General features: G+C 49.8%; 6 protein-coding genes, 1 pseudogene and 7 gene segments (V, D, J or C); 13 read left to right on the top strand and 1 right to left on the bottom strand.

The window, feature by feature from the left end:
- Positions 1 to 16,504: 16,504 nt before the first annotated feature.
- On the top strand, positions 16,505 to 22,561 carry CHCHD10 (coiled-coil-helix-coiled-coil-helix domain containing 10). 2 transcript variants are annotated; one of them, XM_050924544.1, is made up of 4 exons: positions 16,505 to 16,633; positions 18,171 to 18,399; positions 21,503 to 21,650; positions 22,281 to 22,561. In XM_050924544.1, exons 1-4 carry the CDS (start codon positions 16,587 to 16,589, stop codon positions 22,298 to 22,300), a joined length of 444 nt encoding a protein of 147 aa, XP_050780501.1. In that variant the 5' UTR covers positions 16,505 to 16,586; the 3' UTR covers positions 22,301 to 22,561. The 2 variants fall into 2 exon arrangements, with proteins under 2 accessions (XP_050780501.1, XP_050780502.1); XM_050924545.1 differs by lacking the exon at positions 16,505 to 16,633 and adding an exon at positions 16,993 to 17,365.
- Positions 22,562 to 23,679: 1,118 nt separating this feature from the next.
- C15H22orf15 (chromosome 15 C22orf15 homolog) lies at positions 23,680 to 47,731 on the bottom strand. 2 transcript variants are annotated; one of them, XM_050924541.1, is made up of 5 exons: positions 47,668 to 47,731; positions 26,093 to 26,179; positions 25,207 to 25,332; positions 24,698 to 24,772; positions 23,680 to 24,049 (listed from the first exon to the last, which is right to left on the bottom strand). In XM_050924541.1, the coding sequence occupies exons 1-5, from the start codon at positions 47,705 to 47,707 to the stop codon at positions 23,880 to 23,882; spliced, it is 498 nt and encodes a 165-aa protein (XP_050780498.1). In that variant the 5' UTR covers positions 47,708 to 47,731; the 3' UTR covers positions 23,680 to 23,879. The 2 variants fall into 2 exon arrangements, with proteins under 2 accessions (XP_050780498.1, XP_050780499.1); XM_050924542.1 differs by lacking the exon at positions 47,668 to 47,731 and adding an exon at positions 27,899 to 28,017.
- Positions 32,883 to 42,108, top strand: LOC127035042 (immunoglobulin superfamily member 11-like). Of its 2 annotated transcripts, XR_007769542.1 has the most exons (5): positions 32,883 to 33,045; positions 34,548 to 34,910; positions 39,677 to 39,766; positions 40,827 to 40,978; positions 41,915 to 42,108. XR_007769542.1 is itself a non-coding variant. In XM_050924540.1 (4 exons), the coding sequence occupies exons 1-4, from the start codon at positions 32,985 to 32,987 to the stop codon at positions 40,835 to 40,837; spliced, it is 525 nt and encodes a 174-aa protein (XP_050780497.1). In that variant the 5' UTR covers positions 32,883 to 32,984; the 3' UTR covers positions 40,838 to 41,725. The 2 variants fall into 2 exon arrangements, 1 of the variants encoding a protein (XP_050780497.1); XM_050924540.1 differs by lacking the exon at positions 41,915 to 42,108 and having other exon boundaries at positions 40,827 to 41,725.
- A 945-nt stretch (positions 47,732 to 48,676) lies between the features above and the next one.
- On the top strand, positions 48,677 to 49,431 carry LOC127035048 (pre-B lymphocyte protein 3-like). Its single transcript, XM_050924546.1, has 2 exons — positions 48,677 to 48,728; positions 48,998 to 49,431. The coding sequence occupies exons 1-2, from the start codon at positions 48,677 to 48,679 to the stop codon at positions 49,324 to 49,326; spliced, it is 381 nt and encodes a 126-aa protein (XP_050780503.1). The 3' UTR covers positions 49,327 to 49,431.
- A 3,827-nt stretch (positions 49,432 to 53,258) lies between these two features.
- LOC127034954 (immunoglobulin lambda variable 5-37-like) lies at positions 53,259 to 54,045 on the top strand. The segment is given in 2 exon segments: positions 53,259 to 53,397; positions 53,504 to 54,045. Coding segments are annotated over 2 exon segments (591 nt in total).
- Positions 54,046 to 56,732: 2,687 nt separating this feature from the next.
- Positions 56,733 to 57,584, top strand: LOC127035049 (immunoglobulin lambda variable 5-52-like). The segment is given in 2 exon segments: positions 56,733 to 56,881; positions 57,230 to 57,584. Coding segments are annotated over 2 exon segments (399 nt in total).
- A 2,080-nt stretch (positions 57,585 to 59,664) lies between these two features.
- LOC127034955 (uncharacterized) lies at positions 59,665 to 69,026 on the top strand. Its single transcript, XM_050924375.1, has 4 exons — positions 59,665 to 59,766; positions 59,871 to 60,196; positions 68,286 to 68,433; positions 68,698 to 69,026. The coding sequence occupies exons 1-4, from the start codon at positions 59,718 to 59,720 to the stop codon at positions 69,024 to 69,026; spliced, it is 852 nt and encodes a 283-aa protein (XP_050780332.1). The 5' UTR covers positions 59,665 to 59,717.
- Positions 69,027 to 75,808: 6,782 nt separating this feature from the next.
- On the top strand, positions 75,809 to 76,577 carry LOC127035058 (probable non-functional immunoglobulin lambda variable 5-48). The segment is given in 2 exon segments: positions 75,809 to 75,912; positions 76,261 to 76,577. Coding segments are annotated over 2 exon segments (225 nt in total).
- Positions 76,578 to 78,363: 1,786 nt separating this feature from the next.
- Positions 78,364 to 78,880, top strand: LOC127035052 (immunoglobulin lambda variable 5-37-like). The segment is given in 2 exon segments: positions 78,364 to 78,481; positions 78,558 to 78,880. Coding segments are annotated over 2 exon segments (372 nt in total).
- Positions 78,881 to 80,607: 1,727 nt separating this feature from the next.
- LOC127034956 (immunoglobulin lambda variable 5-37-like) lies at positions 80,608 to 81,177 on the top strand. The segment is given in 2 exon segments: positions 80,608 to 80,749; positions 80,840 to 81,177. Coding segments are annotated over 2 exon segments (387 nt in total).
- A 2,676-nt stretch (positions 81,178 to 83,853) lies between these two features.
- Positions 83,854 to 103,906, top strand: LOC127034957 (immunoglobulin lambda-1 light chain-like; annotated as a pseudogene).
- Positions 103,907 to 111,518: 7,612 nt separating this feature from the next.
- Positions 111,519 to 112,058, top strand: LOC127034958 (immunoglobulin lambda variable 7-46-like). The segment is given in 2 exon segments: positions 111,519 to 111,607; positions 111,733 to 112,058. Coding segments are annotated over 2 exon segments (372 nt in total).
- Positions 112,059 to 129,738: 17,680 nt separating this feature from the next.
- LOC127034959 (immunoglobulin lambda variable 5-37-like) lies at positions 129,739 to 130,268 on the top strand. The segment is given in 2 exon segments: positions 129,739 to 129,802; positions 129,919 to 130,268. Coding segments are annotated over 2 exon segments (396 nt in total).
- Positions 130,269 to 134,157: 3,889 nt separating this feature from the next.
- The window catches only part of LOC127034960 (uncharacterized), a 16,221-nt gene continuing 11,009 nt past the window's right edge, over positions 134,158 to 139,369 (top strand). The window contains exons 1-3 of the mRNA XM_050924377.1: positions 134,158 to 134,271; positions 134,386 to 134,718; positions 138,953 to 139,092. Of these exons, the coding sequence (XP_050780334.1) occupies positions 134,226 to 134,271; positions 134,386 to 134,718; positions 138,953 to 139,092 (519 nt within the window). The 5' untranslated portion in view covers positions 134,158 to 134,225. The remainder of the gene's footprint in view (positions 134,272 to 134,385; positions 134,719 to 138,952; positions 139,093 to 139,369) is intronic.

A 139,369-nucleotide genomic window follows, 5' to 3' on the forward strand; every position in this document is an offset into this window, starting at 1 on the left:
AGGAATTTTCTATGCAAAGCAGCTGCACCACTTTAACTAAAGGCATGATGTGAGCGTGTTTTAATTAAACCAGCGCAGCTCTGTGAGTGCTCACTTATGTCAGTTTGAAGCTAGTTTAGCTTGCATCCATGCACAAGGTACTACAGGTGCAAGCTGAACCCATGTAAGCCGGGTTTACATGCATGTAAGCCTCCCCCTGCCCCTATCAGAGGGTATGGCCCAGCCTGCGCTGCATACACAAAGCACGTCCCAGACTCTTACTATGAGAGCACATGCTCTAATGCTGTTTCCAGTCCTTACTGCTTCTGCCAGGACTGGGGGTTCTACACAAACTGCTCCCCTAGGAGGACTCCTTCTCCTGGCTGAAAACACGAAGGGCCTGAGGTGTGTAAGGTTTTAACCTGTTTAAAAGAATCCACTGAGGTGTTTTGCACCTCATTAGGCAGAGGTGCCCAGAGCATTTCATAAGGCCCACAGCCTGCTTCAACATTCAACAATTCATTAGCGTTTTGTTGTTATATTTGCATCATTTTAGTTTACACAAGTGTGTAAATAGACAAAACTGTACATAGAAACAACCTGTCTAAATACATATGAAACAAGCTGAACTTAAAATACAAATTAGACCAGGTGACTCTAAATCTTATTAAAACGTGAAGATTCTGCTTGTCCCACGCAAGGTTGTGCTTAGGTTTATGTGGCCCTCCTGTGTTATAAGGCTGGGCAGCACTGTCATAAAAGGGTTTCCTCTCAACCCTGTTTCATACAGACTGCTCCAGCCATCCCAGATCAGACTGAGAGAAGTGAAGTTTAGTATGAGGAGTTACAACAGTGATGAAGTGCACAATCAGCTGGCAGCACCATGATCCAGGCATCTGCTTTCCTGCCAGATACGACCTACTGCATTCTGGCAGTGGATTGCAGGGTTTGGGTGGGGGCAATTTCCTGCAATGATCCTCGTATTTGCATACCTTCTCTAATGAAGCAGATGCTTGTTCTTAGAAGCAAGAGCCTCCACTCAGATTCCTGATGGAGGATGGATATATGTCTGATTTGAATGCACAGAGTGTTTTCACGTCACATGCACTGTGTGTGAATGAAAGTTCTGAAGCCAGCTGTGCGTACACTACCATTCATTTATCTGTGCCCATGGCCAATCTAATTCACCACTTGAGAACGGGTGGAGATAAGGACAGGAAGCCATCCAAGTCCATTTTGGAGACTGCAAACTCTGGATTGAATCAGCTGGGAGACAAAGCCAGTGAGGGCATTGCAGTATTGTCTCTGGGTGCATTATATTGGAGAAGTCCTGGTCTTTATCGACAATCCCTGAGTGGACTGTGAGTTTGACTACAAATTGCTTCAAGAAATGTATGCAAGTAATAAAGCTTTGATCTCTGCCTGGTGTGTGGGGAGAGAGTAAAGTTTCCTGGCACGCTGTATTACGTTATTGATTTACACTTCTGTGATGTATTGTTCACATTTTGTTTGATGTGAACCATATTTAGAATGTAAATACTGCATACATTTAGCAGATGTAAAAAGAAATAGAACAATGACAATACTGAGATGGTGCATTTCCCCCACAGATCCTTAAGCCCTTTACCAAAGGAGACAAACATTTGACAAACAGGGGAAGCCAGGGCAGAGAATTGAAATAACTTGCCGAAGACCACATGGCATGGGGCCGGCAGAGTCAGGAATCAGCGCAGGTCTCCGAACTCCCATCTCCATGCACAATCCACTGCCTCACAAATGTATCTAAAACGGATACCCTGCTAATTGGACAGATGAATGCCCTGGCATCAAGCACAACTCCACTATCTTGCCCTCCAAAGTCTAGTTTACCTCATCTCTGCATCAGTCCAAAGCCTGGTTAGAGCAGCCCTGAGGAGTTAACTGCAAGAGATGCCAAAGAGAAGGAAGAAACCAGTTTTCATGGGGCTCATAGTTTAAGGAGGAGAATTAAGGCTTCTCCTACTATCCTGGCTCTGTCCAGAGCACATGAGGAAAGAGTTCCTGTGGTTTCCTCTGGGGAAGCTCCTACTCTCTTGGCAGGGTTATGTTTGGGGTTTGCAGGCAGAAGCAGGTTACACCTTGGCTGGTCTTACCTGGAGATCCAGCTATTTTGGCTACAATGAGAAAAATTCCTCCTGACTCTCTCCAAGTATCCAGGGGTTGCTCTAGGGATTTTGCCGCCCCAAGCACGGCAGGCAGGCTGCTGGGGCCTGGAGCCGCCCCTGCAAGTACCTTTCCTTTTGAATGGCTGGCGAATCTGTTATCTAGCCATCCACTGTCCCCGCCCCATGCTGTCTGGAAGGAGCTCCATCAGTTACTGCCAGACCCTCACCTGTGTTGCAGGGAATAAACCTCCTGCAGTTGTGTGGACTAACAGCAGGCAGGGGCTCCCCTTTAAAGAGAGAAACACTTTGTTGTGTGTTGGAGAATTGCAGGTGAGTCTGCGTGATGCAAGCTCAGATTCCTGCAAAGATGCTTATACAGACTTAAATGGCACTACGTATTTCAGAGTTGTCTCTAACTAAAATAAGCATTCCTAGTGCAGCATGCAGAGCGGGTTCCTTTTTATTAACAAGAAGATGCTCCTTTGAACTAACTAGTTTCATCAGCCCAGGCAGTACTGTGATTGGGGCTGTAAGTATAAGGTAGGTAGATAGGTCTCTGAACGGTGTTGATCCCTCCCTCCACCACTGGGAGAGACAGGTGGGTTTCAGCTAATCGTCATGCCGATGCACACATCACTTACGCATAATTCAGATGTTTAGCCTGATTAATTTAATCAGTCTGCTGGCAGCTTAGCTCAGGGGCTCGCATTGTGGCCACCTTAATACTGAAGGCCTGGCTTCTCTCTGCAGAGAGACTGGCCTGGAATCTCTGGGAGTTGTGCCGGTTGTCCAATGGCCAGAGACTGACCTCCCAAGCAACTGGTTCCAGACGTTGTGGCTGCCACTGCTTGCCGGAGACAGATCACTGGAGTCCTTGCAGCCTTCCCTGAGCCACAATCATGGACGTCAGCAATACTGCACCCGCCGCACCTGGGCCCTCTTGCTTCCCTACTGTCTCGACATGTTCCTGTCCTAACAAGTTAGAGAGTTGCCAGTGTTTTTCCAATCCTCCCAGCCAGCGTTCCCGATCTCCCGCCAATTCTGAAAGGATGCAGGGCTGTTCTGGAGCTCAAACACTCCAGTGATGGGGGACTTGTAAGCCCCTAGGTAGACAGATAGGATTTATCCTCCACTGCCCACTCCCAATTCCAGGAAAAAAGCTGGGTACCGGGGCACAACCATGCGCATGGCAGGCAGGGCTTGGAGAGCACATGCCCACGGTAGGATCCTTGTTGGCTGCTTGCCTGGTTTGGCCAGAAGCCCAGAGTGCAGAAGAGCCGTGAATCAGCTTCCGCTCCCTTCGGTTAGTTTGTTTAACTGATTTATTTTAACCAATACAACATAACATGAGTCTCTCAACCTGGGGGTTGTGAGCAGGTGTCAGGGGCTCGCGACCACCCTTCCCTTCCCAAACGGGAGAGGGGCCCTGGCTAGAGCTCGGATAGACAGGCTGTGGAAAAGGTAATAGGACTAGGGTCCTGCTTTGGAAAAGACTGATACTCATTCCAGGGTCACTAAAGAGTCTCAACTAACGGGAGCAGTGTGTTCAGCTGAGGGCAATAGGTTCATGCTGTGCCTCTTGCCATCCGTACTGTTGTGTTGTATCCTGCCTTGTGCGTGTATCATGTTTGTGAGCTCCTGGGGGCAGGGGCCTGTAAAGCACGCTGCACACCTAAGGTGTGGTACAAATAAGCAGGAGGATGGTGATGGTGGAGGACTTCTGCAGTGCTAGAGACACGGGGTGTTGGCATCTCAGCTCTGTCACATTGAGGGCTCAAAGTAACTACGGCTCCTCTGTTGCTCCCTGCAGACGTTTCCACTCGCTCACCCCCACCACAAAAGAAGTTCGGAGGGAGTGTTAAAATACCAGGAGCAATTTTCTACCCTATCACAGAGCACCAGGAGTCAAGATTATTCCAATTACGGATGAATTCTGCAAGGAGGGTGGGGGGCCTGGACCAATCTCCACAAGACAGTGAGTGAATGCTGTAGGAAAACCTGGGTTCATGTGTGCTGTACCAGGTAACAGGAAATGAATGACGTGGTCTCAGCACGGTCGTTTGGAAAAGTGAAGTGTGGGGATCCGTGCAAGACTGGAAGATCCCCCTCTTGCCTGATCCTGATAGACCCCCTGTTCTTCTTCCCCAACCACAGGCCTGAGGAGCTGAACAGGGGACAGGCACATGCCTGGGTGAAGTGCAAGTGGGAGCTGTGAGCTCTGTAGGCCTTTATGTCACCCTTCTGCACGGGGGGAATCTGCGAACTAGCATGATCCTCCAGCCCTGCGCCTCCCTTAGCCTCACCATGTCCTACTCTCCCCCCATGCCTGCACACAGCCACACAAGAAGGGTTGACCGGGCAGGGCTCCACCTTGCACTACCCCATGTGGCTCCTTTGCATGCACTCTCCAGGTATTTGCACAGCAGAACTGCACTGGCTACGCTGCCAAGGTTCCTCCAGCGTCTCAGAGGTGGGGGCTGGGTTTGCCCCAAAGCAAACAGCTCCCAGTAGCCCAGTATTCAGTGTGTGGCTCTCCATAGGCTGAACAGAGGCTCAGAAATGTGATGGTGATGCCGTCTGATCAAATTGCATCCCGGTGCTAGGGGCAGTGTGCACACAAACATCAACAAACCCTGCCTGCCTGCCAGGCTGAGGAAGGCAAACACGCTCAGCTGCGCATCTATGGGCCTGAGATGGAGTTTCATCCGCCAGCGCTTTCCTGGCCCTGGCCCAGCACACACCGCAATTCACCTCCGGAGCCAGACGCCTGGGAGCCAGTTCTTCTTTCTGGTGAGATGTTTCAGCCCCAGCTTGTGTGGAGAGAGAATTGTGGGGAGCCGGTCTCACACGCTGGCCTCACTACAAGTGTCCTTAAGCTAGGGGAGCCCCAGTGCAGAGTGGGCATTAAAGGGGCAGGGTGAGAAATGCTGTTCCCCAGGAGGGTGAGAGCTCATAGCCTATTTCCCTCTCTGGAAGCTGTGACCTGATGGACACTTTTCCGGCCCTGTGGTATCCACACCGTGGTTGCACCCCTGCTAGCAGCACAGCCATGGCACTGCTCACGCGCTGTCCGACTGCACTTCGGACAGAGCCTCAATCACTGCTCTGCGAGAGGGCAGTCGAAGCAGGGAGCCTGTGCCAGCTAGAGCTTGCTGCAGAGCCCCGATTCCAGCCTGTGGCTTGCCTCGTGGATACAGCGGTTGCTAGTGCCATCTTGCAGTGCTTCCAACCTGCCAGTTCCCCACAAAGGAAACCCAGGCTGGTGAGATGTCCCCTCCTCCCTCCCTCTCTCTGATCCCCTCGAAAGGCAGCGTTCAGAATGGAATGTCGGAAGGGATATTATTCCCTCTAGCCTTAGGGAGGCTGTGTTCATAAAATCCAGCGGCGGGGGGGGGGGGAGAGGAGGAAGAGAGAGGTAGGCAGGCTCTGCAAGGCGAGGTACTGCTGACCCCCACCTCTCACACTATCTGCTGTGCCATGAGATGAGCTGAGCTGGGGTGGGAGGGCGGGGCGGGTATGGCTTTCCTTCTATACCTTTTTCATCTCTCCCAGCTCTTCCTCATCGCCTGCCTCTGCCCCTTCTCAGCTCAGGCCCCTCCTTGCTCCCCACAGGGCATGCTTTTGCCTTTGATAAGTGGAAGGCGTGAGGGCCTCAAGATGCACAGGCCAGCTTCGAAAGCGAGGTCATTAGCAGCAACCGCAGAGGGCACTGGCTGAGTGCCAGGCACCCTCTGGAGTGCTTCCCGAGTCTCGTTAGTGCCGGAGGGGCGGCTGGGCTCTCCCCAGGGAAGCAGCTGCTTGATTGAGGCCAGGTGGGCAGAAACAGGCAGGGCTCAGGGCTTCCCATCTCATTTCAATCAGGGGTTATGCTCTGAGTTAAGCAAGCCACATGAAAGCAGTGGCTCATGAGCCAGAGGGACAGGCAGATACAGCGGGGGGGGAGGTTAGGGATTAGGCAGAAAAACAAAGAAGATAATGGGAGTGAGAGAGAGAGAGAGAAGCTCAGGGAGTGAGTGGGAAGAAGGTAGTTGTATTTATTATTTGTATTATGGTAGCTTCTAGGAGAATCAGTCCTGGACCAGGACCCCATTGTGCTGGCTGCTGTACCAGCACCCTCTTCACTCTCATCCTGTGCTCTGGGTGCCCGTCACATAAATTAGTGTATCCAAAGTCATACAGGACCATGTAATACACAGCTCATCCCCTTCCTAAAAACCTGTGGGGAAGAGATGGGTTTTGCAGCACACCCAGTAGCACAACAAATCCAGGCTCTAACGTAACCAGAAAATGTAACCTCACTGCCACAAATATACCACCAGGCCCTGGTATGGCTCAGGCACCAACCCTGTCTAGCCCCGCTCCGGTAAATGACGCAGACACTTTCTGGTGACCTTTCCTGTATGTGTGCAAATACATCTGAGCCAGGGGGGAAATAGGAGCAGGATACGGAGAGATGGTAGAGGAGGGATGTGACTTAGTCCTTAGCACTTGGATGAGAAAGAAGCTTTTAAGGGATGAGCTAAAAACCAATATAATTCAATTTAAAAAGTGCTGCTGCGTGAAATGTGTGAAATGCCTTCAGGGATCTGTTTAGACTCATTAGCTCCATGCAGAGCCAGGGTGAGTTCAGTATCAAATAGCACCACAGCCCTTTCCCAGCTAGAGTAGCTGTAAGATTGAGCTCTCATTGTCCCAGGCTCCCTGCCACCTGGGCAAATCCACACCACAAAAGGGGAAATGCAGCAAATAATTGCTTCTACAAAATCCAAAGCCTGAGGACCTGGCTCGGTTTCTGTTCAGTCCTCACTCAGGCAACCCCCCCATTGACTTTAATCCCCATTAATACAGTTGACAGTAAAAAAAAAAAACAAAAAAAAACTAAAGTCCCAATTCTGTCACCTTTGCTCACGCTGAGTGGCTCAGTTCATAGACACCAGCTCTGGAGGATCTTCATAACACATTATCCCCAGCAAAGCCATGCCAATGGATCTCTCCTCCGTGCAGACTGATAGCACTTCAGTGGGTTTCAGAGATAAGCTTTATGGCCCAGAGCCTCAGCTGGACCATGGACAATAGTTGTAGATATCTGGCCTCTTAATATTATTATTATTACAGAATAATACACTAGCATTACCTCACTGTATGTGCCATACGCACACTGCTGTGGTCAGCGAAACACCCTAGGATTCCTCACCCTATTTCACCAAGTGGATTGACTTTTATTTGTATTTTACAATGATTTTGAAGTTTCTGTGGACAGCTGGAGAGGGGCCAAATCTGGAAGCCTTTATCCAAAATTCTCTCCTAGCTAAACTTTGGTGGTGTGGATAAAATTGAGGCCAGAACTGAGCCATTGTCTTGATCTTATGATGTGCTGATGGCACTGGAGATGACAAGGGGATCTGGGAAGTTCCCCACCACATTGAGAGGGACAAACTCTTCCCACAGGACTGAATGTTCGTGATTACATAGCTTAACTATAAGAAGCTTCTCCAGGTCCGCAGAATCGCCTGCCTCTGAGCCATCCACAATGTTTATGCATGAGGGTTATTGAACAATAACTCAGAGGCAGAAGACCACAAGCTTTGACAAGTCCCAAATGTTCCACAATGGATTTCCGTGAATACAGCAGACTCTGAATCAGGTGAGAAAGCCCTACAGGAATGTAGTTACCCCCCTGTACTACCTCTGGGCCTTGCTGTGAAGAGTCCTTTTTTGGCAGGGGGGCGGGGGGAGCGGTCTTCTGAAGACAGAAAGCAGAGCAATCTGTTCAGCAATACCCACTCTGTATATTCCACAGGTCTGTCTGCTCTGAGAATCAATTCCTGGTGTTCAATCGAGAAACAAATGGCACATTTATCGTTTTAGGTCAATTACCAGGGGATGAGAACCGACAGAACTGAAACTGGGCCAACGCGAACGGGTTAAAAGTCCTTTTCATTTGCTTTATGAAGTTTATTGAAAACTACATTGTTCATCTGCTGAAACTTCACAGCTGTTGCGTTTGCCCTCAGGGTAAACTACATCCAAGAAATGGCATGTAAAACTTGAGAGTTCAAGACTTGAAAGCTGAAACGCTGCTCTCCTTTTGCTATCTTCCTACCCGCTGCACTCGTTCCTTCTCCGCCATGCCTACCTGGCTGTCCCCTGGCCTTTTGGATGTGCCTTTTTCCTCTTTGTATTTCTCAGTTTTCTGGTTTCTAATGCTTGTCTTTTTGCAGTAAAATAAACCCTCAAATCAGAAGTGGCTGAGGTGCGATAGAGGTAATAGGAAATTAATTGTCTGAGGAAGAACCTTCAAAAGTCCATGTTGTTATTTTTATTACTGTATTATTTGTATTATCACAGCAGGTCGAAGCCCCTGTCATGGGCCAGGACCCCATTGTGCTAGGTACTGTACAGACACAGAACAAAAAGACAATCCATATTATGTCTCTGTTCTTGATATAGTACCATGTGTCACCATGCTATTATCGTGCCATTGCCATCCACTGCTAAGTCGTGCATTATTCAACCTGAGATGGACAAATGCTGCAAAAAGTGTATTCATTTGCTCCAAGAACTCCTATGAATTCATTTTGATTCACCCCTCATAGATTTTCTCCCAGCAAATGAGTGAATTTTTGTTTGCAAAAAGGTTTATGGGCTAAAGGAAGTGTGATTATACATGCAACTAGATAGTTACATACGTATTGCTTTCCGAAGCATTTGCACCAGATTGGGCATTTCTTTGTGCGTTTGGGAGTCATCCAATTAGGGAGCAGAATTAAAATGGTGTGATTTTGGTGATCAAGCACCTGACACAAATAGTGGATTATGAATAGTGCACATCCCAAGCAGTAGTTGTGGTGAATAATAAAATAATAAAAATAGGACATGAAACCCACTGGGTGAAATATTTTCTGTCATCAAATCATTTTGAGGAACAAGCACGTTTGTAAACACCAAAGATTTTTGGATGATAATTCACAAACAAGGTGCTCAATTCATCTGAATATTTTGCCCAGCTCTACAAGCAACCGTACCGTGTGATGTGCCAACGAACGACATGCAGCCAAACATTTGAAGAAGGGTAAAAGTGTATATGCCCTCATTGCACTGCCCAGATCTGCCCATGCATGTGGTAATGAGGTGATTCCATGTGCAAACGTGTAGGGAGGCAGACAGTAAACTCAATAAGCATCTGCAAATGGTGCATCAAAGGGCTCTGCTGTGTAAAATCATGCAATGCCCAGTGCCATTATGCAATTACCATATGCAGCCGCAGGGATTAGGATTGTGGGAACCATATGGCAATCTACCATTACCAGGGGCTACCATAAAAACACAGAGTAACCCAAGGAAAGGGGCCATGCTGCCAGAATACATGAGAGGAAAGATACCCATGAAAGAAGGGCTACCCACGCTGTATGACTGTGGGAAACATACCTTGGAGGCCCTAATGTGTGCTAATTCCTCTGTGCATGTGTGCTAGGGGAGAGCGCTCTAACACTAGCTGCCAGGAACATTTATGCAGCAGTTAATTACCAAGCCAGCACTGATTTAGCACTCTAATTCCTGCCAGTCACTGGAGCCAGTCAAAAGAGGAGTTTTTATGAGATACTGAATGTATGAACACAACCCCGAAGCCATCACATAGCTGAGGGTTTTTTTTAGGCAGGGCAACTTCCTGATTCTTGTCTACTTTTTAAATCGTGTTTGCTGCACAGGCTGGAGGGAGCCAGTTTCAGGCACTAAAGCTGGAAGGAGCAATAAACTCTGTGCCTGTGCAATCGAAGGCAGGCACAGAACTCCAGTCTGGTTCCATACAACACACTGCGTTGGTAAGGGATGGGCTAGGTGAGAAATCAGACTTTCTCCACCTCTCCTGTCACAGATTCTATGATTCGTTTCCTCCCAGGGCTGCACTGTGCCAGGAATTCATGTTGCTTCCAGGCAGGCACTGAAATCCATTTCGAGTTCTTCTCCCCACAGGTGGATTCACTCATTCCAGATTCCAACAGAGGAGCGGTAGGATGGTATAGTAGTTAGGGCACTAGCTTTCTGTTCCACCACAGACTTTGTGTGTGACTGACTATATGCCTCACTCCCCTGTACAGGAAACGGGTGTACTAGCATTTCCCTACCTCCGAGGGGGGGCTGTGAGGATAAATATGTCACAAGATTGTGAGGCGCTCAGGTACAATGGGGCCCAGAGAGGTACAGAAATAGAAATCCAGTTCAGATCCTTCTTCTCTGGAGCTGTCCCCAGAACCCAGTGCAGATAGGCACAGAAAGCCAGTTCAGGGTTTTAGTCTCTCAAGGGTTGTGCCCATAAATCAGACGTCTAATGTCTACCAAGACTAGAATACCTTTGTCAGCCCACTGGGCAGCATTCAGATCCTGATCTCTAGTTCTGCCCTGGCTTGTGCCGACTTTCAGAAATACTCAGTTTGGGGTGATAATAGCAATAATAAAAATTCTCAACTGAACACAGTAAAAGCTATTAAACATCTCAGTCTGCCCTGACTGGAACCTGTGAGCACTCTGTGAATCCAGGCTTGCTATATGTACCCGTGGAGTTACGATTGGGGTGCATGACATTAAACTGATAAACACGTCAGTGCTCACCTAGTCTCACCAGCACTAATCTGTAGGTTCATCAATCTGCAGGTTCTGGAAAGATGTAAGAAATTCCTGGGTCTCTGAGGAAGTGGCACACAGGGACTGTGAGTGAAAACACCAGCAAGGAAAGGCGTTCATTACGGGATACGGCCTGAGAGAGAAATAACCACAGAGGCAGGTGAAGCTGAAGGAATAAGGGAAACATTACAGAGGGCTGTGATGTGGCCTGCACTATGTGATGATTCACTGGCTCTCAGGAATTATTTCTGCAGGGTGCAGCATTGGGCCTGATCCGCCAGGGGCGTGGGTGGCACTGGCAGATTCTCCATCTCCATTTCAAGGCAAAGACCAAAAGCCAAGGCAAGTGAGGAGAGGATCAAAGAAAGAGAAGAGAGAGAGAGCAGAGCAGAGGAGCACCCCTTCTGGGAAATCTAGTTAGGGAAATGCCTGCTGCAAAGAACAGCTTAATAAATAAGCAGAAAAGGATACTTCTCATCCCACTGAAATCAAATTCATATACATCTTATCTGCAGCTCTTTAACAAGTAGCTTTGTTCTGCTCCCAAACTGCAATGTCCTCTTTCCATTAAACTCTTATAAAGTGGCTATAGTGCCCTGGAAACAGACATCCTGGATCTATCCACACATTGGCATTACAAGCTGCCCTCATGGTGCCAGGCCAATGTGCCTCAACCCTGACGAGGAAGAGAGTTCTGTCTTCCCAATCCCCACCTTACAGGGCTGTGGGGAAGATTGTGAGGCATGCAGATACAACAGTGATAGGGGCCCCATGAGTACCTCAGATAGACAGCCAGTTCCCATGGCATGTTCAGTTCTTCGCCTCCCTACCAGTGGAGTGTTCTTGGGATGTGCACGGCCCTCCAACAGGATTTTTGGTTATAATGGACCTGACTGGGTCTAGGCTGGTGACCCACAAGAGCAAGTATCAGAGGGGTCCCATTAGCCATCCCCTGAGTCAGCCAGTCTCACTGACAGGTGAGGCTCCTTCATTTTGCGTTCTCCGAAGAGAGGGCTAGCAATGGCTAGAGTCAGGCATGGTTCAGACAAGCAGTGTGAAGGCTTCCCCTACACGACTCCACCCACCTCTCTCAATTCTGACCTGCCGCACCACTGCTAATCCTGCCCTGGCCTTCGGAGGGGGGAGACTGCAACTAGCCACGCCATATGTGGGGTGGTTTTGTGATGTGGACCAGTACACTGAGACCAGCTAACTGCAGTCAGGCACATTTGGACAGCTGTGTCCAGAGATGAAAGCCGCTTGCCCCGTATCACTTAATCCCTGAGATACTGTCTGCTTGGGGTAGTAAAAAACTAAGTATCCAAGCACTTTAAGAGAGTGGTTTGCCCTCTCAGGGCCTTTTGTTGTTTCTATCTGGCAGCGCTGTGCTGTAGAAAGTGAAGTGCAAATTCATAACAGACATCAGAGTGGGAGCTCTGCATTCATGAGCCTTCCCTTCCCTTCGTGGGTTGCTTTATAAGATGGTAAAAGCCATCAGGAGAGAGAAAAGTTATTCCACCCTATAATAAAACCTGTCAGCTCACCTCTGAGAACCTGGATCTCACAACTACAGGGTCATCATTACAGTGTGTAGGGGGCCAGATAAAGCGAAAGGTGGGTCAGACCTGAAAATCAGATACTGAGGCAGACATGACAAAACTCTCCAGCTTCCCTAGCTGTGTGTGAAGCTGGCTGCAGTTGGCTATTGTCAGCTCTGAGTGCGTTCCTGTAGATAACAACATGCAGAACATCTGGGATGTAATCTAGGAAAACCAGACTCACTGGGACACGGCACAGCACACCCTGGAAAGCCTGAGTAACAAATACCTCAACAACTGCTGAAAATACATACTGAGTCCCGTCCACCTCGGTATCAGTGGGGAGAACAGCCCAGCCAATTCTGCATCTGAGGATTGTCCAGTGACCTTCCTGGCGTGAGTCTGCAACTCAGTCCACTTCCTGGTGCACATGCTGTCAGAATCAGTGAGTGCCTTGTTTGGCAGTATCAGCATCTTCTAGGTTAAGGATTGGATGCGCTACCATCTCACCACTGAGGGTGGGAGGTAGGAAAGCTTGCATGGCTACTTGTGCCTGGGCCACACCTGGATTGTGACACATTTGTTAGCACTAAATTCCCCTTTGAGAAGCTCTCCAAAACAAAACCGCCACGGCCCCAAAGGTGAACACTTTGCAGGCCAGGTGATTTGAAGCAACCAGTCACAGCCTGCAGTCCAGGGTACACTGGGAGCACAGCCTTGTTGGTATTATTCCCAGACATTGCTGCCCAGGGCTGACAAGCACAAGCCTCCATGCTGGTTGGGGGCACTGTGGTTGGAACCAGGAAGCAGCTTCTGGGCATCAGCCAGGCCCTATGGCGACTCATGACATCACAGATACAGATATCTGAGTCCAGCTTAGGACATTCTCCCTCAGTTGCAGGTTTCCCTCAGTGCTTTCCTAGCCTCACTAACTCCTCTGGCAATGTGCTATTCTCTTTAGCCTGCTGCTGCTTTAGCCACCTCCCTGCAGCAGCTTCTGGGCAAGAAACAACAAAGGCCCATTGCAAAGATCCTCTCTTAATGGTGCATGTGATGACGGAAAGGGATGGCGATTGCCAGACGACAATAGGGAAAGGGCTACGAAACTCCCCTAGTCAGATTCGGGCGGATGTGGTGCCTCCCCCCTCTCTCTGTTACAGTTTGGGGGCTCTTACTCCTGAACAAAGTCAGCCTGTCTGAACTGGGTCTATTTGCACGGGGTGTCATGAACCTGCAGCTGTGCTCACAATATCTCCACTTTCTTGCCTCGGTGAACAAGCTCTTTGGAATTTGGTGGTGAAGACGGTGAGGTTTCCTACGGTGCTTTGGCTTTTGGTGCCTTTTCTCCATCCCCACCTCCAGCCATAATGAAAAGGGTTGAGCAGCCAATGGGAAAAATCCCTGGTTCTGGGGCAGTGTCTTTCCATTTGGTTTTCAGGGCGTCTTGTGGTGGTTGACTGGGCTTTCTGGTGAGAAGGGGAACACTGGCATATATGGGGCACAGTTCAGTAGCTTGTGACCTCCTTGGTGTGCTCAGCAGCTCCCTGCAGGGATCAGATTCTGGAGCTGGGGGTTGCTTCTTATAGACCCTAGTAGTGGGGTGAGGTCAGGATGGAAAGTGTCTTTCCCCTACACAATGGAAGTGACGTGTCACATACTTGCCATTTCCAGAAACACTAACTCTGTTTCTCTCAGAAAAATATGGGGCTGAGCTGCAGACTGGTGGAGATGCCAAAACAGGGTGAAAAGGGAGTAGGAAATCATCAAGAGGTCCGTCTGCATAACTCTCTCATCTATCTATATAGGTACCTGTGCAGCCCCCCTTAGTGCAGCATCTGAGCTAAAACGATTGGGTTTGCATTTAGTTCTGGAAGCGGCACTATCACCAACCTACTTGTTAAAGAAATCATGGGCTGGGCTCAAAAATCATGAGGGAGGATTAAAAATCGAGATTTTTGAACAGAATAATTTGTGGGTTCCTTTTACTTGTCTTCTGGTGTCATAGTCTTTAGGAATCATATTTTCAAGAATTTCTCTACAACCATCAGAGCCAAAATCTTTTTCTAAATGAAAGTTCAGATGCTCACCTAATCTCGCGACTCCAGCACCTGCGGCTTTCACAAAAGCACCACAAATTGGGAGACGCGGCAATGCTGAATGGTGAAGCCTATGGGTCGTTCTGATCATGTGCGAGATGAATTGCAGAGGCTAAGGCCAACTCCTGAAATTCTTTCTCCTGCACTCGTGAACCTCTGCTGTCGGTGGGAAGTCCTAGCTGATAGTTGTGAAGGGAAAAGTAGCTAGGGCCAGTCCCTTGGAAACTTTAGACTATGAAGACAGAGAGGCTGAATGGGGCTCTAAGTGCATTGGAGAGCCAGTGCAGAGAATAAAGCACCCCCTAAGGCTTTTGAGGGTATACCTGTTAGAGCCACTTTCAGAAAAATGAAGAGACAACCCCTCTGTTTGATACTATATCCCACACGTATACTACTGATTTGGGGACAAACTATCTTAGGTACTTACCCGGTCCCATTATTGCAGTATCTGTGCTTCGCTCAGTCTCTGATATAGCCTCATAGTGCCTCTGTGAGGCAGCGCCGTGCTATTATTCCCATTTTACAAACAAGGAACTGAGGTCCAGAGAGCCTTCCCCAGGATCAAACACAAAGTCTGGAGCGGAAGAGGGAACTGAGCCAGGTATTCCAAGCCTCAGGCCAGCACCTTACCTCTCAGCTTAAACCTACCGCTAGCAATATACGACTTCTTCAACTGTGATAAACCTTGTTTGGGGTAAAATGCTCATTGAATGTGCATTGATTTAGATACTAAGGTGACAGATGCCTTAGAAATACCTGATAGACAAATATTAAAATCCTGATTTCCTGTGGGAGCTGAACGATGTTTTGTAAGAGATTATGTAAAAGGAGCACCTTCAGGTGTGTGTGTGTGTGTGTGTGTGTGTGTGTGTGTGTGTGTGTGTGTGTGTGTGTGTGTGTGTGTGTGTGTGTGTGTGTGTGTATCTTCCTTCCATACACCCACCACACTAAACTTCCTGATAGTGCAGCTAAAAGAAGTCAGGTAGCACCCTCTGGTGGGCACATGGCTAGTTACTGAAACATGTGACACGAATTGTTTCTCATGACAAAAGGACACAGTGATAATCATTTAAAGTGACTGAATTCAGGTGCGATAATTATATCTATTATTAGTGAGCAGGTACAGGAGACTCTACCAAAAATATGTCAACTTGCCATTATGATGTTAGCTCTGGGAAAACTAACTGAGATTGCAGTAATTTATGTGTCTTCTGGAATAACAATGAGAATGCTATGGATATACTAAAGATGTTGTACTGGAGATCAGTGATGTGCAGAGACAAACAACTAGTCTCCAACAATGTCTCTGGCCAGGAGAGGGAGCAGGCTGACTGTCCTGAAGCAGAGGACACCTCCAATAGCACAGCACAGCACTCCCTCCTGTAACACCAGGGTATGAGTTCAGTTCTTACTAAACAAGAGCAGAGGTGCTATCACTGGGCATCCCTTGGAAGTGCCCTAAGAAGCCACTAGAACCATCTCTGATTAGTTGCTGGGGTGTGATGAGCTCACAGCCCAAGCCATACAGCAGCAGGCCATGCGAGAAATATACCAAGGGGAAGGGGCCCTCTGTATCACTCATCTACAGCGCTTCATATCTATACCATGGTGGGGGCTTTAGAAATGCAGGGACAGGACAGACCAGTGGTTTTCAGCCTTTTCCATTCATGACCTCAAGTTAGCTGCTCAAAAACGATTTTACAGGATCCTCTCCCCCTCAATTAACCAGAAAGCCAGGGAGGCTGGCTAGGATGACCCTGGATGATGCTATGGGACAGCAGGGTTGAGAGCTCATGGACACACAGACCGATCGCTTGGGAATGACGCTTTCCAGTGGCATTGGAGTCTCAGGCCAAGGTGCCTTCACTGGGCATTATCCTGCACTGACCACAAGGCCCGTCCCTGCCTGGATCCTGCCAGCACTCTCTGGAAAACAGCTGAAGGTCAAACGTGCGGCTCTCGGACAGCCAGCTTCTGGCCTGGAGCCACATGGAGTGAGGGCGCCTGCGCAGAGAGCAAAGTGATGGCAGGCCTAGTGAGGCCAACGGCTTCACATACTGTCACTGAGCATGCGCGATGCACGGGGCGCATGCTCAGTAGTAGCCGAGCGGCAGAGCGTAGCCACGTGGTTTCCCTCGCCAGCCCTTTAAACCGGCTGCGCGGCGCCCCTGTTCAAGGAGACTCGGGACAGAGGCGGCGGCCTGAGGATGCCTAGGGGGAGCAGGAGCGCGGCGGCCCGGCCGGCCGCAGTCAGGTGGGGGTGGTGTGTCGGGGTGGCCCTATGGCGGGTGTAGGGTCCCGAGCTCCGGGGGCTGCCCGGGAGTGACAGTCTGCGTGAGTCCCAGCCCTGCCCCAGAGCCCCTGCGCCCGGGGCTCTGGGCTCCTTTGTTACCCCCCCCCCCCGCGAAAGGTGCAGGTATTAGTTAGCGCTGGCGCCAGCCCTGTCCCTGCGCCCCAGGGCCGGCTCCTACCAAGCCCTGTGCTTGAGCAGCGCCTCTCTCCGGAGTGACAAGATGGGGGTGGCATTGGCCCAGCTTCTGTTGGCCAGACACACCCAGCTCTTCCTCGGGCCCGGGACAGGCGCGCTGAGCCTGGCAGCCCAATACAAGCATTCACGGTGAAGTGGTGAATCTCTCCAGAGTAGTAATGTGTAATCCCTGCCCCTGAATGGCCTAGCGGTGCCATTGTTTCCAGCCTGGGCTGTCCTTTGCCCTGGTGATCACCCCAAGGAGGGCTTCACCCAGAGTACTCTTCAAGTCAGCTGTGGGGCTCCGTGGGTCACCTTTGGTCTGTCTGATCACCTGCTCCTCCCCACAATCGCACCAGCTATCAACGCTGTACTTCCTCCTGTGGCTGGAAAGGAAAACCTCACCCTCTGGGATCCTGACCCTGCTCTGCAACTAGTTACTAATTAGCTGCGAAAGTACAATGCCAGCTGTATTCCTACCAGTGCCTTTGGCTGGCTGAGAGGGATGGGTGTCTCAAGGTGACTTCAGCGATGGTGGTGTGTAGACGGGTTCTGCCGGGGCTTGACCCTCCCTGAGGGGGAGGGGAGCCACACGGGCCTCACTGTTGTCCCTGCAGTTACAATCAGCTCTGGCCCTTTGGGGCAGGGCAGAGCAGTGGCAAAGTCAAGAGGGGCCCAGCCCTTGGTTCGGGCGGGGCACCAAACACAGTACAATCAGCTCTGGCCTTAGGCTGGGGAGAGGGGGAGTCTGCCACCCGGATACAGGTGCATACGGGTGGCAGGGGGAATGCAGGCCCACCCACTCCTCTGCATTCCGGCCCGGGGCCCTGGTAGCGGCTGTCACCGCTGCTGGTGGTCAGTGGGGGTCCTGACCGAAACACACTGACATTGGCAAAGTTAGCTCTGCATAGTGTCATCTTGACATATTTGCCTGCAAGTGGGCGTATGTTTAGAAGATTGAATAAATTCATGAGTTTGTGTACACACAAGTATGGGAGGAAGTAAATAAGATTTGTTTCTGGGGTGGCAGTGCCAGATTTGTAACCACAAAGCTGTTGAGCCGACTTGTGTGAAAACTGAGAAGCAGCATGGGGTCCTTTTTCTTTCACTTGCTGCTAAACTGAATGCAGACCAGTCTCAAAAAAGTACCACACCATGTATTCTCCCGCTTACCTGCCCTTGGAATATACCTAGGTGGGACCACAAGCAGGCGAGCTGCTGGGGTATCTGATTCCTATGATAGTTATGTCTAGTGTAAGCTCCCTCCTTGACAAATTTTGCTAAACTTTATCCTCTCCTTGTTCACTTCTCTTGTACTCCACAGTGCAGCCCCAGCTCATGCTCACCCACCAGCTCATCCTCCACCTTCAGCTGTTGCAGCCCCGGGCCAGCCCCAGCAGCCTGGCCTGATGGCCCAGATGGCTACCACTGCTGCTGGGGTTGCTGTTGGATCTGCAGTGGGCCACGTGGTTGGCAGTGCTCTCACTGGGGCATTCAGTGGCGGTAGCAGCACTGAGCCAGCGGAGCCAGCGAAACCAGCCAGTACTATCCAGGTAATGCAGCTCAATGGTTTCACCAAGAAACTATTCTTCAGAGGTTCCTGGAGTCCAGGAAGCAGGGCTGGTTGTCACGTGTCCTAGAGGGCCTTTATACACTCCAGGAGAACAAAAATAATATCCACTTTAAGCCCTGCTGTTACTAAGGAGCCTCTGAGGTGCCTTGTGTGTAGGGGCGTGTTTGTGCCTAGAACTAAACTTGAGATTTAAGTGGGGACAAGAGAACAGAATACAATGCTAGTCTGTAGAGGAAACAGCCCCATGTATATTCTCTCTCTGGGTTTGGAACATTGATTTATTGAACTTTGCTAGTCAGTTTGGCTTTAAAGTTAATAAGATGCCTTTATTACACAGAAAACTCATTTTTATCTACTAAAAATCAGTGGATGTAGGTATTGTGAAACTAGCTGAACTTAATTTCTGAAAGCCTGCCTTGGCTTTAGGAGTTAGATTAAAATAAATCAGTTGACATTAACCTGCTTTCATCTTTCCTAGCTGGAGACGCTAACATTGGTCCTGACTGGGACACAAAACATGTTTTCCCCCCTCAACCCCGTTATCTGAACTGTAATCCCAAACTCACAAAAAGTGCCACACGTGTTCTCTGATCTCCAGCCCTGTACTTCTGAGATTGACCTTCTAGCCAGTTGGGGCAGAGCACACTAGCCTTAGTGCTTAAAAGGAGGGGCAATTAGATGACTTTTCTGGGCCCCTATTTGTTGGAACTGGTCCTGAGTCTAAACCTGGGACTGGAAGTCAGGAACTCGCTAGTTCTAATCCTGGCCCTTATGAGGTTACCCTTTGGCACTGGAGTTGCTAAATTGCTCTGCTTCACTTTCTCTGTGTAAAGTGACTAATCCTGCCCAGTTTTACTAGGCTATTGAAGACTGAGGTGCATAAAGAGCTTTTGGAGATGCAGAGCAACAAGTCATCTTTTCTTTCTGCCTGGAAGCAGTGTTGGGATCCACCTGTCCCCTTGGAGAGACGTGGTGCAATTCCCATCACCTGGTGGGGCATCCAAAAATAGAAAATATTAGCAAAGTGCAACCTGTGGAGTAACTGTTACATAAAACAGAGCCTGCCCTGAGGATTAGCTAGATCTCTAGGTGTTGGGGAAAGCAGGCTGTGGCCCATACGAAAAACCCTAGCCTCTCCTTTAGAAAGGCTTTTTCTGCAAAGCTCTGTACTTTTGTAGTCAAGGTAACTTGTTGGATGTGGAACTGCTTCCTAAAAAGCCCCCAGTACAGAGTGATGGAGACATCACTTTCCCAATCATTCTGCCTCTTTGCTTCTCATCACTGCCCTCTCTAGAATATTTCTTTAAATGGGACATAAGGCAGAGTGTGTTTCTGTGGTGATAGCACCTGTGTATTGTAAAATGGGGATTGTGGTCCAATCGTGCTAGCCACTGTGAAAACAGGTAAGAATCCCTGCCTCAGTAGCTAGTCGTGAAGTCTACGTAGCCAGTTAAAGTCCAGAAGCCTCCAATTTCCACCTGTCCTGCAGGAACAAAGTATCAGAACAGGAGCCCACTGGAACTCAACATAAAACGTGGTTGGCGTTTTAAGCTGTAGCTTGTTTGGCTGAATGTTGGTTGCTGTTCTAGTAATTCCCATGGAATGTGTGGGGTCCAGAGAGTCAGAGGTGTCAACCTACCCGTCACTGCCCAGCAGTAAACCGTTTTAAACAAGGTCTGGGGGTTGGCATCGAGACCTCAGCCTGCTTAGTACCATGACAAATGCACCATTAAAAATCCTTAACTTTTATTGAAAGATACAGAAAAGAATGAGACTGTTATAGCATTTGAAAGGTAAAGTTTTAAGGCCTTCTTTTTCCCTTTATCTGGAGAGAGTTTTTAGCAGGAATTCCCCTCCCCTCTTGGTCTGACAGTCTTAGATCATATCAAAGAGAACTCTGCTTTCTGGGGAGAAGAGAATAAGTTAGATGAGGTGGGTTAGAGCTGTTGCTGTTGTTTTAAGTCTAATCCTGCTTCTTTTGAGACGAAAGAGGGAGAGAGAACAGCAGAGAGACAGAGCTTTTGTCTCTAGTTTTGATTCTCATTTGCAGTCTTGATACTGGAAAAACAGACACAGCACATGGTTCTATCAGTGTTCTGAGATCTGGCAAACTTGTACTGGCATTGGGCTGCTTGGGGTATTACTTTTAGCTGCCTCTTTCTGGTTACTGGCTTATAGCATTGTTTCCAAATATGCAGTCATGGCCAGATAAGCCAGATGCTTATTAGATAGGAAAGGAAAAGAGTACCAAGCGGTGGTGCTGAGGCCAAGTCTCGTATCCCAGATGTCATGTGGGTCCCACTCTCTGGCCTGGTCTGGTCAGGACATCTCTCAGGATCAGGATGATGAGGCCTGGAGTCTCAGGAGAGGGTAGGGGTGTCAGCCCTGATGGTGAAGCTTGCTCCAGTAGCCAATTTTTCCTCCCCAAAGTATCTTTCTTTGAGGACCCCGAAAGGGAGTGATGAGTGGAATAGCCCATCCCTAGGTTATTCTGTCAACCAATTAGGCCTAATATCTGACACTAATTTCGGTGCATTTTTCTTAACACAGTCCTTGAATTATAGTTGTAGGCCTTCTTTGTTTGAGCTAGTTCAGTCTGTCCTTTGCACCTTTTTCCAATCAGCATTTGTTGTGGCGTGATGAAGTTTCACTCGCTGAGCTCATAATCGGGCAAATTTGTATGCTGAATTATCACAACATAGTCTAAGTGTATGCATCCGAACAGCTTGAGTGGTATGAAGGAAGCTTCCGTTACTGCTCTGAATGGGGGAAAATCCTATTCTAACCCCTCATTTGGAATGCTGCTTTTGCTAATGTGAGACTACTGGTGTCTAGGAAAGGTTTTTATTTCTCCGTCATGGCCTTCCCTTCTATTTGATTACGCACTGAGAATTTGGGACTATAATTATTTTGAAAACAATGCAAGATGATGGGACATGAGCTCAGTATAGTCGTATATTTGCCCTAACTGGCAGGGGAACAGGAAAATCTAGACATGATAGATCATTATATTTGTCTCCTTCAGTCCCAGAGTTAGTCTCTCTAAACTGGGATTTTTTTTCTTCTTCTTGGGGTGTCTGTAGGAGCCCAGGCAGCCTGCGTTCCAGCAGCCGCAGTATGGCCCTTGCCACTATGAGATGAAACAGTTCTTGGAATGTGCTACCAATCAGAGTGACTTGACCTTGTGTGAAGGTTTCAACGAGGCACTGAAGCAGTGCAAATATAATAATGGTGAGTTTTTTGCATTGATTTCCCTGGAGGTGCAGCAATGGGCAGATATCGAGTCTGGGACTGACGAGCTAATGTTTGAAAGATTAGTGTGGTCTAGACTGGTAGGACTCTGAGCTTTCGAACAGCAGCTTGTTAATAGTTCCTCCTAAAGAAACCAAACCTCCTAATGTGGAAGAGGTTGCTGTCCTTCTCTTTGAAGTGACTCCAGAGTCTCATGTCTCTGCCATTTTGGTAGTGTTGTCCTCTCCATAAAGATGCTCAGGAATCATCGAAAGGGGAAGAGGGATACCTTTGGTCCATGTCTTAGCAGAATTAAATTGGTGTTCCTAATAGTGGGCTTGGCGATCCCTTTTTAGGGGTTGGATGCTCTATTGCCATGTTCCTTTGGGGACTCTACTCCTTTCCCAGACTACTGCCAGCCAGTTCCCTTGTTTCTTGCCCATTTGCTGGGGGAGAAGGGTTCCCTTTTCCTGGAGTAGACAAAACCCCCTTTTGTGCTTGGTTGAACTGGTACCCTTGTTTGCACATTCTGGCTAATCCTGGGGCATTCACCTCACTCAGGCATTTGACATATGAGGGTCCTGTCTGCCTAATGTTGAACTTGAGCTTCTCCAACCTCTCCTATTGTAGGTGTCTCCTCCCTCTTGTGAAGACATTCAGTGCTAAGACAGGGAAACAGGAGCCTGGAGTACAGACAAGAATGGAAGAGATTGGAAGGAATGGCTAGTGACCAAAGTAAGCAGGTGAAAGGAATGATAGTCTGACCAGTGGAAGGAACCACTTAGCGCTAACATGCTTCCAGAATTGCCAAGAAAGAACAACGCTTTGGACTTTGATGGGGCTTTTAGAATCCAGATCTCATTTGATTTGCTACAGTGAAATATGCAATAAAAGGAGATGGTTTATTTTAATCTATGACTAGTTTGTATGTTTTTCTTACTGTAGATTAAACTTCAGGATGTCATTCTAATCTCTGAATGTGTTTTCTTCATCTCCTCCCCAAACAAGGGGAATGGAATAATTAAAATCCATGTAGCTGGATGACTCAGCAAAACCAAACAAGGCCAGGCCTGGATTTTCTCTAGCAGGACACGTGTACAACCCCTGCTGTACTATTTTTGTCTGCTCAGAAGGCCAGAGCAGAGAATCTAAGAGCACTGCCCTGCAAGTGCTTCATTGACTGGGATTCTTGTAAATCTCAATATCCTCTCAGCTCATGGACATGGCTGGAACAAGAGGTGTGGAAAGAAAAATGTGACCTGGTCAATTGCCTGACTAAGAACACAGCTGGCTGATCTTATTTTGGGTCTTAGTGGGTTAAGTAATATGCTGAAGGTTATTAGCATCAGATTAAGTTCACTGGTACCACATGTAGCTTTAACATAGCACTAGGAGCTTCAAGGCCTCATCTAACAATCAGGTACAACTAATCAGTAACTGAAATGCAATAAATTTGTTAGTCTTTAAGGTGCCACAAGTACTATTTATTTTTATTTATTTAAAATGCATTTGACACTCCACACAGACCTGGCTTTGCAAAATGCAACATTTTCAGTTTTATGGGCTATGGAACAACTTGGGTTAGTGTCAGTTTCAGTTGTGCCAAGCTAACAGTCAGCAGGCTTTAGCTGGAAAGAATGTAGTTGCTCTGTGACCAGCAAAAAAAAAATGCTTTGCATACTAATATTGGAATTTTCTTTGCAGATGGATAAAATCTCTCAGATGTACTAGTTGCCCTTAGCCTGAGTGAGGGGAGGTGAGTTTACAGTGCAGGAGAAATGGCTTGCAACAAATGAAAGTTCCCCTAGTTCTAGTAGGGGTGGTTAGAAGGTGTTGCCGTTTCACTTCATTTGGAATTAACGGGGGCTTGGGTTGGGTTGTGACTATAGATGGGGCACCTTTGCGCAGAAGAGACCTGCTCCGTGTGTCGGTCGCTAGTACCAAAAGTAAGTCTGTACTACTTTAGTCTGTTACCCTGACAGGCCTAAACTCTTTTTCAGAGGGTGGCATGAGCCTAGCTAGCCTTCCATTTAAAAAGGTGCTGGGGGTTTCTGATTATGGTTGTCTGGCTTTGAGGAGGATGGTGTGCTGCTTATAAAGCAGTGGCCTCTTGTATACTGCCTTACAGTTTGACTACACCTGGCTATCTTACTTTGACCCTGTGTAGGTTCTGTGGAAAATGCTTCCAAACTGTTGGAGGCCTTGTTCCCGCAAGGGATAATACCCTACCTAGGTGGGCCTGCTGGAGAGAGCAGAGCCTTTCTTACTCTGCTGTGTGCTTCTGACTTTGGCTGGGGAGTCCAGGAGTGGTTCCTTAAGTGGGCGAAACTTTCTCTGCATGGAACTCCTCCTCATGTTGTCCTTCAGCTGAGGGTATGCCGGTAACTTCTGCAGCCGCTCTGGGAAGCAAACCCGGAAACCACCTGTTAGTTTCTTGCTAGGCTACTGTCTACTAAACGGAGGATTCTGCCAGCTAACTGTTTCCTTCCTTTGTTTATATGGCAATAGAAAGAGTGGTGAAGTCTAGTGGCCTGAGCCCAGGAATAGGAGACAGGAACTCCTGTGTTTGCTAATCCCTGCTCTGATCGTCTGCCCTCTTGATCCTAATGTAAAACACTTCATCCCTCTGTCTCTGTCGCATGCATGAAATGGTGTTGATAACTTACCCACCACCCCTGGATGTAATGAGAATTAGGAGGACAATGTTTACAGAACGCTGAAGATGGAAAGCTGCATGCTTAGTATGATGGGAAATACTTCCTGGCTTAAGCTAAACATACACATTTTGGCTTTTAGTTTTGTTCCTTTTTTCACCTATGTTCCTTGGATCTTTTGTTCCTTTAGCCAGAGCAACAACAGTTTTTTGGCCAAGTCAGCTCTGGGAAAAGTCACAGACAAACCTCAGGCCAAATTCTGCAAAAGGGGTATGAAAGCAGGGGCTCATGATGGTGCACAGGGCAGGGATTTGACTTGCAATGTCTGATGTTATACACCTATATCACTGGTCTCCCTATGGTGATTTGATGCACTGGGAGCCCAGCTCTCACCTGCCAGCTCAGGGTGGTGGTTTTCCAGATTCTCCAGCAGAGATTCGTAGTAGGTTAATTCCGAGCCTTCTCCTCCTGCCAACAGAATTAGCAGAACCATGCTCCCTCATTTCATATCCTGGAAAAAATTCCTGGGCCATAAGACCTGCTTTAGCTTGTGTAGTTCTGCTAAGTCACTTCAAGAAGAAATAATTTTTTCATGCTAGCATGGCACTTAGTGTTGGGAGTTTGTCATACAATTGCTGCATGGTTTCCATCTATCCACCTACGTCCATACATTAGTTTGCAGTGTCCATTTGCAATGGACGCTGATAATTTCCTTTGTTTGCTTGTACCTTTGCTCTCTTGTGTGCTTCTCATTCATTTCCATACAGTAGGATGGATAGCCCACTAACTTTGTTCAGGTACCTTTTTGTTTAGAGTGGGGATCCTTTCCTATAATGGGGGACATTGCCCTGGAGGAAGTATGGCAGCATTCTCAGCCTGCAGAGTCTTGGCAAGTAACTTACGAATGACTCTGATGAGGATGTAGTGCTGCCTCTCCTGTAGGTATTTACTGGCCAGCTCAGATGCAGGACTTTTCACTTCGCTCAGGTTCATCAGGGTCCCCGATTCATCCAGAAGATCAATGCAATCTGGAAAGAGAGATTGGTTTAAGAAGTTCCTATGTACCCACAACTCTACAATTCATACAGAGTTAGGGTTGGTTTATCTACACAGGGTCACTCAGGAAGTGACTTAAATTAAACCCAATGAGGGTCACTTTAATTCTGAATAAGAGTGTCCACACAAGCATCTAATGCAGTTTAACTAATCCTGCTTAAATTCACAGCTTTAGTTCATTTGGATTAATTTTGTTGAGTGGCTTAATTTTGCTGAGTGTCCAGTGCAGTCCTCAGCTGCACCTGCCCTGTCCATGACAGGTGTGAAGCTACTCCTATTTGGCACAGCCAGTGAGAGACTCCACCCTGACAAGTGACCTGGTTACAGAGACATGAAATTCAGTTGCCTCCTCTGGTATGCAGTGGTTATGCCCCCATGTTTTGTAACATCGCTATTTTTAGGTCATTAAAACACTCAGCAAACCATTGCAGTCTGTTTAGTTTGTCTATTGCTTAGTAAAGGACTTTGAGATCCCAAGGAGCTCCAGTGTATTATCTTTAGTATGTTACACTGATCACAAACTTTGACCCTTTATGAGACAGGACAGAGAAATATGTCATCTGCTCTACCCCCATCATTTTTGCGATTCAGTCTGCCTCCCCCCTTAATCCCAGTTTGACCCATTTTTCACCTTTCCACCAGCTCCCTCATCATGTCTGATACTCTTAGAGCATGGGTCTGTCCGGGTAGGTGGCTTTCACTCCTGTTAAGAGGGGGATGGTGACACAGTACCTTCTGGCCTGCACTGGCATTTCTTCTTCAGGTGCATGGTGAGGCTCAGGACCCGGCAGTTCACATTCACAATCTCTTGGCAGTCGGCTGTGAAGCAGGGAAAGGGAATTAGCACAAGAGGAGACCGAGATTTTCCCCAAGTTTAGGGGCTGCACAACCCAATGAGCCGCAGCAAGTGAAGAGACAGACGTTATCTGCTCATGTCAGCGAATGTGGCAGACAGAAAAGGGAGAGGAAGTTTTACTGCAGGAGAGGATGTGTATAGCCAGACCTGGGGTGCTGCAGACCTGTGCTTCTCCTTCCCTGGTCCTTAGAACCACAATCAAACTGGACCAGGCGGCATCCAGAGTATTCTGGTGGTTTAGGAATACGTCTCCCTGCTTCATAAGATGCCTATGGAGTCAGTCTGGGTTTTTAAACTTCGTCTCATAAAATGGAAGAAATAGGGAACTTAGGGTGTGATTGGGCCCTTCGCTTTCCCGTCTGCAAACCTGCGAATGTCACATGTGACTTGAGTTTGGGAGTCTCAGCTTAGTCACCAGTGGACATTTGCCTAAAAAACTTGCTAATTCAGTGAGATTGAAGAGACCTGGGACATATGCAGCAACAAGGGGTGGTGCAGGTCAGTATGGAGGTGCTGTAACAGACTGGGGGCAGGGGTTCAGAGGCAGGCTAGCAGGGGGAGCTGCAGGTCAGGACTGCAGTGCTTTAGAAGAGATGTTTGAGGGCTTATAGCTTGAATAGCAGAGTTTGTAGGGTTGCGATTGAGGGCCATTAGCTGAGTTTGGGTAAGGCCCGCACGGTGCCCGCTCATGTTATTGCTGGGCCTTGCCTGAGCGGTCAATCCTTCATTTGAAGAGTACTCAGAAGGTTTCACTCTACAAAGCAAATCAACAAACTATCGTTTTCTCAGAGGAGCCATTTCTGCAGCTAAACCGCCCTTCAGTCAGTGGGCTACCTTCACTCTGCTGCTGGTGCCTAGGCCGTGGGTCACAGCAAGTCCACTTGGAGCAAGTGGGCTGGCAGTTGGTCTGCAGTGATACAAGCTGCCCCCAGCCCCTGTTTTGCCAGGGGCCCACAGCTGGCAGCGTCGCCCAGCAGGCAGATGAGACTCGGCAGGAAGGGGACATGGCTGAGGCGCTCAGGAGTACAAATGAATATAAAAGCTATAGTCACTGATTGATGACTCTGCAGACACAGGGAGCAGAGATGCCATTTCTACACAGTCACTTTGCTGAGGATGCAGGAGCTGCACTTCAGAGAAGCACAGACCCTTCTGTGGAGCAGGGGCAGCTGGAAAACATGGGAACTTGGTTTTCATCTGGTGTCTTTTGACAAATTGCTTCATTATGCTGTATGGCCCTGAAACCCCAGACCAGTAAAAGTCTGCAGTGACCATCTTCCCTTAGAAAGATGGAGTAAAGTCACCTTTAATGGTCTGAGGTATGTCTGCAAATAATACCAGACAATGCTTAGCTCTGATTTAAGTTTTTTTTATCCCTCAATCTCAAAGCTGTTTACGAAGGCAGTGAAATACCTGTTTTACAGATGGGGAAACTGAGTCATAGAGCCCTCACACAGTGAGTCAGTGGTCTCCTGACTCCTTGCACTATTCCCTACCCACTAGACAACACTGTCTCCCCAAATACGCCTGCCCAGGCCACTGACTTAAGGCAAATGGATCGGATCACTGAATGGTGGCAAGAAGAGGAACGCAAAGTATGCTGTCAGGTTTCATGATCAGAGAAACCAGCTGATTCGGAGAAGCTGGGTCCTGAGGGCAAAGTCTGAGCTTCCCCCACTCACCTCTATATCTCACTGTAATGAACATGCTGCTTCCACTCTGCTGGGCCCAAAGCTCCTCAGCAGCCCCCTTCCTTGGGACTGTTGCCTGTCTCCCCCAAGCCAGAGGACTTTGTGAACGGTGCTCCGACTGCCTTGTGTTTTGGGGCAGACTTGCAGGCAGCCTTGGTGACAAAAGGCTGTTATTAGGACTGGCATAATTAGCCCGCCGAGAGCCTGGGGGAGGGGTGAGCATTTCCCTTGTTAATGCTCGTATTGGTTTCAACAACCTGATTTCCCAGCAACAGGGAAATAACTCTTGCAGATTCCAAAGCTTCTCAGCGAAGCTCTGACAGGGGCTAGGGTCAGGGGCTGTGCTGAAGCAGGCAGAGGCATCTGGGAGGGTTGCCCGGCCCATCAGGGCATCTTATTGTTCCAGACCATCTTGATGCCACTGTCTCACCATCACCAAATAACAATCCCGGGGGCCTCTGGTTTGGATTCAGAGGATTCCTTGCCCATCTTTTTTCAGGGCCTCAGCAACCCTGGTGCTGCGTTATGTTCTCCCTGCATGTCTTCCAGCTCACCCTGGCCCGGCTGAACCAACCACCACTGAAAGCCATTAGTACTACAGAACCAGGCTGACTGCACAAGTGGCGTCTCTGGTCTCGACTGTCTGCTGCCTCAGCAAATCCCCAGCACAGTCCTGACTCCACAGTCTCAATTGCTGGTGCTGAGAACTGGCAGAGTAACGGCGATTGCTGCGTCTCCAGAGACAGGGCTGAGCATCTGGCCTGGCAGCCAGGCCAGGCTTGGCCAGAGGGGCTGTGTGGTTCAGGAGATAGCGTGCCGAATAGTGACACAGCAGCTGTGAGTCCTATTCCAGCTCTTCTGCTGGGTGACTTGCGTAAGTCACTCTGTATCTCTGTCCCTCTAGGATAACTGTACTGTAAATAGAGCATGTACAATATTATGGGTGTGGGGAAAGCTGGCAAAGCAAGACAATCATAGGGCTGCATTTCTAGCCATTGCTGTACTTTGTGCCTCAGGTTCAAAGCCCTCCTTCCCTTCATTTGAATGGTGATCATTCCTAGTGCTTAGCCAGCACAGCACCTCTTCTGAGCCATTTACAAACAGCAGGGAATACATGTTGTTTCATGACCACCATGGGCAAAGCCTCATTTATCCCCATTTTACAGAAGAGAGACTGAGAATCACGTCCCAGGCAACCCAGTTAGTCAGTGGGGGAGCTAGGATTGGCCTGGAAGCACTGGGGAATGCTAGTTTGAATGGTTTTCTGGTTCATGCTGACTCCCCTTCAGGCCTTGCCTACTTCTATCAATCCATTTATTTATAGTGGCGGGCTCTTCCTCTCCCAGCAAGGGGCCCAATGCCTCCTCCTGGCTTTGGGACTGTTTCCATGGTAACCCAAAACACTGGAAGAACTCTGAGCTGGGATATAACCCTAAATGCAATACTTTCTGCTGCAAACTGTCCCCATGGTGATGGTTGCCGGACAAATAGTGAGGTATTTATATTTTGGTCCCTTGGGGCCTTTTAGTGGCGTCATCTCCACACAGCCTCTGCTGTGTAGTTGTGGCTATAGGCCTGAGTGTGTAGCTGACAAGGTTGCCTTGTATGGCTGAGGGTGTGTGTGTGCGGGAGGTGGATTGGTGGATTGGTGTGTCTTGGGAAATAGGGTGCAAACTCTCATGTTATGGCTAAACTCTCTCATCCTCAGCTTGAGCTGGGAAGAGGGGGGCAGAGCTGATGAAGGCGTCTAATCTGCCCAGAATCCTCTCAGGGGAGTCCCAGGCCTCACTGGTGGGTAGCATGTTTGCAACACAGGGGCAGCATGGGTTAGATCCAGGTCTGTGCTGATACCACAGAGCTACCTAGCTCATGATATTATCCAGAAACAAAGGATCTGGTTGGTTGATGGTTACGGTTGCTAAGCGCAATTTAAGAGAAGAGAGGTCATTGAAGTCATCCACAGAACAATCCCCACCTCAAACATTACAGCTAAGGACATTACCAGCTAAGGGTACCTCAACAACTCTGACATCAGCCTCAACATTAACACCCAGTTTGCCCCTCCCCATAAAACAGACCCATTCCCAACGCCTAGCACTCCAACCACCTCTGTGTTACTGTTTCAGAGATGACCCCATTTTCACTGATCTCAGTGGTTTCCTTCCAGATGCAAAGGTGTAAATACCACTGAGCCGCCACTTGAGGGAGGTATTTGTTTATGGTGAAACACATGACTTGCAGACATAGCACCTTGTGCTGTGAGCCGGTCGGCAGAGTCGGTTCTGCTCAGTCCTTGGCTTGGAGACCCCCAAGCAGTGCTTAATTTGTGCCAGGACTTGCCAGGCCTCAGCCCTGGCATCTCTGGGCTTGGCAGTTCATAGCCCCAGTACCTCTGGGCCAGGCAGTTCAGAGCCCCAGCGCCCCTGGGCTTGGCAGTTTATAGCCCCAGCACCTCTGAGCCTGGCAGTTCATAGCCCCAGCGCCTCTGGGCCTGGCAGTTCAGAGCCCCAGCGCCTCTGGGCTCGGCAGTTTATAGCCCCAGCACCTCTGAGCCTGGCAGTTCATAGCCCCAGAGCCTCTGAGCCTGGCAGTTCATAGCCCCAGCGCCTCTGGGCTCGGCAGTTTATAGCCCCAGCACCTCTGAGCCTGGCAGTTCATAGCCCCAGCGCCTCTGGGACTGGCAGTTCAGAGCCCCAGCACCTCTGAGCCTGTCAGTTCATAGTCCCGGCGCCTCTGGGCTTGGCAGTTCAGAGCCCCGGTGCCTCTGGGCCTGGCAATTCAGAGCCCTGGCACCTCTGAGCCTGCTGCGTCAGTTATGAATGTAAAAAAATTCCTGGAGCCCCGACCTCTCTTTCATGACAAATTAAGCCTTGCTACCCAAGGGAAACTCAAGGGACTTCAAGGAAGGGGTGTCGGGGACTCAAAAGGTGACATGAGTCCCAGTCAGTCAGCACGGAACGCAAGGACCCAGCGTGGCATCAGCAAACACCGAGCTGGGACAGGTGCTGTATTTCAGATGAGATGTCAAATCAAGGCAAATCTCATGGAACTTTTGGTAAAAGCAGGGCTGCTTGTGCCAGCATCATGCTCAAATTCCAGTCATTTGTCTCCTTGCATGGCTGTCACCTCTCTGGCCTGTCCCCTGCCTTGTTGAGTCCAGCCCCTCTCATCAGCAGTGCTGGGGAGGAGACCTCAGCAGCCTTTTCTGCTTCCACAGACTGCCGCTGCTGTCTCTCCTCAGCTGGCTGAACTGCTCCTTGGTAACTGGCCACGGACCCTGTGCCAGCACTGCGTGCCGCCCGTCCGGCCGCCTTCCCTATTGCCCACCCATTGCCCTGCTAGTTGGCCCATCACACTTATTCGGCAGCTTTAATTGTCTGCCTGGCGATTATCAATTCATTAACTGATTTAACTGCCATTTTTATTTGTCTCTCTAAGTAATGAATTCCTTATCTAACATTGATTCACCTCCTCTTCTGTGAATTGACTGCCTCGTCTCTAGTGCCCTCCTCCCTTCTTCACCCCCTTCTGCTCATTCAGGAATCGCTACTCTGTCCCCATTAAACTCACTGCCATCCAGGACCCCTCATCTCCCATCCAACTCTGCACACTCAGTTGGTGCGGCCTGGTTCACTGATGGACACTGCCACCACAGCTGCACGTGCCTACAGTGGCCTCATCTTCACCACCCTGCTGCCCTGAAGCAATCAAGAAAAAGTAAATGAGTCATATAGGGGTGCTGCTGCCAGTTCCAGCTCCTCTCCCCCATCCCACTTTCTCCCCCTCTTTTCAATCTATCAGACTCCCCTGCCTCTGCCCTCTGCATCACTCTCATTTATGGTGGAGGTTCCCCATAATGTCAGAGAGACAAGGTGGATGAGGTAATAGCTTTTATTGGACCATCTTCTATTGCTGAAGGAGACAAGCTTTTGAGCTACGCAAAGTTTTGTTTAGCTCAAAAGTTAAAATATATGGCGATAGATATGGCTCATAGAACTGGAAGGGACCCTGAAAGGTCATCAAGTCCAGTCCCCTGCCTTCACTAGCAGGACCAAGTACTGTCCTTGACTTTTTTTTTTCTTCAGATCCCTAAATGGCCTCCTCAAGGATTGAACTCACAAACCTGGGTTTAGCAGCCAATGCTCAAACCACTGAGCGATAGTTGTTTCATTCACCTATAGAAGTTGGTCCAGTAAAAGATATTCCCTTATCCACTTTGTCTTTCTCGTATCCTGGGACCAACACGGCTACAACAACACCACATGTTTCGTAATGTTAGTAACACGAGATTTTCACATTCAAAATAGGGGCTTTCAGCTTGAAGTGTGATAAGAATATTGCTTGCTACCTAGGACAAGGGCTCCCAGCCCTCTAGCTCCAGAGCAGAACTCCAACACTCGCTGCCTGGGTTTAGGAAGGCCTGAGGGATGGATCGTGTTTGTGGGGGTGAGACCTGATCCAGGGTTGGAGGCCAAGGGCGGCAGTGAGGGTGAGGCTGCTGGGTGAGATGGGACAGTGTATAAGTTGGACATTATGGACAGTGGTGATGAGGGATTGTGAGGCAAGGAAGAATCAGGAATCAAAGTGTGAGGGGGAAGGAAACTCTCCAGTGGAAAATGTCATTTTTAATATGGGGTCCCGTCAGGGAACTGGGAGTTTCCTCCTCCAGGAGAAGCAGCACAAGGAAATTGCCATCCAGGTAATTTCAGTTTGGCAATTAATTTTTCTAATCATCTTCTTTCCATTATCCACTCTCCCCTGTTGTTTTTTCTTGAGGTCAGTGTGCTGGGGTTGCATTGATGTGGGACATGTCTCCTCTGAAGCATGTGCTTTGGGCTGTCTTCACTGCAAGGCCGTGGGGGCAGAGAAGGGTTATTATTAGGGTTACTTATCACACTGTTTCGTCGTATGCACTCTGCAGACTACGTCCCTGGGCGAGGTGAGAGATTTTTTCTCTTTCCTATTCAGACGCCTGCCCAGGTTGCAGCCTCTGCTGTCAATTAATGGTGTCTGCAGACTCTACGAGCAACATGAGGCTTTGGAGATAGAGAGAGAGACAAGAGGACATGGGATAAACATGGCTCTTCTCATTTCTGTGTTGGTGCTCTCCTTCCTGCAGGAAATGTTCCTTTCCCTAGGTAAGCAGAGTCACACTATTTAGGTATTCTCCTGCCTTGGGCATTTGGGAAGTTTGCTCTGTGGAAGAAACAGATGTAAACCTGCAGTACTGGGGTTGGGGTGGCTGAAACTGGAAAACGGAAAGTTGAAATATTAAAGATGAGCCTGAACCATGAACCCAGATCAGAACTGCCCTGAACTTGGAGAAACTCAGAAGCCAAACCTGGATCTGATCCATTCTTCTAATGAGCCAAACCAAACCCCCAGATCCAAGCACCTCCAGATCTTTAAAGGGCTTGAAATTTGGGTTTGAACTGAATTTTGTGCACCAGGGCTACCTCTGTTAATTAGGGCTGTGTTTTCTAGCTGACAGTCTTTATTCGTTATTTGAATTACATTATTTCTGGTTCACCAAAGGAGAATTATTCTTTTTGGATTTTGTTTTTTTTATGGAACTTGACATACAAACTGCTGAATCCAGATTAGCAATGAGATATTCACCAAAAAGAGTACCTGCTTTTTTATAGATGGAGAAATAAGTGAATAAAAATGCTTTTGTGTTGAATAGCAGGTGTAGTTTTCTTCGAACTGTGTTCAGATGAAAAAATATATATAGCAGTGTCTATGTAATTAGGCTTTAGTATTCAAATATAACTCATGATTGCAGTATAATCTGGCAAATTAACAGGGAAAGTAGATGGGACCCAGTTACTTTGAAATGGAAAAAATCCCTTCTCCTATATACAAAGAAACAATTTAATTTGACTTTTTTTCCCAGTCATGTTTTCCTTTGGGCTCTGTAGAATGGTGAGATTAAATAATTAGTTCTTGGAATTTATTACAAAAGTAAATTGAGTAATATAATTGATAAGGAAATATTATCTAGATAGCATTAAATATTGGGGGAACAGATTAAAAATTGGGGGCATTATTGTGTATCAAACTAGACTTTATTGCTATCCAAAAATTTAAGAAAGAACGTTTGCAAAATCCTTGAGAGTTCCCCTGAGATGAATGAAAGCCTAGGGCATTTATATTGTCTATCCTATAAAGTTATGTTCAATCTAAATAAGATTACTTTATTGAACAGAAGGCACACAGAGCATCAGATGGAAGTGGTGTTCCCAATAGTATCTGATTTTACAATTAACTCAATGGATAGAAAAACACAGAACCCCATCACATCATACACAGTAACAGAAACGTCACAATGATGCATCCTCAAGGACTCCACAGGGATTAAAGTCAAGGTCATCAATGAGGCATATTGCTGGACAATGTGGTGGAAGCTTGTAACGCTGGAGACTTGTCTATGCTGTGTCTGATCTGTGGCTAAACAGAGAAATTAATTCTCCAAGGCGGTCAGTCTGGCACCTTTCACTCGTGCTACACACACACACATACACACTAACAGCAAATAAAATGGAAGTAGGTTGAACTACTTGAAGTCATTCCCTACAAAACAGCAAGGTCCAGAGTTTGCTGAGACACCTGCTTTTAGCTACATTTTTTTCCCTTTTAGGTTCTGGGGAAAACCCTCCGATGATCTCAGTAACTGAAGGGGAACCCGTCTCCTTTGAGTGTTCCTTTGATGGATCCCCTGCTATTGGCAATCCATTCTACGAGATAATCTGGATGTATGAGATGACCCATAAAAATGTGTCCAAGAGGGTCCTGGCCTTTAGGATGACTCGACCCAATACCAGTGTCCCTGTCTCAGTCACTGAAGGCTATTTTAGGGGTCGTTTAGAATTTGAAAAGAACACCAGCTCTCTCATCATCCCCAAGGTGCGGGTGAATGACAGCGGCCTGTATTACTGTGAAGTGAACACAGTACCACTCCATGTTAAATTAAGAACAAATGGGACTCATCTCATTGTCATGGGTGAGTGTCTCTCTTTTTCTCTCTCTTCTGTTTCTTTCTCTCTGTTGGACACTCTGCTGCGTGTGTATGAGAAATCTTAGCTCTCTTCCTATGAAATAAGACTTATGATGCAAGCATGTTTATGACTTGTTTAAAAGCTTCTTCAACATATGACCATGCAATTATATTTCAACTATAGCAATTTCCTTGTCAATATTTCCATTGTATCACTTTATTTGAAAATTACACGGAACATTAGCTTATTTACCAGGCCAATCATATCACACCTCTCTAGTGTGTGAAATTGTACGTTGGTTGTAACTCTCCTAAATAGATCACACCATGCATGGGCTATCTGGAACTCCTGAGCTTAATGTGATCCAAGACAAGTTTGTGACATTCCATTGGTTTGTTTTAAAATACATATATACTTTATAGTCTGAGATGGCTCCATAATAATCTCTATAGTTGAGGATTGAGGGAGAAAAATTTGCAGTTTGCTTACAAAAAAAAATACATAATATATATACATGGCTTCTTGTATATATTTTCTGCAAATGAATTTGCAAATTTTGACCAAAACGGCAAATTTGGCATATTTTATAGCAGTAGTAGACTTTCTAGTAGATACTTTCCATCCCTAAAACAAAAATTATACTATAAATTCTAGTTATTATACCTACTGTATTTCCTTCCTTGAATTTATGAGAAAGAGTAATTATTTGCCTCCCCTGTACCATTATACAAAACCTTACTCTGTTTTCAAAAATGTCCTGCTAATTTAGCAGTGCTAAATCTAAATATATTTATGGAATATTGTCATAATATAAATACTTATTTAAAATAAGTGTTCCTGATCTGTGTTATTTATAATAATATCTTAGACTGTTTTAATGGACAATTATAAAATAGTAATCAAGTTGAAAAACTAAAAATGTAGTCCACAGTTATGGAATTTAAAGTTGCTTTTATAATAGAATAACTATATGTCACAGAGTGTGGGGGAGTCCAGTCCTGCACCCCTCTTCCTGGGACCCACAGTGACTCTCAGCCGGCCAGTAAAACAGAAGGTTTATTGGACAACAGGAACACAGGTTACAGCAGAGCTTGCAGGCCCAGTCAGGACCCCTCCATCGAGTCCTTCTGGGCTTTCAGGGTGCTTGGATTTTAGCTAGGATACCCTGAATTCTGCCCACACAGCCCCAAGCCCAAACTCAAACTGCCTCCCTCCTGCCACTCCCTTCCTTTGTTCCCCCTTCCCGGGCAAAGGTGTTGACCTTTCCCCTCCCTTACCTAGCTCAGGTTACAGGCCCCGGTATCGTCCATCCCCTAAAGTCCTCCCCTGCTCTCCCATTCCCCACACAGACAGCCCCTACTCCATCACACTATATTAGTCTAAAAACAAATGGTCTACAAAATCTGTTGATTTTTCTAATATTGGATTGTATTTTTTTTAATAGCTGAAACAAGGTCTATTTTCTGGAATCTAGTTTGTTAGATCTATTAATTCAGGATGGGTATAGTCATTATCATTGAATATATTTAACATATCCTAGGTTTTAAATAAATTATAGTACTCCTTCTGTTGTACATGGCCGATTGTCAATTGTTTCAGAAATATGATCTTTTTACATTTGAGAAGGAGCCATCAGTATTTTGAACAGAGTTTATTTACTCCTAATATTTTCCCTGCTTTTCAAAGGGATCGTTGATCTGATCCAAAGACTCCAATTGACTTCAATGGGTTTTGGATCAGGCACTATCTGGATGAGTAAAATGTAAAGGATTTGGCCCTGTCTGTTAATTCCCCCAGTTTTAATCATTGGAATTAACCTTGAAAACATAATTTCTGCTTTATGCATTATAGGGTTTATTGACACTGCATCTCTGTCTGTCTTTTTACTGACATATGATTCAGGGACAAGAGGTATAAATTTTTAATTCACAAATAAAACACCATCTCTTAAATGTAAGTAATGATCTGCTGTTATTTTAATGCATTGAATTAATTAACTGTATTAATTAACTGTAATGCAAAGATTATTTTATAATCATTAAGGCGGGTATGTATTTATAAATAAACACTGTTATAATAAGTCAGTATTTAGGGTTGGATTTTCAAAGGCTCTGAACAGGATTAGGCACCTAAACCCCAGTAAAATTCAATGACAGTTCTTGAATCTGATGCATGTTTTAATATTAATTTCCAAGTGACAACTGACTACAAGAAAAATTACAGCATTAGCAGTATCCCTACAACACTGCATTTCCTGCGGATTGTTGTAAAATGTTCATCTTATTTCTTTCTCTCTTTTCCCTAGTTCTTTAAGCATATTTTAATATTAAACTAATTGTTTTGAATGAATGTTCACAGTTTAATGCATTGGGAACTGGACTGTGTAGAACAATTGAGAATTCAGATTCCTTGCACAAGAAAACTGCAAAGGATTTGCTAGTTTTTTACATATTAGCAAAACCGTTGCTCTTTACCCTCTTTGGATATTTTAGAAAAGCATCAGGGCACTTTTAAAATACAGATACCAGGCCTTGGCTACACTGATGTTTTACAGTACTGCAGGTTTCTCGCTCAGGGGTGTGAAAAAGCACACCCCTGAGTGCAGCAAGTTACAGCGCTGCAAAGCGCCAGTGTAAACAGTGCCCCAGCACTGGGAGCGTGGCTTCCAGTGCTGCAAGCTAATCCTCATGGGGAGGTGGAGTACCTGCAGCACTGGGAGAGCTCTCTCCCAGCGCTGGCGCCGCGACCACACTTGCATTTCAAAGCGCTGTCGCGGGAGCACTCCCGCGGCAGCGCTTTGGAGTTTTGAGTGTAGCCAAGACCTCAGTTGTGTGTCTGAAGAAGTAGGGATTGGTGATCGTTGTCACACTGTCTGGAGTGGCTCACAACAGCTCACAATTGTGAGTGCCCACCTCCGGGCTGACTGTCAAGCAGGGCAGACACCCCAAACTGGTGGTATGTTCTATAAGTAGATTTCACCAAGTGAGTAACAAGTGAGAACTCCTAGATCACTGTAACAGTCTTACCAGGGAGTCACCGATCATCCCCTTAGACTCTCCAGTCATCCAGGCAACCTGGACTATATGATAAATGGTCACTTACACCCACAGGCATAGTTTGACTTCTATATTTGGGGGGGGGGGCAGCTCCAGTCAGGCCAACGGGGCCATGTGTGGGGGTGGCAAATTCAGCAACTGTCCAAGGCTTACAGTTTTTTTGCGGGGGCAATGCCCCCCCCTTGCCCTCCAAAACTATGCCCATGCTTCCACCAAAAAGCACAACATATTCAGGTTACACTCAGTCCCAAGAAACCAGTCACTCTCTGTGATAGAACATACCCGTGTCCAGCTCTCACACACTATTGTAATAATCTTTGTACAAGGTGTGTCTTGTAAGGTATCATTTGAAAACTCATAATTGTCTGGTCAAGGTTGTGCTGGTAAAATATGTGTGGCAACACTGTGAAGTTATAAGATGCCCCTGTGTAGTGGTGGTAACGCACGTTCCAAACCATAGCCCTGCCAAACAGAAGCTGGCAAACTGGTCTGTCTTCAAAACAAGGAATGTGTGCTCTGCCTAATATGCATTTAAGCTATAAACAGAGTCATCAACAGGAAGGGAAACGAACAGTAAGCTTATGCCTCAGCCAGGTGCAAACAAGGCAGATGGGCCATTGCTTGCTAAGTGGCTATTTTTTGGCAGGAAAGGGGGCAGGGGCAAAAAGAATCTCCATTTTAGCAAAGAAACAGCATGGAGTTCACGTCCACACAGACCACCTGGCTGGCGCCTTTAGCCCAACCGGAAATGCTTCTCAAAGCTTTGCAGTATTCACACAGAGCCCATTTGCAGCGTGGCTGTAGAATAGCATTGCTCATGGTGCCTGGCTGAAAAGAGAAACCCTTTGAAGTGCAGCGAGGTTGGGTTTTGCAAGTCCAGTGATTGCTATCAAGAAAAAGAGCTGGGGATCAATCAATGGAAAAACTTCAAGCATCTACAAAACCACAAACACACTCCGCTTGTTCACACAGATACCAGCCTAAGTGTCTCTGCTGTTAATGTTGTGTATCTGAGGCTGTTTACTGCTGGTGAGATGACTTATTGGTGGCTGTTTAGTATTGCTGATTACTGGTGATATGGAGCTAGTGTTACAATTCTTTTAGGTAACAGTGAAGTAAGGTGTGATACCAACTAACAAAGGTTGTCCTGAGACAATCCTCACTGCATTTACTGCATAAGAAATCTGTGGACAAGGGATGAAGTTATGAAGGTAGCAGGTGGAATTTATTTTGCAGTAATTCTGATTCACAGCTGATTGTGCTGATAAATATGTGAAAAAGGAGTGAAAATCACATTGTTTGGAGGTTAGAACTTGCTCTATTCGGTCTTAGAACAGTGCCAAAAAGGGATAAGTGTCTACTTCAAGGTGACCTGCCAAGGGCAGTTTCAACTGTGGGTTTGTGGGGTTTGTCTTTTCCTTCTTTTAACATGTACGAAGAAGGACTTTTGTAAGGGGCTTTCGGCTTGTGTTTTACCTTTGAAATACCAGGAATGTTATGTATGGTTTGGCTGGGAGACTTGCTGCAGTCCTGCATGTGTCCTGGAGTTGTCTTTCTGGTCTATTCATGGTCTGATACAATAGTATCTGAGCGCCTTTCTCATCCTTAATCGAAGGGGCAATATCGCCCAAGGCTTTGTACAGGAGCAAATGGAAGGGATTCAGTTTCTTTTCCTTTTTTGACTTTTCACAAATATTATTTGTTCTCCTTTATAGCGTCCCCAGATGCAGTGAATGTTCTGTTGATCTCCAGTCTGACTGCTGGGCTACTTCTGTTCCTCCTTGCTTTGGGCTTGTATTTTACATGTAAGTAGTTACTAGTAAAGAAGTGCAAACGATCTCCCCTGCCTCTCTTTAGGCCTCATCTTACACTTCGCAGCCATGGTTTGTTTTCAGTGTTCTTAGTTACCGTTGTTGGCTCAGTGCGGTACAGCAAATCTTCTGGGAAATGACCAGTTCAGGATGTCTTTCCTAAATTCATACTAGGCTCCATGCTATTGCTCTTCTTTATTGACAAGTCTGTAACATTCTTTAAGTTCAAAGCAAAGAATGAGAAGATAAGAAACCTTTTAATTATGACAGGGCATGATTGGTGCATGCGCAAAGCAGCCATGTTCTAATACAGGGGTGGCCAGACTTACCCCCTGAGCTACATACGATAATCTTCCTAACCTGAGAGCCGGGCGTGCTTGCCGGGGCTCAAGGCTTCAGCCCTGCAGCAGGGGGCTGGGGCTTCAGACTTCTGCCCCCCAGGAGGTTCCTGCCAAGGCTCAGGGCCCTGGCAGGCGTGCCCTGTGGGGCTGAAGCCCTGAGTCCCACCACCCCATCCCAGGGCAGAAGCTCTGAGCTCCCACCACCACTCTGTTAGGTGGAGAATGGGGGGCATGAGGGGCTCTGGGAGCCAGACTTTAACTGCAAAAGAGCTGCATGTGTCTCGCGAGCCGCCATTTCACCACCCCGTTCTAATACCTAACAGCTAGGGACGGTCACCAAATCTCCACACTCTTTGTATCTCCAGTGCAGGGTCTCACCTATATGTGTCTACACTTCAGGCAGAATTTCCAGTGACGTTAATGGGAGTTGTGAGCATGGATAGAGTTAGTGTATGGCCCCTCAGCTGCTAGAGCTGGAACGACAGCAACTGAAGTCAATGGAAAGATTCCTTTTAATTGCAAGGGGTTTTAGATCAGGCCCTTTTGGTGTAAAATAAATTAACAGAAGAAAAATATTGAAAGCCCCTACAAAGCCAGAACCCAGCCTATAAATAGAGACACCGAGGTAGAATTCAGTCTTTCCCCTCACGCCTGCAGTAGATATTTCCAAGTTATTTCATGATGTGCATGTGTCCTTCTGTATTTTATGTTAGTAAAGCGCTGAATCCAGGCCAAGAAACCAGAAGTTTCCCTGGAAATGTCCGATCCCATTTGCAGCACCCCTGCCCCAGCCCGGAGAGAGTCCTTTACGCAACCCATCGGCAGTGAAATGATCTATTCAAAACTGCAGTGGAGCAAGTACAGTGTAAGTGCTGATCTCTGTATTGAAAGCACTCAGACGTCATTCCAGTCCCAGCAGAGTCATGTTGATAACTAATGTAGACGATAAGAGCAGTAACTTTTTGTACTTCTGTAGCATCTGAGGCTTTTCAAGTGCTTTACAAACCTCACTGTATGCTGCGAGGTAGGTGGATATTCCTATCCTTGAGTTACCGATGAGTAAACTGAGGCGTAATCTGACTTGCTCCAGGTCACGGAGTGACATTCACCCCAGTGCAGAGGGCTTGTGCAAAGCCTCTGCACCTCCTTAGCCCCAAATAGGGACTGAGAAGGGGATCCCTTGGGATGGCCATGGGGGGGGGGGTGTTTACCCAGCGCTATGTGCCAAGAGACAGATCTCTGAACTGGCTCTGCCCAGGCCAGCCTGGAAGGCCATGTTTTTGGGGGTCAGGGGCAGAATCAGGGGCAGAATCAGGGCCAGCTCCAGGCACCAGTGCATCAAGCAGGTGCTTGGGGCGGCCAAGGGGAAGGGGCGGCACGTCCGGCTCTTCGGCGGTGGGTCTCTCGATCCCACTCAGAGGGAAGGACCTGCCTCCAAAGTGCTGCAGAAGAAGAAAGCGACGCGGTGGAGTTTTGTTTTCACCCGCTGCTTGGGGTGGCAAAAACCCTGGAGCTGGCCCTGCAGGTGACGCAGGTTCAGGTTTACTTGAATCCAGGGGCCTAGGATTCCCTGCAGCTGTGTGGAGAGACTGTGGCTGCTATTGCAGCTCAGACACTGGAAGAGCAGCTGCAGTTGTGGGGGCTGTGGGACATCCCAGCATTCGGGCCCAGCTCTCATTGTGGTTGATACATGGAGCTGCCTCATTCACTTCATCTCAGCCTCTTCTGCCTCCGGCTGAGGTTTACAGCTCAGTGAATGTCACTGTTACCTGTGCTGATCTGGGGTTCTGCTTGTTCTCAGATGGTGTCCTCTCCAGAGGGGAGCACTCACTCTGGCGAGCCAGTGATGAAGGAGCCCAGAGTGGGGACCAGTGACCCAGGAGTGGACACTGTGTATGCCATGCTTCAGGCACCGCAAATGTATCCCCTCTATTTCATGTAACACAAATGTCTCCAGCAAACACCCCTTTTCTTCAGCGGTGTGGCTCTGGCATGTAATAAATGTACTGATGAAAGTTGTGTGAAGCTGATCTTTAGGTGGAGCGCGTCTATGAGACATGAATACACTATCCCTCAGGCCCCTATAAGATTGCTATGAAATGTCCACTTGGCCTTTCTTGTTGAGGCCTATGCCCTGCAGTGAGCAGGGTCTGACGTCCCTCTCTCCCCTCCCTGTCTCTGATTGTATTGTACCAAACTCTGCCATCTTCCTCTCTGCCACCCACCCAGGGACGATGCAGTGGTGTTTTGTGGCACTGACTGCACCAGCTTTTCCCACGTCAAACAAAGCGCAGCACCGTTTCAAACAAGCCCCTCCTCGTGCAGCCAGAGGATTGCACCACAGTGCTCCCAGTCGACGTGGGGTAGGCTGGAAGAGACACCAAGTTCATTCAGCAAATGGCCTCAGCAGTCCTGCCTAATGCCAAAAGTGAAACCTATGACTAGCCCTGCCGCCAGAGCCGGCTACTCTGACCATGCTGTCCGGGCGATGAAGGGCTCCTTTGACTCAGTCTGGTGAACCCTGCACTATTCCCCCAGCACTAACCAAACCACTAGGGCCAAGGGGTTAGTGAGGAACATAAGAACATAAGAATGGTGCTACTGGATCAGACCAAGGGTCCATCTAGCCCAGCAAAGAATCCTGTGGCACCTTATAGACTAACAGACGTTTTGGAGCATGAGCATCTAGCCCAGTATCCTGTCTACCGACGGTGGCCAGTGCCAGGTGTTCCAGAGGGAGTGAACAGATGCCTTTCATATTGTCTCAGTGCTGGATATGCCCTGCTTCACATACCTGCATTTCTGATCTGAAATATCTCTCTCCAGCTTGGAGAAGAGTCTCTCTCTCCACAGCTGGCCTATGGCCTTTCAGCTCACTTCAGCTAAATCCCCAATAAAGCCAGTTGTTGTTTTCTTAAATCACCCCAGATTCTCAATAACTTCTACTCACCATGGGTCAAAAATAGTGCCAGAGTTTTACTCAGGCTCTGCTCCTATCCCCAAACGCTACACACAGCCCCACATAGCTCATGGTTCTCTGACACCTACCTGCCCACATTCTGATTTCAGTTACACTATCATTGTGGAGTAACTCAGCTGCCTTTGGTTGACTTTGGTGGAGTTATTCACAGTGCTGCTGAGATCAGAATCTGGCACAGTTTCAATCTATCTGCAGACTTAGGACAGTGCTGCAGAGGGTTCTGTTTAGAGATTTTCTTCCCACGCACAGAGGCTGTAAGTTTAAATAAAAGTGAAATTCTGCGGCGTTGCAGTGACTGCTCAAGAAGAGCTGGTACTGAGCGATATGGAATCACACCTTTGCACAACACTATGATCTCTTGTGGTAGGCCCCAGATGCTGTGACAGCATTGCTCCTTCCAAGATGTGAATAGCTCAGGGCTGTAGGAAGCAGGAATCCATGCAGAGCAGCGGCAGATTCTGCAGAGACCTCTTGCTCTGGTGGTGAGGCGTGGGAGCTGTTGCTGGGGGAGATGTGCTGACACCTCCGCCTCCTTTGCTTCCCCTGCAGAATGAAGTGGGAAGCCACACACACAAAAGAGAGTCTTGGTTTCTCACTCAGATGCTCAAGCAACAGGAACCTCTTCTGCTCTCACATTGCACCAGAGCAATGCACAGGGAGATAGTACCAGGTCTGTGTGAAGCAGACATTCACACCAGGTTTGCGTGGGAAGGCAGATCTCTCTCTCACACACAAACCTGGTGGTCGCTTACTGTTTATTCCCACACCAAAGCTTATGTCTAAGTGTGAAAAAAGATGGTCACAGAAGTGCAGACGAGTCACAGTTTGCATTTTCCCAGGTTATGAGTGTACAATTCTCAGACATGATCAGGATGTTTCAAGAACCCCCACCCCTGTCATTATCTATTTCTATCCTGCCTGGGCTAACCCAAAGCCCACTGAGGTCAATGGGAATCTCTCTGCTGGCTTTAATGGGCCTTGGGTTAAGCCCTCTATGTTCTCTACTACCTTCTGTAAAACTGGCTCTGAGCAAATCTTTGTATGTTGGTTTCCCTATGTACTTTGAGAGGCCACCACTGGGCATCGCACAAGGGTCAGGTGGCTGAAGCTGGTCCTGTTGACCTGGCTGTATCTGGTTATCCCTCTTCCGTGCCGTCTGCATTACAGCTCCAAGCTGTGTGTAGTGGAGATCTCCCATGAACAGGGAACATTCAGACCCTCACACAGAGCACGCTCTGGGTCTGGACTGGGAAGCTGCACCACCGAACACTCTCAGTAGGTCAGAGGCAGCTGGGGTGCAGGAGGCGGGGAGCCAGACTGGCCCAGGGGGCATCAGGTAGTTGGTCTGGGTTGGAGGCTGCTGTTGGGTTTGAACCTTTGTGTGTTTCAGATGCTAAGGCTGGGTCAGTCTCCATCTGGGTCAAATGCTGTGTGAGCTTGACTGGTCTCTGTGGGCTGCATGCTCTGTGCAGGCTGGATGCGACTTGAGGGCTTCAGGCCTACCTGGGGGTTGGATGTTCTGTGGGGGTTGGAGGTTCCCTTTAGGTGGAATGTTCCGGGGCAGACTGTGCCTTGCTTTTGTGTGGGTAACCGGGGAGAGCATGGCCACCCCCGGCAAAAGGCAGGTCAATATTAGTCCATGGGCTCAGGGGAGCACAGGGACTGCTCCCTGCATTCACCCCCAACTCCTGCCAGCACCTGCCTGCAGAGCCGGCAGGCCTGCTTCGGGGAGCAGGCTACACCTGCTAAGGGAGGGTGCAGATTGCATCGTCCCCTGTGCACCAGGGAGTTCTGGAAAGAGGAGGCACCATCTCCCCCAGACTCCCCGGGTGCTGTGCAGCCAGGACCAGGGGAAGGAGTGTAATTAACACTGTCTGCCCCTCAGGGTGTTAAAGGAGTTATCCAGGTGGGTTAGCCCTGTTTGTGTGGCTGCTTGGCCTTAAATCTGCAAAATCTCATCCAGCCCACTGGCGTGAGAGAAGCCAGCGGAGGCGGAATGGTCACATGTGGCACATGGGCCGAGTGTGTCCCTACGGGGATTGCTCATTTCCTGTTACCAGGAGAGCACCGTAATTATAAACTGGACACTCACCTAGCAAGGCTTGCACACAGGCAGTGCTATAGCACCCAGTCCCCACCAGAGGGCAGCACATTCCAACACCTGATTTCATGCTGCTTGCCCCCGTGTCCGCGGGTCGCTGCTCCATTCAGAGATGGGAGAGGAGGAGGATGAATTGCTTTAGTGCCCAGAGGCCCCAGTCAGGACCAGAGCCCCCTTGTGCAGGGCAAGGTGCGAACACACACGCTGAGCATTTCAAATCTAACTCAAACTCAGCCGTTTGGATTGCTGCATAATTACTCATTATGGGGGTTTTACGGCTTCCTTTTCAGCATCTGGTCCTGGCCCCGGCTAAAGACAAGGCACCAGACTTGATGGACCATCAGCCTGGCCTGGCCTGGCCTGGCAGTGTAGTGCAGGGGCCAGGGGACGGGCGCAGGGCATGAGACCATGCTCTACAGTCTCTGGTTATTGGTGTAATACTTTGTGCTCATAGACCAGTATTCACGTCCAGGCAGAGTCCATAGACAACAAGTTATCGCTCATGTTCTTTTATACATGTCTAACCCCTGAATCCTGCTGAGCTCCTGGCTGCACTAATCCCTTGTGGCACTTGGTGTGCACAATACCATACAGTACATCCAGACCAGGTGTATCAACACTGCCTGGGGCATTGCAGCCTCCTGAGTGGGCTCATTGATACCGGTCACGGCTCCTGGGCTTCCACTCCAGCTGATCCCTTCAGGCCCCTCTGTTGCATGGGAGGGTTTCGGGTCCAATTCTGGTGCTGTGGTGAAAACCAATTCCCCACCTAAATTTTCCCAAGGGAGTGGCAGATTTGCATGGCCCTCTCCTGCTGTGGGGCTGCTTTAAATGCCCCAGCAAAGCTCATGTGGTCCATAGCAGAGACAAAGATGCACAAAAGGACTTTGCAGTGCTCTCGTTCATTCGAATCCTTTGGTGGAGGACAGTCATGCTATCCCAGATTCCTGTGGTACTGGGACTCTTGGTGCTTTCTTTAGCATGTAAGTTCTCGGTATATTTCTTTGAATCTTGCTAACTTAGTGCTGCCAGGACTTTACTATAAGCTTGCAGAGGAAACCCTTGAAAGCGAAGAAGGTTTGCTTTCTCAGCGTCTCCCTGTGGGCAGAGCCAGCTCTGCCTCCCATCTGTATGGAGTTTTAGTAAAGTTATGCCACTTTGGTCTACACCAGATTACGGGGCTGGTAGAGTAAATTGGAAAACCCTTTGGGTAGATGCCTATTACAAGCCCAGTTGACAGCATTGCTTGCCCAACAGTAGCCTCAATAACACTGTCTTTGCTTCCTGCAGATGTACAGACCCAGCCTGTCCTGACTCAGGAGCCCTCTGTGTCTATCGCATCTTGGGAATCAGTCACTCTGAAATGTGTCATGAGTGGGCCAAGTTCAAGGATTATTGTGTAGACTGGTACCAGCAAAAATCTGGCAGTGGCCCCAGTATCATTCTAGAGTTCTGAGCAAAAAGTGGTTTGAAGAGAGGAGAGGGGGTTCCGGAGAGATTCTGGGGCTCCAAAGATCACAGCCTCGACAAAGGGTATTTAAACATTTCACTGGTGCAACCTGAGGATGAGGCTGATTATTATTGTTCAATTTGGGATGATACCCGCAAAGTGCACAGTGCTATAGTGACACAGAGAACCGGCGTGGGAACCCCTTAGATGCTTCATAGCACACGCCATGAAGGACAGTGCTCAGCCCCTCAGCCATGACCAGCAATGGCATCTCTCCGCATCTCATCTCGTTTCACCATCCAGTATATTTTGCTCTCTCTTTTCTTTCTCCGAATCACTGTTGCAGGCTTGGAAATCCCTCCATTCCCTTCCCCAATGACACCCTCCGCAGGTGTCCCAGCACTGTGATCTCCTACTGCCATTCGTTTGAGGTCAAGGGTGGGATTTGATTCAATCATATCAGCAAATGGAGCTGAGCCTCCCTTCCAGCCAGGACCCATTTCTACTCTTCACTGACTCCTGGCATTATTGCCCGTTGCTCATTTCCACGTGCCCCTCACATGGGCAGGTCCTGTGCACACGTCCTCCACACAACTGCACCAACACACCCTGATCCTGACCTACCGCACCTGCTGCTATTTCAGCCTTGGGGTCTCCTGAGGGGACTGCTGACTGTGCCAAACGATGCGGCATGCGTCACATAAACTAGCATCTCCTTGATAGTAGTGTCGAGTGACCCCCAAATGCTGGATGATGCAATTTTAAATGTGGTGCTTATCCGAACCTCCAGACCTGTGAAAATCCCTCCTCCCTCTGTTCTTCCCCACGAATGTCCATCAGAATCTTCTCCCGTACTCCAGGTGTTATTCATCCCCAGCTAAGCTTGTTTGGTCTGGCCAAGCCAGGCCCTCTATCAAACCTTCTTCCCCTCTACATCCAGATCCGTGGCTGGCTGGCATGCTGTCTGCTGAGGCCTCTGTTTAAAAGATTTGCAAGCCGAGTAATTTCTATCCAGTTCCTTACCCTGCAAGTTCCAGTTCCAAATCCCGCAGGCACTCTCCATGTCACTGTCTCCAGCACAGCCAGAGGGATTCAATGGAGGCCTGGGCGTGCCCTTAGGTATATTTTTGTGCTGCTATTATTACAGCAGCAGCCATAGCAGAGAGACCAGGTTCCTAGACTGATCCTCTGGTTCCACACACACTTGCAGTAGGGCTGCTTCAGCGCTGGCGTCCAGGCAGAAGGCGGGGCTGGTTGTTCCTGTCTTCCATGGCAGAGCAGCAGTAGCTCTTGTCATGGTGATTTAGTCTCAGGAACAGTCCCAGTTTCCTTCTGTGGTTAGTGTTTGTGATTAGACAGCAGCCTGGAGAAAGGGTCCTGCACTTTGACAGCTAGCGCAGGGCCCAGGTCTGGATGAATCTCCAGTTCTCTGAAGGAAAGTGGCTTGCTCTGCCCAGAAAGGAGCCTGGTTCTTAGATTCTCCTCCAGTAGCACTTTCCGTCTGAGCATTTCTCAAATATGGATGAGTTCAGCCTCTCAGCTCTTGTGAGGGAAGTGGGTTTTATTATCCCTGCTTTATAAATGGGGAAACGGAGACCCAGAGAGAGGACGTGAGCTACCTAGGGGCACTCAGGAGGTCTGTGGCTAGAGCTGGAATGGAACCCAGCTCCATGTGTCATACGTACGGCACCTGCAGGGGAGGGGGACAGACAAGAGGAGGAGGCTGGATTCCGCAGCAAATGCCATAGCCTAAAATACAGCCGTGGTGTCAGCCCTGAATCCTTTCTTCCTTGTGGTGACTGAAGCTTCATCCTCATAGTGTTGGCCTTGTGGCTGAATAGTACAGAGAGCAGCAGAGAGTCACCTGATCAGCTGATGGAGTCCCTGAACCTCAGGGCTCATTTGCATAGACCACCTGGCTTGCCTGGCACCCCAGGGCTCTAAAGTTGCTGCGCATTTGCACAAAGCCAGGGGCCCAGCTGCACAGCAGCTGCCTATTTCTTTCCCTCTGGCTCCCTCCAAGGCCTTTACCATGGTGCTGCGCCTCCTGGCTCTCCTCCTCCTCCCAGGGGTTTTGGTGCCAGGTACGTTCTCGTGGGAGGTGGAGGCGATCAGGAAGTTCTGCAGAGGGAGAGACCGAAGGGCAAGGCTCCTTTGCTGAGCTATCGCTGCGCTGCAGATAGGAATGGGTGGAGCAGGCAGGCATGGTCAGGTGGGTTGCCAGAAGTGTGGCACGTGAGAGGTTAACTTGTAGCTGGTGCGGAGGTGATGCTGGAGGGGATGTTTTCACTGTTCAGCCACTGGAGGTGGGATCGGCACATTCCGTCCGTAACTGCGCCCTTGTTTCATTCAGCTTCCAGGGTGCAGCTGGCACTGACTCAGCCGGCCTCCATTTTAGTGTTGCCGGGACAAACGGTGAAACTCTCTTGTGCCCTGAATCCTGGTTACAACATCCGGGAGTTCGGGGTCGCCTGGTACCAGCAGAGACCTGGCAGCCCTCCGAGGTACCTGCTGTATTACAACTCGGAGGTGGACAAGGACAAGCCCTCCGTAATTCCGGACCGCTTCTCTGTGTCCAAAGACCTCGCCAGCAACGCCTGTGTTCTGACCATCGCCAGGGTCCAGGCTGAGGACTACGCTGACTGTTACTGCTCGGTCTCATATCCCATCTACTATCTCTAGAAATGTGGAACCAAAACCTGTGCTGGCCCCCGGGGGACTCTGATGAGCCCCTGCTTGCAGAGCCCCATGCTGAGGGAACCGCAGCCGTATAAGGAATGGAAAAAAGAAACGGCTCTTGTTCTCCACTCTTGAATTAGCCTAGAGGTGAGCGCCCCTCCCCCCCCGGTCAGTTATGCTCAGAGAGCTGTGACTGATGGTGGCTTCCTGTTTGACGGATGTCACCTGGTGGAGCACAGAATGCTAGGAGACACGCAAGGCCAGATCCTGCCAGGTGCTGAGCACCTGCAGCTCTCACTGCACAGAGACCCTACCTAATGGAGCTGGTCTTCCCTGCCCGCCGGCCCCTGTCAATCTGGTCAGATCCCCATCAGCTGCATGTGGGGCAGCCAGTACAGCTTGAGACAAAAACCGGATTTCTAAAGCACTAGTTCTGATGTTCAGGAGTATGTTATCTGCCTTCCTACATACAGCAGGCTGGGTTCTCACTTTCTCTGCTTCTGGGCTTGGGATAGGAATGAAGGATGCTGCTGGTGGTGGAGAGAGACAGTCCCTTTAAGCTACCTGTGCACTTCCTGTATTCAGGGCCCATTCAGGGCCCTGCCCAGTGCCTGGTGTAAGTTAGAGCAGTCTCGGGTAGGGTGACCAGATAGCAAGCATGAAAAATCGGGACAGAGTGTGGGGGGTAATAGGCGCCTATATAAGGAAAAGCCCCAAATATTGGGACTGTCCCTATAAAATCGGGACATCTGGTCACCCTAGTCTCAGGGTTTCTCTGATGTACACTCAGCATTAGTGTTTGCCAGCTGCTGATGCCTTCTTTCTTAGCTCTGAGGTTCTGAGGAAGCGTTTTTGGTTAAATGGGAAGACAAATAGATTCCTGGTCTCTCATCCCTGCTCTCTTCAAGGCCATTGGCCCATAGGGGCTGAGAGAGAGAATTTGGTGGGAGCTTTTCTCTAAGATAGTGGCAGCACTTCACTGCCCATGGCCGCACTCAACATGAAACCGTGGCCACCAGCCAGCAGCATGCACATGGTCTTGGGGGCCGGGGGTGAGAAGGGAGGTGTAGAACCACCAGTCCTTAGCTCAGACTCACAGGACCCAGAGTAAAGAATGAAGAGCTCGGTGAGTTGAGTTCAGCCATCGCCAACACAGCAGCTGAGAAATTCAGACAGATTGTTAGCGTGGCTGGGCAGGCGGAGCGAGTGCCCTGCATGCTCTGGTGCTGGGTAAATAATAAACATTAATGAGAACATTCCATCACAGTCGGCCTGGCCCTGCAGCCCTCAGCGGAGTTGTCTGCCAATCTTTGGGAACAGCTGCTCTCTCTGGTGTGTACCAGGGGGAATGGGTGATTAGCGAACTCTGAGCACCACCACAATTGCTGAGCATGGGGCATTCCATTCAATGTATTCCCAAGTCCAAACCAGAGAAAAACAGCCCCCCGAAAGGCTCCTTTTATTGGACCAACGAAACCCAGAATTAACGGTCATGGGGCTGCTCAGGAGACGAGAGTTTTGCCTGTGTTTAAGTGAATGCAGGTTTGGGGCCAAAATGAGCCTGTTTAACAATCCCAGGGTCTGATTTTCAGATCTCTGCCTGTGCTTTTGGGGCCTTACTTTGCTGTAATACATTCTTCGCTCTAGCATTGTACACTGGAGGGGTTTGGTGTATGGGACACCCACGGAGGGTGACTCAGCTATCAGTGTTATCTAGCTAACTGCATCCTGCCCTTAGGGCATGTCCAGCAATGTTTGATGATGTGACGCTTCTCCCTTGCATGTCACTTGCTATGCAGAACACCCAGCGTGATGGGGGCTGGATCCTGGTTGAGGCTTTTGTGAGATTCTGCAATACAAACAATAAATGCTAATAATTAGCTGCATGACTTGTATCCTGTGCATGTGGAGTTCATTGGGACGCTTGGACATATTTTCTTTAACCTCTCCCAATTGTTATTTTTTCTAAACTGCAGCTGGATGCTTCGCTGCCATCGATCCAGACACATCTCAATGTTAGTGCTCTTTTACTGACGATGCTGGTTTTAATATAAGACTGTCTGGTTACTGTGACGCTCCCCAGGGGCACCCGGGGTTGTGAGGCATCTCACCACTACCTGCCCTTAGTGTGAAGCCATCTTACCTGTGCTGGCTGTAGCTCAGCTGCCTGAAACCAACAACCTCTAGCAACACAGCAGTTGGCACTGAGGGGTTCTTAGGGTACAGTTGTATACGTTAGGGATAGAGGAACTGCCAAACTAGATCAAACCAGAGGTCCCCCTATGTTCAGTAACTTGCCTCTGATGCTGGCCTAGTCTGGATGCTTCAGAGAAAAGTGCAAGAAACCTCATAGTTTCTCAAATATCTTGCCCAGAGGGGAAGTTTCTTCTTACCCAAGCCTTAGGTCTCAAAGCATGAGAGTTTATACCCCTTCTACATTTGTTTCTGTCTAATGTAATTGTGCACATTCTCACTACCCATATAAATGTCCCATCCTTTTTTTAATCATACTAAGCTCTTGACCTCAGTAGTACCTTGTGGCAATGAGTTCCACAGGTAAATGACACCGTGTGTAAAATAAGTGTTTCCCTTTATCAGTTCTAAGTTTGTTCCCTTTCAGTTTCATTAAATGTCCCCTTACCCTTGTATTATGAGAGCGGGTAAACAAAGTGCCTGATTCATCTGACTGAAAAAGATTTGGGATTTGTGGTGGATGATCAACTGAACATAAGAGCCCAGAGTGACGCTGTGGCCAAAAAGCTAATGCAATCCTGGGATGCAAAAACAGGGAAATCTTGCATTGGAGTAGAGCGGTTATTTCACCTCTGTATCTGTCACTGCTGGAATTCTGTGTCCAGCTCTGGTGCCCACAATTCAAGAAGCTGTTGATAAATTGGAGAGGGTTCAGCAATGAGAATGATTAACGGATTAGAAAACATGCCTCACAGAGATAGAATGAAGCAGCTCAATTGATTTAGCTTACCAAAACGAGACAGTTAAGAGGTGACTTGATTACAGTTTATAAGTACCTACATGGGAAACAAATATATAATGGGTGCTTCAATCTAGCAAAAGTACAAGAAGATCCAATGGCTGGAAGCAGAAGGTAGACAAATTCAGATTGGAAAAAAGGTGTAAATTTTTACAGTGAGAGTAATTAGCCACTGGAACAATTTACCCAGCTTCGTGGTGGAGTCTCCATCAGGGATGTTTTACTAAAAGCTCTGCTCTACGAATTATTATGGGGAAGTTCTGTTGCCTGAGATCTACAGGAGATCAGACTAATGGTCACAATGGTCCCTTCTGGCCTTGGAATCTATGAACCTTCTCTATAACGTGCCTTCTGTTGTCTACCCTGTCATTGTCATTCACTCTCACTTAGATTCAGAAGGGCCAGAATGGACCATCAGAGATCATCTAGCCTGACTTCCTGTACATCACAGGCCACTATCACCACCCAGCACTCGCACACACAACCCAACAACCAAAATAGACCAAAGTATTCCAGCCCTCGGTATGTGCTGCAGGCAGAGAACAGAAGGGACAGAAGTGCATCAGTAGCTGTGAAATGGTTAAGTGAGCTGTACCCAGATACTTATCCTGCTGAGTGCCCCACACCCATATGCTCAAGGGGAGGCTTGATCCATTCCCAGGGACACATCCAGAGCAAAAGGCCATCGGGATCGTTGCATATGTTCATGAAGGGGGTGGAACTCCTTACTCTGGCCACTTCTGGAGCCAGGAAACCGGAGTGGCTGGAGCGTTGGTCTGACCTGGGGCAGCAGGTCTGAGAACTGGGGGCATCTGGATCATGAAAAGAGAACAATGTCTGACCTCCACTCCTGAGTCTCATTTGCATACTAGGCTGCCCCAATTTGACCCTGGAGGGCTCATTTACATATGCGGCTGCCGTACTCCTGCCCATAAGGGCTCTAAAGGCTGCCACAGGGTTTCACAAACGCAGAGAACAGGCTGCAAACCAGCAGAAACCCAGCTCCTGTGACCTCTCCCCATCTCCCTGCACCATGGCCCAGCCCACTTTGCCTCTCTGTCTTCTGGGGCTTTTCCTGACAGGTAACGGCTACAGCAGATTGACGGCTGACCACACCAGGATACCGAGGTCAGCCGAAAATGTGGCAGTAATAGCAGTGGTCACCCCCCTGTTCTTTGCTTTCTGCAGGTTGCTACACTCAGGTGACTCAGCCGCCCTCCGAGTTTGTGTCTCCCGGGGGGAATGTCCAGCTCCCCTGCACGCTAGAGGGCACTTACACCGTCAGTGCCAACCGTGTCGTTTGGATACAGCAGAGGCCGGACAGCGTCCCCAGATACCTGCTGTATTTTTTCACTGAATCTAACAAAGGCATGGGCTCGGGGGTCCCCAGCCGGTTCGCTGGCTCTCGCTCTGGCTCTGACAAGATTGGCTATTTAACCATCACTGGGGCCCAGGCAGAGGATGATGCCATCTATTACTGTGTTACGTGGACTGGGAGTGCTTGCACAGTGCTACTGTTCTATGGGGAAGTGAGACAAAAACCTCACTCCACTGCAGCGCTGCGGCAAGGCTGCGCCTGCTCTGAGCACCAGCCTGCTTCTTACACAGGGGGTGTTGGCTCCTGCTCCCCTCACAGCTCCTCATGCACTGAAATACCCTGTGAATTCAGGCCTGGTCACTGCTCACGGGTCTCTTGGTTTCTGATAGTCATTTTGTCGCTCAAGAGCTGAGGCAGCCGTTCTCTGTGGCAGGGTCCCCAGGAAACACTGTCCATTCTCCTGCACCACCAAGAACAAAGTCTGCACCCCATGTAAAAGATGAGACTCAGAAGGGTTTGTCCACCACGCCTTCTGGGCCTCTGCGAAAAGTGTGAGGGAGCCCCACAGAGCACGGAGACATCACTGCCCAGTAGATGGCAGCAGAGCACAGCTACTGCAGGTCAATGGCCCTGACAGGGCTGGGGTGGATTGGAAGGGAGGCTCAGGGAAGCCCCTGATAACATGTGGCCTAAAATGGCCCCCGATGCAGGGCACCTAGGCAACAAGGAGAGTCAGCCCCTACCAGCCCCTTCCTGCTCCCTTCGTCCCATCACCCCTCCCAGCTCTGCGTCAGCCTCCCGCCAGACGGGTGCCCTGGTTCCAGCACTGTTGCATGGGAGGCACATTTAGCTCCCAGACACACCCAGAATCCTTTGCACTAACTGCAGCATGGCCAAGGCAGTTCTAAGGCCTGAGAGGGGCAGCCGGGAACAGAATTTACCTGCTGCTCTTGCCTGAGCAGAAAGCGCCTCTCCCCTTTGGTGGGTGATGCAGGTGGGCAGAGACTCCACAGGTGGTGAAGAGCCAAAAATACAACTGCTAAGGCTGGGATAAACTGAAGAAAACTGAGAATCCTGTAAGACTAATATAACACTTATCATCCATACATCTGTGACATGCCCAGGGTACAGTCCAGACTACTGAGCAGCTGTGTCACTCCTGCTCTCAACCTGGGGTGCCCTGTACAATGCCTGGCTACTGTAGCCTCCAGCCTAGATTGCTCACAAACAGCCTCCAGTATGTAGGTCACTCCCAGTGTGTCTCTGTGTGTGCTACAGCCAGCCAGCCACACTTCGGCTCTAACCAGCCTGAATTATACTGCAGGGTGACCCCAACATACTCTTAGTCCCTGATTTCCCCCCAGGAATGTATGTCCTGCACTGCACAGCCTCTCCTGGGCAATACAAGCTTCCATAAAGTCCATCATTTTATCTGATGATATGCACACATGTTATTGTCTTCCATGGAGTTTCCCAAACACTTCAGTTCAAACACATTAGAGTAGATACAACAATAAAAAAAGTTTATTAACTACAAAGAGAGAGATTTGAAGGGAGTCTAGATAATGAGGCACAAAAATGAGAAATGGTTGCAAGGAAAATAAAGACGAAACACAGTTAGTATCTAACTCAATAACTATGTTAAATGCAAAACAGTTTTTTCATCTCTGGCTCTCAACAGACTCTTAGTGGTCACACTTCCCCGGCCAGGAACCTTCCCCAGTTGAATGGCTGCTCCCGTTGTTCCTTCTGGGGCAGTGAATTGATGGGCAGAGAGAGAGGAGGAGGGGGTGTTTTGGGTGTCTCCCCTTTCTTTGTGTAGCCCTCTTCCCTCTTGAGAAGCATCTGCAGCTGGGAGCATGGCCACAGGCAGACTGTGTGGACAGGAACTCCACGCTCTTTCTTTGCTAAGATGTAGATTTTTCACCCACGCCCCTTTTCCTGCAATGAATAGCCAGTGAACAGGTAATGGCCCGTAGGTCTTGTTTACACTTGGCTTGAGGTGTGAGCTTGCCCTTTATCTCTGAGGAATTGGTTTGGTCACTCCCCAGACTTGGAACATGTGTTAATAACACCATACAGTGGAACTTTCTAACTTTACATACAATGTTGCCACACACATTTTACCAGGACAATAATGACCAACAGATTATGAGGTTTTAAGAGGTACCTCCCAAGACACACTTTGTACAAAGATTATTCCATTAGTTGACACAGGGGTATATTCGGTCACAACATGTTATAGTGCTTTACAGAGGAGAATCTTCACTCCCGTGTGTGTGTGTGTCTGTGTGTGTCTGTGTGCACGACAATAGGCTTTGTAGGTCCAAATATTAACTCTTACCTTCATGTAGGTTTGAAGCTATTTAAAGAGTGTGTGCAAGTTTTAGAATTAGTAACAGGGGTCCAGAAGTGCCCAAGTGTTTTTGCTGACACACCAGTGAGGAGTTTATAGAGAATTTCTCTCTCTACAATGCAGCTCTCATTGCATGAGAAACTATCTCTTCATGTTTGTCCCCTTTGTTGCCCTGTCCCTGCTCCCTCTCCAGCCACACTGGGGTGTGTGTTTGGGTGGAGGCTTGTAAAAGGCGCATCTTAGGTTCCTTTTGGTTTTCCTGTGGTGCGATGGTGCCATGTGACAATTCTTACCCGTAAGCACACACCAGCTCTGGCCACTGAGAGACTCAGTCCAAGTTGTTCCAGTTCTCTTTACTCCTCTTCTCTTTTCATTCCCGGTTTTCTATACGCTGTGATTCTAGACAAGGCGGTTGTGCTGCTGTGAAACAAAAGGTACAACAGCTGTGCAGCATTTCAGTTACCATCTGTGGTGCTGTTAGTCCCTTCTCTGCATTTGAATTTTCAAGTGGGACATTTCTAACCTTTGCGTAACTGGGGCAGGTCCAACAGGGAGACTCTGTGAGCTGGGGAAAAGACGGGGGATCAGGTCTTCACATGGGGTCGTATGGCTGATTTGCATTGCAATATGTAATGGGAATACCCAGAGATCAGTGTATCCAATAGCCTCACGGAGCCACACCCCTGGGGGTTCATTTGCATACTAGCCAGTCTCAGTCCTGTCCCTCATGGTTTTAAAGGTACCTGGAGGGTTGCCCAGAGTCAGGGCTCAAGCTGCAAACTGGCATAAGCAGAGCTGCCAAATCAGATTCCTTCCTGTCCACCTCCATTTCCTCCCTGCACCATGGCCCAGTCCATCCTGACTCTCTGTGTCCTGGGGCTTTTCCTGGCAGGTGAGTGGTCAGGGGTTTGTAATACCCAACGCGCCCCCACCTGGCTGATAACACTCCGGGTGGGACTCTGCCTTTCAACAGGCCTCAAAGTCATGTAGGTGCTTTTGAAAATGTCCTTTTGTGTTCAAGCTGAGGGTCCCCAAGCCCTTCACAAACACAGGGACTATTATTCCCAGTGTACCAAGGGGAAACGGAGGTGCAGAAGTGACTTCTCCAAGATCCCAAAGGAGCCTTTGGAAGGGCAGGGACAGGACCTAAAAGTCTTGACTGCCTGACACCTGTTCTAGCCACTGAGCTTTGCTAACTTCTGGTTTGGTCACAGCTCACTTGGGTCTTTGTTTCTGACAGTTGCCAGCGCGCAGTTAACCCTGACTCAGCCTGCCTCAGAGTCAGTGCCCCCAGGAGGCACCATCAAACTGTCCTGCATCATAAGTAGCGGAACAAGCATCAGTGGCTACTATATTTACTGGTTTCAGCAAACAGCCGGGAACCCTCCGAGATATCTGCTGTATTACAAAGATGAATCTAGCAAGCACCAGGGCTCTGGGGTCCCTGCTCGGTTCTCTGCTTCCAAAGACACCTCCAGCAACATTTGCTATTTAACCATCACTGGGATCCAAGCGGAGGATGATGCTGATTATTACTGTGCCACATGGGATGGCAGTAGTAAAATGTATCACAGTGATATAGTGAGATAGAGAACTGAGACCAAAACTCTCCATCACAGCCTGCCTGCCAGTGCCCATGTGAGGGTCAGACCATGACCTCCCTAGAGACACCATCACAGACAATAGAGAGAGAGAGAGACTAGCTGACAAACACACAGAAATGCCCTTGATCATTCCTTGGGGTGTCACTGTCCCCTGCACCCAAGTACTGTCTGCCTGCCCTGCCCTAGAATCTGCTTCACATTGATCTCCACACTGCCCCCCTTCTCTTGCAAACCCTGTTGAGTGAGGGGCTGGTAGATGGTGACCCAGGTTGGTTCGAAGTGCTGGGGCCATGTCAGTTGTAACTCAGCTCTCTACAGAAAGCATATAGAGTGCAGTCAGTGAGCGGGGGAAGGGAATCTTTCACATGTGGTTACAATCTAGTGCAGTGGCGGGTGCTATGAAATGACAGCTAAATCATCACAAATCACCGCAAGGACCCACAAGCCATTGAGAAGCCAATTTAAAAATGCCCCTACACATCTGTGATCTCCTCTCATAGCCTCCCAGAAACCTGGTGCCCTGTTTATAGAGCTATCCCGGCATTCCCCATGTTCTGTGTTACGGAACTTGTTATAACTATAATACAAGCTTCGGCAAGTATGCAAAAGACATTTTAATACCACTATTAATGAATGTCTCATTATTTTAAATAAGAACATAAGGTCATTGAGACCAGGATCCTGTCTTCTAACAGTGGCCAGTGCCAGAAGCGTAACGGGAAAGGAACAGACAGGAGAAATATCGAGTGATCTCTCCCCTTTCATCCAGATTCAGCTTCTGGCAGTCAGAGGTTTAGGGGCACCCAGATCACGAGGTGGCATCCTTCACTATCTTAGCTAATAGGCATTGATGGGCCTAGCCTCCATGAACTGATCTAATTTCTTGTTTGAACACAATTATCCTTTTGGCCTTCACAGCATCCCCTGGCAACGAGTTCCACAGGTGGAGTGTGAGTTGTCTAATGAAGTACTTCCTTGTGTTTGTTTTAAACGTACTGCCTATTAATTTCATTGGGTGACCCCTGGTTCTTGTGTTATGTGAAGGGGTAAATAACATTTCCTTATTCACTTTCTCCACATCATTCCTGATTTTATTGATCTCTATCATACTGCCCCTTAGTCATCTCTTTTTTAAGCTGAACAGTCCCAATCTCCTTATGAAAGCTGTTCCACACCCCTAAGCAGTTTTTGTTGCCCTTCTCTGCACCGTGTTCAACTCTAATGTAGGGTTTTTCCTAGCTGGAGTGAAGTAGTTATACTGACATAAATTGGTACTGTAGACCAAGCCTAAATCCAGTACGATCCATCTCATCCAGCAAATATGCCAGCAGCGAAGGGCCCAATGTCTCTAAAGTACTGACAGCAAGAGACTGTGAGACAATAATTGCAGCCAAGGGCTCTTTTAAAATTCTGGAACTAGTTAGAGATCCAAGGCAGTGGGGACGAGGGGAGAGGAGTCTTGGCCATGTCTCTGTTTGGGGTGGTCGGGGGCTGTCTCAGTCGTGATGCAGCCATGAGGAATTCTCTGTAAATCCACTATATTAATTGAATGATTGGGAAGCACAAACCCTTTGGACTTATGGAGTCCTCCACTCTCCCCTCATCATGCACAAAACTAGTGAGCACCCACAGAAACTGGACTGAGCTCTCTTTAATCTGGCCATTAAGAAAACAAAATCAGAAGAAGTTCTGTGAAGCACGTTATCTAATTTGTATCCTATACTAAGCACTAGGCAGCAGGAACGAAGTCAGTTACATCTCAACAACTGGACTCTCCCTGGGGAGATGGGGCGATTGTATCCATAGTTCAGCTTTTCCCCTTTCTCCCATGCAAATCCTCTCATTGCTTGGAAAATAAGGGTCTGCAGAGTGATTAATCGGCAGAAAATGTCACGTGTGCTAAATAATGATGACAAGATGTCTCTGAACAGTCGGCCAGGACAGAGAGCATCACAGCTCATTTACATTCTGGCTTACCCCAACCTGGCCCCAGGGCTTATTTGCATGTGGCCTGCCCCCTAGGGCTCTAAAAGCTGCTATAGGATTTCACAAAGGCAGGAATCAGCTGAACCCGAAGGACAGGGTTGGCTTCTTCTCTCCCTCTGTCCGTCTCTTCTCTGCACCATGGACCTGTGCGCTCTGCCTCTCTGTCTCCTGGGGCTGTTCCTGGCAGGTAATTCCCCACCAGGATGATTTTTGGGGGGCAGGTAAATGAGCTAAATAGGGGTTTAGCACAAGCTGTGCAGCACTAACAGATCTGAGTTTTGTGTCTGGCAGGTTCTTGTGCCCAGCACGTGGTGACGCAGCCGCCCTCAGTGTCGGGGTCTCCAGGGCAGACTGTGAAACTCTCGTGCAGCGTCAGTGGAGGATACAGCATCAGTAGCTATGGAATAGGCTGGTACCAACAGACCCCTGGGAATCCTCCCAGATACCTGCTCTATTATTTCAGTGATTCTAGCACAAGCAGGGGCACTGGGGTCCCGGACCGGTTCTCTGGCTCTGCCTCTGGCAGTGTTGGCTACTTAACCATCTCTGGGCTCCAAGCCGAGGATGACGCTGATTATTACTGTCTGACTTTGGACAACAGCGCTAAGATGCTCACAGTGGTGTAATCAGAGAGGGAACCGAGACAAAAACCTTTCACATTTCACTGACCAACACCGAGCAAGACTCTGAGGAAGAGCTTTGAGGCTAGTGGGGCAGAGCTGTGGCCAGAGAGAGGCTTCCTTGGCTGTGTTGTACCCGGCCTTTGCTGAAGGGATTGCTTTTCCCTCACACTAGATCCCCCTCCTCCAAGACTAATCTCCTGGCACTGCATGAGAGGTGGGAGCTGCCCACAGATCAGGAGCTCTGGGATCCTCTGCACAGAGGGGTTGTTCCAGGCAGTGTCCATGGCAGGCTGAGGACTGTCATGTTCTCTACACCCTCCCCATCTCCCACTACACAGGCCACATCTTCACATCTGCTCTTCCACCCCCTGTACTTCTAGAAGAGATCCAGTCATGTCTGAAGCTGATACCTGCCAGAGGACAGCTGTGAAATCATGTGTGTGGGTGGAGGTCTGTTGCCAGTCAGCCCCTCAGTGACAGGAAGGGTTTGGTAGCCAGCATCTGAATAGCCCAATCTCACACAGAGTGAACCCAGTCACTTGGATTCTGTACTATCCTGAGGGCCCAGAGGGGCCTGATCCAAGATGGTTGCTACTCTGTGTTCCTGTCTCCACCAGAGACTAAATCCAGCGTCATCCATCTCATCCAATGAATGCGTCAGCAGGGAATGGCCCAATATCCCTAAAGTACCGACAGCAGGAGACTCTGAGAGAATAACTCCTGCCAAGGGCTCTTTATACCAGTTGGAAATAGCAAAAATCCATGGCAGTGGAGGACAGTGAAGAGGAGTCTTGGCTATGTCTGTGTGTGATGGGGGTTGGGTGTGACTTCAGTCCAGATCCATCCATGTGGAATTCTGTGTAAATCTATTTTATGAATGGTATTATGGGACTGCACACACATGGGGCTGGTAGCAAAAGTTTGCATATGAGCACTTGTCTGGGCAGCTCCATCCTCCCCTCATCCCTGCAATGTGAGCCCCAAAGCTTTTTGCTCCTTAAAACTAATAGGGTGACATGGGGCAGGAAGAGGAGTCAGGACAGGTAGATGAGCTGGAACTCAATGATTTGTATCCTGGCCTCCCTAGAGGTGGCTGCAGAGCACAATACACCATCTCCCTGCTCCCCTAGCCCAGCCATGGCAGAACAGGCACCAGCCCAGCCGTGATACATCGCTGTGTGCAGGATTTACACACCGTCAAAGTTAGACATTTTCTGTGGAGTGCTCCAAGCCTGGCATAAAACCAGTGAGAAGAGAAACCATATCAGAAAGCACATTGGAGAGCAGGCCCAAGGAGGCATGGAGCATTGGCGATGTGTAGAGATAGTTTAATAATGTAGCACCTCTCACCCCAAGAGATCCCAAAGTGCCTCACAAAGGATATGTGCTGTAGACAATGTGCATGAAATGCAGCCAGCTCTGGGGGAGAAGGGTGAATATGGAAAGTGACACAGCCCATTAGTTGTGGGTGGGGAAAGAGGAATTTTCACTGAGGACACTGGGGCAAATTTCTGCTGTGATGAAATTGGTGTGAGATCTGTAATGGTCCTGCAGAGGGGACAGGAGCTCTGTTTTTAAGGTCTAATCTCTGTGATGGGTTTGGTCACAGAGACCCCATTGGACTGTCACCTGATGTGCTGAGAGTACCTCTGCCAGTTTGGCCTTCAGATCCCTGCCTTGTTGAGCCAGACACGCAAGCCTGCTGCAACACAGACTCAGGATCTGAACCATGCCCCCAAAGCTGCGGACTTAGCTGAAAACAGCTTAAGAAGTGCTCCTGTCTCTAGCACCCAGACACCCAGCTCCCAGTGGGATCCAAACCCCAAATAAATCCATTTTACTCTGTATAAAGCTTATACAGGGTAAACTCATAAATTGTCCGCCCTCTATAACACTGATAGAGCGATATGCACGGTTGTTTGCTCCCCCACTTCCTCTGGGTTTTTTAATAAACAGAAATGATTTGATTAAGTATAAAAAGTAGATTTAATTGGTTTCAAGTAATAACAGACAGAACAAAGTAAGTTGCCAAGCAAAATAAAGCAAAACCACACAAGTCTAAGCCTAATACATTAAGAAACTGATTACAGATAAAATCTCACCATCAGAGATGTTCCAATAAGCTTCTTTCACAGACTAGACTCCTTCCTAGGCTGGGCCCAATCCTCTCCCCTGGTACAGTCCTTGGTAGTTCCAGCAGACATCTTGGGTGGAAAACTGGGGCTTTCTCATTACTGGCAGCCTCCTTTGTTCTGTTCTACCCTGTTTTATAGTTTTGGCACAAGGTGGGAATCTTTTGTCTTTCTGGGTCCCCACCCCTCCTTCTAAATGGAAAAGTACCAGATTAAGATGGATTCCAGTATCATGTTTTATAGTCACATGTCCTGTGAGACCTCATTCTTCATTACCCTGGGGCTGGCCCACAGGTACACAGGAAGGCTTGCAGGTAAATAAACCTATTCACAACCAATTGTCCTAGATAATGGGAGCCATCAAGATTCTAAGACACCATTAATGGTCCACACTTTGCATAATTACAACAAAGGACCTCAGAGTTATACTTCATATTTCTAGCTTCAGATACTAGAATGATACATGTATACAAATAGGATGAACACACTCAGTAGATTATAAGCTTTGTAATGATATCTTATAAGAGACCTTTTGCATAAAGCATAATCCAGTTACATTATATTCACATTTATAAGCATATTTTCATAAGCATATGGAGTGCAACATCACAATGTGTGGGACTGACATTAACACTACATGACAAAGACTCAAACTAGGGACCACAAGGAAATCAATCTGTGGCGCAGGGAGTTGGGAATGCTCTGGGGACAGATGCCTTTCACACTGTCATAGTGCTGGATATGCCCACCTACACATACCTGCATATCTGACCTGAAATGTCTCTCTCCAGCTTGGAGAAGAGTCTCTCTCTCCACAGCTGGCCTATGGCCTTTCAGCTCACTTCAGCTAAATTCCCAATAAAGCCAGTTGTTATTTTCCTAAATCACCCCAGATTCTCAATAACTTCTACTCACCATGGGTCAGAAATATTGCCAGAGTTTTACTCAGGCTCTGCTCCTATTGCCAAACGCTACACACAGCCCCACATAGCTCACGGTTCTCTGACATCTACCTGCTCATGTTCTGATCTCGGTTACACTATAATTGTGGAATAACTCAGCTGCCTTTCATTGACTTTGGTGGAGTTATTCACAGTGCCGCTGAGATCAGAATCTGGCATGGTTTCAATCTATCTATCTGCAGACTCAGGACACTGCTGCAGGGGGTTCTGTTTAGAGATTTTCTTCCCACCCACAGGGGCTGTAAGTTGAAATAAAAGTGAAACTGTGCAGTGATGCATGTGACCACTCAAGAAGAGCTGGTACTGAGCGATATAGAATCACACCTTTGCACAACACTATGATCTCTTGTGGTAGGCCCCAGATGTGGCCACATTATCACAAACAGGAGGAGGCACAGTCCCTCCCAGACTCCCTGGGTGCGGTGCAGCCAGGACCAGGGGAAGGAGTGTAATTAACACTGTCTGCCCCTCAGGGTGTTAAAGGAGTCATCCAGGTGGGTTAGCCCAGTTTGTATTTGTCTGTGTGGTTGCCTGGCCTTAAATCTGCAAAAACCCTTCCAGCCCATTCCCGTGAGAAAAGCCAGAGGAGGCGGAATGGTCACATGCTGCACATGGGCCGAGTGTGTCCCTACGGGGATTGCTCATTTCCTGTTACCAGGAGAGCACCGTAATTATAAACTGGACACTCACCTAAGCAAGGCTTGCACACAGGCAGTGCTATAGCACCCAGTCCCCACCAGAGGGCAGCACATTCCAACACCTGATTTCATGCTGCTTGCCCTTGTGTCCGCGGGTCGCTGCTGCATTCAGAGATGGGAGAGGAGGAGGATGAATTGCTTTAGTGCCCAGAGGCCCCAGTCAGGACCAGAGCCCCCTTGCACAGGGCACTTTGCGAACACACATGCTGAGCATTTCAAATCTAATTCAAACCATTTAACCCCATGGCACTGATTGGGTGGGGCTAAGTGGGATTTTCACCCTTGCTGCTCTGATGAAGCCTCAATCTTTGTCATTCCCTCTCGTGAGGCACTGTCTGATCCCAGGGCGACATCATGGTCAACCAGCCGTCTGGATTTCTGCATAATTACCCATTATGGGGGTTTTACGGCTTCCTCCTCAGCGTCTGGTCCTGGCCCTGGCTAAAGACAAGGCACCAGACTAGGTGGACCATCAGCCTGGCCTGGCCTGGCAGTGTAGTGCAGGGGCCAGGGGACGGGCGCAGGGCATGAGACCATGCTCTGCAGTCTCCGGTTATAGGTGTAATACTTTGTGCGCATAGACCAGTATTCACGTCAAGGCAGAGTCCATAGACAACAAGTTATCGCTCATGTTCTTTTATACATGTCTAACCCCTGAATCCTGCTCAGCTCCTGGCCGTACTAATCCCTTGTGGCACAATACCATACAGTGCATCCAGACCAGGTGTATCAACACTGCCTGGGGCATTGCAGCCTCCTGAGCAGGCTCATTGATACCGGTCACGGCTCCTGGGGGCTTCCACTCCAGCCGATCTCTTCAGGCCCCTCTGTTTGCATGGGAGGGTTTCGGGTCCAGTTCTGTTGCTGTGGTGAAAACCAATTCCTCACCTAAATTCTCCCAAGGGAGTGGCAGATTTGGATGGCCCTCTCCTGCTGTGGGGCTGCTTTAAATGCCACAGCAAAGCTCATGTGGTCCGTAGCAGAGCCAAAGATGCACAGAAGGACTTTGCAGTGCTCTCGTTCATTCGACTCATTTGGTGCAGGACAGTCATGCTACCCCAGTGTGGAAGTAGAGCAAGAGCTGACAGGGATTTGAAGGGGATTTCAATGCAAACAGTCCCCTCTGTGAGCAAGAGTCAGGCTAGCTGTAACCCTAATAACGTGAGACTTGTAAAAGTGAAGATTGTGTGAGGTGAGTGGAAAAGAACTGTGAGAGAGGTTGTTTTGTCCTTGTGTTATGATAAAAATGGAATGCAGACTATAGCAGAAATCGTTGAGAGAAATAAAATAGAGGGAAGGAATATGTATAAACAATATGCAGCTGTTGCTCATTATTGTCTGTAAAAAAAGGTATAAATGTTCTTTCTAATTGTTTATCTTGAGAGAGACCTGTCTAGGTGGGGGAAACCCTGTGCCCTAGTGCACTCTCTGCCTCCATGTAATTGCTAGACAATAAAGTATCTGACTTGCTGCACCCAACCAGAGAGTGAGAACTCAGTTCTTCTCCGATACCAGCTTCTTGTGGCACGGGGACTCCTGGTGCTTTCTTTAGCACGTAAATTCTTGGAATATTTCTTTGAGTCTTGCTAACTTAGTCATGCCAGGAGCTTTCTATAACCTTGCAAAGGAAACTCTTGAAAGCAAAGAAGGGTTTGGTTTGTCAGCATCTCCCAGTGGGCAGTGCCAGCTCTGCCTCCCATCTCTATGGAGTTTTAGTAAAGTTATGGCACTTGGGTCTACACCAGATTACGGGGCTGGTAGAGTAAATTGGAAAACCCTTTGGGTAGATGCCTATTGCAAGCCCAGTTGACAGCATTGCTTGCCCACTAGCAGCCTCAATAACACTGTCTTTGCTTCCTGCAGACGTACAGACCCAGCCTGTCCTGACTCAGGAGCCCTCTGTGTCTATCGCATCCGGGGAATCAGTCACTCTGAAATGTGTCATGAGTGGGCCAAGTTCAAGGATTATTGTGTAGACTGGTACCAGCAAAAATCTGGCAGTGGCCCCAGTATCATTCTAGAGTTCTGAGCAAAAAGTGGTTTGAAGAGAGGAGAGGGGGTTCCGGAGAGATTCTGGGGCTCCAAAGATCACAGCCTCGACGAAGGGTATTTAAACATTTCACTGGTGCAGCCCTAGGATGAGGCTGATTATTATTGTTCAATCTGGGATGGTCTCCACAAGGTGAACAGTGTTATAGTCACATAGAGAACCGGCGTGGGAACCCTTTAAATGCTTCATAGCACATGCTGTGAAGGACAGTGCTCAGCCCCTCAGCCATGACCAGCAATGGCATCTCTCTGCGTCTCATCTTGTTTCACCATCCAGTATATTTTGCTCTCTCTTCTCTTTCTCTGAATCACTGTTGCAGGCTTGGAAATCCTCCATTCCCTTCCCCAATGACACCCTCCGCAGGTGTCCCAGCACTGTGATCTCCCACTGCCGTTCGTTTGAGGTCAAGGGTGGGATTTGATTCAATCATATCAGCAAATGGAGCTGAGCCTCCCTTCCAGCCACGACCCATTTCTACTCTTCACTGACTCCTGGCATTATTGCCCATTGCTCATTTCCACGTGCCCTTCACATGGGCAGGTCCTGTGCACACGTCCTCCACGCAACTGCACCAACGCATCCCAATTCTGACCTACCGCACATGCTGCTATTTCAGCCTTGGGGTCTCCTGAGGGAACTGCTGACTGTGCTGAATGGTGCGGCATGCGTCAGCTAGATCACATCTCCTTGGCAATAGTGACGAGTGACCCTCAAATGCTGGATGATTCAATTTTAAATATGGTGCTTATCCGAACCTCCAGACCTGTGAAAATCTCTCCTCCCTCTGTTCTTCCCCATGAATGTCCATCAGAATCTTCTCCCATACTCCAGGGGCTATTCATCCCCAGCTAAGCTTGTTTGGTCCCGCCCTCTATCAAACCTTCTTTCCCTCTACATCCAGACCCCTGGCTGGTTGGCATGCTGTCTGCTGAGGCTTCTGTTTAAAAGATTTGCAAGCCAAGTGATTTCTATCCAGTTCCTTACCCTGCAAGTGCGGAGAGTGCGTCACTGATAATTGAGCTGTGGCCTTTAAATCATTACATGAAGCTACAGGTCAATCCTCTGAATTACCATAGTGAGCATTCCAGTATTGATGGACCTGTCCAATAAGGTCTGAGGGGGATAGAGCTAATTTGCCTAATGATCTCCCATGTCACTCTAAAACCTGTTGGAGATGGGAGACTTTGGCCTTTGACTGCTGCGGAATGTCCCTGTGGTGTCTTTCTCTGGGCCTCTCCTGGTGGTGTCTGTAACACGTAGGATGCAGGATTTCCCCTCTGGGCATGATGTGCCTGGGGATGTGTCTTATCATGTGTGAAGTTGGCAGCGCCTTTTCTCCTCCTGTTCCATTTCCCGCAGACACTCTCCATGTCACTGTCTCCAGCACATCCAGAAGGACTCAGTGAAGGCCTGGGTGTGCCCCTAGGTATATTTCTGTGCTGCTATTATTACAGCAGCAGCCATAGCAGAGAGACCAGGTTCCTAGACCGATCCTCTAGTTCCACATACACTTGCAGCAGGGCTGCTCCAGTGCCGGCGTCCAGGTAGAAGGCAGGACGGGTTGCTCCTGTCTTCCACATCAGAGCAACAGTAGCTCTTGTCACAGTGATTTAGTCTCAGGAACAGCCCCAGGGTCCATCTGTGGTTAGTGTCTGTGACTAGACAGCAGCCTGGAGAAAGGGTCCTGCACTTTGACACCTAGCGCAGCGCCCAGCTCTGGATGGATCTCCAGTTCTCTGAAAGAAAGCGGCTTGCTCTGCCCAGAAAGGAGCCCGGTCTTAGATTCTCCTCCAGTAGCACTTTCCATCTGAGCATTTCTCAAATAAGGATGAGTTCAGCCTCCCAGCTCTTGTGGGGGAGATGGGTGTTTATTATCCTTGCTTTATAAATGGGGAAACGGAGACCCAGAGAGAGGACATGAGCTACCTAGGGGCACTCAGGAGGCCAGACCTGGAATAGAAACCGGCTCCATGTTTCATACTCATGGCACCTGCAAGGGGGAGAGGGACAGACAAGAGGAGGAGGCTGGATTCCACAGCAAATGCCATAACTCAAAATACAGCCGGGGTGTCAGCCCTGAATCCATTCTTCCCTGTGGCGGTGGCTGAAGCTTTGTCCTCATAGTTTTGGCCTTGTGGCTGAATAGTACAGAGAGCAGCAGAGAGTCACCTGATCAGCTGATGGAGTCTCTGAGTCCCAGGGCTCATTTGCATAGACCACCTGGCTTGCCTGGCACCCCAGGGCTCTAAAGTTGCTGCACGTTTGCACAAAGCCAGGGGCCCAGCTGCACAGCAGCTGCCGATTCCTTTTCCTCTGGCTTCCTCTAAGACCTTCACCATGGTGCTGCGCCTCCTGGCTCTCCTCCTCCTCCCAGGGGTTTTGGTGCCAGGTACGTTCTCGTGGGAGGCAGAGGTGATCAGGGAGTTCTGCAGAGGGAGGGACCGAAGGGCAAGGCTCCTGTGCTGAGCTATCGCTGCGCTGCAGACAGGGACGGGCGGAGCAGTCAGGAATTGTCAGACGGGCTGCTGGAGGCCCGCGAGAGGTTAACTTGTAGCTGGTGCAGAGGCAATGCCAGAGAGCATAATGTCACAGTTCAGCCACTGGGAGTGGGATCGGCACATTCCATCAGTAACTGCGCCCTTGTTTCATTCAGTTTCCAGGGCGCAACCGGTGCTGACTCAGCCAGCCTCCATTTTAGTGTTACCGGGACAAACGGTGAAACTCTCTTGTGCCCTGAATCCTGGTTACAACATCCGGGAGTTCGGGGTCGCCTGGTACCAGCAGAGACCTGGCAGCCCTCCAAGGTACCTGCTGTATTACAACTCGGAGGTGGACAAGGACAAGCCTTCCGAAATTCCGGACCGCTTCTCTGCGTCCAAAGACCTCGCCAGCAACGCCTGCGTTCTGACCATCGCCGGGGTCCAGGCTGAGGACCACGCTGACTATTACTGCTCGGTCTCATATCCCATCTACTATCTCTAGAAATGCGGAACTGAAACCTGTGCTGGGCCCCGGGGGACTCTGGTGAGCCCCAGGTTGCAGAGCCCCGTGCTGAGGGAACCGCAGCCCTATAAGGAACGGAAAAAAGAAACGACGCTTGTTCTCCACTCTTGAATTAGCCTAGAGGTGAGCGCCCCCCCCCCCGGTCAGTTATGCTCAGAGAGCTGTGACTGATGGTGGCTTCCTATTTGACGGATGTCACCTGGTGGAGCACAGAATGCTAGGAGACACGCAGGGCCAAATCCTGCCAGGTGCTGGGCACCTGCAGCTCTCACTGCACAGAGACCCTGCCTAACTGAGTTGGCCTTTCTTGCCCACAGGCTGCTGTCTATGTGCTCAGATCCCCATCAGCTGCATGTGGGGCAGCCAGTACAGCTTGACACAAAAGCCGGATTTCTAAAGCACTAGTTCTGATGTTCAGGAGTATGTTATTTGCCTTTCCTACATACAGCAGGCCGGGTTCTCACTTTCTCTGCTTCTGGGCTTGGGACAGGAACAAAGGATGCTGCTGGTGGTGGAGAGAGACAGTCCCTTTAAGCTACCTGTGCACTTCCTGTATTCAGGGCCCATTCAGGGCCCTGCCCAGTGCCTGGTGTAAGTTAGAGCAGTCTCGGGTAGGGTGACCAGATAGCAAGCATGAAAAATCGGGACAGAGTGTGGGGGGTAATAGGCACCTATATAAGGAAAAGCCCCAAATATTGGGACTGTCCCTATAAAATCGGGACATCTGGTCACCCTAGTCTCAGGGTTTCTCTGATGTACACTCAGCATTAGTGTTTGTCAGCTGCTGATGCCTTCTTTCTTAGCCCTGAGGTTCTGAGGAAGCGTTTTTGTTTAAGTGGGAAGACAAATAGATTCCTGGTCTCTCATCCCTGCTCTCTTCAAGGCCATTAGCCCATAGGGGCTGAGAGAGAGAATTTGGTGGGAGCTTTTCCCTAAGATGGTGGCAGCACATCACCATGAAACCGTGGCCACCAGCCAGCAGCATGCACATGGTGTTGGGGGCGGGGAGAGGGGTGTAGAACCACCAGTCCTTAGCTCAGACTCACAGGACCCAGAGTAAAGAATGAAGAGCTCGGTGAGTTGAGTTCAGCCATCGCCAACACAGCAGCTGAGAAATTCAGACAGAGTGTTAGCGTGGCTGGGCAGGGGGAGCGTGTGCCCTGCATGCTCTGGTGCTGGGTAAATAATAAACATTAATGAGAACATTCCATCACAGTCGGCCTGGCCCTGCAGCCCTCAGCAGAGTTGTCTGCCAATCTTTGGGAACAGCCGCTCTCTCTGGTGTGTACCAGGGGGAATGGGTGATTAGCGAACTCTGAGCACCACCCCAATTGCTGAGCATGGGGCATTCCATTCAATGTATTCCCAAGTCCAAACCAGAGAAAAACAGCCCCCCGAAAGGCTCCTTTTATTGGACCAACGAAACCCAGAATTAACGCCCATGGGGCTGCTCAGGAGATGAGAGTTTTGCCTGTGTTTAAATGAGTGCAGGTTTGGGGCCAAAATGAGCCTGTTTAACAATCCCAGGGTCTGATTTTCAGATCTCTGCCTGTGCTTTTGGGGCCTTACTTTGCTGTAATACATTCTTCGCTCTAGCATTGTACACTGGAGGGGTTTGGTGTATGGGACACCCACGGAGGGTGACTCAGCTGTCAGTGTTATCTAGCTAACTGCATCCTGCCCTTAGGGCATGTCCAGCAACGTTTGATGATGTGACGCTTCTCCCTTGCGTGTCACTTGCTATGCAGAACACCCAGCGTGATGGGGGCTGAATCCTGGTTGAGGCTTTTGTGAGGTTTTGCAATACAAACAATAAATGCTAATAATTAGCTGCATGACCTGTATCCTGTGCAGTGTGGAGTTCATTGGGACTCTTGGAACATACTCTCTTTAACCTCTCCCAATTGTTATTTTTTCTAAACTGCAGCTGGATGCTTCACTGCTATCAGTCCAGACACATCTCAAAGTTAGTGCTCTTTTACTGACGATGCTGGTTTTAATATAAGACTGTCTGGTTACTGTGACGCTTCCCAGGGGCACCCGGGGTTGTGAGGCATCTCACCACTACCTGTCCTTAGTATGAAATGGTCTTGTTTGTGCCGGCTGTAGCTCAGCTGCCTGAAACCAACAACCTCAAGCAACACAGCACTCTCTCCCAGGCCCGGACAGGCCTTGCTGGCTCAGTGCAGGCAGTGATAGGCGCATACCAACCCCCAGATCCGTGGAGCGCTCCCGGCAGTGTCCAGCCCCTGTCACTGGACACTCCCAGACCTTACCAGGCTTGCTGTCCCCAAGGGGACAGTGGACACACTAGCTTCTTTGAGTCAACAGAGGAACAACTCCGTTATAACCTCGCAGCACTGAGATCGCTGCATAGTGACAACTATAGCACGTCTGTTATCAAAGGCTAAGATTTATGGGTTAGTGGGTAAGGATACTAATGCAAACAGAAATGGTTACAGGCAAAACAAAAAGTTTAATAAGGTTTCTAGAGTCTTAATTTAACTCTTAACAGGCTAAACCCTTGCCTGAAGTAGTGTCTCAACTGAACATAAGAGCCCAGTGTGATGCTGTGGCCAAAAAAGCTAATACAACCTGTGATGCAAAAACAGGGAAATCTTGCATTGGAGTAGAGCGGTTATTTCACCTCTGTATCTGGCACTGCTGGAATCCTGTGTCTAGCTCTGGTGCCCACAATTCAAGAAGGCTGTTCATAAATTGAAGAGGGTTCAGCAATGAGAATGATTAACGGATTAGAAAACCTGCCTCACAGTGACAGACTCATGCAGCTCAATCGATTCAGCTTACCAAAACGAGCCAGTTAAGGGGTGACGACTACAGTCTATAAGTATATACACAGGGAACAAATATATAATAATGGGCTAGCAAAAGTACAAGAAGATCCATTGGCTGGAAGCAGAAGATAGACAAATTCAGATTGGAAAAAGGTGTAAATTTTTAAGGTGAGAGTAATTAACCACTGGAACAATTTACCCAGCTTCGTGGTGGAGTCTCCATCAGGGATGTTTTACTAAAAGCTCTGCTCTAGGAATTACTGTGGCGAAGTTCTGTAGCCTGAGATCTACAGGAGATCAGACTAATGGTCACAATGGTCCCTTTTTGCCTTGGAATCTATGAACCTTCTCTATAACGTGCCTTCTGTTGTCTACCCTGTCATTGTCATTCACTCCCACTTAGATTCAGAAGGGCCAGAATGGACCATCAAATCATCTAGCCTGACTTCCTATATAACACAGACCACTATCACCACCCAGCACTCGCACACACAACCCAACAACCAAAACAGACCACAGTATTCCAGCCCTCGGTATGTGCTGCAGGCATAGAACAGGAGGGACAGAGGTGCACCAGTAGCTGTGAAATGGTTAAGTGAGCTGTACCCAGATAGCTATCCTGCTGAGTGCCCCACACCCATACGCTCAAGGGGAGGCTTGATCCGTTCCCAGGGACACATCCAGAGAAAAAGGCCATCGGGATCGTTGCATATGTTCATGAAGGGGGTGGAACTCCTTACTCTGGCCACTTCTGGAGCCAGGAAACCGGAGTGGCTGGAGCCTTGGTCTGACCCGGGGCGGCAGGTCTGAGAACTGAGGGCTTCTGGATCATGAAAAGAGAACAATGTCTGACCTCCACCCCAGAGTTTCATTTGCATACTGGGCTGCCCCATTTTGACCCTGGAGGGCTCATTTGCATATGCGGCTGCCCTACCCTTGCCCATAAAGGCTCTAAAGGCTGCCCCAGGGTTTCACAAAGGCAGGGAACAGGCTGCAAACCAGTAGAAACTCAGCTCCTGTGACCTCTCCCCATCTCCCTGCACCATGGCCCAGCCCACTCTGCATCTCTGTCTCCTGGGGCTTTTCCTGACAGGTAACGGCTACAGCAGATTGCCATCTATTACTGTGTTACATGGACTGGGAGTGCTTGCACAGTGCTACTGTTCTATGGGGAAGTGAGACAAAAACCTTTTCACTCCACTGCAGCCCTGCGGCAAGGCTGCGCCTGCTCTGAGCACCAGCCTGCTTCTTACACAGGGGGTGTTGGCTCCTGCTCCCCTCACAGCTCCTCATGCACTGAAATACCCTGTGAATTCAGGCCTCGTCACTGCTCACAGGTCTCTTGGTTTCCTCTGCGAAACGTGCGAGGGAGCCCCACAGAGCACGGAGACATCACTGCCCAGTAGATGGCAGCAGAGCACAGCTACTGCAGGTCAATGGCCCTGACAGGGCTGGGGTGGATTGGAAGGGAGGCTCAGGGAAGCCCCTGATAACATGTGGCCTAAAATGGCCCCCGATGCAGGGCACCTAGGCAGCAAGGAGAGTCAGCCCCTACCAGCCCCTTCCTGCTCCCTTCGTCCCATCACCCCTCCCAGCTCTGCGTCAACCTCCCGCCAGACGGGTGCCCTGGTTCCAGCACTGTTGCATGGGAGGCACATTTAGCTCCCAGACACACCCAGAATCCTTTGCACTGACTGCAGCATGGCCAAGGCAGTTCTAAGGCCTGAGAGGGGCAGCCAGGAACAGAATTTACCTGCTGCTTTTGCCTGAGCAGAAAGTGCCTCTCTCCTTTGGTGGGAGATGCAGGTGGGCAGAGACTCCACTGGTGGTGAAGAGCCAAAACATGACTGCTAAGGCTGGGATAAACTGAAGAAAACTGAGAATCCTGTAGCACTAATATAGCACTTATCATCCATACATCTGTGACATGCCCAGGGTACAGTCCAGACTACTGAGCAGCTGTGTCACTCCTGCCCTCAACCTGGGGTGCCCTGTACAATGCCTGGCTACTGTAGCCTCCAGCCTAGATTGCTCACAAACAGCCTCCGGCATGTAGGTCACTCCCAGTGTGTCTCTGTGTGCGCTGCAGCCAGCCAGCCACATCTAGGCTCTTACCAGCCTGAATTATACTGCAGGGTGACCCCAACACACTCCTAGTCCCTGATTTCCCCCCAGGAATGTATATCCTGCACTGCTCAGCACTCTTCTGGGCAACACAAGCTTCCATAAAGTCCGTCATTATATCTGATGATATGCACACATGTTATTATCTTCCATGGAGTTTCCCAAGCACTTCAATTCAAACACACTAGAGTAGATACAACAATAAAACAAGTTTATTAACTACAAAGAGAGAGATTTGAAGGGAGTCTAAGTAATGAGGCACAAAAATGAGAAATGGTTGCAAGGAAAATAAATATGAAACACAGTTAGTATCTAACTCAATAAACACAAAACAAACTTTGTTAAACGCAAAACAAAGTTTTCTCATCTCAGGCTCTCAACAGACTCTTAGTGGCCGCACTTCCCAGACCAGAAACCTTCCCCAGTTGAATGGCTGCTCCCGTTGTTCCTTCTGGGGCAGTGAATAGATGGGCAGAGAGAGAGGAGGAGGGGGTGTTTTGGGTGTCTCCCCTTTCTTTGTATAGTCCTCTTCTCTCTTTGAGAAGTACCCTCAGCCTGGAGCATAGCAACAGGCAGACTGTGTGGACAGGAACTCCACGCTCTTTCTTTGCTAAGATGTAGATTTTTCACCCATGCCCCTTTTCCTGCAATGAATAGCCATTGAGCTGGTAATGGCCCATTGGTCTTGTTTACACTTGGCTTGAGGTGTGAGCTTGCCCTTTATCTCTGAGGAATTGGTTTGGCCACTCCCCAGACTTGGAACGTGTGTTAATAACACCGTACAGTGGAACTTTCTAACTTTACATACAATGTTGCCGCACACATTTTACCAGGACAATAAAGAACAGGAGATTATGAGGTTTTAAGAGAGATCTCCCAAGACACACTTTGTACAAAGATTATTCCATTAGTGGACACATGGGTATATTCTGTCACAACATGTTATAATGCTTTACAGAGGAGAATCTTCACTTCCATGTCTTTGTGTGTGTCTGTGTCTGTGTGCACGACAATAGGCTTTGTAGGTCCCAAACTAACCCTTACCTTCATGCAGGTTTGAAGCTATTTAAAGAGTGTGCGCAAGTGTTAGAATTAGTAGCAGGGATCTAGAAGTGCCCAAGTGTTTTTGCTGACACACTAGTGAGGGGTTTATAGAGAATTTCTCTCTCTACAGTGCAGCTCTCATTGCATGAGAAACCATCTCTTCATGTTTGTCCCCTTTGTTGCCCTGTCCCTGCTCCCTCTCCAGCCATACTAGGGTGTGTGTTTGGGAGGAGGCTTGTAAAAGGCACGTCTCTGGTTCCTTTTGGATGTTCCCATGGTGCGATGATGCTATGTGACATTCTTACCTGTAAGCACACATGAGCTCAGGACACTGAGAGACTCAGTCCGAGTCATTCCAGTTCTCTTTACTCCTCCTCTCTTTTCATTCCCGGTTTTCTATACACTGTGATTCTAGACAAAGCAGTCGTGCTGCTGTGATACAAACGGTACAACAACTGTGCAGCATTTCAGTTACCATCTGTGCTGCCATTAATCCCTTCTCTGCATTTGAATGTTCAAGTGGGACGTTTCTGACCTTTATGTAACTGGGGCAGGTGCGACAGAGAGACTCTGTGACCCCGGGGAAAGATGTGGGATCAAGTCTTCACATGGGGCCGTATGGCTGATTTGCGTTGCAAGATGTAATGGGAATAACCAAAGATCAGTGTATCCAATAGCCTCACAGAGCCCCACCTCGGGGGTTCATTTGCATACTAGCCAGTCTCAGCCCTGCCCCCATGGTTTTAAAGGTACCTGGAGGGTTGCCCAGAGCCAGGGCTCAAGCAGCAAAGAGGCATAAGCAGAGCTGCCAAATCGGGCTCCTTCCTGTCCACCTCCATCTCCTCCCTGCACCATGGCCCAGTCCACCCTGACTCTCTGTGTCCTGGGGCTTTTCCTGGCAGGTGAGTGGTCAGGGGTTTGTAATACCCAACGCGCCCCCACCTGGCTGATAACACTCCGGGTGGGACTCTGCCTTTCAACAGGCCTCAAAGTCATGTAGGTGCTTTTGAAAATGTCCTTTTGTGTTCAAGCTGAGGGTCCTCAAGCCCTTTACAAGTTCAGGGACTATTATCCCCAGTGTACCAAGGGGAAATGGAGGTGCAGAAGTGACTTCTCCAAGATCCCAAAGGAGCCTTTGGAAGGGCAGGGACAGGACCTAAAAGTCCTGACCGCCTGATTCCTGTTCTAGCCACTGAGCTTCACTAACTTCTGGTTTGGTCACAGCTCACTCGGGTCTTTGTTTCTGACAGTTGCCAGTGTGCAGTCAACCCTGACTCAGCCTGCCTCAGAGTCAGTGCCCCCAGGAGGCACCATCAAACTCTCCTGCACCATGAGTAATGGAACGAGCATCAATGGCTACTACATTTACTGGTTTCAGGAAAACAGCCGGGAACCCTACGAGATATCTGCTGTATTACAAAGATGAATCTAGCAAGCACCAGGGCTCTGGGGTCCCTGCTCAGTTCTCTGCTTCCAAAGACACCTCCAGCAACATTTGATATTCAGCCATCACGGGGATCCAAGCGGAGGATGATGCTGATTATTACTGTGATACATGGCACAACAATGCTTTACGCAGTGATATGTTGAGACAGGGAACTGAGACAAAAACCTTCTGGACCCTGGGGCCCCTGGAGAACAAACTACAGAAACCCCAAGAAAGGCCATCACAGAAAACAGAAATACACACTAAAGATGCAGATAGAGAGGGAACCCTTGTGGAAGTTCCTTGTAGAACTGGTATCCTCTGCCCCCATTCCACCATGTGCAAGCTAACATGATGTGCTGTTGTAAATTAGCATGATCTGTGTTTCATGGTAAAATCCTGTGGAGTGAAGTCCTGGCAGACAGTGATGTGTTACATGGATTCCCTTACAGTGCCAGTATTTGTGCACTGTGACTAAAATAATTACAAACAAAGAAGCTGTGAGCAGAATCACTGATGCAGACAAACAGATGAGCATTTAGAGAGACTAGAGGGGACGCAGACAAGGCTCCTTACACATCAGAGGCCTGATGCACCAGTCAGTTGTCTGTGCACAACTCTCATGAAAGACACTGGGACTGCAGCACTGCAAGCATGCAAGTGACACGGGACCTGTAGTGAGCCATTGACAGTATAGAGAGAGAGACAGATAATGACCACCAGGGGGCAGCATAGAAGAAGGCCCAATAACGTTACTGACAATCTTGTCCAATGTGAGGCACAAGGGAAGAAATCTCTAGAGTTATGAAACCATGATTTGTTTTGTAGTGTGATTTGTTCTTAATGAACTTTTTTCAATAGTGCCAAGTAAATCCCTGAGCCGAAGTTTGAGGCGATTTATTTAGAGCAATGGGATAAGGGTGTTTTTATGTATACAAAATAAAAACTTCGTGTAATGTGCAAGTTGCACTCATTAATTTCCATGGGAACAGCTGTTCCTTAGGCAGCACTAGCAATGTTTTAGTAAGTTTCCCAGCATGGGGCCCAGTTTAGAGGCTGCCTTGGTGCTGTTCCCGCCCGTTTGGATCTTCTCTCTTGAAACATGTACAGAACTGTGAGCCGATGGCCAGATGCGTCAATGGAAAGAGCTGTCTGCTTCCTCTCTGAGTGGAGAGGGAAAAGGATGGCTACGGAGAGCCTCATTTCTATACGTGACATACCCACAATCCCCCAGTCACTGAATTGATGGAAACAGAACTGGAACTAGAACCATTAAAATGCACATGACACATGTAGTTCACACACTAATATGCACTTAATGAATTAAGCCTCATTTTGGCAAAGTATTTAAACACTTGTTTAATTTTAAGCACAGAGTTAAAGTTGTGTGTGTAAGTGCTGTAGTGAAAGGGGGCCCTACCCGTCAGTTCTTGTGCTGCACATATACAAAGTGCATAAGGCACCGGCACGGCTGATCAGGGATTAAAGAGTTGTTCTGAATCTTGCTTCCTGGCATTTTCTTTCAGTAAATTTTTGGCCACAAACCAATGTGTTACCTGATTAACTCATCACACCAGGGCCCTGCATGGTGATTTTGTTACTGGAAGGGCGCTGATGTATCCTTTACTGATGTAGAACATCAGCATTAAGCGCGGCGACCCCTTTCACAACACCAGGAGCTGTGGCATTACCCAAAGGGGACCCTGGCGATGGGTGTGAGTGGGTCAGGTCTGCAGTCAGGATCCCAGGGCTCAGCAGCACCCTGGGCTGCATTGGCGGTGCTAGTGGTGCTTCAGGGTATGGAGTGGGATTGTGGAATAATAGCGCCACCCCTCAAGGCTCATTTGCATATTGGGTGGCCCCACCTCTGTCCGCAGGGCTCTAAAAGGTGCTGTAGAATTGCACAAAGTCAGGGGTTGGACTGGGGTGCAAAGCCACAGAAACCCAAGTACAACATCGGAATTCTCCGTTCCGCCATCCATCACCTCCTGGCACCATGGCCCTGGCTTCTCTAACTCTCTGTCTCCTGGGGCTTTCCCTGGCAGGTAATTCACCAGGCACATAAAGTACAGTCTGAATTCAGCTTTGGTCACTGCTAACTTGTCTCTTGGTTTCTGACAGTGTCCTACACAAAGGCTGTATTGACCCAGGCGGCCTCGGTGTCAGTGTCTCGAGGAAACGCTGCTAAACTGTCCTGCACTTTGAGCGCTGGCACCAGCATCAGTAGCACCCATGTGAGCTGGCTGCAGCAGAAAGCAGGGAACCCACCCAGATACCTGCTCTATTGTAAAGATGAATCCAGTGAAGGGCTCACCTCGGCTGCCTCCAATCGGTTCTCCGCTACCAAAAAGGCGTCCACTAACACCTGTTATTTAGCCATCTCTGCAGTCGAAGCCGAGGATGAGGCCAGTTATTACTGTCTAATATCGAGTGGTGGCGAGTAACACTGCACAACAGCTTCATAGGGAACTGAGACCAAAACCCCCAAGGCATCACACACACAACTGCCTGCACACTTCCCTCATGCCTCCAGAGTACTTGCTTTCTAACATCTCAGAGCTTATCTGCTTGAAGGATAAATGGTGGAATCTCCATTGATGGAGAAAATTCTGCTGCTTAGGGGAATCTGGCTTCACAGGGCAGACATGGAGGAGCTCGCTGGCAGAAGGGCCATGTGTTTCCCAATACAGCTCACTGTGTATAAGGTCAGGCTATCTGAGAACAGTGCTGTGCTGTATCCACAGCAGTCAGTGGTCTCTTCACTGGCCAATGTAACGAGGCTGGGCACGGAAATCCTTTTGAAAACGCGCTCAGGAATTAGGCTTTGGGCGGTGAACTCTGTGCTGACTGTTGGCCCTTTGGGAGCTGCTTGCCCCTGAGGAGTTTTGCTGTCTGCTTTCATTACAAGGGAGCACTGAGGCAGGATCCCTCTTTGTGAGCCCTGGAGGTGGGGGGGCCAGACACAGCAGTGATTCGCTGAGTGCCGGTGGCCTGTTACACAGCAGGTTGCTACTGGCACAGGACCCCAGGAGGGGAGATGAACTCTGGGGCGATGGTAGCCATGTGCCTGGGATCTCATAGGCCCAGTGATGTCAGACAGAGCTGTCTGAGGGACTGGGCTGGGAGAGGCAGTGCTGGACTCTGACATGGCTGCTGGGCTGGTGCACCTTGCATCTGGCTGTGCTTGTGGGTGACCTTACTGTTGTGCAAATGCCAGGCCCAGATGAGTCCTAACCAACCTCTGGTTTCTACATAACTGAGTCACAGCATACTGCAATATCATTTACAAATGCAGTTCGGACACGGTGATTACTATATCGCCTGGCTCGCAGTTGCCTAAGACTTGAGGTGTAGGAAGTATGCAGGCGAAGGGAATGCGTCACGGTGCCATGTGCCGTTGCTATGGGATGCTGCTGTGGCTGCTATGGTTCTCCAGGGATTCCGACTTAGGTTGAGAGTCACACAAAAGCAGCGTGGCACACAGGAGTGGTGGGAAGAGACCGGCTTTGTTTCCAAGCCTCAGTTACCTGCCCTGAGGCAGAGGCTGAACACGTCTGTCTGTCATGTGGCAGGGTCAGTGCCCACTGACTCTGGGGGTGCCGTTACAAGCCATATGAAAAGAGTCTGATGACTTGAGGGCCCTCTGAAATCCACTCTGACTCAAGATCGCCAGTAGGGTTCCAGGAGCAACCAGGAGTCCCCTGATTCTCCCCCATGACTCTTGGGCCTTGCTCTGTGGCAATGGGTGCTGAAATCCCCTCAGAAGAGCTAAGTAAGCACAGGAGCCGCCAAGGGTCCTGCCAGCCCCTGGTGCGGTTAAAGAGCAGCTAAAATGTCAGATGAAACACAGGCTCCTTGACTCCACTCAGCGAGTCAGAAACTGCCCTTTACCGCTTCAAGGCTCCGTGTCTGATTCTCCTGGGGGATCTCAGGGTCTGGGGCATGGCAGCCAGGCCTGGGTTCGTTCCCTTGCTGTGCTGCCTCAGCCTGAAAGCTCGGGATGCTGCTCTAACTGCCTGGCCCTTGACATCTGACTGACCCTTCCTGTTTCCTTCACTCTGCCTCATATAATAATTTCAGGCCACACTGACCCTGCCGTGATCTGCGGGGCTCATTTACATAGTGGGTTGCCCATGCCCCAGAGCTACAGGCTCTAAAGCAGCCACCCGGGGGAGTTACAAAGTCAGCACTAGGCTGCAAACCAGCAGAAGCCCAGCTACTGAGTCAGGCTCTTTCTCTTCTCTGTCCATCTCCTCTGGGCACCATGGCCCAATGTGCTCTGGCTCTCTGCCTCCTGGGGCTCTCCCTGGCAGGTGATTGCGCTAAGAATTCAGAGGACGCACACAGAGAATAGCATGGATTTGGCTGTGGTCACTTCTAACATGTCTGTTTGTTTCTCACAGCTGCTGGTGGCCTATTAACTCAGCCAGCTTCCAAGACTGTGTCCCCAGGAGCCACTGTCAGACTCTCCTGCACCATGAGCCGTGGGACCAGCATCAGTGGCTACTACATAAGCTGGCTGCAGCAGAGAGCAGGGAACCCTCCGAGATACCTGCTCTATTACAAAGACGAATCTGCCAACGGGCTGGGGTTTGGGGTCTCTGACCGATTCTCAGCTTCCAAAGATGCCTCCACTAACACCTGCTATTTAATTATCACCGGGGCCCAAGCAGGGGACGAGGCAGATTATTACTGTCTCACATGGAGTGCTGCTGTGGCTCACAGTGTGACAGGCAGATAGGGAACTGAGACAGAATCCTCTGAACACCATGGATCCTCATTGGGCTCGTTCTGTGTGTGAGAACCCTCGGCTTCCTCTCAGGAAGGCAGCAGAGGCTGGATTTGCCCATGGGCCTCAGGCGCAGTGTGGCGAGGAGCTGGATGTGAGGGAGCGACATGGGCCTTTGCCTCCACAAGATCTTCAGAATGGCCTCCTGGCAGGTTCTGCCTTGATTTCACCCTTGCAGCACCCTGGAGCACAGGGCTGAGGAAGGGCTGGTCTGTTTTAACACAGCAGCAGGGCCCAGGACAGGATTTGCTCCATAGCCAGTGTTCTTGAGGAGGGGAAGGGGTTGAGCAGAAACCCCACGCACCGGAGACAGCTGGCCTTTGGGGGAGCCCTCCTGCTCTGTGTGTTAAAAGGCCAGTCTTGCAGCAGCGTCCTCTGGAATTTCACCTTGTCTCATGCCCCTGGGAAGGGCCAGAGTGCACAGATCCCTGCCCTGATCCTAGGAGAGCCACTGATCTCATGAGAAACCCAGCGATGTGTAGAGGGCTAGCATGAGGCCTATGGACCACCTGAACCCACAGGACAGATCCTCCACCCCAGTGAGAGGGGATCTTATGCGCTTTGGGGTTCCCCACAAGGAGTCAGAAAGCCCATAGCCAAAGCCACTGCCTGGAAAGGAACCCCTGTGTATCACTGGCCCAAATAACCGAGTCAGCAAAGGACGTGTGGCAAGCAGGGGAGGAAGCCAGAGGCAGTGACTTCTCCTGCAGCTAGGTGGAGCAGTTTATTCATCAAGGTGAAGCAGCAGCCTTTTCTCCTGCTGTGTGTTGAGGGCAGCCCCGGGTGAGGTGGCACAAAGCCACAGAGGTGCTAGCAGAGAATGTGGTTAACACGGCCCTTGGATGGGGAATGAGGGGTGAAGAGACTGAAAGGGGGAGTGAGGTCTTATGGAGAATGCACTGTCTTTTCTAATGAGGAGGAGGAAACTTGAGGGCCTCTGCTGGTTGCAGCAGGGGCAGTATGACATTGGTGGAGAGGATCTCTCAGATAGGCTGGGCCCAAGCCATGTGCAGCTTGTTAGGTCAAAACCAACAGCTTAGACTCTGCTCAGAAACCAATGGGCAGCCAGCACAGATCCTGGTTTAAAGGTTTTGTAAATGGATAGACAATGGGGGTTGGCTCTGCCAGGGGGTCATTCTGTGGAAGAAAGGGGTCTCCAGGAGGGGCTGGCGTGAGGTGAGAGGATGGTTTGGCAGCCCAGAATTGCCCGGGCATTCCCTCTGTAGGGGGAACTGGGCAGACAGCACAGAGACGGTTCTGGGAGGAGTGGACAGAGGGGTCACCGAGGCCGGTACCACTGGCAGAGTGGAGCTGCTGGGAGGGAGACACAAGAGACTAGGACAGATATTGAGGCTGAGAGAAGTTCTGTAGGGCTTTGTGGGCAAGAACAAGCAGATTACACTTGAAGAGGCAGAGAAGAGGGATACCAAGAGGGAGGTAGTGTCACGATGGGAGGCAGGGAAGTAACTTTAGTTTCAGGGTTTTCCGCGGGTTGAATGGGGCTATGAGGGAGATTTGGAAGCTGACTCCTACCCAGAGACCCTGACAATCTCAATGTGGTAATTAGACTTTTTTATAAGTCCTTTGAGAACCCCTCAAATTTATGGAGTCTCTGCCTTTCTCCCATGGGCTGTGGTGCATTTAGCAGCCAATGAGCAGGAAGCTGATTTGCATGGAGGGGCCGTTTTTGAGCTCTGAGGGTTTAAGAGGGAATCAGAGGGTCCCAGCTACAGACCCGTTTTGTCATAACATTTCTTCCCAGATCTGGACCTTAGTGTCCAAAATATGGGTGTTAGCATGAAAACCTCCAAGCTTAGTTACCAGCTTGGACCTGGTATCGCTGCCACCAGCTAGGAATTATACAGATGCCTTGAGTCTTACAACAAAGGGAAATAACCCCCTCCCCTTATTTCCTTGTTACTTCCTCCCAGGCTCCCCTCCCTGGACGACCCTAGGAGATTCCCTGCTTCCAGTCCTTGAAACACAAGTACCGAGAGATCTAATCTCTCTTCCCCCTCACCCAGAGGGTATGCAAAATCAGGCTTAGTAAACCTAACACAAAGAGATTTTCCCCCTGACTTCTTCCTCCCACCAATTCCCTGGTGAGCTGCAGACTCAATTCCCTGGAGTCCCCACTAAAGAAAAACTCCAACAGGTCTTAAAAAAAAAGCTTTATATAAAAAAGAATGAAAAATACATTAAAAATAGTCTCTGTATTAAGGTGACAATATACAGGGTCAATTGCTTAAGAAAAAAAAGTGAATAAACAGCCTTATTCCAAAAGAATACAATTTAACACATTCCAGCAGCTACACACATGTAAATACAAAATAAAAATATAAACCTATTGTCTTACTATCCTTGTACTTACAACTTGGAAACAGAAGATTAGAAAGCCTGGAGATAGAAAAATCACTCTCAGAGCCGAGAGGATCAGACCCAAGACAAAGAACAAAGAACTCACACCCAAAACTTCCCTCCACCCAGATTTGAAAAAGTCTTGTTTCTTGATTGGTCCTCTGGTCAGGTGTTTCAGGTTACTGTTGTTACCCCTTTACAGGTAAAAGAATATTAACCCTTAGCTATCTGTTTATGGCACGTTTGCCTCAGGAAGCCGAGTTAGTCTGGATTTTCACCATGGCCTGGGCCCCTCTGCTCCTCACGCTGCTCACATACTGCTAGGGTAGGGTAGAAAGTTGCCTCTGATTCTCTGCTCTGAGATGCTGCCAGCAGCTCAGCCCCTCTCACAGGTTTCACACAGGCAGAGCCACATTTCAATTCTTTCCTATCTTGTTCCAGGTTCCAGCTCACAGCCTGTGCTGACTCAGACGCCCGCAGTGTCCGTGTCTCCCGGAGAGAATGTGAGACTGGCCTGCACCATGTCCTCAGGGTACAGCATTGCCAGCTACAGGGTGGAATGGTACCAGCAGAGGCCAGGCAGTGCCCCGTGGTTCGTGTACCACTATTACACTAGCAGTGACCAGGGCAGGGGCACAGGGATCCCAACACGATTCACCGTCTCCCCTGACACCTCCAACAACCTCTGGAATTTAGTCATCTCTGGGGTCCAAGCAGAGGATGATGCTGATTATTACTGTGCCACGTGGGATGGTAGTAGTAAAACTTATCACAGTGATATGGTGAGAGAGAGAACTGAGACCAAAACTGTCCCCCACAGCCAGTCTGCCTGTGCCCATGTCAAGGCCAGACCATGAACTCCCTAGAAACACTGTCACAGACAATAGAGAGAGAGAGAAACTCACTGACAAACACAGAGAGACGCCTTTGATCATTCCTTGGGGTGTCACTGTCCCCTGCACCCAGGCACTATCTGCCTGCCCTGCTCTAGGATCTGCTTCACATTGGTCTCCACACTGCCCCCCTTCTCTTGCAAACCCTGTTGAGTGAGGGGCTGGTAGATGGAGACCCAGGTTGGTTTGAAGTGCTGGGGCCATGTCAGTTGTATCAGCTCTTTACAGAAAGCATATCTGAGAGTGCAGTCAGTGAGCGGGGGAAGGGAATCTTTTGCATATGGCTAAGATCTAGTGCACTGGCGGGTGCTATGAAATGACAGCTAAATCATCGCAAATCACCACAAGGACCCACAAGCCCTGTAGAAGCCAATTTAAAAATGCCCCTACACATCTGTGATCTCCTCTCATAGCCTTCCAGAAATCTAGTGCCCTCTCTATAGAGCTCTCCCCACATTCCCCACTTTCTGTGTTACGGAACTTGTTATAACTATAATCCAAGCTTCAGCAAGAATGCAAAGGACATTTTAGTACCACTATTAATGAATGTCTCATTATTTTAAATAAGAACATAAGGTCATTGAGACCAGGATCCTGTCTTCTGATAGTGGCCAGTACCAGAAGCGTAACGGGAAAGGAACAGACAGGAGGAATATCGAGTGATCTCTCCCCTGTCATCCAGATTCAGCTTCTGGCAGTCAGAGGTTTAGAGGCACCCAGATCATGGGGTGGCATCCCTGTCTATTTTAGCTAATAAACATTGATGGGCCTAGCCTCCATGAACTGATCTAATTTCTTTTTTGTACCCAATTATCCTTTTCGCCTTCACAACATCCCCTAGCAACAAGTTCCACAGGTTGACTATGCGGTGTATGAAGATGTACTTCCTTCCAATTGTTTTAAATGTACTGCCTATTAATTTCATTGGGTGACCCCTGGTTCTTGTGTTATGTGAAGGGGTAAATAACATTTCCTTATTCACTTTCTCCACATCATTCCTGATTTTATTGATCTCTATCATACCTCCCCTTAGTCGTCTCTTTTTGAAGCTGAACAGTCCCAGTCTCCATGCAGAAGCTGTCCCATGCCTCTCATCAGTGTTGTTGCCCTTCTCTGCACCATGTCCAACTCTAATGTAGGGTTTTTCCTAGCTGGAGTGAAGTAGTTATACCAATGTAAATTGGTACTGTAGACCAAGCCTAAATCCAGCATGATCCATCTCATCCAGCAAACCTGCCAGCAGTGAAGGGCCCAATATCCCTAAAGTACCGACATCAGGAGACTGTGGGACAATAATTGCAGCCAAGGGCTCTTTCAAAATTCTGGAACTAGCTAAAGATCCAAGGCAGTGGGGATGAGAGGAGAGGAGTTTTGGCCATGTCTGTGTTTGGGGTGGGTGGGGGCAGCCTCGATCCAGATCCAGCCATGAGGAATTCTGTGTAAATCCACTATATTAATGGTCTGATTGGGAAGCACAAACCCTTTGGACCTACGGAGACTTCATTTCCTTACGACAGTTTTAACCCCCACTTTTAAAGCCGGAGAAGGTTTCAACATGAGCACTTCGCCAGACAGCTCCACTCTCCCCTCATCCCTTCAATGTGAGCCCCAAAACCTTTCACCCTGAATGTGGATGAGCTGACACTGGAGCAGCAAGAGAAATCCAGGACAGTGATTTGTATCTTGGCCTCCCTAGCCGTGGCTGTGGAGCACAATACATCAAGAGAGCTTACTGCTGGGGAGAGTTGGCTGAGCAGAGGGGGATTTGGTTAGGGGCACCAAGGATGTGGGGAGAGGAGAGAACTGGTCCTGGAAGGCATGGAGGCTCGAGTGGAGCTGGGAGGCTGAGAGAGCTCGGGGATGTTGTCCTTTATGTTTCCTTCATACTGCACCTAACATTGGGATCAGCCAGTTTCCCATTTGTGTTCGCCAAGCACCTTGCCGCTACTCCTTCAAACAGCTCCCAACGACCCACAGCTTCAGCGAAAAATTCCACTGTAAAACCCACATGGCACTGTGTGTTTGTCCTGTTTCCCCTTTGCTCTCTTGCACTGCCTCGTGCCTCCAGGCTGTGTAGCCTGTCTGAGGCAGGGCTGTGTTGTTTGTTTGATAGATATCACTATTGTCTGATGTCAGGTAGACCAGCAGCGCTATGTGAACAAAACTAATAATACTTTAGTGTGTATATAATTATGTGTCCTATCTGCCCTTTCTTTGCCCATCCCCTATGATTTTTGCTGAAACAAAACATGAAAAGGACCACTTTTCCCTGTGCGGCCTTTGTTTGTGCACTTGCAATGTGTCACACATCATCATTTGGACACATCTGTTTTAACAGTGTCACTTACACAGACAAGTGATTGGACTTCCTCTTGCAGAGGCGGCTCTTTGTTTTTTGCTGCCCTAAGCACGGCAGTCAGGCGGCCTTCAGTGACACGCCTGCAGGTGGTCTGCAGTCACGTGGATTTGGCGGCATTTCTGTGAGTGATCTGCCAGTCCCGCGCCTTCGGTGTACCTGCTGCCAAATTGCTGCCAAAACCGCAGGACTGGTGGGCCACCCGCAGGCAAGCCACCAAAGGCAGTCTGACTGCCACCTTCGCAGCACCCAGCAAGCACCCCTTGTGACTTGCCATCCCAGGCACGTGCTTGCTGCGCTGGTGCCTAGAGCCGCCCTTGTCCTCGTGTATGTCCAAATATTATGAAAACTGGGTTTGCAAAGATGCAGAAAACTAATGAGCACACAAACAAACTGGACTGAGTCACTTTAATCTGGCCACTGAGAAAACAAAATCAAAAGACATTCTGTGAAGCATGTTATCTGATTTGTATCCTATACTAAGCACAAGGTAGGAGGAACAAAGTCAGTTACATCTCATCAGCTGGACTGTCCTTGGGGAACCTCTAGGGTATGAGGAATGTAACTTGTGCATGCCAATCAATGCACAAATGGAGCAGGTGCATACACAGGAAAGTGCAGTGAAGAAGGGAAAGAAAATACTGCTTCTGATCACTAGATGGGGAGATTGTTTTAGTCTGGTGGCCAAGACCTCAAGAACTAGCTGTGATGAGGGGGAAGTGATGAAATTCTCTCTGTCAGAGCTGGAGGCTGGGCTAGGGCTCAGCATGGGTTTTCTCCGGTTGGTTGGGTTCTTTAGTACACACCTAGGGTGGACTTGGGAGATAAATCCACAGTTCAACTTTTCCCCTTTCTCCCATGCAAATCCTCTCATGGCTGGGAAAATAAGGGCCAGTAGAGTGATTAGTGGGCAGGAGTGAGGCAAGTGCGCTAAATGCTGACCAGAAGATGTCTCTGAGCAGTGCGGTACATCAGAGAGCAGCACAGCTTATTTGCATGCTGGCTCAATCCAGTCTGGCCCCAGGGCTTATTTGCATGTGGCCTGCCCCTTAGGGCTCTAAAAGCTGCTACAGGATTTCACAAAGGCAGGAATCAGCTGAACCCCAAGGACAGGGTTGGCTCCTTTTCTCCCTCTGTCCATCTCCTCCCTACACCATGGCCCTGTGCGCTCTGCCTCTCTGTCTCCTGGGGCTGTTCCTGGCAGGTAATTCCCCACCAGGATGACTTTTGGGGGGCAGGTAAATGAGTTAATTAGGGTTTAGCAGAAGCCGTGCAGCACTAACAGATCTGAGTTTTGTGTCTGGCAGGTTCTTGTGCCCAGCATGTGGTGACGCAGCCGCCCTCAGTGTCGGGGTCTCCAGGGCAGACAGTGAAACTCTCGTGCAGCGTCAGTGGAGGATACAGCATCAGTAGCAATGGAGTGAGGTGGTACCAACAGATCCCTGGGAATCCTCCCAGATACCTGCTCTATTATTACAGTGATTCTAGCACAGGCAGGGGCACTGGGGTCCCGGACCGGTTCTCTGGCTCTGCCTCTGGTAGTGTTGGCTACTTAACCATCTCTGGGCTCCAAGTCGAGGATGACGCTGATTATTACTGTGAGACTTGGGACAACAGCGCTAAGATGCTCACAGTGGTGTAATCAGAGAGGGAACCGAGACAAAAACCTTTCACATTTCAGTGACCAACACTGAGCGAGACTCTGAGGAAGAGCTTTGAGGCTGGAGGGGCTGGGGAAGGGAGAGGGAGAGTTGTGGCCAGAGAGAGTCTCCCTTGTTGTACCCGGCCTTTGCTAAAGGGATTGCTTTTCCCTCACATTAGATCCTTCTCCTCCTAGACTAATCTCCTGGCACTGCATGGGGGGTGGGAGATGCACACAGATTGGGCGCTCTGGGATGCTCTGAACAGAGGGGCAGTTCCAGGCAGGGCCGGTGCAAGGATATCTTGCGCTCTAGGTGAAACTTCCATCTTGCGCGCCCCCCCGCCCCCCGAAAATCACATACATTATACACAATACACGGTCACAGAGTAACATGTCATAATTTAGAATTTATGTTTCCGTGCTTTAAGTTTAGCAAATTTAGAAACAAGTTCCTCCAAGTCAATGTTGTGAGAAATGTCATGTTCTATTGACAAGGTATATAGCCCAACAAGTCTTTGTTGCAACATTGATGTTCGCATGTATGTTTTTATCAACTTGAGCTTCGAGAAGCTTCGCTCACCACTGGCCACAGAAACTGGGAGAATCAAGAGGATGTGAAGAGCAATAACTGTGTTAGGGACACTATCTGTCAGCTTATTTTCCCATATGAAGTTCAATACATCTTGCAGTGATGAACTCCTTTGGACTCGTCTTGCAATAGCTTGCAATTCACTGCACAAGTCAAAGGCATCAATATCTTTGGATTCACCATGTTGCAAAGCTTTCTCCAAAATCAAGCAATGTTCCATAATTTGCTTTGGTGTTTTATTTTGCAAATTGTAAACATCATATATGAAGCCAAATACTGAACTAATTTGCTGCATCAATGTGAATCTTTCTTCAACCGAATGTATTGCTGTGTCAATGACTGCAAAGTAAAAGTTCACTTTGAATTTTTCTTTCGGATCATAAATAGGTTCGTCATCTGCTTCATATGTGAACTGCTTCCTCTTCTTTCTAATACGGATTGGATCTGGTTAAAAAAGTGCCTGTACATCCAACTCCTCCGCAAGTTCACATGCATCTACCAATGTTTTCTCAAAGGCTGTGTCACTTCTGCGACCCACAAGAAACTTCTTGGTTTCTCCAAGTTGATTAATGGCATCACATATATCAAATTCTTTTGCCTGAAGTTGTTTGCTAGTTATGTTGATCTCAAACAATATGTCATACCACAAAACAAGAGAAACAAGAAACTTGAAACTAGAAATGGCTTTTGTAAGAGCCTTTGCATCAACTCATGATGTATTACCAGATGATCCTGTCAGAGTATTGTCTTCATAGATGTCTACCAGAGCATCACAGATGTCACCAGTGAAAGCAGGATGGAAAAGTTCCCCCACAAGAAGACCTAAGACATGATGGTTGGTTACATAAACAGACACCTGTCCCTCACAGGCACTATCTCATAACATGCCAATTTTGCTCAGGACAGAACATCATAGAGGAATATTATGCATTCAGTGGTCTCTACACTGGCCAAGCAACAGCATGACAACTAACCTAACCAGTCCATCCAACTTTTTTGACTGCTTCTTGGGCACTGGTGAGGGGTAGCGGTGCCAGACTGAGCCCGGTGATGGGTGCACTACAAATCTACAAACGGAGGCAAGGTGCTGGGCCTAGAGTCCTGCTGAGACTGCTGTCCTGCACCAAGTGGAGCACAGCCTCCATGAAGAGAGAACTCAAACAAATATCACGCTCCTTCTGCATGATTCCCCCAAGCACTTCTTCAGGCAATTGCTATGGGGGTCACTCACAGGCTTAGGCCTGCCTGTTGCAGGCAAAACACAGCAGCAGGGCTTAAAACTCAGACAGGGCCACCCAGAGGACTCAGGGGGCCTTGGGCAAAGCAAAATCGGGGGCCCCTTCCATAAAACATTTGCAATACTATAGTAACATGTATTAGGAAATGTAAAAAATAACTAGTGAAATACATTCAAAAATTAATTTGTAATAATTTGAAAATAAACTAAATACATTATTTAAAAACATTAAAAGCTGTAATGGTCTGTATACATTTGCAGTTACATAATGGGCAGTTGCTGGGTGATTGTGATACTTGGTACCAATGGGCTGTCATTGCCTGGGGGTGGTGCTGTTGTTGCCCACGGCTGGGTGGGGAGTTGGGCTCTGGGTTCAGGGGTGCCCAGCTTACAGGGGCTGGGCTCAGGGATGTGGGGAGATAGGGTCAGGGGGGTGTCCAGCTCAGAGGGGCTGGGCTCGGAGCTGGGGATCAGGGCTGTGGGGGGGATGGGGTCAGGGGGGTGCCTGGGGGCACTGGGGCAGCTCAGCTCTGCAGGCTGCTGTTCTCTCCAGCCGTCCAGGCACAAGAGGAGCAAGAGCAGGGACCAGTCAAGGACCAAGGGGGCAGGAGCACAGGCACCTGAGGCCGACCTGTGGGGAGGCACTTGCTTACCTTGCCTAATGCACGAGTGTTGGGGTCCTCTTTCTTCCTCCACTCCACCAGACCACTGCTGAGGCTCTTTTCTTCTCCGTGCCCTTCGCTGGGGCTGACGTGGAGGCTGAGCCAGGGGGCAGCCGCCGCTTTCCTCCAGAAGCGAAGCCCTGGTGTTGCGCCACTGTCGCAGGACCCCTGCCACGTGCCCTAAGCAGAGCTGCGCAGCTCTGCCCAGCCGCTGGCGCCCCCGCCGGAACGAGAAAAATTGCAGAGGATGGAGCCCCTGCTCTGGGAGGGAGAGGGATTCTGAGCCTCTGCCTGCAGCTCAGGGATTCCCCTGGGTCAGCGCAGCCACCGTCAGCCCGAACCTCTGGGCTGCCGCGGCGGCGCGCTGACCCCGGGGGCGCCCTGGGCTGCCGACTGCCGCGGCAGCGCCCTGACCCCGGGGGCGCCCTGGGCTGCCGACTGCCGCGGCTGCGCGCTGACCCCGGGGGCGCCCTGGGCTGCTGGGCTGCCGCACCGGCTCCCTGACCCGGGGGGCGCCCGGGCTGCCAGGCTGCCGCGGCTGCGCCTTGACCCCGGGGGCGCCCCTGTCTGCCGGGCTGCCGCGGCTGCGCCCTGACCCCGGGGGCGCCCTGGGCTGCCGGGCTGCTGCAGCGGCTCCCTGACCCGGGGGGCGCCCTGGGCTGCTGGGCTCTCTCGGCTGCGCGCTGACCCCGGGGGCGCCACGGGCTGCCGGCTGTAGGCAGCTCAGACTACCTCTCCAGCAGCAGCTGCTGCAACCATTTAAAAATTTTTTGGGGGGCGCTGCTTTTTGGCACCCTCAAATCTTGGCACCCTAGGCAACCGCCTAGTTCGCCTAAATGGTTGCACCGGCCCTGGTTCCAGGCAGTGTCCATGGCAGGCTGAGGACTGTTATGTTCTCTACACCCTCCCCATCTCCTACTACGTGGGCCACATGTTCACATCTGCTCCTCCACCCCCTGTACTTCTAGAAGAGACCCAGGCATGTCTGAAGCTGATACCTGCCACAGGAGAGCTGTGCAATCACATGTGTGGGTGGAGGTCTGGTGCCAGTCAGCCCATCAGTGATAGCAAGTGTTTGGTAGCAGGGTTGCCCGGTGTCTGGTCATCGGTGCAGAAGGGGCCCGTGGCTAAAGCAGGCTCCCTGTCTGCTCTAGCTCCTCGCAGCTCCTGGAGGCAGCTAGCAGTTTTTGGCGGCGCCCAAGTGTATGGGTGCCCAGGTAGGCTCCTTGTGCTGCCCCCGCCCCAGGGCCAGCTCCGCAGCTCCTATTGCCCAGGAATTGCGACCATTGGGAGCTGCGGAGGCAGTGTCCAGAGCATCCATGGGCTTAAGGGCTGTACTGCAGGGATCTGTTGGCTGCCTCCTGGGAGCCATGGTAATCTTGGATTCCATACTATCTTGAGAGCCCAGAGAGGCCTGATCCAAGATGGCTGCTACTCTGTGTTCCTGTCTCCACCAGAATCTAAATCCAGCGTAATCCATCTCATCCAATGAACGTGTCAGCAGGGAATGGCCCAATATCCCTAGAGTACCGACAGCAGGAGATTCTGAGAGAATAACTCCAACCCAGGTCTCTTTTAAAAATCTGAAAATAACTAAAAAATCCAAGAGAGTGGACCTGATGGGAGAGGATTCTTGGCCATGTCTGTGTGTGATGGGAGGAGCGGTGTGTCAGCCTGAGTCCAGATCCATTTGTGTGAAATTCTGTGTAAATCCATTATATTAATGGTATCGTGGGGCAGCACAGATCCCACCCCCCCCCAGGACCCACTGGACCTGTGTGATGCAGTAGGGACTGTCTGTGTGGGGAGTGGGAGAGCAGGGGAGGACTTTAGGGGATGGACGATGCCAGAGCCTGTAACCTGAGCTAGGTAAGGGAGGGGAAAGGTCAACACCTTTGCCCGGGAAGGGGACAAAGGAAGGGAGTGGCAGGAGGGAAGCAGTTGGAGTTTGGGGCTTGGGGCTGTGTGGGCGGAATTTAGGGTATCCTAGCTAGGATCCAAGCACCCTGAAAGCCCAGAAGGACTTGGTGGAGGGGTCCTGACTGTGCCTGCAAGCTCTGCTGTAACCTGTGTTCCTGTTGTCCAATAAACCTTCTGTTGTACTGGCTGGCCGAGAGTCACTGTGGGTCCCAGGAAGAGGGGTGCAGGGCCGGACTCCCCCACACTCCGTGACAACTGGTGGCAGCGGCGGGAGATACTGCACCCCGTGGACGGCGCTTCCTGCAGTAAGTGACTGGGGAGCAGTAAAACGAAGGGGTGGTTAACCCCTGGGAGTGTGTGCCCAGTGAGAAGGACTTTGCAGTAACAGGGTCCCCCGGGGGATTGCAGCGAGCGGTCCCAGGGGCGGAGGAGTCTGCAGCTCGACCCTGGCAGAGAGGTGGTGACCTCAAGAAGGGCTGGTGCACTAGGGGTCCCCCTGGAAACCGTGGGGAGCGGCGAGCACCCCGGCCTGTGAGTGGTCAGCAGGAAGATGTATGCCAAGCGGCGCAAGTGTGACCTGGTGGAGCTGTGCAAGCAGAGGGGGCTGCACCCAGGGAGGCTCAGCAAGGACCAGCTGATTGCACAGCTGGAGCAGGGAGACCGCATGAATGAACGGAGCCCTGTCTCTGAGGGAAGCAGCCGAGCAGATGCAGCGCAGGCACCAGTGTCTGTCCCCGCTGGGAGTGGTCAGCCGGCGGACGAGGGCTTCCCGAGACCCCCCCTTCCTAGGCGTAGAGGAAGGGCGGGGAGGAGCCCAGTGTATACCGAGGGCACCGTGACACCCCCGGCCAGCAGGGGATCTGCCCGGCGAAGCCCACCCCCCAGCAGGGGATCCTCCCGGCAACGCTCGGCATCCGTGGAGCGGATGCGGCTGGAATATGAAAGGGAGCTGAGACGGGAGGAGCTCGAGTTAAAGAGGCGAGAGCTGGAGGAGAAGGCGAAACAACGGGAACATGAGCTGGAGGAGAAGGCGAAACAGCGTGAACATGAGGAGAACCAGCGTAAACATGAGGAGAACCAGCGCCAGCGTGAGTGGGAGGAGAAGGAGAAACAGCGTAAACATGAGCTGGACCTGGCCCGGCTGAGGAGCAGTGAGGCCCCGGCTGCGGTGAGTGAGGGGGGACCCAAGCCTACAAAGAGCTTTGATAAGCACTTGCTGCCCCGGCGTAAGGAGGGGGAGGACATAGATACCTTCCTGACGGCTTTTGAGAATGCCTGCGAGCTGCACAGGGTTGACCCTGCAGACAGGATTGCAGTTCTCACCCCCTTACTGGACTCCACAGCCGTGGAGGTGTACAGCCGACTGAAAGGGGCGGAGGCAGGGGACTACGAACTGTTCAAACAAGCCCTGCTCCGCGAGTTTGGGCTGACTCCTGAGATGTACCGGAAAAAGTTCCGGAGCCAGCGTAAAACCCGTGAGGTCACATACCTACAACTGGTCAACCGGGCGCAGGGGTATGCCCGCAAGTGGACAGCTGGGGCCCAAACTAAAGAGGACCTGATTGACCTATTCATACTGGAGCACCTGTACGAGCAGTGCCCGTCCGACCTGAGGCTGTGGTTGATGGACCAGAAGCCGGAGAACCCGCAGCATGCAGGCCAGCTGGCCGACCAATTTGTGGACAGTCGGGCAGGGGATGGCAGGGAGGAGTCTCGAAGGAGCAGGCCTGCCTCAACGCAGAGAGAGAGTCAACATGGGACCTCCCAAAGGGGGCCTATGGAGAACCCCCCCAAAAGGGGAACATCCAGCGGCAGGTCCCTCCGACCCACTCAAGGGGACCCACGAGATATGGGCTGCTATCGCTGTGGCCAACGAGGTCACATACGGGCCCAGTGCCCCAAGCTCAGGGACAGACCAAGCAGACCCAACCCGCAGAGGGTGGACTGGGTAAAAACCCAATCGGAGGAGGGGCTACATTCCCAGGAAAGGGGGGTTGGCAACATACCACCTATGGATGCTCCCAGTTCCGGGTTTTTGGTTTACCGGGTGGGCGCGGGGCTGCCCCTCCGGAAAGAGTGCATTGTTTCCCTGGAAGTGGATGGGAGGAAGGTCACTGGGTACTGGGACATGGGCGCAGAGGTGACGCTGGCCCGGCCCGAGGTGGTGGCCTCAGATCGGATGGTGCCCGACACCTACCTGACCCTGATGGGCGTGGGCGGGACCCCATTCAAGGTACCCGTGGCAAGGGTACACCTGAAATGGGGGGCCAAGGAGGGCCCCAAAGATGTGGGGGTACACCAATATTTGCCCACTGACGTGTTAATGGGAGGGGACCTTGAGGACTGGCCTAGTAACACCCAGAGTGCCCTGGTCGTGACTCGTAGTCAGAGTCGGCAAATGGCACTGCACCCCGAAAACGGGGAAGGTACTCGACCTGAGGTGCAGGACCCTAACTCAGGGAGCGGGGAACGCCCAGGGGCACGGTGCAGAGAGGCTGCGGCCTCAGACCCAGCCAGCAAGAGAGAGCCGGTCCCCATTCCTGTCCCAGCTGCTGAGTTCCAGGCCGAGTTGCAGAAAGATCCCTCCTTGCGGAAGCACAGGGACCGGGCTGACCTTAGTGCGGTACAGACCATGAGGAGAGGTTGCAAGGAGAGGTTCCTGTGGGAGAAGGGGTTCCTGTACCGAGAATGGGCTCCCCCAGGGGAAGTAGAGTCATGGGGGATCAGGAGGCAGCTGGTGGTTCCCCAGAAGTTCCGTCACAAGCTGTTGTACCTGGCCCATGACATCCCTCTCGCAGGGCACCAGGGAATCCGGCGCACCAGGCAGAGGCTGCTACAGAACTTTTACTGGCCTGGGGTCTTTACCCATGTCCGACAGTACTGCCAATCCTGTGACCCCTGCCAGAGGGTGGAGAAGGCCCGGGACAAGGGGAAAGCGGCTTTGAGGCCTTTACCCATCATAGAAGAACCTTTCCAGAAGGTGGCCATGGACATAGTGGGACCTCTCAGCAAGATGACCCGGTCAGGGAAGAAATACATCCTGGTGGTGGTGGATTTTGCCACTCGCTACCCCGAGGCGGTGGCCTTGTCCTCTATCGAAGCAGACACAGTGGCAGATGCGCTGCTGACAATTTTCAGCCGGGTGGTGTTCCCCAAGGAGGTCTTAACGGACCAGGGGTCCAACTTCATGTCGGCCCTGCTCCGGTCCTTATGGCAGAAATGTGGGGTCCAGCACAACTGGGCCTCAGCGTATCACCGCCAGTCCAACGGGCTGGTAGAAAGGTTCAACGGGACGCTGAAGATGATGCTAAAAACATTTATGAACCAGCATCCGCAAGATTGGGACAAGTACTTACCTCACCTGCTGTTTGCGTACAGGGAGGTACCCCAGGAATCTACCGGGTTTTCACCTTTCGAACTGTTGTATGGAAGGCGGGTGAGGGGGCCCCTAGACCTGATGAGGGACGAATGGGAGGGGAAGGCCTCTCCCGAGGGAGAGTCAGTGGTGGAGTATGTCCTGACCTTCCGGGAAAGACTGGCCGAGCTCATGGGCCTGGCCAGGGAGAATCTGGCCCGAGCCCAGAGGAGGCAGAAGGTCTGGTATGACCGCACAGCACGAGCCCGTGCCTTCGCCACCGGGGATCAGGTGATGGTTCTTATCCCCGTGAGGAGAAACAAACTCCAGGCCGCCTGGGAAGGGCCCTTCAAGGTTATCAAGCAACTGAATGAGGTAAACTATGTGGTGGAGCTGTCAAACCGGGCACATCACCGTCGGGTGTACCATGTGAACATGATGAAACCATACTATGACAGGGGGAATGTGGTGTTGGCCGTGTGTGGACATTGGGAGGGGCAGGGAGATGACCCCTTAGTGGATCTATTCCCTGGGACAAAAGCTGGTTCCCCCCGGAGGCGATTCCCCTCTCTGAGCAACTGACCCCGGGCCAGCACGCTGAGATCAGAGGGGTGCTGCATCTGTACCGACAGCTGTTTTCCAACCAGCCTGGACGCACTAATTTGACTGTCCACCGGGTGGAGACGGGGTCACACCCCCCTATAAGATGCTCCCCTTTTCGGGTCACTGGTAAAACTGCCCAGGATCTTGAAAGAGAGGTCAGGGACATGCTGGCTTTGGGGGTGATCCAGCCGTCTTCCAGCCCTTGGGCCTCGCCAGTAGTGCTGGTTCCCAAGAAGGATGGGTCAATCCGGTTCTGTGTGGACTATCGAAAGCTCAATGCCATCACCGTATCTGATGCCTACCCTATGCCCAGGCCTGACGAGCTCCTAGACAAGCTGGGAGGTGCACGGTACCTCACCACTATGGATCTTACCAAAGGCTACTGGCAAGTGCCGCTGGACGCAGATGCCAGGCTGAAATCGGCCTTTATCACCCCTCTGGGGCTCTATGAGTTTTTGACCCTGCCCTTCGGCCTCAAGGGAGCGCCGGCCACCTTCCAGCGCCTGGTGGATCAGCTACTGAGGGGGATGGAGAGTTTTGCCGTGGCGTATATTGACGACATCTGCGTCTTCAGCCAGACTTGGGAGGACCACGTGTCCCAGGTTAAACAAGTCCTGGACCGACTCCGGAAGGCTGGGTTAACAGTAAAGGCTGAGAAGTGCAAGGTGGGGATGGCTGAAGTATCTTACCTGGGCCATCGGGTGGGGAGCGGCTGCCTGAAGCCGGAACCAGCCAAGGTGGAGGTGATCAGAGACTGGCCTGCTCCCCAAACCAAAAAGCAGGTCCAGGCCTTTATTGGGATGGCGGGGTACTATCGAAGGTTCGTGCCCCACTTCAGTGCCATAGCCGGCCCCATCACTGAACTGTGCAAAAAGGGGAAGCCAGACAAGGTGATCTGGACTGAGCAGTGCCAGGAGGCTTTCCAGGCGCTGAAGGAGGCTCTGGTTAGCGACCCAGTTCTGGCAAACCCAGATTTTGACAAACCCTTTATGGTGTTCACCGATGCCTCAGACACGGGACTGGGGGCGGTGTTAATGCAGGAGGATGAAAAGGGGGAGAGACACCCTATCATGTACCTGAGTAAGAAGCTGCTACCCCGGGAACAAAGCTACGCGGCCATCGAGAAGGAATGCCTGGCCATGGTGTGGGCCCTTAAGAAGCTAGAGCCATATCTCTTTGGGCGACACTTCACCGTGTACACCGACCACTCTCCCCTGACCTGGCTGCACCAGATGAAAGGAGCCAACGCCAAGCTCCTGAGGTGGAGCCTGCTCCTGCAGGACTATGACATGGACGTGGTCCAAGTGAAGGGAAGTGCCAACCTGACAGCGGATGCGTTGTCCCGGAGAGGGGACCCTGAACTTCCCCAGGTCACTGGGCAGAGTGACCCCGCTCAGTTCAGTCTCGAAGGGGGGAGAGATGTGATGCAGTAGGGACTGTCTGTGTGGGGAGTGGGAGAGCAGGGGAGGACTTTAGGAGATGGACGATGCCAGAGCCTGTAACCTGAGCTAGGTAAGGGAGGGGAAAGGTCAACACCTTTGCCCGGGAAGGGGACAAAGGAAGGGAGTGGCAGGAGGGAAGCAGTTGGAGTTTGGGGCTTGGGGCTGTGTGGGCGGAATTCAGGGTATCCTAGCTAGGATCCAAGCACCCTGAAAGCCCAGAAGGACTTGGTGGAGGGGTCCTGACTGTGCCTGCAAGCTCTGCTGTAACCTGTGTTCCTGTTGTCCAATAAACCTTCTGTTGTACTGGCTGGCCGAGAGTCACTGTGGGTCCCAGGAAGAGGGGTGCAGGGCCGGACTCCCCCACACTCCGTGACAACCTGCATTTGTTTATATTTATTTTGACCCCTACCTCCAAAACCAGTGAAGGTTTCAACATGAGCACTTTGCTGGGCAGTTCCATTCTCCCCTCATCTCTTGAATGTGAGGCCCAAAGCCTTTTCCTCTGGGCAGGAAGAGGAATCGGGATAGGTAAATGAATTGGAATTCGGTGATTTTTATCTTGGTGTCCCCAGAGCACAGTACAACATCTCTCTGCTCCCGTAGCCCAGCCATGGCAGAACAGGCACCAGCCCAGCAGTGATACATCACTGTGTGCAGGATTTACACACTGTCAAATCAGGATCAAAGAGCAAGTGCAGTGTGGGGCCCAGGGCCCGATAGCTGTGAGGCAGCTCATGGGGCAGTTTGTAGTTCCCCAAATGGAGGTAGAGTCCAAAGCCATTGGAGCTGTGTTCCAGGCAGATGAGAACAATAAATCCTGAGCAGGGTGCTCCCCTGCCCCTGTTCCTCTTGGAATCACCATCTCCTGTTTCCCTAACATGCTCTACACAGTCCAGTGCTGAGCACATTTCCCAGATCATGGCTTCTCCCCTAGCCCTTCCCTCTCCCCAATCTCCGCTGACATGACTAAGTAGCCTGAGACATGTGTGGGGTGAGGGAGACACCACACATGAAATCACGGCCTTGTAAATTGCTCTGCGCAGGCAAGAGTGTGAGTGGAACCTTGGAGATTGTGTTATAGAGAAATGAAAGGAGCCACTCCATAACTTGTCTTGTGTTCTGAAATGGGCTTAAAATGAGGCAGAAAATCCGTTTTTTCTCTAAAATTAGGTGGCCAGTCAGTGTGAATTGGACATAGTGTTGTGGCTGGGGCTGCAAAGTGACATCGCAATGCATATTGGGAAGGGAAATTGTGAGTAAGGACTGTGGGGCCAACCTCTGTTCTGATGGAAAATACCATGGGATCTTTCATATCTGTGCAGAGCACAGGAGAGTTAACTTTTCAAGATCTCATTTCATACCACAGACCAAAAAGGAACCAGAAACTGGAGAAGTTACTTAACCGTGGCTGCTGATCCATCTATGACCCGTTTAGCCTTAAAGGCATACCTAAGAGAGTGGTTCCTGCTGTTAGAAGGGACCCTGAGGGCCTGTCTGGAAAGACTCCTGGTGCCCAGAGAAGCCAGCTAGGTGAGGAGGGCATGTCTAGGGAATGGACATTAAGGTCAGACTTGTCTACCACTGAGCTGCCCTCAGAATGGAGCCTGATCTCTCAGCAGACCCCCACCCTGCAAAGTGACCCATGTGCTCTTGCTGCTGTCTGTGAGGTTTCACTAGGGATGAGACACCTGCAGCCCAAACCCCAGCTGGGAGCTTCCCTGTGGCTAGAAGGCTGGGCCTGTGCCCTTAATCAACAATTGAGATCTCTGAAAAGTGATGTTCATACAAGTGATTCCCCCCACCATGGGCGATGAGTGAACCCCTCATTCTGAGAGGCTAGTCTGCTGACCCCCTGAGGCTCTGTCCCTATCTCGCCCCCACCCTTGAGGCACTGGCCCCCCTTGTCCACTGGAGCCAGAGTAGCTCCAAAACCCCCATCATGGCCTGAGCCTACCTGGGCCACTGGCCGGACCAATCCCCGAGCTCTGGGAGCTGCTCCCCTACCAGCTTCGGGGGAGAGACCCCAACTGTCCAAAGATCATGAGTCAGGCTCATCAGAATCATGAGATTGGCTTTAAAATAATGAGATTATTTAAAAATAATATATATGGTGTTTTTTTATTTACATTCTGCTTTTTGAACTTTTAGGGTGCACTGGGGTCACATTTTGAAGCTTTCTCCACAGCCACAAGGGCTAGAAACTTCATTTTTCTGATTTGTCTTCTAATACTATTTTTCATTAACTTATTATTTTAAATGAACTTTCTTTGGTTTCAATTAAAAAAAGCATTTAAGAAACGGAAGGCTGCTGTAGTAGCTCTATTGGTCTTTGTCCTGAGCTCCCAGTTTTTCCTTGTCAATCACTGGAGTCGCAAACACAGCTGTATCCGAGCCCACCAAATATCAGAGCTGTGGGATGCAGAAGAGTTCAACACTCTGCTAGTGCCTGGCCTGGGAATGAGGGGGCAGGGATTTCTCTGCAGACACCCAGAAGGCATCGCTCTGAAAGCTACATGGACACAATGACTCAGCCTCTCCCGTTAAGCTGTAAAAATCAATTTATTTGCAAGGAAACAATTTGTGACAGTGAAAAATAAGCAAAACAAGTAACCACTTTTCAAAGTGGCTAACGAGAGATCTGCTATTGTTACAAATCTCAGTTCCATGAGAAAGGAAAGGAACAAGATCACACAGTGAAAGAACTCTACAGCGATCTGGGCCTAGGTGATACCCCAAAAAGCATGGGGCAGCAACACTGGAATTAGTGGGTGTTTTGCCATTGATTTCAAAGGACAAGGACAGGTGCATCTTGGCACCCACCCAGAGCAGGGCAGCAGTATTTCATCATATTTCCCTGATTTCACCCCAAATGGTGGCCATTTGCATTGCAGGCAATTTCACATCCCCCAGTTTCTTTCTTTTAGGAGTATTTTTCAGAATGCTCCTTCCCACAGCCACTGGGAAAGAGTGGATTTTCCATGATGTCATCCCCAATCCAAGTGTGCAGGAAACAATGAGCCCATTTCACTAATAAATAGTGCTATTCATAATAACAATAACAACCAACACATACAAAATATAGAAGCTAGGAGAGGGGCGAGAGCTTACTGCTGGGGAGAGCTCGCTGAGCAGAGGGTGGTTTGGTTAGGGGCACGAAGGGCAGGGGGAAAGGAGAGAACTGGGGCTGGAAGGAACGGAGGCTCGAGTGGAGCTGGGAGGCTGAGAGAGCTTGGGGATGTTGTCCTTTATGTTTCCTTCCAGGGCCGGTGCTGGCATTTTGGGAGGGGCGGGGCATTTTTTTCAGCAGCAACGGCGGCGGCCGGATCTTCAGCCGCCCCAGTCACCACCGGCATTTAGGCGAAGGGAGCTGGGGCAGGGGAGCACAGGGGGGGCCACCTGCAGCAAGTAAGGGGATGGTTGGCTGCATGCAGGGGAACTCCCCACCCCAGCTCACCCCTGCCCCGTTTCTTCCCCAAGCACGCTTCTCCCCAATCAGCTTAGGCACCACAAGCCTGGGAGGCGGGAGAAGTGAAGCAGCCACAGCATGCTTGGGGTGCTTGTGCATTGTGCCAGGGTGAGCTGGGGCGGGAGGAGGAGTGCCTCAGGGTGGGGGCGTGGGGGGAAGGAGGGCGCAAGGTGGAAGTTTCGCCTAGGGCGCGAAACATCCTTGCACGGGCCCTGTTTCATTCATACTGCACCTTACACTGGGATCAGCCAGTTTCCCATTTGTGTTCACCAAGCCTTCCCTCTACTCCTTCAAACAGCTCCCAACGAGCCACAGCTTCAGTGAAAAATTCCAGCCATAAAACCCACCTTGCACTGTGTGTTTGTCCTGTTTCCCCTTTGCTGTCTTGCACTGCCTCGTGCCTCCAGGCTGTGGCCTGTCTGGGGCAGGGCTATGTCAGTTGTTTGCCATATGTAACTGTTGTCTGACATCAGCTAAGCCAGCACCACTATGTGAATAAAAAGTCATTATTATTTTAGGGCGTATATAGTTATGTTTTCTGCCAGCCAGTCCTTTTGCTCTTCTCTTACTATATCTACTTTTCCCAATGAGGCCTTAATCTGCACGTGCAATGTATCATACACCATCATTTGCACTCACTGTTTCTGAACACTGTCCAGTACAGATGCAAGTGACTGGATTTCTTCGCACATTTACAAATACTGTGAAAGATCATGCACAAAACTAGTGAGCACAGACTGAAAGTGGAGTCAGCCCACTTTAATCTGGCCATAAAAGAACAAAATCAGATGTTCTGTGATGCATGTCATCTAGTTTATATTCATGACTGAACACAAGGCAGCAGGAACTCAGTCAGTAAGATCTGGACAGCTGGACTCTTCCCGGGCAGCCCCTTGGGTCAGAACCAGTGCCAGCTTTTATGCCGCCCCAGGTGGTGCTGAGAACAGGAGAGGGGCGGTTCCCAGAGAAGCTGCCGCCGAAATGCCACCGAAGACTGGGGTGGCCAAAGATTCTGCTGCTGTGAAGCATTGCCGCCGAAATGCTGTGGCGGGACCAGAAATGCCACCCCTCAAATCCTGGTGAGGAATGTAAACTTGTGCACGCCGATCACTGCACAAACAGAGCAGGTGCGCATAAGGGAAAGTGCAGGGAAGAAAGGGAAGCAAACACTGCTTCGACCACTAGATGGGGGCATTTCATTAACCTTGTGGCCAAGGCCTGACAAGCCAGTTTGTGCTGAAAGGTTATCTGGGGACTGAGGGAGAAGTGATGTAAGTCTCGACATGGGCTTTCTCGGGTTGGTTGGGTTCTTTAGTACACACCTGGGGTGGGCTTGGGAGACAAATCCATAGTTCAGCTTTTCCCCTTTCTCCCATGCAAAACCTCTTACAGCTGGGAAAATAAGGGCCAGCAGAGTGATTAGTGGGCAGGAGTGAGGCAAGTGCGCTAAATGCTGACCAGAAGATGTCTCTGAGCAGTGCGGTACATCAGAGAGCAGCACAGCTTATTTGCATACTGGCTCAATCCAGCCTGGCCCCAGGGCTCATTTGCATGTGGCCTGCCCCCTAGGGGTCTAAAAGCTGCTACAGGATTTCACAAAGGCAGGAATCAGCTGAACCCCAAGGACAGGGTTGGCTCCTCTCTCCCTTTGTCCATCTCCACTCTGCACCATGGCCCTGTGCGCTCTGCCTCTCTGTCTCCTGGGGCTGTTCCTGGCAGGTAATTCCCCACCAGGATGATTTTTGGGGGGCAGGTAAATGAGCTAAATAGGGGCTTAGCAGAAGCCGTGCAGCACTAACAGATCTGAGTTTTGTGTCTGGCAGGTTCTTGTGCCCAGCACGTGGTGACGCAGCCGCCCTCAGTGTCGGGGTCTCCAGGGCAGACAGTGAAACTCTCGTGCAGCGTCAGTGGAGGATACAGCATCAGTAGCTATGGAATAGGCTGGTACCAACAGACCCCTGGGAATCCTCCCAGATACCTGCTCTATTATTACAGTGATTCTAGCATAGGCAGGGGCACTGGGGTCCCGGACCGGTTCTCTGGCTCTGCCTCCGGCAGTGTTGGCTACTTAACCATCTCTGGGCTCCAAGCCGAGGATGACGCTGATTATTACTGTGCGACTTGGGACAACAGCGCTAAGATGCTCACAGTGGTGTAATCAGAGAGGGAACCGAGACAAAAACCTTTCACATTTCAGTGGCCAACACTGAACGAGATTCTGAGGAAGAGCTTTGAGGCTAGTGGGGCACAGCTGAGGCCTTGTCTACACCACAAAGTTGCAGCGCTGGTGAGGGGGTTACAGCGCTGCAACTTAGGAGGTGTACACATCTGCAGGGCATTACCAGCGCTGCAACTCCCTGTTTGCAGCGCTGGCCGTACACCCGGTCGAACCTCGGGTGTAGAGGATCCAGCGCTGGTGATCCAGCGCTGGTCATCAGGTGTAGACACTCACCAGCGTTTTTCTTGACCTCCGTGGAATAAGCAGGTATCCCAGCATACCTGAGGAAGCCTCTCTGGTAATCAAGCAGGTATCCTTCCCCGTGGTTTGCTCTCGCGTTCCCCGAACCCCCCCCGCAAGCAGGTCTCCTTCCCCGCGGTTTGCAGGGGGGTTCGGGGAACGCGAGAGCAAACCGTGGGGAAGCAGCTCTCCTTCCCCGCGGTTTGCTCTCGCGTTCCCCGAACCCCCCTGCAAGCAGGTCTCCTTCCCCGCGGTTTGCAGGGGGGTTCGGGGAACGCGAGAGCAAACCGTGGGGAAGGAGACCTGCTTGCAGGGGGGCTCGGGGAACACCGGAGCAAACCGCGGGGAAGGAGACCTGCTTGCAGGGGGGTTCGGGGAATGCGAAAGCACACCGCGGGGAAGGAGACCTGCTTCCCCGTGGTTTGCTCTCGCGTTCCCCGAACCCCCCTGCAAGCAGGTCTCCTTCCCCGCGGTTTCCTCTCGCGTTCCCCAAACCCCCCTGCAAGCCGCCCAACAGCGCTGCAGTGTGGCCACCTCTAACACCACTTGCAGTGCTGGTTGCTGTAAGTGTGGCCACTCTGCAGCGCTGGCCCTATACAGCTGTACTAATACAGCTGTAACAACCAGCGCTGCAAAATTGTTGATGTAGACATACCCTGAGGCTAGAGAGAGACTCCCTTGGCCATGTTGTACCCGGCCTTTGCTGAAGGGATTGCTTTTCCCTCACGCAAGTTCCTCCTCCTCCTAGACTAATCTCCTGGCACGGCATGGGGGGTGGGGGCTGCCCACAGATCGGGAGCTCTGGGATCCTCCGCACAGAGGAGCTGTTCTAGCGTCCATGGCAGGCTGAGGACTGTCATGTTCTCTACACCCTCCCCATCTCCCACTACACAAATCAGGATCACAGAGCACATGCAGCGTGGGGCCCAAGGCCGCATAGCTGTGAGCAGGGGTGTCTCCAGGCACCAGCACAGCAAGCGCGTGCCTGGGGCGGCCAGTCACTGTGAGGGCGGTAGTCAGGCAGCTGTCGGTGGCATACTTGCAGGAGATCCGCTAGTCCCGTGGCTTCAGCGGCAATTTGGCAGTGGATACGCTGAAGGCGCGGGACCAGCAGCTCACTCGCAGAAACGCCGCTGACTCCGCATGACCAGCAGACCCCCTGCAGGTATGCCGCTGAAGGCCACCTGACTGCCATGCTTGGGGCAGCAAAAAACGTAGAGCTGCCCCTGTCTGTGAGGCAGCATATGGGGCAATTTGTAGCTCCACAAATGGAGGTAAGAGTCCAAAGCCATCAGGGCGGCAGTCCAGGTAGATGAGAACAATACATCCTCAGCTGGGTGCTCCCCTGCCCCTGTTCCTCTTGGAATCACCATCCTCTGTTTCCCTAACACACTCTGCCCATATTCCAGTGCTGAGCATGTCCCCCCAGCACTGAGGGCCCCCAGCCGGCCTGGTCACGGAGTCTGAAGCATGTTCGGGGTGCGGGGGAGGTGACACACTGCATCTCAGCCCTGCCAATTGCTCACCCCAGGCAAGAGGGTGAATAGAGTTTTGCAGGCTGTATTGTGGGGGTTAAATTGTAAAAGGAAAATCCCTGTCCTGGAGCAGGGACTGAGCTGCTTTGATCTAGATTCCACATGGCCTGTCTGTGGGGATGAACCTGAATTTGCTAAGCAGACAGAAGTCAGCTGAGGGGGCGGGTTTTGTGGAAATTGAGAGGGGGGTTGGTGAGCAGGGGTCAGTGAGGCAGGGTGTCTGGGAACCTTGGCAGAAGCATGTCACTGCTGTAATACAAATAATAATAATAACAAGAATCATTAAAGAATTGCCAATTTTGTACGCGGGTGTCATGTCAGCTGTGTAATTAGCTTTCTTAAGCAGCATTAGGTTCTGACTGTTCAAAGTTAAGTCAGGTGTGAAGGCCAATATCCTGCATTTTCACTCTGCCATGAGTCTGAGTTTGGCCAAGGGAAAAGCACATCCAGTGACTTTGCCTTTCACAGCCTTTGTTGTCAGGGTCCCTGGTGAGGGTGGTCCTGCAGAGCGGACAGGAGCTCTGTTTTTAAGGTCTAATCTCATGCTAGCAACATCACACAGCCCATTGCTCCATTAATTGGGCTCTGAAAATGATCATTGATTCACAGACTGTGTTAATGCCCCTCTCTGAATAATCTTCCTTGAAGGACCGAAGCGTCAGTGACTGTCCCAGCCTCTGTGAGATTAGCTCAAGGCCCCAGGCTCATTTGCATTCTGGATTCCCCTGCCCCACCTTTAAGGCTCTAAAAGGTGCTGCAAGTTCCCCCAAAGGGAAAGGCTGGCCCGAGAATCAACAGCAATTGAGCTGCAGGGCCAGGCTCCTTCCTTTTTCCATCTCCTCCCTGCACAGGGCTCAGTCTGCTCTGATTCTCTGTCTGCTGGGGCTTTTCCTGGCAGGTTCAGTACTAGCATCCGTTCAAAAGCCCAGCTCTCCATGGAGCAGGAAGGGAGGGTTGATAAGCCGTATTTGTGTTTTCTCTCAGTTGTCAGCATTAACTGAGCCAAGCCCTGTGCATCTGTCCCCAGTAGACACAGTTAGACGAGCCTGCGCCATAAGTGGTGACAGCATCCCTGGCTACCCCATCTCTTTGCTTCAGCAGAGATTTAAGAACCCTCCAGAATAACTGCTCTGTTACAAAGACAACTCTCAGCAGGCCACGTCTCAGAGTCCCTGATCAGTTCTCTGCTTCCAAAGACTCTTCAGCGATCCCTGAAATCTACCAGTCTCTGGAGCCCAAGCAGAAGATGATGCTGATTATGACTCTCTGGCACTAAGAGGGGTGGGGAGTAACACTGTGCCACAGGTTCCTGGGGAGCTGATACCAAAACTCCACCAGATCTATGTAGGTAGTGGGAAGTGAGACCAAAAACCCTGTTGGATCCCATGAGGGCTGCTCTTCTCTTGGGACACATACACAACTTGCTTCCTAGTGCTCACAGCTCCCTCAGAATACATCACCTTGAAGGACAAAGCCTGAAACTTTGAGGGATGGTCACCCAGAGCCCTCTCGAGGGTGACCAGATGTTAAGGGGAAAATATTGGGACCGCCGTGGGGGAGGTGGGGCTGTTGTTTTTTTAACACTCACCTGCCTGGGAGTTTGGTGCCAATTTCGGCAGAAAGGCCTTCATTTGCGGACGGTCTTCTGCGGTATTTGAGCGGTGGGTAACAAATCTTGCCGCCAGAGACAGAAGCACCCACTGCTGAAATACCGCCGAAGACCGTCCGCAATTGAAGGACTCTCTGCCAAATTGCTGGAAACAAAATATCGAGACAAATGGTGTCCTGACCATACTGTGTTCGGGATGTGGGACAAACTCCTCAAAATCAGGATAGTCCCGATTTTATCTGGTCACTCTAGGCCTCCTCCTCTGTCAGTTTCTCCTGCTTGAGGCAGTCTGAGCTACCGGGGACAACTCCAGAGAGCAGAGTAGCAGTTAGGGCCTGTTGTGTCTCTCTCACTGTCTAGAGATTCTCTTATGGAACCCATCCCCATGGTATCTGAGCGCCTCTCAGTGTGTTGTGTCACTTGTCCCTGCAGAGAGACCCCTTGGAACCAGCCCCCTCTTTAGAAATCTGTGCTTTGCACCACTTTGCAGCAATGCAAAAGGGGAAATTACAGAGCCTGGCTCAGACAGTCCTGCCCGGCCTGCAGCTGCAGGAGCATCTGGTCATAGAACAGTCAACACTAGCGTCTTGGCTGCATTCTGCAGGGTGGCTGTAGAGGAGGGGCTCCCCTGGGACGCATTGCACAACTCTCTTTCCAAGGCAAATTGGGAGCTGAAATCCCCTGTTAGCCTCAGCAAAGAACAAACCCTTCTGCCCCAGAGCTAATCCATGCAGGGAGAGGTCACTGCAGTCAGGGATGGGGGACAGAGCAGCGTTTCTGTCCCTGGTAACTCTCCATTCACTTTAAGCCGCAAAATGCAGCAGAGTGTGACTATGACTCTAGCCTGGGCACCTGGAAACGCAAGTCAGTTATTTCTCTGCAGCTGGGCTGCCCCCATGGGAGACCATGTGACCTAATGAACATTGACTTGTGCAAACCGAGAGAGCAGGACACTGCGGTGAGCAAAAGGGGTGATTTCAGTCTGACTCCACTGGATGGGGCTTGTGTGTGCTTTATCCTTCTGACGCTGACAGGGAACAGCAGCCACCTTTCTTTTCCCCTGGAGCTGGAGGCAGGGGCCAGGGCCAAACTGGGCTTTATCTGTTTGTTGGGATAACTTAGTGCTCAGTGGATGCCGTGTGCGACGGGGTAGGGGTGGGGAAAGGTTAAAGAGGAGGCCACTCGCTGACACAGTGTGACGAACTGGGAAAGTTCTTAATGTTTTCTCTGAGTACTGTGTTGGTGCCTCAGTGTCCCCTAGGCAGTTCCTAAGTATCTGGCAGAGCAAAGGGCCAATGCACCTAAGTGCCTGACACTCTGTCTCCTAGCAACTGATGGCCTGGGCCCCTCCTCTGCAAAAGTGCCAGCTGAAGGTGTTGGAGACAAAGGGATCAGGTGACCTCCTGGCCCGGGAAAGGGGCTGAGGAGAGAGGAGGGGCTGGGAGGGGTTGTTAGTCTGGAGCTGGCTGGGGTCAAGGGTGGAGGGCAGACTTGGGGGTCTGGCTCACTGCCCCCCAGAATGGACCCGGCCGAGGGGTCTAGTTCGCTGTATCTACAAGCTCTGTTTTAGACCCTGTTCCTGTCATCGAATAAACCTCTGTTTTACTGGCTGGCTGAGAGTCATGTCTGACTGCAAAGTGGGGGTGCAGGACCCAGTGGCTTCCCCAGGACCCCGCTGGGGCGGACTCGTTGTGGGAAGCGCACGGAGGGGCAGAGGATGCTGAATGCTCCAAGGAGAGACCCAGGAGGTGAAGCCGTGTGCGCTTCTGGCCCTGAACAATTCTGCTCCAAGGGAGAGGAGGCTCCCCAAAGTCCTGACTGGCTTTGTGGGGAGCAGTTCCAGAGCATCGCCCGGGGACTCCGTGACACACAGCCTTTCCCCTCTATCCCACCCGCTGTTTTTGAGCCCTAGCCCAAGCTGCAACTTCAAAGCGCTGTGTATACAACTGGTTTTAAAGCATTAGCTTGAGTTCCACTCGCCCGAGTCTGTCCAGATGCTGTGTGGACATACTGAATAAGACTCTGTTTTGCTCAGGAGGGAAATTTCATGGCCTGGAATGCCTCCATAATTCGGAGCTGTCTGCCTGGCCACAAGGAACTTTATGTGGGTTGTAATCCTGGCACAACCCCGTTACCCTGAACATCCACAGGAGGGAGGGTGCCTTGCTGAAGGGGCTGCGAGCTCAGTAGGTGTTGGGAGAACAGTGGGAAGAAGTGTGCCTTGGAATAAGAAATCAGGAATAACGAGCCAACTTCAGCCTCATTGCGTATCTGCGGCGACACCTTCCGATTTTGTCCTTCGCTCCCTTTAGAAGAGCTCTGACTGCCCCTCAGCCCCTGACTCCCAGAACAACCTGCCCCACTGCTCCACTTCTGTGCTTCCTGCTGCCCTGCCGCTGGCACAGAGACCATTCAGTGTTCCCTGCTCCTCACCACAACCCCCATTCCCTGCCTCACTGCAGCGCCTGAGAGAAGGGTGGAGGTTCTCACCAGGCAGCTCACAGGGGGAGAGACAGGCTGGAGCCAGGGAGCTTGGAACTGGAATCACAGCCACACCCAAACTCTGCTAGCGTGCTCTGTGGCAGGGTTGGATCTGAGCAGTGCTTAATTTGTGCCAGGCTTTGCCAGGGCTGAGCCCCAGCACCACTGAGCTTGGCAGTTCAGAGCCCCAGCACCTCTGGGCTCAGCAGTTCATAGCCCCGGTGCCTTTGGGCTCAGCAGTTCATAGCCTCAGCACCTCTGGTCCTGGCAGTTCATAACCCTGGCACCTCTGGGCTCAGCAGTTCATAACCTCGGAACCTCTGGGCTCAGCAGTTCATCGCTCCGGCACCTCTGGCCTTGCCACGTCAGTTATGAAAGTAAAAAAATTGCATGAGCCCCAGCTCGTCTCATTATAAATGAAGTCCTGGCTCCGATATTCTGGTTCAGACTCAGGCCCATCTGCACATGCAGCCTCACTATGGCAGAGAACCAGCTGTGCCAGGGCTTTGCACAGGGGCTCTAATAGTGCACAGATTGGCCACACACCTCGCTCAGCTTCTGGCCCAGTGGGCTACTGATAAATGTCCGAGTGCTCTTAGGGACTCCAGTAAACGAAACCTGTCCATGAACATGTGGTCTGAACCTGTGCGATGCTGAGGGCCTCCTGGAGGGGCTGTGCACTTCATCTCCCACCTGAAGCCAGTGAGAACTGGGGAAGTTCCACAGATCAGCTGATCAGGACCACACGCCATGCTGGTCTGAGCTGAGGGCTGAGGGGAGGGAGACGTAGCCCATACCGGGGCAGAAGGGCACACACTAAAGCAGAGCAAGACACAGAAGCTCGATGGGACGCATGTGGCCTTGTAACTGAACGCAGACATCATCAGTCTGTTCTCTGAGGTTTGCACCATTAATTATGGACTCCCTGCTGTTGCCATGGCAGCGGTGCATCAGCAGCCTTTTGTGTTCCAGTTGTAGAGGGTAGCGCTGTGCACGCTCACTCGCTCTTGAGTGCATGCGCTCTCTCCTGGAGACTTGGCATTTGTTCTTTCTTTGCTATTTTCCTTCAGATAAGTCATCCAGACGGCCAAATATGTGTTTGGCTTTGTGTGTGTGTGGAAACGTCAAAGCAGCCAGTGCGAGAGCCCCAGAATTATCCAAACGGGCTTCAAGGTGAGAACAGAACAGGATCATCCCATTGATACTGGCCGACTGCAGCCGAGAATGGAGCAAATCAGATCATTACAGCTTCGGATTCGGGTCCTTGGACACAGGTCACCCTCAGCAGAGCTGAACATGGCACTGGGCTCAGGGAGGTACTGCTCAGGGGAAGGCAGTGTGAGGATCATCCCTTCTGTATTGCATCACAAACAAACTCATCAGCAAACCTGCGGTACCAACATGGGACTGGGAATAGCCCTGAAGCTGGGGGGAGAGGGGACTAGGCAGGGCTCCGCCTAATCCAGCAGATACCTGGAGTTTCTTAATTCCCCCCCCCCCACCCCGCATATAGCTCAGTACTTTACAGTCAAAGCAAATGTAAGAAAGATCCCCTGTAAGTCTCTGCCCTGTCCTGGGGTGACGCAGGTGCCCAGAGCAGCAGCCAGTGAGCAAGGGGCAAATTTGCATGAAGGGGCTGTTCTCCAGCACTGGGGGTTTAAGAGAGAATTGGAGGGTCCCAGCCACAGACCCGTTTGCCTCAGGAAGCCGAGCTCGTCTGGATTCCCACCATGGCCTGGGCCCCTCTGCTCCTCACGCTGCTCACTTACTGCTCAGGTGAGAGAGGGGCCCAGGGCAGCCCTTGACTCGGTTTCACCTTCCCCCTGTCTCTCGGGAATTTCACACAAACACGTCATGCCGCAGGGCGGGTCTCATGGCTTTTTTTGTACTGTGTTTTCCAGGTACCCGCTCCCAGTACGTGGTGACTCAGGAGCCCTCCTTGCTGGTGTCTCCTGGAGGGACTGTCAAACTCTCCTGTCGCGTGAGCATCGTATCTGACATCAGCAGCATCTACCCGTACTGGATCCAGCAGCGGGGGGGCGGGGTGCCTCGCCTCCTCATCTACGACGCTAACGTGAAAGTGTCAGGGACCCCCGAGCGGTTCTCTGGGTCCAGCTCCGGTAACAAGGCCTATTTAACCATCAGCGGGGCCCTGGCGGAGGACGACGCTGATTATTACTGCCTCACTCACTACCATCAAGGAGGGGCTTTTGAGGCTGCACAGTGAGACACTCAGATGGGGAACTGAGACCCAAACCTCCTTCCCATCTGCTCTGCTCTGCAGCCTATGCCCTGCTGGGACCTGCCTAGGCTGCAGTTTGGCCTCAGGCTTGCCCCTGCAGCCTGACTAATCCTCAGTGGGTTTGTGTCTCTCAGTCCCAGCAAGGGGACATGTTGGGTGTGTGTGTGTAGGGGAAAGACCTCCTCCCAACAGCCTGCCCCATGGAGAGAGGGGTGGGATGGCAGGGGATTAGGAGAGGAGTCTGTCCCCATCCCATTAGGTAAAAAGTGCATCTAGGGGCAGGATCGCCCGGTCAGACATGTGGCTTTCAGTGGTTTGATTTGGCCAAGTTACGATTTAGAAAACAGGACTCAGGCCCATGCAGCGGTTTGTGTGACAGGACAATGCTCCTCTCTGCAGAATCTCACACATTCCCATGGAGCTGTGCATGACACGCGTGAGTGCAGAGAAATTCCTCATCTTGCAGGGGCTCTTCTGGCAGTCATGGGGCTTTTTGCACAGTTGTGTCCCAATACTGAGTAGATCATCGGCACATGGCCCGACAACACTCAGTGAGGTTTGGAGGTGTCCTTAAGTGAGGAAAGTCAGTGACAAAGCCCTGGATCCATTGTTGTGAGCAGTGGGGACCAGTCACTTCTAAGGGAGCTCTTGGACAGTATCAGCTCAAACCATCCCATCTGTGCACTGACAGTTGATAGCTATTGACCCGTATCCAATTTGCCTTTTTAGGGGCAGTGGAGAGGCTTGGATCAGTGGGGGGGAAGCACTGGCCATACCTGGAGAGGGTTAAAACCCTCTCCCTGAGCAGGGAATCTTCAGCAGGTGTCCGGCTTCACTGCAGTGATTGCTGAGGAGCCAAGTCAGGGGCTAGGTTCAGCTGGAGCTAATTGCTCGTTACTGGGGAAACCAGGCACTATAAGAAGGGGGAACAGCGGTGGGTCAGTCTGTTATGAAGGTTAGGCTGAGTGAGGGGCCCTGTGCATTCTGGGATGAGGGGGAGCTAGAAAAGGATAGGGCCCTTTGGCTTGGTTTAGTGGGTCCAGCTCTCTGGTCTCAGAGGTGAGGCTATCCCAGAGCTTGGCTTACCTGACCTGTCCGGTATGTAAGAGACAAACCATTATGGGGCTAAACCCCCACCAGAGCAATCCCAAATAGGTAACTGAGTGAGTAGGTTTGTGAATTCACAGACAGGAACCTTCAGACATCACAATGAGTGAAATATTTCCAGATGTTGAGACTGGTCTAGTTCTGGTCTAGTCCTAGCTGCTAGTATCTGAACCCAGAGCAGGGGCTACTGCTCTCCAACTCTGTGTTTTGTTTGTAAGTTGGTATTTTGGCTTCTCCATCAATAACTTTCCCACAGGAAGATTGTGCCTCCCTGTTACAAGGCATTTCATCTTCTCTGCTCTTCCTTCGCTTGAAGGAAACCAGCACCAGGGCAACAACACAAGCATGGCTTGCAAAAGGATAAAGCAGAATCAGTGGTGAACAGCCAGCAAAACATTAAAGGGGATTCGTGTGTTACTGGGAGTGAGTCTGTGAAGTGTAAAACACCTTTATATACACACACAGAGAGTTGATTTTCTTATGTTTTCTTAAAAAACAATCCACATCTGTTCTATTGTTTCAAGACAGCAGTGTTTCTATGTGTGTAATTATTAGAAGGAGGGAAGCTCCCTTGGGCAGGAATTTGACCAAAAACTATAAATCCAGAGTAGCCAGCTCAGAAATCTGAGGATTTGCCCCTAAACTGCACAGACCTGATCTTAGTTTCATCAGCAAAGGACTTGTCTAGATTTCCATCTCCACCTCTCACTGGCAGCGAGGTGAGGCAGCAGCCTGCTAGTGAAGTAATGCTCAAAGAGGAAGAGAATTCAGAACAGTGACCTGTTCCATTCAGCTAATCTCAGTGTTTTCCTGGGGTTTAGCACATTCTGTTTAAGATAAATGGGATCATACCATCCATTCCATAGATGAGTGTGAATAACAAATGTATTGTATTGGAAGCCCATGGGAGTAGATGCTATTCTCCTTGCATTCATCATACACACCGCGTCCTTGCACTTGGCTTACTTCTGGTTTCAAATCAAATGGCAGGATGCATATTGTCCTGCACTGGGATGGAGGTGCATAAACCTCAGGCTAAATTATTAGTTCATTGATCTAGTGTCATTGCTTATGGTGCCTTTTTCCTGATTCAGTGAGATAGAATAGATAGAAACAGTGTAATGAGGTTTTTTTTCAGTGTCCTTAGGAATGCAGTAAGATTAGTCAAAGTATGTGATCAGTTCTCATAGCAGAAGTGGTTCTCTTTTGAAGCACTGCTATGTTTAGGGCTTTGATAAAATTAAAGACAGCAGGCACATTATGCAGATGAAATAAAAATAAAGAGGTGAAATCACTACAATAAGCAAAAAGATCAGTGTTGTCACCAACTCATGATTTTATTGCAAATCTCATGATATCTGGAGTTTTCCTCGAAGCCCAAGCTTCTGGAGACAGCTGATCACCTGAGAATCTCAGCTTTTATTTTTATATGAGGGTTTGATTTCAGGATATGTACTGTGTGTATTTTGACACATGTTGTTGATAATTTCTGTTTTAATGGTTATAAAGCTTTAGCATTTTGAATCTCAACATCTACAGTCATTGATTAATTGTTGTCTGACCCACCCACAAATCCTGCAACTGTGAAAATTGAAGTAGATAAAAATAGAAAAAAGTTTTAAAAATTAACATTGATATTATCTGCTGAAATTATATTTAAAATTGAATGTTGCCAAGTCTAATAATTAGTGACGTTATAGGGGAAGTCAGAAATGCTGAAGCTGATGACAAGAACTGATGCATAGTTGTCATAAACACCTATAAAAGTTGGCTCTGACACCATGTATCCCCTATTCACACTGAAAAGTTGTTTTCTCTAAACTAAGGAAGTCTCTTCACTTGTGATATCAGTGGAACTCAGCTGGAGTTAACAGAGTAATTGATGGATTTTAATTTTTGAAAGATCCCTCACATTGCAATAAAAATGCCCTTAGCAGCAACATCTTGTTAATGTCAGAAACTTCCTAGATAATATCCATGTAACTCAGAACAAAAATCTCCAGGTAATGGCAGGTTAATTCTGTTTTCAGCGCTATCCCAGAATGCTGAGATGTTGACACTGCCAGAAGTAGAACTTTGCCTTGTCTATGTTCTAGGCCTGGAAATCCTAAAACATCCGTTTACTTTGGCAGCAGAGCCAGGACCGTTTTGCAGCTGTGCGGGGCTCTTGCTCCTGAAACCTCCCAGGAGCTCATTATCAAAGTGCTTATTAATGGTGCCCTGGAAATGTGTGTGAAATGCAGGGAGGCCTCCACAACACAGGCTTTTAATTAGACTTCTGCAGAAGGGTGGCTACTTCTCCCTGTAAGGCTGTGAGGGCTACTTACTTTGCTGCTCCTTGCTGGTTAAGCTGAACAGCAGCTGATGCAACTTCTCTATGGCCAGTTTATCATTCTCTGCTCTATACAGATAATTAGGCAGAGGCAGATAATGGCTTTCTCAAGCTCCTTAACAACTTTCTCCACCCCGTGCAGAGCAAAGTGCTGAACTTCTACACTTGTGGGGGATAATGCAGAGAAGGCACTGAAGACCAGAGCCATGAATAAACTGTGTCAGGGAATGACCCTGCCACACTTGAACAGATTATCCATCCCATTAGGCTGGTGTTCTGCCTTTAGCAGTGACTCCAGTGTTTGAGAGTCAGGGTAATCCATTGTCTGACCCTCCCACTGTACAGTGCAACAAACCAATTGAACAGCCCGGGAGGAATCTGGCAGAATAATGTTTCAAGGGCGTCCTCATGGGATAAAAATAGCTGAGGCCGTCATCCCTTACTCCTAGCCCAGCAATGCACCGACTGTCCCCAGATGCTTGTGGGGTGGGTGCCAGTGAGCTGAGGATAACTTGGAGCCTATCAGAGACATCCAGATTTGCATTCAGGATGTCTGCTCACATCACAAGGTGTCATAAACAGATAGCTAAGGGTTAATGTCTCTTTCACCTGAAGCACCTGACCAGAGGACCAATCAGGAAACCGGATTTTTTCAACTTTGGGTGGAGGGAATTGAGTGTCTGAGTCTTTTGTCTGTCTACCTGCTTTTCTCTGAGCTTTGGAGAAGCAGTTTCTACTTTCTAGTCTTCTGTTTCTAAGTGTAAGGACAAAGAGATCAGATAGTAAGTTATATGGTTTCTTTTCTTTGGTATTTGCATGAATATAAGTGCTGGAGTGCTTTGATTTGTATTCTTTTTGAATAAGGCTATTTATTCAATATTCTTTTAAGCAATTGACCCTGTATTGTATCATCTTAATACAGAGAGACCATTTGTATGTATTTTTTTTCTTTCTTTTTTTATATAAAGCTTTCTTTTAAGACCTGTTGGAGTTTTTCTTTACTTCAGGGAAATTGAGTCTGTACTCACCAGGGAATTGGTGGGAGGAAGAAATCGGGGAGATCTGTGTGTTGGATTTGCTAGCCTGATTTTGCATTCCCTCTGGGGGAATAGGAAAGTACTTTTTGTTTCCAGGACTGGAAACAGAGAGGGGGAGTCACTCTGTGTAGTTTCACAGAGCTTGTGTCTGTGTATCTCTCCAGGAGCACCTGGAGGGGGGAAGGGAAAAAGGATTATTTCCCTTTGTTGTGAGACTCAAGGGATTTGGGTCTTGGGGTCCCCAGGGAAGGTTTTTCAGGGGGACCAGAGTGCCCCAAAACACTCTAATTTTTTGGGTGGTGGCAGCAAGTACCAGGTCCAAGCTGATAACTAAGCTTGGAGGTTTTCATGCTAACCCCCATATTTTGGACGCTAAGGTCCAAATCTGGGACTAAGGTTATGACATGGTGGCAGAGGTGGGATATAGACAGAATCCAGAAGCCAGTAGGAATATTATATTTTTCTCTTCTCTGCTAAGGGCTTTTAAGCAGAGAGAAACAGTTTGGTTTTAAAAGGGAACCAGAGAGACTTTTTTTTTTTCTGCTCTCTCTGGCAGTTTGTGGCTTGCATGTTAAGCAAGAAACCATTAAGGTGCGATTAAGAGTCTTTTGTCACACAATAGCACTCCCATTGAGAGTCATTACCAGCACTATATAAATGCAAATAAAGTGGTTTTTCAGGTTTACTTAACATTGAAGATTAGCTAAAGGCACTGTTGCTAGGCAGACTCCAGGAGGCAACAGAGCCTGCAGTTCAGAAGATAAACACCGGAGGGCACCCCAACACAAGAAAACAGGAATCATGACTTCTAAGGCAAAAATTGAGGCCGAAGAGCAATTCAGAGAAGCTGAACACAGGCGACAACTGGAAATAAAACAAAAAGAGATGGAGATGAAAGAAAAGGAAGAAAGCATCAAACTGGCAGCCTTCCAAAGAGAACAGGCAGCCCAAGAGGCAGCACACAAAAGAAAACTAGAAGAAGAAGAGGTAGCCTACCGAAGGCTGTACAGTGCAACAAACCAATTGAACAGCCCGGGAGGAATCTGGCAGAATAATGTTTCAAGGGCGTCCTCATGGGATAAAAATAGCTGAGGCCGTCATCCCTTACTCCTAGCCCAGCAATGCACCGACTGTCCCCAGATGCTTGTGGGGTGGGTGCCAGTGAGCTGAGGATAAGGTAGCCTACCGAAGGAAACAAGCAGAAGAAGAGTTGGCCCACAGAAGGAAGCAAGAAGAAGAGGAGGCGGCCCATCACCGAGAAATGGAAAAACACCAAAAAGAAATGGAAAAACACCAAAAAGAAATGGAAAAACAACAAAAAGAGAATGAAGAGAAGGAAAAACAGAGAAAACATGAACTGGAGTTGGCAAAAGCTGGGCTGCATGTGCCAGCCAACCCTAACAACCCGGCGCCAATTATTGCTCCACAGCACAGGAAATTTCCCACCTACAAGGCAGGTGATGACACCGAGGCCTTCTTGGAAAATTTTGAAAGAGCCTGTCTTGGGTACAACATCCCCGAAGACCAGTACATGGTAGAATTGAGGTCACAGCTCAGTGGACCTTTAGCAGAGGTGGCAGCTGAAATGCCTAAGCAGCAAATGAATGACTATAAACTTTTTCAAATCAAGGCCAGATACAGAATGGGGATAACCCCAGATCATGCCCGTCGGCGCTTCAGAACCCAAAAGTGGAAACCAGAGGTGTCATTTCCCAAACACGCCTACTACATTGCAAAAAACTATGAGGCCTGGATAACAGGAAACAACGTTCAAACCTTGGAAGAACTGCACCTCCTCATACAAATGGAGCAGTTCTTGGATGGTGTTCCTGAAGACATCACACGGTACATACAAGATGGAAATCCCAAAGATATCGCTGAGGCGGGGGAGATTGGAGCCAAATGGATGGAACTGGCGGAAAGCAAGAAAGCTACTGTCAAGGGGAATGATTACCCCAGGGGGCACACAGACCATAAACCCTACAACCGAGGACAGCCAAAGACCCCACATACAACCCAAGTCAAGCCACAGATGCCCTACTCTTCCACCTCACCAGTCTCCAGTAACTCACTTCGGCCCAGTGACCCATCAGATGGAAGATGCTTTAAGTGTAATGAACTGGGACATATCAAGGCCAACTGTCCCAAGAACACCATGCGAGTGCAATTCATTACACCACCAGCACACCAAAGATCCCCAGGCCCGGATGCCTCTCAAATACCCTTGGAGCGAAGGGAAAATTTGAGAGTGGGCGGAAAGAAGGTTACTGCGTGGAGAGACACGGGGGCACAAGTGTCAGCTATCCACCAATCCTTCGTTGACCCCAAATTCATCAACCCAAAGGCCAAAGTTACAATTTACCCCTTCATGTCACAAGCTGTAGACTTGCCTACAGCTCAACTGCCTGTCCAGTACAAAGGCTGGTCAGGAATGTGGACTTTTGCAGTCTATGACAATTATCCTATCCCCATGCTACTGGGGGAAGACTTGGCCAACCAGGTGAGGCGGGCCAAGAGAGTGGGAATGGTTACACGTAGCCAAACCAGGCAAGCTTCCAGACTCATTCCTGTTCCTGAGCCGTCCACAAACGCCCCGTCTGTGTTACCAGAGACCCAGACAGAGGTAGTGGACCCGGATTCCATGCCTTCCACTGAAACAGCCACAGCATCTCCAGTCCCAGGCCCGGAACTGGAACAGCAACCAGCACCAGCAAGTGCAACCCCATCTTCAAACTCAACGCCAGAGGGCGCCAGCGAGCCAGACCTGGCAGAAGCAAAAGACAGCCATACCCAAAAGGCTCAGCCAGAGCCTGAAATACCTCAGGTGCACCAGCGGAGAGCGGTTCACCAGCAACGGAAACAACCCCATCACCTACATCGCTTCCAGAGGGACCAAGCCCAAGTCCACAGTCTGAGGAAGAACTGGTGACCCCAGCCTCAAGGGAACAGTTCCAGACTGAGCAGGAAGCAGATGACAGCCTTTAGAAAGCGTGGGCGGCGGCACGGAGCACCCCACCGCCTCTCAGCTCTTCTAATCGATCCCGGTTTGTTATAGACCAAGGACTTTTATACAAGGAAATTCTTTCTGGTGGACACCGGGAAGAATGGCAGCCGCAAAAACAGTTGGTGGTTCCAACTAAGTACTGGGGGAAGCTCTTAAGCTTAGCCCATCATCATCCCAGTGGCCATGCTGGGGTGAACAGAACCAAAGACGGGTTGGGGAAGTCCTTCCACTGGGAGGGGATGGGCAAGGATGTTGCCAAGTATGTCCGGTCTTGTGAGGTATGCCAAAGAGTGGGTAAGCCTCAAGACCAGGTCAAGGCCCCTCTCCAGCCACTCCCCATAATTGAGGTCCCATTTCAGCGAGTAGCTGTGGATATTCTGGGCCCTTTCCCAAAAAAGACGCCCAGAGGAAAGCAGTACGTACTGACTTTAGTGGACTTTGCTACCCGATGGCCGGAAGCAGTAGCTCTAGGCAACACCAGGGCTAACACTGTGTGCCTGGCCCTAACAGACATTTTTGCCAGGGTAGGTTGGCCCTCCGACATCCTTACAGATTCAGGGTCTAATTTCCTGGCAGGGACCATGGAAAAACTGTGGGAAACTCATGGGGTGAATCACTTGGTTGCCACCCCATACCACCATCAAACCAATGGCCTGGTGGAAAGGTTCAATGGAACTTTGGGGGCCATGATACGAAAATTCATCAACGAATCCTCCAATAATTGGGACCTAGTGTTGCAGCAGTTGCTGTTTGCCTACAGGGCTGTACCACATCCCAGTTTAGGGTTTTCACTGTTTGAACTTGTGTATGGTCACGAGGTTAAGGGGCCATTACAGTTGGTGAAGCAGCAATGGGAGGGGTTTACGCCTTCTCCAGGAACTAACATTCTGGACTTTGTAAGCAACCTACAAAGCACCCTCCGACACTCTTTAGCCCTTGCTAGAGAGAACCTAAAGAATGCTCAGGAAGAGCAAAAGGCCTGGTATGACAGACATGCCAGAGAACGTTCCTTCAAGGTAGGAGACCAGGTTATGGTCTTGAAGGCGCAACAGGCCCATAAGATGGAAGCATCATGGGAAGGGCCATTCACGGTCCAAGAGCACCTGGGAGCTGTAAACTACCTCATAGCATTTCCCAATTCCTCACTAAAGCCTAAAGTGTACCATGTTAATTCTCTCAAGCCTTTCTATTCCAGAGACTTACAGGTTTGTCAGTTTACAGTCCAGGGAGATGATGCTGAGTGGCCTGACGGTGTCTACTACGACGGGAAAAAAGACGGTGGCGTGGAAGAGGTGAACCTCTCAACTACCCTGGAACGTCTGCAGCGGCGACAAATCAAGGAGCTGTGCACTAGCTTCGCCCCATTGTTCTCAGCCACCCCAGGACGGACTGAACGGGCATACCACTCCATTGATACAGGTAATGCTCACCCAATCAGAACCCCACCCTACCGGGTGTCTCCTCATGCCCAAGCTGCTATAGAACGGGAGATCCAGAACATGCTACAGATGGGTATAATCCGCTCATCTACCAGTGCATGGGCATCTCCAGTGGTTCTGGTACCCAAACCAGATGGGGAAATACGCTTTTGCGTGGACTACCGTAAGCTAAATGCTGTAACTCGTCTGGACAACTATCCAATGCCACGTACCGATGAGCTATTGGAAAAGTTGGGACGTGCCCAGTTCATCTCTACAATAGATTTAACCAAGGGGTACTGGCAAGTACCGCTAGATGAACCTGCCAAGGAGAGGTCAGCATTCGTCACCCATGCGGGGGTGTATGAATTCAATGTCCTTCCTTTCGGCCTTCGAAATGCACCAGCCACCTTCCAGAGGCTGGTAGACGGTCTACTAGCTGGACTGGGAGAATTTGCAGTTGCCTACCTCGATGATGTGGCCATTTTTTCAGACTCCTGGCCCGAACACCTACTACACCTGGAAAAGGTCTTTGAGCGCATCAGGCAGGCAGGACTAACTGTTAAGGCCAAAAAGTGTCAAATAGGCCAAAACAGAGTGACTTACCTGGGGCACCAGGTGGGTCGAGGAACCATAACCCCCTACAGGCCAAGGTGGATGCTATCCAAAAGTGGCCTGTCCCACGGTCCAAGAAGCAGGTCCAATCCTTCTTAGGCTTGGCCGGATACTACAGGCGATTTGTACCACACTACAGCCAAATCGCTGCCCCACTGACCGACCTGACCAAAAAGACCCAGCCAAATGCAGTTAAGTGGACTGATGAGTGTCAAAAGGCCTTTACCCAACTTAAGGCAACGCTCATGTCTGACCCTGTGCTCAGAGCCCCGGATTTTGACAAGCCATTCCTAGTAACCACAGATGCATCTGAGCGTGGTATAGGAGCGGTGCTCATGCAGGAAGCAACAGATCACAACTTCCATCCTGTCGTGTTTCTCAGCAAGAAACTGTCTGAGAGGGAAAGTCACTGGTCAGTCAGTGAAAAGGAATGCTATGCCATTGTGTACGCCCTGGAAAAGCTACGCCCATATGTTTGGGGACGGCGGTTCCAACTACAAACTGACCATGCTGCACTAAAGTGGCTTCATACTGCCAAGGGGAACAACAAAAAACTTCTTCGTTGGAGTTTAGCTCTCCAAGATTTTGATTTTGAAATTCAACACATCACAGGAGCTTCTAATAAAGTTGCTGATGTACTCTACCATGAGAGTTTCCCAGAATTCAGTAGTTAAAAAGTGTTCTTAAAATGTAGAAGTCTGTTAGTTATATACTTAGGAGTATATGTAAAGGTGTATGTGTTGTATTAATCTGTTTATTTTAAAGTTCTAGAAGGAAATCGCCGCCAGTGAGCTTCCCCACTGTCTGCAATTTGGGGGGCGTGTCATAAACAGATAGCTAAGGGTTAATGTCTCTTTCACCTGAAGCACCTGACCAGAGGACCAATCAGGAAACCGGATTTTTTCAACTTTGGGTGGAGGGAATTGAGTGTCTGAATCTTTTGTCTGTCTACCTGCTTTTCTCTGAGCTTTGGAGAAGCAGTTTCTACTTTCTAGTCCTCTGTTTCTAAGTGTAAGGACAAAGAGATCAGATAGTAAGTTATATGGTTTCTTTTCTTTGGTATTTGCATGAATATAAGTGCTGGAGTGCTTTGATTTGTATTCTTTTTGAATAAGGCTGTTTATTCAATATTCTTTTAAGCAATTGACCCTGTATTGTATCATCTTAATACAGAGAGACCATTTGTATGTATTTTTTTTCTTTCTTTTTTTATATAAAGCTTTCTTTTAAGACCTGTTGGAGTTTTTCTTTACTTCAGGGAAATTGAGTCTGTACTCACCAGGGAATTGGTGGGAGGAAGAAATCGGGGAGATCTGTGTGTTGGATTTGCTAGCCTGATTTTGCATTCCCTCTGGGGGAATAGGAAAGTACTTTTTGTTTCCAGGACTGGAAACAGAGAGGGGGAGTCACTCTGTGTAGTTTCACAGAGCTTGTGTCTGTGTATCTCTCCAGGAGCACCTGGAGGGGGGAAGGGAAAAAGGATTATTTCCCTTTGTTGTGAGACTCAAGGGATTTGGGTCTTGGGGTCCCCAGGGAAGGTTTTTCAGGGGGACCAGAGTGCCCCAAAACACTCTAATTTTTTGGGTGGTGGCAGCAAGTACCAGGTCCAAGCTGGTAACTAAGCTTGGAGGTTTTCATGCTAACCCCCATATTTTGGACGCTAAGGTCCAAATCTGGGACTAAGTAAGGTTATGACACAAGGTTTAAGAAGCAAGAGGAGCACAAGGCACCACTGAATTCAGAGACTGCTGTGGCTGAGTGTGGTCTTCCTAGGATAGCTTGGGTGACCACACTGCTGGTTCTGGTAGCCTGTTGGGCAGGTAAATATAACTGCATCCTTGATCTCAGACGCTAGGTCAGGAAGTGTGCCCGGTGCAGGGCACACTCACATGTACAGACACTTTGATGACCTATGGTTTTGTGTTGTTTCAGGCTCCAGCTACCAATTAACTTTGACTCAGCCACTCACTATGTCAGTGACTCCAGGAGAAACTGTCCAACTCACATGTGTTATGAGCAGTGAAGTCAGCATCAGCGATAGCTACATACGCTGGTACCAGCAGAAGCAAGGGGAGAAACCAAGATACTTGCTGTATTACAAGGATGACTCTACCCAGGATAAAGGCTCTGGTGTCCCTGACAGATTCACTGCCTCTAAAGACACTTCCAGGCACACCTGCTTTTTAACTATCAGCAGGGCTCAAGCAGAGGATGATGCTGATTACTATTGCGCAGACTGGGATGGCTCAGCTAACCAGTACACAGTGATACAGCTGCACAGAGAAGAGGAACAAAAATCCCTCTCACCCACAGTGACACTGCACCTGGAGCCCACCTGCGTGTTTCTTGTTCCTATGAGATGGCCTGGTGGATTGGCTCCTGGGTCACTGTGATTTCCAATTGCTGTCAGTCCTCGTTGCCTTTCAAAGCTACGGGCTTTTCTGGCTGAAGAACTCATCTGTGTTCTGACACAATATCACTGGCCTGATGCACAGACTGAGTTAAAGGCAGTAAGGAGATCAAACCAGGGCACTAGGGATCACCGCCCCAAGGATACAAGCAGGGACCATCCCACAGTAGGCATTATGCTGTGATATTGGACCAGCCGAAACTGGGTTTTAAAGAGCTCTTCTGGCTAGTGGCTGGTACAGTTATTACACTTCTAGCTCCAGATCATAGTTCTGCTGAGTTGCAGCCCAGAAGGGACAATTGTGACCATCCAGTCTGACCTCCTGTGTGAAACGGGCACAGAACTTCACCCAGTAATTCCTGCCTCACGCCCAGAAACATGTGGTGTAACTTGCCCATCTCTTTTAGAAAGACTCCCAGGCTTCATGTTCCACAGCCCTTTGTAATCTGCTCCAGTGCTTAATTTCTGTGCATGTCATTTCCAGTTTGAATTTTTCTAACTGCAGCTCGCAGACATTTGATCTTGGTCTACCTTTATCTCCTAGATTAAACATCCCCTGAGTACCTGCTCTTCCACCGTGATCAGGTCACCTCTTAACCTTCTCTTTGACAAGCTAAATAGAGAGATAGAAAGTAACTCAGCCTATGATTAGTGTTTCCAGACCTTGAAATATTCATGTAGCTCTTCTCTGAACCCTCTCTAACTTGTCAACGGCCTTTTAAAATTGCAGACCCCAGACATGGACACACTGTTCCAGTCGTGGTCTCTTGAGTGACACAGACCAGAGTGATCTCACCTTCCTTCTCCTACGGCACACTCACAGATGCCAGTGCTGATGTTCCTGTTTGCATGGAGCTGTCCTGCAAATAGAGAGATTGAGCCTGTGTCTCAGATGCTGAGGGCTCCCAACTCCCACTGACTTCCACCAGAGCTGCATGTGCTCAGCACTTCCCAGGATCGGGCCCGTGGGTGCCCAAGCTCCATGTATTGCATGTTCATAAAGCAAAGCCAGTACAGACAAGGGGACCTAGAGCTGCTGCCATTGGAGTCTTTTGCCCAGGTGCAATTTCTCTCCAGCTGAGCTGCAAAGTTCTGACTTAGTCTTTGTTCCTTTGAAACAATGCCAAAGCGGGAGGCCAGTGGGCTCTGCCGCTTTTTCCTTATGCCTGTTTGTAAAGATCATTTAATGCTTCGCTTTTGATTTTCAGAATAATCCCCAATATTCTTTAAAACATTCCTTATGCAAAGCTGTCCTTCCTGAGCAACCCTATGATAACAAACCAGTGTGAGCAGTAAGGGATTGGATTTCCGGTTTTGCCCTTCAATTGCCTGCAGGGCAGGTGGTATCTGGGCTCATGGAGCTTGGGTGAGTTGGATGCTGCGGCGCATGACCAAGGGATCATTGCTGTGGATTTGCTCCGATGTTCCTGGGCCCTAAAGTGTTGGACCGTCTAATGGGGCCCAGGCATACAAGGGATCACACTTTCCAAACCTGTGAAACAACACTGCCCACGTCCTTCTCAGTAGAAATCAGGTCTCTGCAGAGTGCCGGGGCTCTGAACTGGGACCGAAGCAATAACAGGAAGCGTGTCTGGGAGTCGGTGAGCAAGAGTTGGAGCTTGACTGAGGTCAATTAAGGGGCAGTCAGGACCTCACAGGATCTAAGCCCTTAGAGACTCTATACAGACCAGCAGGTGGCAGAATAGCATTAGCATCACCCACACCTCTGTAACTTGACTCCCAAGGGAAGGGGTTTGGGAAGATGAAGACCTTAGGGCCTTAGAACTTGAGACTATGTAAAAAGAACATGAGTACTTGTGGCACCTTAGAGACTAACAAATTTATTTGAGCATAAGCTTTTGTGGGCTACAGCCCACTTCTTCAGATGCATGGAATGGAACATATATTGAGGAGATACATGTACACATACAGACAGCATGAAAAGGTGGGAGTTGTCTTACCAACACTGAGAGGCCAATTAAGTAAGAAAAAAAACTTTTGAAATGATAATCAAGATAGCCCAGTACAGACAGTTTGATAAGAAGTGTGAGAATACTTACAAGGGGAGATAGATTCAATGTTTGTAATGGCTCAGCCATTCCCAGTCCCTATTTAAACCTAAGGTGATTGTATCTAGTTTGCATATCAATTCCAGCTCAGCAGTTTCTCGTTGGAGTCTGTTTTTGAAGCTTTTTGGTTGCAAAATTGCCACCCGCAGGTCTGTCATTGAATGACCAGAGAGATTGAAGTGTTCTCCTACTGGTTTTTTAGTGTTATGATTCCTGATGTCAGACTTGTGTCCATTAATTCTTTTGCATAGAGACTGTCCTGTTTGGCCAATGTACATGGCAGAGGGGCATTGCTGGCACATGATGGCATATATCATATTTGTAGATGTGCAGGTGAACGAGCCCTTGATGGTATGGTTTATGTGATTAGGTCCTATGAGGATGTCACTTGAATAGATATGTGGACAGAGTTGGCATCGGGCTTTGTTGCAAGGGTAGGTTCTTGGGTTAGTGTTTTTGTTCAGTGATGTTTGGTTGCTGGTGAGTATTTGCTTCAGGTTGGGGGGTTATCTGTAAGCGAGGACAGATCTGTCCCCCAAGATCTGTGAGAGTGAGGGATCATCTTTCAGGATAGGTTGTAGATCTTTGATGATGCGCTGGAGAGGTTTTAGTTGGGGGTTGAAGGTAACAGCAAGTGGTGTTCTGTTATTTTCTTTGCTGGGCCTGCTTTGTAGGAGGTGACTTCTGGGTATTCGTCTGGCTCTGTCTATCTGTTTTTTCACTTCAGCAGGTGGGTGTTGTAGTTTTAAGACTGCTTAATAGAGATCTTGTAGGTGCTTGTCTCTGTCTGAGGGATTGGATCAAATGCAGTTGTATCTTAGAGCTTGGCTGTAGACAATGGATCGTGTGGTATATCCTGGATGGAAGCTGGAGGCATGTAGGTAAGTATAGCAGTCAGTAGGTCTGGTATATGGTGGTATTTATTTGACCATCGCTTATTAGCACAGTAGTGTCCAGGAAATGGACCGCTTGTGTGGATTGGTCTAGGCTGAGGTTGATGGTGGGATGGAAATTATTGAAATCATGGTGGAATTCCTCAAGGGCTTCTTTGCCATGGGTCCGCTCCCTCTTGACGTCCGTTCTTTCTTCATGAAGAAGGCCAGGCAGTGAATGATGCCCTGACTCCTCCCTCAGCTCTCTCTGGTTGGGGCTGGGTTTGTGATGCTGGGTGGCCAAGTCCCACTTTGAAGTTGTCTTTTACTCATGGAAGGGATGATGCTTCGTCACCCCCAGAGGGGTGCAGAGTCCTGACAGGAGAGCCAGAGAGATACTGTTGCATGGAGGTGGCAGGATGCAGGGAGCCTGCACAGATACATTCCCCACACCCCCTGTGTACCTCCATCCGAGCATGCAGGGGAGTTTCAGGTACATGAGGAAGCCAGTGGATCTGTGGCTCTGTGTGACAGAATGCACCCCTGTATTCACAGCCTGCACATTACTGCCCTGGCCCCGGCAAAGGGGAGGGGAAAGGAATGTGCAGAGCCTGCGAAGCCTGAATTGCAGGAAAGAATCCTCAGCAACAGTAGAATTCGCACATGAGTCCATTAAAACAAAGGAACTCACTGATTCACTGGGAAAAGTTCCATCCCTTCCAGACATCTTTGAAAAGCCTTGTGGCCATAGGTTAGACGTTCGTACACATTGAAAGTGCAAAGTCCTTCAAGCTGAAGGAAACGAGACTGCCTGAAATAGACACCAAACATTTTCCAAGCTGTGTTACATTAGTGAATCCCTATATATCAGTGCAAGGATTTCAAAAAACAATACACTGGGCTGTATCACACGATGAGTTAATGTGCTAATGTATTTTCTAAAGACTTGGATTCAAATCTGCATCTGACCTTGAAATATTGCCGTTAGGATCTGTACTATCATCAATTCAGTCTCGTACTTGGCTACAAAAATATTAGTAATTCGGGTCCTTTTCTTTTCTGTTCTTCAGATTACTCCTGTTCTTCGTGCTCCTTGTTCCTCTGACTCCTCTTCATGCTAGCTTCCTTTTATAAAACTTTCCCTTCTCTAGAATGTAATGTGCACCCAGGGAGCAGGAAGCAGATTTGCATGAGGGGGCTACTCTCAATCTCTGAGGGTTTAAGAAAGAATCAGAGGTTTCCAGTCACAGACCCATTTCCCTCAGGAAACCGAGCTCATCTAGATTCCTCATCACTGCTTGGGCCCCTCTGTTCCTCACGCTGCTCTGTCATGAGGTTCAGAGCCTGGCACAATGGGGTCCTGTTCATGCCAGAGGCTGTTAGGTGCTACCCAGTGCAGGTAACCAATAATAATGTTCATGGCGTGAGGGGCTTCTCTCTTACTGCATTTCCTGAGCAGGTCTTCCACACGGCCACTGACAGAGCCCTGGGAGCGCAGCCCCTGTGTTCTGGGCTGAGCCCGTAATGTTCCCCTGGGAGGAATCTGAGGCAAAGGAAAAGCTTTTGCCCAGCTCACAGATTTGCCATTTGGCCAGAAGAGGTCACTAGAGCTGCAGAAATCCCCTGGTGTCTGGTGGTACCGGTGGCTAGTTTGCCAGGCCCGGCTCCCTCTCAGCAGGGGCGCTGGAACAATTCTTATAGTCTGGGGGCTGAGAGCCATTGAACCAAACTGTAAACTCTGCATAAAATGGAATCACTTCAAGCCAGGGGGTGCGGCCGCCCCTCCAGTCCTCCTGGCTCCAGCACCTCTGCCTTTCAGTGCACAGCCCAGCGCAGAGTTCAGTGGCTTTCGGTTGACTCTGAACACACCTAAGTCACCTCTTAACCTTCTCTTTGATAAGCTAAATAGTGAGGGATAAAGTAACTCAGCCGACGATTAGTGTTTGCCAGACATTGAAATATCCACTTAGCTCTTCTCTGAACCCTCTGTAACTTGTCAAGTGCCTTTTAAAATTGAAGACCCCAGACCTGAACACACTATCGAGTGGTCCCTTGAGTAACACAGACAAGGGAAATCTCACCTTAGACTCTGCTCAGGAGCCAATGGGCAGCCAGCGCAGAGCCTGGTTTAAAGGTTTTGTAAATGGATAGACAAAGTGGGTTGGCTCAGCTCGGAAGTCATTCTGTGAAAGAAGCGGGTATCCAGGAGGGGCTGGAGTGAGGTGAAGGGATGGCTTGGCAGCCCAGAATTGCCAGGGCATTCCCTGCATAGGGGGAACTTGGAAGATGGCACAGAGACTGTTGTGGGAGGAGTGGACAGAGGGGTCACCGAGGCCGGTACCACTGGCTGAGTGGAGGTGCTGGGGGGAGACACAAGAGACTATGACAGATATTGAGGCTGAGAGAAGTTCTGTAGGGCTTTGTGGGTAAGAACAAGCAGATTACAGTTGAAGAGGCAGAGAAGAGGGATACCAAGAGAGATGTAGTGTCAGGATGGGAGGCAGGGAAATAACTTTAGTTTCAGGGTTTTCTGCGGGTTGAATGGGGCTATGAGGGAGATTTGGAAGCTGACTCCTACCCAGAGACCCTCACAATCTCAGTGGGGTAATTAACCTTTTTTATAAGTCCTTTGAGAACCCCTCCAATTTATGGTGTCTCTGCCTTTCTCCTATGGGCTGTGGTGCATTTAGCAGCCAGTGAGCAGGGAGCTGATTTGCATGGAGGGTCCGTTTTTGAGCTCTGGGGTTTAAGAGGGAATTGGAGGGTTCCAACCAGAGACTCATTTCCCTAAGGAAGCCGAGCTAGTCTGGATTCCTACCATGGCCTGGGCCCTTCTGCTGCTCACGCTGCTCACTTACTGCTCAGGTAGGGTAGAAAATTGCCTCTGATTCTCTGCTCTGAGATGCTGCCAGCAGGTCAGCCCCTCTCACAGGTTTCACACAGGCAGAGCCACATTTCAATTCTTTCCTATCTTGTTCCAGGTTCCAGCTCACAGCCTGTGCTGACTCAGACACCTGCAGTGTCCGTGTCCCCCGGAGAGAATGTGAGACTGGCCTGCACCATGCCCTCAGGTTACAGCAGTCCCAGCTACAGGGTGGAATGGTACCAGCAGAAGCCAGGCAGTGCCCCGCGGTTTGTGTACCACTATCAAACTAGCAGTAGCCAGGGCAGGGGCACAGGGATCCCAACACGATTCACGGTCTCCCCTGACACCTCCAACAACCTCTGGAATTTAGTGATCTCTGGGGTCCAAGCAGAGGATGAGGCTGATTATTACTGTGCCACATGGGATGGTCGTAGTAAGACTCATCACAGTGATACAGTGAGATAGAGAAGCAAGACCTAAACTCTCTGTCACAGCTCTTTGCACCCCTGAAGGTCAGACCATGACATCCCTAAACATACACTGACGAACAGAGAGAGACGCCATTGGAGGTTACTTGAACAATCACTGTCCACTACACCCAGGCACCAGCTGTCTGTTCTGCTCTGGGGAGTGCTGCAGAGGCTGGTAGACAGTGATGCAGGTTTGCTTTAAATGCTGGGGTAAGTGAGTTATGGCTGGAATCCGAACAGAAAGAGCATCTGAGAGCTGGGTCAGTGTCTTTTATCACTGACAGGCCTGACCTCTGCCAGCACCATGTCTCATCATGTCTCCTGTGCTCACAGCACTACCAACCCCAGATGTTCAAAAATCATGAGTCAGGCCCCCCAAAATTATGAGATTGGTTTAAAACATAAACCAGAATTTGCTCCTTTTTCTTTGCCTTCTGCTTCATGACCAGGTGGGTCACATGAGGGCTCATGTTTTCAGTTCTTCTCCACAGTCATGAAGCCAAAAACCTTGTCATGGTATAATTCCCCAGTCTGAACCTTAGAGTCCAAAAGATGGGGTACCAGCATGAATTCCTCTAAGCTTAATTACCAGCTTAGATCTGATAGGCTGCCACCACCCAAAAATATAGTGTTCTGGGCCACTCTGGTCCCCCCAAAAACCTTTCCTGGGGACCCCAAGACCCAAATTCCTTGAGTCTTACAACAAAGGGGAATAAACCATTTCCCTTCCCCCTTCTTTCTTTCTCCCAGATCTTTCCCAACCTGGGTACACTAGGAGATCACCGTGATTCAAACTCCTTGAATCACAACACAGAGAAATCAAATTTTTTCTCCCCCTTCTCTCCCGCTCCCAGGCTTTCCCTCCCTGGGCTATCCTGGAGAGATAGACAGATTCAAGCTCCGTGAATCTAAAACACAGAGGAAATTCACCTTTCCTCCCCCACTCCTCCTTCCCTTCTCCCACCAATTTCCTGGTGAGTACAGACTCAGTTCCTTTGAGCCTTAACAAGGGGAAAAAATTAATCAGGTCTTTTAAAAAGAAAAGCTTTTAATAAAAGAAAGAAAAAAGTAAGAAATCTCTGTAAAATCAAGATGGAATATTACAGGGTTCTGTAATATTCTTTCAGGTTATAAACACTAGAAAGAAGTCTCACCCCCAGCACAAATACCAATCAAAATCCATCCAGCAAAATACACATTTGCAAATACAGAAAACAATCAAAAGACTATAACTGCCTTTTCTACTTAATACTCACTATTCTGAATATATAAGAGACTGTAGCAGGGAGATTGGCAAGAAACCTGGTTGCACATCTGGTCCCTTTCAGGACCCAGAGAGAACAAAACAAAACCCAAAAAACACAAACAAAGGCTTCCCTCCACCGAGATTTGAAAATATCTTGTCTCCTGATTGGTCCTCTGGTCAGGTGTTTCAGGTTCACTGTTTGTTAACCCTTTATAGGTAAAAGAGACATTAACCCTTAACTATCTGTTTATGACACCTTACTTTCATTTTTTTAATGAAAGCTGAGATTGCCATGACTCCAGGAACTGGGGCATTAAGATACACACCAAATATCAGGAGATTCATGAGAGTATCATGAGAGTGGGTAACACTGCCACTCATGCCGGACATAAGCCACCTCAATTTCTACACACCACCAACTCCCACCATCATTGTACATGATGGTGAGGTATTTACAGCCCCTTGATGTTTCCCCAGGAAGCCAAGGCCTGCTCCCAGGGGATTTGTCTTGGATCTCAGCCATGATCTGGTCTGTGAGAGAGGCCTGCAGCAAGTAGGGTCGGCAGAAGTTCCTCCCTCTCTGGCTTTTCAAGGGTGAAGGGAAATGAGAGTTTCCTAGTGACCCTGCGATCCAGTCAGGTAGGCTCAGTAGCCTGATACAGCTCAGTTCTATGTGAAAGAGGCCTCCCCCTGGTCATCAGGAAAGCAGGGGGGCTGGCTAGAGGAGATCCCAGGGCTAGAGGCCCTTTCAAATAGGGGGTTAATCCTCTGCTTCTCTGTGAGTTTTTGTGGTGGTGGTTAAACGGTAGAAGGAAATCCCTGTCCTGGAGCAGGGACTGAGCTGATTTTATCTTGATTCCTCATGGCCTGTCAGTGGGGATGAATCTCCCCTTGCTGATCAGCCCCAGCGGGCTGGTGGGGAGAAGGTTCTGTGGCACTTGAGTGTGTGAGCAGGGGGCCAGTGAGGCAGGGAGTCAGGGCCCCTAAGGGCAGGGGGGGGAGTATGACACTGCTATAATACAAATCATTATTGGTACAGACTTGTCAGTTCTGTATTCAGTGGGTCTCATTTCAGCTGGTAATTAGCATTCTTGGCTGGCATTAGATTCCGAAGTCAAGTCAGGTGTGGAGGGGAATATCCTGCATTTCCACTGTAAACCGGCTCTGTGATCTGCCAAAAGGAAAAGCACATCCACTAACTTTGTGTTTCACGTTCTTTGTGCGGTGAAATGGAGCAGCAGGCAAGATGCGGGGAATAAGGGCCATTCAGGTGGTGACTATTTCAATGATTCATGACTTCAGGCCAATAAAGTGATTCCATTGAGCCCTCCCATCGCATGTGCATTAATGACCCAATGGAATGAGGCAGTTCAGAGCCAGGGGAACAATATTTACATTCCTTGTGGGTTGTTTCAGGACTGGATTAAATACCCTTTGAGCTGCACAGGTCTGGCGCACATAAATCCTCATGGAATTGACCAGGGCAGGCTGGGTGGATGGTGAGAAATCTCTTTCTGTTGGGTGCAGTCTAGCAGATTGGTGGGTGGTACAAGGTGATAACTGCTGGTAATAAACAGTGAAAGCCGCAGTAATGAACAGTGAATAACTTCAAGGACTCCAATACACCAGTAAGAAGCGATAAAGTGGCCCAGAATCATTGCAAATGGGAACTTCATCAATAGTAACATAATTTTCTTCCCATACCTCTGTGACGCCTGATGCCCCCTGTGTATTGAGTTTGCCGAGAAGATGAAGTTCTGTGTTACAGACAAGCCAGCTGTGTGAGGAGGGGGTTGAATCCAGCCAGGGAATGGGCATGATGGTCAGGTGTTTGTACCACCAAGCTGCCTTCAGTACAGAGCCTGATCTCTCAGCAGATTCCCACCCTGCAAAGTGACCCGTGCACTCTTGCTGTTGTCTGTGAGATTTTACAAGGGATGAGATGCCTGCAGCCCAAACCCCAGCTGGGTGCACCAGCCTACCCTTGGCTAGAAGACTGGGCCTGCATCCTTGGTCAGCAACTGAGCCTTATGGAAAAGGATGCTAATGCAACTGCTTTCTGCAGTTACCTCTCAAGAGAACTGTTCTAGTGTTTCTTGTTGGGTTCTGAGAGCTAAAGACTTTTTCTCATCCCCTTACTCGCTGCCTCTCCTCCTCCTGCTGTGCTGGATGCCATCTTGGCCAGTGTGAGGAGGAGGTTGACAAGGAGGTTTCACAACTATGGTTGGGTTGTGGGGAAATCAGGATGTGCGGGGAGAAAGATCAGCCAGAACCTCAGTGTGGGGAAGTGGAGCTGGAACAGGGGCTGCAACCTGACACGTCATACATAGATGTGTGCCGGGGTCTCCCTCACACAGCAGAAAGGACAGCTTTCAGGCGAGTTGTGATCCGTACCCATTACACAACCAGGCTTGCGGCTCTGCCAAGGAGCTGCCAGCAGATCTCCCTAGTGGGCTGTGAAACCAGAGTAGAGGAATGGCTGGCCCACCAGGTGGCAGCAGGTACCACTTGATGTCGGGGCAGCACACAAGGGTGAGGAGGACTCTGCCCTTGCCAGTGGGCTGCGGTGCCTTCAGCAGCCAGTGAGCAGGAAGCTGATTTGCATGAAGGGGCCGTTCTCCAGCTCTGGGGGTTTAAGAGAGAATCGGAGGGTCCCAGCCACAGACCTGTTTGCCTCAGGAAGCCGAGCTCATCTGGATTCCCACCATGGCCTGGGCCCCTCTACTCCTCACGCTGCTCACTTACTGCTCAGGTATGGTAGAAAGATGCACTTGACTCTCTCTGCTCTGAGATGCTGACGATGGTTCAGTCTCACAGGTTTCACACAGGTAGAGCCACATTTCAGTTCTTTCCTATCTCATTCCAGGTTGCAGCTCGCAGCCTGTGCTGACTCAACCGCCCTCGATATCCGTGTCCCCCGGAGAGAATGTGAGACTGGCCTGCACCATGCCCTCAGGGTACAGCAATCCCAGCTACAGGGTACATTGGTACCAGCAGAAGCCAGGCAGTGCCCCGCGGTTCGTGTACCACTATCAAGCTAGCAATAGCCAGGGCAGGGGCACAGGGATCCCAGCACGATTCACGGTCTCCCCTGACACCTCCAACAACCTCTGGAATTTAGTTATCTCTGGGGTCCAAGCAGAGGATGAGGCTGATTATTACTGTGCCACATGGGATGGTCGTAGTCTCACTCATCACAGTGATACAGTGAGATAGAGAAGCGAGACCTAAACTCTCTGTCATAGCCCGTTTGCCTGTTCCCACGTGAGGGTCAGACCATGAACTTCCTAGAGACACCGACACAGACAATAGAGAAAAAGATAAGCCAACAAACCTAGAGAGACGCCTTTGATCATTCCTTGGGGAATCACTGTCCCCTGAACCCAGGCACTGTCTGTCTGCCCTGCTCTGGGGCCTGCTTCACGGTGATCTCTACATTGCCTTCTTCTCTTGCAAACCCTGTTGAGTGAGGGGCTGGTAGGTGTTGACCCAGGTTGGTTCGAAGTGCTGGGGCAATGTCAGTTGTAATCAGCTCTTCACAGGAAGAGTATCTGAGAGAGCAGTCAGAGAATGGGGGAGGGAAAACCTCTGAGATGTGGCTACAGTCTAGTGCACTGCTGGTGCTATGCAGTAATACATAAATCATAGCAAACGCTTCAAGGAACCAGATGCCACAGACTCTGGAGAAAGCAATATCAAATGGCCAAAAAGAATTAAATAAGAACTTCCCACATCTCAGTGCTCTCTTCTCAGAGCATTCCAGAGCCTTAGTGCCCTGTCTGTAGAGCTCTCCCCACATTCCTGATGTTCTGTGGTACAGAGCATGTCATGATTATAATCCTGATTTGCCTTCTAATCCTATTTTTTATTAACTTGTTGTTATTTTAATTGTGCTGCAGGAGTGTCTGGTCATGGGACAGCCAACACTAGTATGTTGGCTGCATTCTGCAGGGTGGCTGTAGAGGAGGGGCTCCTCTCGGATGCAATGCACAACTCTCTTTCCAAGGCAAATTGGGAGCTGAAATCCCCTGTCAGCCACAGCAAAGACCAAACCCTTCTGCCTCAGAGCTAATCCATGCAGGGAGAGGTCACTGGAGTCAGAGTGGGGGACAGAGCAGTGTTTCTGTCCATGGTAACTCTCCATTCGCTCTAAGCCGCAAAACCCAGCAGAGTGTGACTGTGACTCTAGCTCGGGCACCTGGAAACCCAAGTCAGTTATTTCTCTGCAGCTGGGCTGCCCCCATGGGAGACCGCGTGACCTAATGAACGTTGACTTGTGCAAACTGAGAGAGCAGGATACCACAGCGAGCAAGAGGGGTGATTTCGGTCTGATTCCACTGGATGGGGCTTGTGTATGTTTTATCCTCCTGACACCGACAGGGAACAGCAGCCACCTTTCTTCTCCCCTGGAGCTGGAAGCAGGGGCCAGGGCGAAACTGGGCTTTATCTGTTTGTTGGGATAACTTAGTGCTCAGTGGATGCCGTGTGCAGGGTGCGAAAAGGCTAAAGAGGAGACTATTTGTGAGCCCTAGCCCAAGCTGCAACTTTAAAGTGCTGTGTATACAGCTGGTTTTAAAGTATTAGTGTGAGTTCCACTCGCCCAAGTCTGTCCAAATGCTGTGTGGACATACTGAATAAGACTCTGTTTTGCTCAGGAGGGAAGTTTCTTCATGGCCTGGAATGCCTCCATAATTTGGAGCTGTCTGCCAGGCCACAAGGAACTTTATGTGAGTTGTAATATGGCACAACCCCCTGTTACTCCAAACATCACAGGGGGGAAGGGTGTCTTGCTAAAGGGGCTGCGAGCTCAGTGGGTGTTGGGAGAACAGTGGAAAGAAGTATCCCTTGGATCTAATCAGTGCTTAATTTGTGCCAGGCCCTGCCAGGGCTGAGCCCTGGCACTTCTGGGATCAGCAGTTCATAGCCCCAGAAACTCTGGTCCTGGCAGTTCATAGCCCCGGCACTTCTGGGCCTGGTAGTTCATTGCTCCAGCACCCCTGGGCTCAGCAGTTCATAGCCCCGGCACCTCTGAGCTTGCCATGTCAGTTATGAAAGTAAAAAAAAGGCTTGAACCCTGGCTCATCTTTTATTACAAATGAAGCCCTGGCTGCGATATTCTGGTTCAAACTCAGGCCTATCTGCATATGCAGCCTCACTATGGCAGAGAACCAGACATGCCAGGGCTTCACACAGGGGCTCTAATAGTGCACAGATGGGCCACACACCGCGCTCAGTTTCTGGCCCACTGGGCTGCTGATTAATGTCCGAGTGCTCTTAGGGAGTCCAGTAAAAGAAACCTGTCCACCGACGTATGGCCCAAACCTGTGTGATGCTGAGGGCCTCCCGGAGGGGCTGAGCACTTTGTCTCCCATCTGAAGCCTTTGAGAACGGGGGATGTTCCACACGTCACCGAATCAGGCCCACAAGCCCTGCTGGTCTGAGCCGAGGGCTGGTGGGAGGGAGACGCAGCCCATACTGGGGCAGAAGGACACAAACTACAGCGGAGCAAGACACAGGAGACAGATGGAACCAATGTAGCCTTGTAACTGAACGCAGACATCATCAGTCTGTTCTCTGGGCTTTGCACCATTAATTATGGACTCCCTGCTGTTGCCATGGCAACGGTGCATCAGCAGCCTTTTGTTTTCCAGTTGTAGAGGGTAGCGCTGTGCACGCTCACTCGCTCTCGAGTGCATGCGCTCTCTCCTGGAGACTTGGCATTTGTTCTTTCTTTGCTGTTTTCCTTCAAATAAGTCATCTAGACGGCCAAATACGTGTTTGGCTTTGTGTGTGTGTGGAAACGTCAAAGCAGCCAGCACGAGAGCCCCAGAATTATCCAAACTGGCTACCGGGTGAGAAAAGAACAGGATCATCCCAGTGAGACAGGCTGACTGCAGCCGAGAATGGAGGAATCAGATCATTACAGCTCTGCTTCCCGTCTTTGGACACAGGTCACACTCAGCAGAGCTGAACATGGCACTGGGCTCAGGGAGGTACTGCTCAGCGGAAGGCAGTGTGAGGATCATCCCTTCTGTATTGCATCACAAACAAACTCATCAGCAAACCTGCAATACCAACATGGGACTGGGAATAGCCCTGAAGCTGGGGGGAGAGGGAACTAGGCAGGGCTCCTCCTAATCCAGCAGATTCCTGGAGTTTATTGATATTTTATCCTGTATAGTTCAGTACTTTACAGTCAGAGCAAATGTAAGAAAGATCCCCTGTATGTCTCTGCCCTGTCCTGGGGTGACGCAGGTGCCCAGAGCAGCAGCCAGTGAGCAGGGAGCAGATTTGCATGAAGGGGTCGTTCTCCAGCACTGGGGGCTTAAGAGAGAACTGGAAGGTTCCAGCCACAGACCCGTTTGCCTCAGGAAGCCGAGCTCGTCTGGATTCCCACCATGGCCTGGGCCCCTCTGCTACTCACGCTGCTCACTTACTGCTCAGGTGAGAGAGAGGCCCATGGTGCTAGGGCAGCCCTTGACTAGTGTCATAACAGATAGCTAAGGGTTAACGTCTCTTTCACCTGGAAATAAGTATCTGAAGCACCTGACCAGAGGACCAATCAGGAAACAGGATTTTTTCAACTCTGGGTGGAGGGAAGTTTGTGTGTGGGTCCTTTGTTCTTGGTCTTCTGCCTGTCCCTCTCAGCTATGAGAAGGATTTTTCTATTTCCTGCTTTCTAATCTTCTGTTTTCAAGTTGTGAGTACAAAGTTGGTTTGTTGTTATTTGTCTATAGTTGCTGGAGTGCTTTGAATTGTATTTTTTTTTGAATAAGGCTGTTTATTCAATATTCTTTTAAGCAAATGACCCTGTATTTGTCACCTTGATACAGAGAGACCATTTTTATGTATTTTGCTTTCTTTTAAGACCTGTTGAAGTTTTTCTTTAGTGGGGAACTCCAGGGAATTGAGTCTGCAGTTCACCAGGGAATTGATGTGAGGAAGAAGTCAGGGGGAAATCTGTGTGTGTTAGATTTACTAGCCTGACTTTGCATTCCCTCTGGGTGAAGAGGGAAGTGCTTGTGTTTCCAGGCTGGAAACGGGGGAGGGTGGAATCCCTCTGCTTAGAGTCATGGAAGTTGCTTCTGTGTATCTCTCCAGGAACACCTGGAGGAGGGAAGGGAAAAGCTTTATTTCCCTTTGTTGTGAGACTCAAGGAATTTGGGTCTTGGGGTCCCCAGGGAAGGTTTTTGGGGGGTCCAGAGTGCCCCAAAACACTCTAATTTTTTGGGTGGTGGCAGCTTTACCAGGTCCAAGCTGGAAACTAAGCTTGGAGGTTTTCAGGCTAACCCCCATATTTTGGACGCTAAGGTCCAAATCTGGGACTAAGTTATGACAACTGGGTTTCACCTTCCCCCTCTCTCGGGAATTTCACACAAACACGTCATGCCACAGGGCGGGTCTCATGGCTTTGTTTGTACTGTGTTTTCCAGGTACCTGCTCCCAGTACGTGGTGACTCAGGAGCCCTCCTTGTTGGTGTCTCCTGGAGGGACTGTCAAACTCTCCTGTCTCGTGAGCATCGTCTCTGACATCACCAGCGTCTACCCGTACTGGATCCAGCAGCTGGGGCGGGTGGGGACGGGGTACCTCGCCTCCTCATCTAGAACACTAACGTGAAAGTGTCAGGGACCCCTGGGTGGTTCTCTGGGTCCAGCTCCGGTAACACGGCCTATTTAACCATCAGCGGGGCCCTGGCGGAGGACGACGCTGATTATTACTGCCTCACTCACTACTATCAAGGAGGGGCTTTTAAGGCTACACAGTGAGACAGTCAGATGGGGAACTGAGACCCAAACCTGCCTCCCATCTGCTTTGCTTTGCAGTCTGTGCTCTGCTGGGACCTGCCCAG

Source organism: Gopherus flavomarginatus, chromosome 15 (genome assembly GCF_025201925.1).
Source record: "Gopherus flavomarginatus isolate rGopFla2 chromosome 15, rGopFla2.mat.asm, whole genome shotgun sequence".
Classification (NCBI taxonomy): Eukaryota; Metazoa; Chordata; order Testudines; family Testudinidae; genus Gopherus; species Gopherus flavomarginatus.

Excerpts from the sequence above, each read along its gene's own strand:
- CHCHD10 (XM_050924544.1), top strand. The coding sequence starts at position 16,587 with ATGCCTAGGGGGAGCAGGAGCGCGGCGGCCCGGCCGGCCGCAGTCAG. Across the intron at positions 18,400-21,502 it reads AACCAGCCAGTACTATCCAG|GAGCCCAGGCAGCCTGCGTT; the intron begins GTAATGCAGCTC and ends GGGTGTCTGTAG. Across the intron at positions 21,651-22,280 it reads GCAGTGCAAATATAATAATG|GTGTCTCCTCCCTCTTGTGA; the intron begins GTGAGTTTTTTG and ends CTCCTATTGTAG.
- LOC127035042 (XM_050924540.1), top strand. The coding sequence starts at position 32,985 with ATGGCTCTTCTCATTTCTGTGTTGGTGCTCTCCTTCCTGCAGGAAATG. Across the intron at positions 33,046-34,547 it reads GGAAATGTTCCTTTCCCTAG|GTTCTGGGGAAAACCCTCCG; the intron begins GTAAGCAGAGTC and ends TTTCCCTTTTAG. Across the intron at positions 34,911-39,676 it reads GACTCATCTCATTGTCATGG|CGTCCCCAGATGCAGTGAAT; the intron begins GTGAGTGTCTCT and ends TCTCCTTTATAG.
- C15H22orf15 (XM_050924541.1), bottom strand. The coding sequence starts at position 47,707 with ATGGAGAGTGCCTGCGGGATTTGGAACTGGAACTTGCAGG. Across the intron at positions 25,333-26,092 it reads ATGCCAGTGCAGGCCAGAAG|ATTGCATTGATCTTCTGGAT; the intron begins GTACTGTGTCAC and ends CTCTCTTTCCAG. Across the intron at positions 24,773-25,206 it reads CATCCTCATCAGAGTCATTC|GAGGAGAAGGCTCGGAATTA; the intron begins GTAAGTTACTTG and ends TTCTGTTGGCAG.
- LOC127035048 (XM_050924546.1), top strand. The coding sequence starts at position 48,677 with ATGGTGCTGCGCCTCCTGGCTCTCCTCCTCCTCCCAGGGGTTTTGGTG. Across the intron at positions 48,729-48,997 it reads CCCAGGGGTTTTGGTGCCAG|CTTCCAGGGTGCAGCTGGCA; the intron begins GTACGTTCTCGT and ends TGTTTCATTCAG.
- LOC127034955 (XM_050924375.1), top strand. The coding sequence starts at position 59,718 with ATGGACCTGTGCGCTCTGCCTCTCTGTCTCCTGGGGCTGTTCCTGGCA. Across the intron at positions 59,767-59,870 it reads CCTGGGGCTGTTCCTGGCAG|GTTCTTGTGCCCAGCACGTG; the intron begins GTAATTCCCCAC and ends TGTGTCTGGCAG. Across the intron at positions 60,197-68,285 it reads ACAGCGCTAAGATGCTCACA|GGCTCTAAAGTTGCTGCACG; the intron begins GTGGTGTAATCA and ends CTGGCACCCCAG.